The sequence below is a fragment of the Micromys minutus genome (assembly GCF_963924665.1).
Source record: "Micromys minutus genome assembly, chromosome: 14".
Classification (NCBI taxonomy): domain Eukaryota; kingdom Metazoa; phylum Chordata; class Mammalia; order Rodentia; family Muridae; genus Micromys; species Micromys minutus.
The window spans coordinates 50,923,250-51,047,527 of NC_137983.1; the positions used below are offsets into that span (position 1 = coordinate 50,923,250).

Consider the following 124,278-nt stretch of genomic DNA (forward strand, 5'->3'; position numbering starts at 1 on the left):
GTAGTCTCCTCATAGTAGCCTTCAGATGAAGATGTAGAACTCTCAGCTCCTCCTGCACCATGTCTGCCTGGATGCTGCCATGCTCCTGCCTTGATGATAATGGACTGAACCTCTGAACCTGTAAGCCAGCCCCAATTCAATGCTGTCCTTGTAAGAGTTGCCTTAGTCATGGTGTCTGTTCATCTTAAGGCTGAGAGCAGAATACTGGCTCTCAGGCAGCTAGGATGGGGGTCTTAAAGCCCACACCCACAGTGACACACCCACTTCAACAAGACCACACCTACTTCGATAGGACTCCACTCTCTAATAGTGCTACTACACCTTGGGCCAAGCATACAAACCACTATAGGACTGGAACTATAACAATGTATTGGAATCAGGGCTCATGGGCCTCACAATTCTTCAGAATTCTGTGATTACCACTCTGATACCCCAGACCCTGAGGCAAACACATAGTGACCTCAAAGCCCCAGCAGAATACCGAATGTCCCCTCCATCACATTTACAGATGTCCCTGAGAGCAAGCATGGTCTCCTAGAGTCCAGGGCTTTCACCCCCATGGCATAAATGGGCTTCAGTCACATGCCAGCCTCTCTTTGTGAATTCACTGTGTTAGGAGAGAATAGGGAGGTAAGCCTCCAGGCTAGACCAACCTTAGCTTCTGTCTCTCCAAAGAGCATGCTTTGTGGCAGAGGATTTGAGCTTCCCTCCCCAGTGGCCCCTGCCCAGAACTGCGTAAGCTCACCTGCTTCAGCTGTTTCTCCAGCTTCTTCCTACCCACTCTCTGAAAGCAATACCCAGGCATTGGGGTGTCCCAGGTAGATGAGTCATCTGTGTTCCCCCGGGTGTTAAGGTTCAGTATGTTGCTATATATCATAAATGCTAAATTCTATACCCAAAGGTCAGACCCACAAGTGACTTATCACATTAACAAGCTTCTGTTGTGCAAATCTTGTTCCTTGATTTAAAACTACTGGTTAAATAAAATTGGCTGCAGCCGATTACCAGAGAGGTTAGAGGTGGGTTTGGAGTGACCTGGTTGGAGGAGACCAGGAAGAAAGGGAGAGGGGGAAGGAGGAGGAGGAGGAGGAGGTGGTGGTGGTGGTGGTGGTGGAGGTGGTGGAGGCCACTATGAGGGGAGATGGACAAGGAGAAACAAGCACCTGGAGTACACGGCAGGAGAGGAAGTCAGTCCAGCAGTTAGAAGAATGGATTGGAGTGACCCCTGCAATTGTCAAAGTCACATAAAATAACCATAGTCTGAGTCTCATTTATCTGTAAGCGAGTCGGAGATAAACTTAAATTGGCTGAACCATACCCAGGTTCTGTGTTTGGCTGGGTCTGTTCTGCACATCTGCTTCTCCTCAACTCATCTTGTCTCCTTTGCTGGGATGTAATCCCCCCTGTTCATTCAGTGGGGTCCCCTCTTCTCAACTGGTGAGCTTCCTGGGGTGGGGTGTCACAAAGCCATGTGATGTAGGGGAGGCCCCCAGTCCCAATATACTGTGGACTCCTAGTGCAATCAAGCGATGCTCACAGGGACAAAGGATGCTAAGGACTGCCAAGACACTTCCAGTTCCCCATGAACCCTCTCCAAGAGGTGTGGTTGACCGACGTGACTATATCTTGTGTTTTCTGCTTTAAGATGTTTTGACATGCTAGGATTTGCTGTTAGGGAGAGACAACCCCCCTTCCCCCTGAATCAGTCAGTTCCTAGGAACAACAGCTAGGGGTTTGGCTAGCACATCCCTCAAACAGACCAACCCACCCACACCCTTCTCTGACTTTCAAATGCAAAACTATGTTTCTTACAATCAGAGCTGCCCAGACCCAGGGAATCAGAGGGGACCCTTAAAGACCAGACAGAGCCAGGGAATTGGAGATAATCCTTGTTATGGTTTGTATATGCTCAGCCCAGGGAGTGGTGTTCTTGGGATGTGTGGCCCTGTTGGAATAGGTGTGTCACTGTGAGCTTGGGCATAAGACCCTCACCCTAGCTTCCTGGAAGTCATTCTTCCACTAGCAGCCTTCAGATGAAGATGTAGAACTCTCAGCTCTGCCTGCACCATGCCTGCCTAGATGCTGCCATGTTCCCACTTTGATGACAATGGACTGAAACTCTGAGCCTGTAAGCCAGCCCTAAATATATGCTGTCCTTGATAAGACTTGCCATGGTCATGGTGTCTGTTCACAGCAGTAAAACCCTAAGATATCCCCCCAAAGCCCAGAATGCAGAATCTATGACACTTGTCAACAATGAGCAGCCTGCTCTGCCTGTCCCCTACAGGACTCACAGCAAAGGCCTGGCTAGTCTCACTCTGTCCTGGTCACCCAGCCCCTCTATGCCTCCGGCAGCCACGTGTGGCATGCAGTGACCACTCCTTGGTTCTAGCGGCCGCAAGGATATTACAATACCAAGGATAGCCTTCATGGTTCCGTAACCTCAACCTCTGCAGTGACCAGGGTGGGATTAGGCTGTTACCTGGCTAGCTAGGATGACAAGGGAGAATGTGGAGGTCACGAACTCCTGAGGCTGAGAGGTAGAGGAAGCCTCGGCATGCACGGCAGCTGGTTGCAGTGACAGGACCCTAGGTCTCTTGAGACTCATTAGAACCTGGTGATTATCGGGGTGCACCATACCTGTTGTTTGGGGGGTCTGAGAGAGAAGAAAGCACAGCCATTTTTCAGGAGGACTGGTATTTCCCACATGGTTTATTTCATCTTGGCACAGGTGACAAACATACGAGGTTTTCCAGCATTTATGCCACGGATAAACTCAAGCGTTAGCACCTGACAGCTGGCCCGACTTTGCCTCAGACAGGTGCTGGTCTTTAGTAAATGGTCACGTGCACGTACTGGTTAGTAGCAGGTACTAGTCAAAGCTTTACCAAGCAGGAGGGGGTGAGGGAGTGCAACCTCACATCGGAATACGCAGAGACTTTCACTTCAACTCAAACCTGGCCACAAAGCCAGGTGAAGCTGCTGACAGGACCCGTTTCCTGCCAGGTCCTGCAACCTCTCACAGTGCAGCCCTCTTCATAGATGTGGGCAGAGCGTTCATGGCATCCGCTCGGATTAACGCGGATGCTGCTAGAGTTCTGGCAGCGTTCCACGTGGAGTCCTTGCTTTCTTGTGAATAATATTACAGAAGAAATGTGGACATTAAAACAACAACAACAAAAATAAAACAAACAAAAACAAACACCGAGTATCAAAACAAAAAACGTTCTCTAAGTTAGTCCTTAAGACGTTGCTGACTCTACCTTGACTTCAGCAGGAAGCAGCCCACCCTCGGAGGCGCTCGGTTCCAACACTGGACAAAGTTTGCTAACAGGTCGCAGTCACCACCAGGACTAGAGGGACACCATTTTTTGTGTTTGTTTTGTTTTTGCCGGTGTGACAAAACCGATATACACATAAGAAATTAAGCAGCCAACATTTCCACAACATTCATCTTTCCTTAGAGTAAAAGAAACTCCTGCCACCATTTCCTTAGAAGCAGAATCACCACGTTCCAAGTCTACCGAGCTGCCAAGTGTCTGCACTAGAGGTGGGGCTTGTCCCGTGCCAAAGTACAAAACAGAAAGAAAAAAGTGGGGAAACATGAGCTTGTTGCTAAGATTCCAAACAAACCTTGGCAATATAAATGTAATTACCCGTCAACCAAACAGAAGGTCAGTCTGTGTATGTGTGTGTGTGTGTGTGTGTGTGTGTATCACTTAGTCCTTAAGACAGTGCTGTCCTTTCAAACACTTGGGGTGTTTGCTCTGTGTACAAGGGCTAATGTCCTAAGAACCGAGAATGGCTGTCCCAAGCAAGGCAGCCTTATTTGACTCTTAGCCGATAGATCTGTGCTCATACCAAACCGAACTCCTAGGTGGAGTTAGGTACAGAATGTGACCAGCATGTAGGAAGCACCTACCTGGTTCACACACACACACGGGAGACACAACCACAGCAAAGCCCACTCCACTCACCTCCAAACTAATACCTTATGGCGTTCACTCTCGCTTGTCTTGGGGGCACAGGTTGGTGTTAGCAGAATCTAGAGTCACGTGGAAGATGGGCCTCTAAGCACGCCTGTGGAGGGTTGCCTTGATTACATTAATTGGGACAGAAAGAGCTGCTTGCTATGGGTGGCAGCATTTCCTGACTGGGTCCTGGGAATGGAGACAGGGAGACAGGAAGCTGAGCGGCAGTGTCTTAGTCAGGGTTTTACTGCTGTGAACAGACACCATGACCTAGGCAACTCTTATAAGGACAGCATTTAATTGGGGCTGGCTTTCAGGTTCAGAGGTTCAGTCCATTATCATCAAGGCGGGAAGCATGGCAGCATCCAGGCTGGCATGGTACAGGCAGAGAGAGCTGAGCGTTCTACATCTTCATCTGAAGGCTGTTAGCAGAATACTGACTTCCAGATAGCTAGGGTGAGGGTCTTAAGCCCATGCCCATGGTGACACACCCACTCCAACAAGGCCACACCCATTCCAACAGGACCACACCTTCTACTGATGCCACTCTCTGGGCTGAGCATATGCAAACTATCAGACAGTATGCATTAAATGCTGCGCCTTGACTGCAGATACATTGGCACCTGCTCCCTCAAGGCCCTGCCCTGGGCCTTCCACAGCACAATAGACTATAACCTGAACTCCGAGCCAGAATAAAACCTCTCTCCCTTAAGTTGTTCCTTATCCAGAAATGAATCTAAGACAGATGGGTAGTAAGTCTTCCAGATCCCAGGAAGAAAATGCATGGTTGCTGGGGTGTGTCAGGGCCTGTAGCATTTGCTTTTATTGGGCGTGTTACTGCTTACAAACAGGACACAAGATTATTTTAGATGTTCTCAAAAAAACAAGTCAGCCACACCTCTATTTTCAATCAACAAACTAATGCTCTTTCAGGATTCACAAATAAATACATTTATCCTTTTGACTTCCTTGGGTTTCGTTTGTGTTCTGTGGGAGTCACGATGCCCACAGGAAGACGCTTCTGTGTGGTGTACATCTGTCCTCTCTGGGGAACATGTCACCCTAGAGGTCCAATTTCAGAAGTTAATGTCAGAGGAATGGCTTCTTAGGCAAAAATCACGATAGAATTCTGCAAGTCTGGTGCTTTAGCAATGAAGATGCCTCTGAGCACCGCCTCCCTTTGCTCATCTGCAAATTTTTCTCCAGGACACCCCTCAGAAGAGACCAATAAAACCAGGCAGTAGGAAGTCTGTTTTTCTTAAGATGATTAGCCAAGACATTCTCCTGGTTTATGAGTAGCCAGGAACAAGCACAAAGAGACCAGAACACACAAACAGGAACTATAAACTCCATTCCCCTGGGTCATACAGAAGGCCCAAGCTGGCTGTGCCCAAACACACTTCACTGTGACCTTTCAGCGCAGACTCTAAAGCATAACCTAGTTTCCAGCTAACCCATGATTTCTACAGATGACGCGGTGAACGCAGAACTTCCTCTGGACGCTTAGGAGCCCCACTGTTATAAGACAGTGGGCTAGGTATGGGATCTAGACCAATTATTTGGGAGCACATATTTTGTCCTTAACTTCTTTATAACTGGGAAGCCATGCCTGTATATTCCTGAATCTGTCCTTAACTTCTTTATAACTGGGAAGCCATGCCTGTATATTCCTGAATCTGTCCTTAACTTCTTTATAACTGGGAAGCCATGCCTGTATATTCCTGAATCTGTCCTTAACTTCTTTATAACTGGGAAGCCATGCCTGTATATTCCTGAATGCATAGCATCCTAACACGTGAGAGAAAATGAACGGACTTGGTTTTGGTGTTTGCAACCTTGTCTGAGTCCTTTGGACTGTTAAGAGGGTGTTTTGGGCATTACTTGCTAAACTACAATCAAAACACGAATGTTTCTCCTTTTCCTCCTCTGTATCGGATCACCCCCACATACACTTCCTCTGAGATGGTTGTAAATTAATCTTCAGAATCACAGTAGATACATACGTTCAAAACATAACCAAGCAGAAAGTTCAAAATGTGCAACTGTCAAAACATGATTTTAACTCCCTTGTTATAGGAAGGAAAAAATATCGCCCTAGTTCATTCTAAGGCAGGAAAGCAGCTGAACACACAGAGCTACCAGAGTCTGACCTGAGGTCCTTTCCTGTTCAAGGTGCTGCCTGCTAACATTTTGTCAACAAAGGCAACTCTGCTGGTCAACTAAGATCTGCCTTCAGTACTTGATAAGTTACTCTTTGAAGTTGAGCCTACAAAAGCTTGCAAACACGTGGTGAACTTATTAGGTCTCTAGGATCTTATGTTATCGTTTTAACACTTAGAGCGGAGTTTGACCATCTCTCAGCAGTTGCAAGGATACCTGGCCTACTTTAGGACCCCACTGAGGTTTGAGAACCTTGCATTCACTGGTAAGGAGGGGGCTGGGCAGGCTCCTTATTACATCTGAGTCTGCACCTTCATCCCACGCTATCTGTGGTCTCCTCTACCTCTCCCCTTAGGTATGGGCTTCTCTGCATCTTCCCATAACTTTTAAGCTATGAACCCCCACTCAACAAGCGAAGCAAGAGCAGAATCCAGCACTGCAAAGCGGGGCTTAAAACAGCATTGCAAAAAAAGTCTTCAGAGCCAGCAAAGTTTCTTCTACTCTCTCAAAGCGTTTGCATGATGCAGTGTGGCCAGCAGCCTGGCCTGTGTGCTTCCTCCATTCCTGAAACGTCTTTGCCCTCCCTCCCCCCCTGGGGGGGATCTAGCTCACTCTTTTGAGCTCCATCCCCCACCACCACAAATGCTGGACAGTGGAGCTGCCCAGCTGATCCTGCCCTAGGCTGCACCCTGCTCCCCGCGGTCCGGCTTCTCAGGCAGGTTGAGCACAAATGGAAAGAGTACGCCCCGGACATCCAGGGGGGATCCCAGAGGCTCAGGTTCAAAACTGCCACCAGGTCCCACATCGCTGCCAGCCTCGGGATCCTGAGAAGGCATGAAACGCCAGGTCCCGGCGCGGCTCACACAGTAGATGGTACCATCCAGGGCAGCACAACGGAAGGGCTGCAGGCCTGCGGGTGCGCCGGGGGGCCGCAGGTGTACAGCACACTGGCTCCACTGCTTGGCCAGGCAATGGTAGCGGAAAACGCTGACCCCGCCACCAGAACCGACTGCAGCCTGAGCGTCACCGCGGCTCCCACACAGGTCAAAGCGATAAAGGAAGCCGTCGAGGGCCACCATGTCGGCAGAGCGCTCTCGGCTGCTGTTGCACGGGCACTCCTGCCACTCATCGCGCCGGGGATCGTACTTGAGCAGGCGGTAGAAGAGTGAGCCTCCGGACACATAGATCTCGCCGTTACAGGTGGCAGCCTCGTGGGCCACTGCGAAGGCGCCCCGGGGAAGCGGGGCCACCGCGGTCCAGCGGTCGGCTCGCGGGTCGTAGCGCTCCACGCTGAGCAGGCACTCGCCGCCCACGGCGTACAGGTGACCGTCCAGGGCCAGCAGCTGCACCTGCGAGCGCGCCTGGCGCAGCGGCCGCACAGTACTCCAGCAGTCGGTGACCGGGTTGTAGCAAAACACCTGGTCCGACGGGCGGGCGCGGCCATCGGGCCCCGCAGGAGCCACCCCGCCCGCCACGAAGAGGTAGTTGAAGAGCACGCAGAGGCCGCAGCCGCGCGACGGCGCGCCCTCGGGCAGCCGTGTCAGCTCGCGCCACTCCCCGGCCTCCGCCTGGTAGCAATAAACGGCTGCGTCCCCGCGCGACTCCGCGTCCCCGGACGGACTCTGCGGTCGACTGCCCGAGCGCTCCCCGGTTGTCCCGAGCGCAGCAGCCAGCAGACAGGCGCGGCCCGTACACAGGCGGCGCCGCAGCAGCAGATCGCGCTCTGCACCGGACAGGCGACCGAAGACGGCGGGCTCACGCAGCACCTCCAGATAGTGGTCGCTCATGAAGCGGTAGGCGGCATCGCGCAGCTCGCTCAGCCGCTGCCGCTTGCCTGCGCTCAGCACCTCGTAGCAGTTGTCCAGGCTCAGCTGCGGCGCCATGGCCTCAGTGGCGCGCTGCGCAGCGCCAGGCAGCTGTAGGCGGCGCGCGCCGGCCACCACCTCGGCCACGTTGTCGGGTCGCACGCCCGCCATGCGCCCGCTGTACGCGTCGGCCAGCAGCAGCCGCAGGGCAGTGAAGCTCACGCCTTGCACCCGCAGCACGTCCCGCGACGCGCGCGCGCGGAAGTAGTCGCTGCGCGCCGCCAGCACCGCCTTATGCGCCCGCAACCGGCGACCGGCCACCTCGATGACCAGGTCCGGCTCTCCGTGCGCGGACCCGACCCCGGGTGGCACAGGCACGGGCTCCCCAAGCTCGTCTAAAGACTCGAGCGCCACAGGACGCGCGTGCTCGTGGCGGGAAGGGGGATCCTCCGGCGACGCGGGCTCTTCCGGGCGCGCGCACTCCTCCGGGGACTCAGGGGACGCGGCGCTGCTGACATCCCACTGCGTCTCCACCACACGCAGGTCGCTGCGGAGAGAAGGCGGAGAGGCTTCGGAGCCTTCCGCGGCAGAGGCGCGGGACTGCGGCGGGGAGTCGTCCCCGGAGCTGAAGCACAGTGAAGCGCTGAGACTGCAGGGTGTCTGCGCTGGGGATGCAGCGCCCTCTTCCTCGGCTGGCAGAGGCAAGCTGTCCTCTCCCGGAGTCCTGGACTCAGTCTCCGAGTAGAGGACGAAAGGCGCCACGGAGTTCTCCATGAGCGGGTTGCGTTGTGTGCAGTCAGCAGTCTCAGGAGTCACACATGCCTGGAGGCTGAGCTTTGCCCTGGGGTCTCTGGCAGCACCTACCCTTTCCTTGGCACCGGATCAGATTTCACAGATGTCCACCCCCTGTTCTCGCCACTCCCACCTTGCCCTTCCCACTCTCTCTTGCGAGGAGGAGGACGGGCCCAACTCTCACTGAACTTTCGAAAGGGGAACCTCAACTCAGGCTATATCCGTTGGGGCGGAGGTGAATCAGTTTGGTGGCAAAGAGGGGTTTGTTTTTTGCTTCGTTTTGGGTTTTGTTTTTCTTTTCTTTTCTTTTGTTGTTTTTTCAGTTTGCAAATATGACAGCCCTGAGCTGAGGCTCCTTTGTATTGCTCCTTTGGAGAAGTGAAGTTAAGTGTGTCTGGTCCAGATCATGGCCTTCTTTGGACCAACTCTGTGGATACAAAGTCACTTTGTCTCACAGTACTGTAGACCCTGGACCAACAAATCATCCAGGGGCTGTGGCCACATTTAAATCCTTAACTTCATCTCTGTTCTACAGACTCCAGCTGTGCAGCCCAGAATTCAGCAGAGGTGTGTGTGTGTGTGTCAGAATCCCGGTGGCAGCTTCCCCACACTGTCTACCTAGGGAACCACTCCACCTATGGGTGAGTGTGTGGAAAGACAGGTCCTGTGTGTAGCTGGGTTTTCCCCTGTGATCAGGAGCCTCTGCTGCTTGCTTCCAAGTCAGGTTCCCACAAGGCTCTCCACAGTCTTGCTCCTGTCTGCAAAAGGAAAGAGGGAAGGTTTGAGTTTCACTGTTGAGTGAAATGCTTTTACCCCAGACCCTCCGCCAGCTGCAGTTAGCACTGTTTAGTCTGGTGGCCACGAGTCTGATCATCACTGGAGTTTGGTGGACAGGAAGTACCTAATTACTCAGACTTCATCCAGGCACAGGACTAAATAGAACGCAGTTCAGGCAATGGGTATTGCCAAAAGAGACTCTGGCCACAGTAAACCTGATGGCGTGGCTAGTTCTGTAAGTTGGAAGTAGCTACCCGTGTCAAGTTTTAACCCATCAGAATTGTGTTCAGAAGCGCAGTGTGGTTACAAAACCTTGTTAACTTTATTAATGTGTTGGCAGTCCCCTTGGCTTTTCTGGTCAACAATTCAATCAATTACAAAAAACAAAAACAAACAAAAACAAAAAAACCCAAGTGTCAAATATTTGAAATCGTCCTCAGCCAAGGATCCGATCCCAAGGCTCCACCTTCTACCCCTGTGGTCACTGGAAGCAGGTCAGGAAGGTGTGGGAGGGTGTTGGGGCCCTTCAGAGTACTAGGCGGAGTTCTCCTGCCCCAACACACACTGGTCTATGACTCCCTGTCTTGCTGGTGATCTGAGGGTCCGATCACTGTGACCCATTTGCACTCTAGCCTCCTGAGAAGGGTGAATGGGGAAAGCAGAGGCGACTCAGGCCTGGCACTTATGTAGGCAGTGGAGAAACATTTAGGTGTTTCTCCTTACACTCTCATGACCTGCACACACACACACACACACACACACACACACACATACACCATAACACAAATGTTGATCCAGTTTGAGTGTGACCTGTCCCTCCAAGGCTTACGTTTGAACACATGGTTCCCAGCTAGATCTCCTGCTGGAGGTGGCTTTGGATGCCTGAAGTAGCAGGCATCCCCAACCTTTTGACATTGCAACAGGATGTCACCATCTACAGAGTTCCCTTGAGAGACCTGCCCAGACATATTAGCCCACCCCCAAAAGTGTTTTCAAAACCCTCATGTTTTAGGTTGTGAGTTTGGTCTGGGCCACATTCTTGGCTATCCTGGATATATATGAGTCTGTTTAGGAGCTGGGGCTCGAGTGTAATAGACCATATCTCTCCCACCCAGCTTTCTAGTTCCTCATCTGCCAAGACATGACAAACCCTGGGCAGGCTGTCACCACCATAGATGAAGTTCCTGCTGTCACACCTACACCATGTGATAGACCATGACCCTTTGAAGCAGCAAGCCCAAACAACACTCTTCCCTTGTTTACTGGGCATTTGTTATAAGACAACATAGAAGTATGTGGTATACAGAATGCCCACTCACACCCCAAAACTACAGCTACTTGGCCACTGATGTTGATGGTGGAACTTGGGGATGTTCAGTTCACGCCACGCCAGATCTGTTTCTGTGTTCCCCCTGCCCACGTACTGCAGTAAGAGCCCCCAGATATTAGGGGAGTTTGGGAACCTTGGGTCAGAGGCCTGCATAGAGGAGGACACAGGTCACAATATTCTCTGGTTGATCTGTGACCACCCCAATGAGGCCCCCACCCAGCTCTGCCAGCCCAGGGGACATTGTGATGAGGATGTGAGAGTGACTTCAAACAGAGAGGTGCACCAGCACCCCAAAGACTGTAGAACTTTTTCTCTGGGCTTAGCCACTGGAGGAAACTGAAGTCAGAAGCAGGGCATGCTGTGTCTCGTGTGGAAATCTCTGGAAACTTCACTGTATGAGACAGAAGCTGGGCTGGCTTCCCTGGCTAGCCCCGCTCTTCACACTGCCTCTGGGAGAGAACGGCAGCCCATCAACCTTAGAAAATTGTCTGACCTGGGACCTGGTTCCCCGGCTTGACAGTCCCTGGAAAGTGCAGATGATAACCTCGTGGTATCTTTATGTTCCTTCACAGCTGGGGAGGGAACTAAGTGACAGAAGATTCTAAAGGGGAAGCTTGGGATTGGCCATTTGAAGATCCGACAGAAACAGTTTAAAGCCTCAAAGGTTCAATAGTCTACACGCTGGAGCTATGCTAAGGCAATGGTAGGGTCTGGCCCAGCCCTATGGGACCTGTTTCTGTTCACTGGGTCTGGGATGGAACCCTCTAGCTCCTTCTACTCATTCAGGGAAAGGGCATCAGTTATCTCCAAAAGCATGCTTACTGTGTTCTTAATGCATGTGATGGTTTGTATATGCTCGGCCCAGGGAGTGGCACTATTAGGAGGTGTGGCCTTGTTGGAGGAAGTGTGTCCCTGTGGGGGTGGGTTAAGACCCTCTTCCTAGCTGCCTGGAAGTCAGTGTTCTCCTAGCAGCCTCTAGATGAAGATGTAGAAATCTCAGCTCCTCCTGCACCATGTCTGCCTGGACACTGCCATGCTCCTGCCTTGATGATAATGGACTGAACATCTGAATCTATAAGCCAGACCCATGGCTCATCTGTATCCAACAGACACAGCAATCACCAAGCTGACAAGAGTCAGCTATACAACAAGATGTATTGTGGGCTGCTCATTGGCCACGTGGCATAGAACCCTCATACACCCTGAAACCTTTGAGAGACCCCTTGTCAGATGCACAGGTCTGAACTTCTTACACTTCCTACCATATTGTATGTCTGTGACATTAATAGCTGATATCTCTTGCTTGAAAGGACAAGCCACTTCAGTGTGCCCTTCCCCAGGACACTGAAATCTCAGACCTTTCATTAATGAGGGAAATTAAAAAATAGCTCCTAAGTGCCCCTGTCCCAAAGCATACAATCTCTCTCATGTATGTGAGATGGCAGGCCTCTCGCGGGGTTGGTGGCCGTGCTGTGTGCTCCGAGGCAGAGCTCAGCCTCTTGTGCATAACTGCACTGAGCCCTTCTGATTTTTGTTCTCTCCTCAGACAGAATTTCACTGTACAGCCCATGCTGACCTTTACCCTGCCGCACAGCCTTGTCTGCTTTCCTAGTGCTGGGATTCGCAGATGTTTGCTATTATACCCAATGCGTTTCCATATTCAAAGAAATAAACCTATTTGGTTTCTGTAATCATACAACTTGCAGATTTTAGAGCATAAAAAGCTGTATCTTAAAAGTCTCAGATGGGGCTGGAGAGATGGCTCAGTGGTTAAGAGCACTGACTGCTCTTCCAGACACTCCTGAGTTCGAATCCCAGCAATCACACGGTGGCTCACAACCATCTTTAATGGGATCTGATGCCCTCTTCTGGTGTATCTGAAGACAGCTACAGTGTACTCGTAAATAATAAATTAATAAATCTTTTTTTAAAAAGTCTCAGATGTATAAAAAATGGGACAGTGGCCTTGTTTTTTTTTTTTTTTTTTTTTTTGTGAAGTTTCTCCATCGAAAAAGCACCCGTGCTTAAATTCCTCTTCCAAACATTCCATATACTCATCTCTCACTGACACCCCACCTGAGCTCTCACAGATCTCTCGGCTTCCCTTTCATTTCCCTGCATCCCCAGCCTGGCCACGGTCACCAAAGCACAGGTGACATTTGCTTCCATGTACACCGGATCAGTACCAAACAGGCCAAACCCAAGGAACAGGAACCTCAACTCGCACCGTCCAGTCGAGAAGGCTGGTGACTGGGGTCGGGGCTCTCCAGCTTTTCTCATTTACTGGCCTGAGCCGAGGCTGGGGTTCTCAGTAGCTCACGGGGACAGCCAGACTCCAAGGATGTCTCAGAAAGTATGATGTACTTTTCAAGGGGGAGACGGCTTTAAGGCCATCTACTCCGGAAGTCAAATCACAGTGGACAGACTACACAGGATCTACAGGTACCTCTGTGCTCACGAGATACAGCGGGCTGACATGGTGCAGCCTGAGTGTGTCTTGGGCACTCCCGCTGCTGTTCCACAAACCTTACATGTCTGTCACTTGTGAACTGAGACTCCCACTGGTTATCACAGCTCTAGAACAGAAGCACTGAATCTAGTAGGTTCTGCCCTCTCACTGTCCCTCTGGGAAAGAATATTACCCCTAGAACATGTTCCCTTTGGCCCCGATGGAAAGAACTCTGTTTATGGCCATGTTATGGCAAGCTCGGTGCAGACCTTGAGGCCACATGAGACTTGAGGACAGGGTTAGGGCAGCACCAAAGAGAGCATCTGCCCCAGTGGGCTTTAAGCTGGAACTAAGGGAAAACTAGCCCAGGCAGGAATGGTGTGTGTGTGTGTGTGTGTGTGTGTGTGTGTGTGTGGTGTGGTGTGTGTGTGGTATGTGTTTGTGTGTATAGTGTGTGGTGTGGTGTGTGTGTGCTATGTGTTTGTGTGTATAGTGTGTGGTGTGGTGTGTGGTGTGTATGTGTGTGTGTGTGTTATGGTGTGTGTATGTGTGGTGTGATGTGTGTGGTGTGTGTGTGTGTGTGGTGTGGTGTGTGTGTTTGTGTGTGTGTATAGTGTGTGGTGTGGTGTGTGTATGTGTTTGTGTGTGTGTATAGTGTGTGGTGTGGTGTGTGTATGTGTTTGTGTATAGTGTGTGGTGTGGTGTGTATGTGTGTGTGTTGTAACTTAGCATGCAAGTAGAAAGATCTAAGAAACAAAAGCAAAAGCAAAAGAGAACACTAGACTACTTTATCCAGTTTGCAGGCATCTGAGGTCTGGGTGCTGCATGCCACCAGTACCCATCAGGTATGTCCCCACAGATGTGGCCACCAGCACAACCATGCAGAGGACTAGCAGAACAACTACCAGACTCTTAAGAGACAAGAAATGTTCTGTGTGCTCAGAGATATCGGGTGCATGGTCTCAACTATTGAAGCCCAGCAGTGGCTCCGCAATTGTCCCTGTGCAGTCCACAGGTGGCCTTGGAGAGGACAGCTGAGGCAGTTGGCATTCCTAGTCCTTAGTTACCATGCCCATGTGAGCTAATTCATGACACTGGTCATGGTGTTTGCACTTGGTCACAGTCTCTAGCCCTAACCCTGGAATTTGTACTGTGAGTTTGTCCACTCTGGGTAATAGGAAGAAGGCTCTATTTCTTCCCCAGGACCATCACCAGGTGAGAGCTATTCGGAGGGATCGGAAATATCACTTAGAGAGACTGCATTTTTCACTAATCCACTTGGGTGTCAGGTCATAACAGGTGTAACCATCTGGTTCCTCCATCCGATTTCCATGTTTTAATATCCAACTATTCTGACATACACAGGGATTAGCATCCCAACCTATGGGATCCATCTTTACTTTGATGAGATGGAGTGTCACACTTGGAAGCAGATGGGGGTAAGGACCGACACCCAAGGATGGGACTGTTCAAACCTGATGTACACAGAAACTACATCCACCTCGTCTCTTGTACAAGACAGACAAACCCACAGGAATCAGACTTGTGTTCTTGATACAAAGGGGTTGAAATAAAATGCTCATTCACTCAAAGCATCTGCAGGTCAGAGGACCAAGCTGTGCTCTGGCCTCGTGAAAACACATGCCCAGATGCAAATGGAATATTCTGAAATCCTAAGTCACCCTTCTTGGTGACTCAAGCAAAGGTGGAGAGATACACAGCACAAACCCCCAGAATCACTAAGACCAGGGGAAAGGTGTGCAGACTAAAAGACTAGCAGACATTTATAGCTGTAACATCAGATCCCTGGCAATGCCTGGGGTGTCAACTCTTCTGTGAACAAAGAATCAAAACTGAGTGTTTCACCACAGACAGGTCATAGGGTCATAAAGACCAGCTGAGATGATGAACCTGCAGCTTTTCCAACCAGTCACTCAGGTTCTGATTGACGCTCACACTGGAAAACACTTCCTGGTAGTGATTAGCAGATGCACCCGGCAGCTGCCGTGTGCTGGGTACAGGGGAACCAGGACCAGCATGGGGCAAGATCTCAGCTAGTCCTCAGCCCCAGGAACTGTATCAGGAGGCAAACAGAGCCAGCACACGTTCCAATACGATCAGATGCCGTGATCAGCTAAGAGGAGACACAAGACCTAAGACGTCATGGCAGAATCTGACTTCCAGACTGGGAGATGCTCTCGGAATACCAACTTTACTCTGAAGCCAGAGGGATTCTCAGGGGGTAAGGCCTATGGGAGAGAGTCTGGCTCCCCAGAAGTGACAAATGGAACTGTAGGAAAACCCAGGAGCCAGTGGGGCAGCAGGATCTTGAGTAGCCACAGTTACGGCTCCTTGGTTATAAGCAGGACCAGTGACTTCTGAAGAAGGAGACCAACCTGTGCTGTGAAGGGGTGGGGAGCGCCTGCTCAGTTCTTTCAGATGTGGGCAAAAGAGAAAAGATTTTGGTTCTTATTTTGCAACACTGTTAACTTTTACCTTCACGTCAATGGACTAAAAATCTGTACAAGCCAATCAGTGAGAATCCCACAAACACAGGTCCAACTTTTTAAAGCTTTTCAGATGTCACTTTATGTCACTTGAATGCTTTAGAAAACCGAAGAGTGCTGCCTACCACTTATAAAGTGGTAAGCACAGGAAGGAGGGTGAAGGTGGGTCTTTTGTGCTGCATGCTCTGGTGAAGTACAGGGGCGTTTCCTCCGCTTTGTGCTGCGGGCTTTCTCAGAATGGGTGAACATCAAAGACCCAACAACAACTTGGAAATGGGAGTGTCTCCTTTCTTGTTACTTGCTGTTTATCCAGTGTCTTTTAGTTTATAATCTAAAAGTACTCTGAGTACTTCAGTGGGGGACTTTCCACTGGAGGGAGTCGGCCTACACTAAACACAAGGTGCAAAATTGCAAAGTACGGTTGGGTTGTCACCAGGCAACAGGACTCTGCTGGATTCCGTGTTCCAGGCAAATGAAACACAGGAAATGGAAGGAAAGGCTCACAGGTGTGATCTCTGAAGTTCGGAGCTCTTGGGTTTACAGGAGTTAAGCTTAGGCAAAGGTCACACAGTGGCAGCAGAATGGGGGTTGCCCAAGTGTAGGCAGGTCCCAAATTGTGTCTCCCAGTCAGAGCGGCAGAACACACGGCCGGCTGGGACACTTAAACCAGACCGGAGCCCCCAGCCAGCTTCATGGCTCCTCTCACCCGCCGTGCCGACATCATGAGAACCGTCTGTTCAGTTCTCAAACGTAAGAGGTTATTGAACTGGAGCTTCCTGCTCTGCACAGCAAACGTTCACTGCTTCAGGTCCGGTCCAGGGGTATAAGCCTCACGTCCTGTTTGGATGTCAGGAAGAGGAGGCCTGGATCTTTTGAGACTGAATAGGAAGACCGAGGTGGGGCACCTGGCATGGTCACATGAAAGTCTAGGCAACTAGGTGATCGGATGTGAGGCAGAGCGGAGCTCTGGGCAGGGTGTCTCTTCACTGAGACACTGATCACTGCTGTGGTCTGATGGGTAAGAACAAGAAAGTCACTTCCTGTCCCAAGGACGGAAGGTGGAGACTCCTACGAATGCAAACTCTGCCTTCAATTAGGCCCTGAGTTTAAAACCATGAATCCCAGATGCTCCCACCCTTGCTGGCTTCTCAGGAGTGGCCGGCATTTGTCTTTATATACTCTTCCTGATGTGAGGGTTTAAAGACTGCTTCTATAGCACACTCAGGAGCTCCCACTTGGGCCAGTGGCTGGCAAGACCTCCTGGCCACCCTGGAGTGGTGAGGCCGCACATCCGCTGTGACTGGTGTGGCCTCAGAGAGCCGTGTCGCAGGAGGCCTCTCCCCGTATTCCAGCACTGATACCCTCAAGGAGCTGGAAACTTCCTAAGTGTGCCAGAGCAGGGCAAAGGGCTAGGTAAGGAGTACCTACTACACAACACCTCGGCACAGGGGCCCAAGGGGACTAAGCGGTTAGGATTAGCTCCCATTGGGGCTGAAGGTCACACAGGTGGAGGCCTTGATACCCTTCCAGCTCCCTCTTGTAACCGGCCTATAGGCATCAACACCTTCTCTCCAAGAGGGTCTCAGGAGTATTCCAAAGGCACTTATTAATACTGGAACTTCCCCTCTCCCCAGGGCCTCAGAACATACTCTGGGCACTCCTAAGAAAGCTATGCTTTATCAGATAGCAGCAGAGAAGGCCAAAAGATAGACACTATGTGGCAAGGAGCAGGCTGAGTCTTAAGGTAGAGTTCCAGGTGTCCCTCTCCTTTGGGACAGGGAGGACACAGAAATTAAGCAAGGCAAGCAGTGGTCTCCAGCAGATCCCTGCTAGCTCTTTGCACAAATAGAGTCCATGCCAAAAAGCCTTGCCATAAGCTGCCCACTCCATCCCCCAGACAGCACCTGGCTCCAAGAACAGGTGGGTTTGGCACCTTAACACGGCGTGCTGATGAACCATCTCTGTATTATTATTACTATTATTGTTGTTGCTGCTGCTATTTGTGCTGGCTGTTTTCATGTCAGTTTGACATGCTACGGTCATCAGAGGAGGGGACTTCAACAGAGAAGACGTCTCCATAAGATCAGGATGTAGGCAAGCCGGTAGAGCATTCTCTTCGTTAATAACTGGTGGAACAGACCCAGCCTGAGCTGGTGGTCCTGGGTTCTATGAGCAGGCTGAGTGAGCCATGAGGAGCAAGCCAGTAAGCAGCATTCCTCCACGGCCTCTGCATCAGCTCCTGCCTGCAGGTTCCTGTCTCTTGACATCCTTCAATGACGAACAGCAAGAGATGTGGAAATGTAAGTCAGGTAAGTCTTGTCCCTCCCCTGAGCCATTTCTTAGCATCGTTGTTTCACCACGGCAACAGCCGCCCTGATTAAGACTACTGTTCTAATCGCTGTCATCGGATGTGTCCCTGCAGCAGAGTGCCTTTGTCTGGCCATAAAGGTCCTGATTTAGCTTGATTCATTAGACACAAGCACAGCCACCCACGATCCTGTGGGTCCTTTCACACAGAACTCTCTGCCCCCTCGCTTCACGCATTATCCTGAAAAGTGAAGCCCGTCTCTCACAGGCAGTCTTAGTTGAATCTTATCTGGAAAATAACCTACATTATGCACAAGATGAGCGCTGGTAGGTAAGATTTCCTCTCACCTGTCCTTTGGTGTTCGGTGTTTTGAGGTCCTGGTCATCTTACCCTTCTCTTCATGTCCTACCTTAAACTCCACTGTTTAGCAAGTCTACTGTAGATGCCTGCTCTGTGGTTACCGAGCTGCAGCCCCACTGAGTTGGAAAACGGGGAGGAGAAGCACACGGTTCCATGGCTCCTTTCCGGCCGAGCAAGCACCGGTGGGAACTGTGAGCACTGTGTTGGCAGCAGCCTGCAGAAGTCTGAGTAACGGAAGCACTTTGGACGGATAGGATGTGCGGGTGGGGGTCCTGGCCAGCGGCTTGGATCCCCAGAGACTACTGGAAACTCCGGGCATTTTAAGACAATGAGAAATTGGATGGGGTGAGATGTAGCCAGTTCTGGCTAAAGGAGAGAGGCGCAGTACAAGATGAAGCTGCGTGCTAGGCTCTGAGGGCACGGTGGGGCAGGACAGAGGTACTGCTAGCTTGCGCCTGGTTATCTCAGACTAGCTGTGAGAAAGAAGCCTATCCGCCTCTCAGTTCCCTTCCCACCAAGAGATGGTAAATGGTTACGTTCATCATTCTTGCAGAGGTGACACACTACCTGGATGCCTGGTGCAACACCAGTCTACTGGAACCTGGAGCACTTTTGAGACAAGATTGGCGCAAGGTGACCAGACTGCGTAAATCGGAGTAAATGTGTTCTGTTCTCTGAGGAGCCTTACCTGGTCAGTACACACTTAGGAGGAAGAGCTGGAGGTGTCTGAGGGAAAGAGAACCCAGCCTCCAGGCTCACGCTGCCCCGCCACCTCTTTGTGCTCACACACTTTCTGTGCGCCTAACTAAACACCTGGGCTGGGAAGTTTATACAACATAGAAAGCTATTTATCTCTGAGGATGGGGAAGTCCAAGGACATAACACTGGCCATCTGCACGGCTTCTGGCACAGACCTTGGTGATGCTTCCAGGAACGGCCAAAAGCACAGGGCAAGTGATACCTACACAAGGTGCAAAACATGGGCAGGGTGCGCTCACGGTGAACCAAGTCCTACGGAGAGTATACGCAGGAGCAGCACCAATCTCCAAGCGGCCAAGTATGTGCCACCAGGAACCAAGCCTCCAGGACAGCCTTTCAGGGGAGACCTTATACCCTAACCATAACCGGGACCAAGGCTCAGTATGACATTTGGAAAACAATCACATTCAAAGCTCAGAATCTGGAGCCCCTGCCTGCTGAGCTGCCCTACCAGCAGGGACTTTGTCAGGGTTCATCCTCATTGTCAACTTGACTGAAGTTGGAATCATGCAGAAGATGCGTCTTGGAAGGGAAGAGCTACCCTGAGTGTGGGAGGCGCCATCTTTATGTTAAAATGGAAGAAAACTTGCCGGGCATCACTATTTATCCTCTTGCCGCTTCAGGACTAAATTCGACCTAACCAGCCAAATCCAATCCCGAGCCAGGATCAACCGCTCTCCCCTTAGACCTCTTGGCAGGTATTTTTGTCACAGTGTCGTCTGTCTGTCTCTCTCACACACAAGTGCGCGCATACACTCCCAAACAGACACTCCTGCCTCATGGCTGTTTGAGGAATGCCGACAAGATCAACAGTGACCCTGAACCGTACCCTGCAGTACCTATGGGTGTCGAGCAAACGTCTTCCCTTTTTGGTAGATAAGCCTTCAAGTAAATAGGAAGAGGTTCTGTTGAAGACTAGGTCACAAAGCGGCTCCTTCACCCAGTAACATGCTCTGACCTCACAAGAGTGAGATTTTTCTACATTTATCTCAGTGGTGGTGGCCAGGGTTGAATTAGCAGCTGGATGTTGGACTGTGACAGGTGATACATTCCAAAGACACCTCTTAGATGTGACCTCTTCAGTACTCTCTGAGGTATGTATGAGATGACAGAGCACCTCCAGAGGTGAGTTCCACCTCCTTCAGTCAGCAGGCTGAGACTGTGGTGAAAATGACACCGTAACTTTAAAGCCTTCTCAGAAAAAGTGGTGCGGCTTCCACGGGACTCTTTCTTAGGACGTGCTCCTCACAGTCCACAATCACCAGGGAAGGAGCTGACACACAGATAACTAAGGGGCCTAGCTGCCTCTGTCCAGCCATGCCAGAAATGAATAGGAGCCCTTGGGGGCTCAGGCCCTGCCTCTAGGCTGCCACATCTGGCACTGATTGGCCGACAGGCCACCCCTGAGTCTGCATGACCAACCAAGAGCAAGATGGATAAATGCTATTGTTCAAGGCATCGAGTTTTCTCAGCCCCGAGGACCTGAACAGGAGTCTCAATGCTAGAACTGAGGACTGCATCCTGTGATGGTGGGAAGTAAACGAAGGCTCGTTCCCACAGGATGTGTTTGAAATGGTTATGTGACCGGTGTAGCTAAAAGCATATGTCCAGCTCTGTGTAGCAAAAGCTGAATGTGGCTCAGAGATCCCAGATGCAGTAAAGACAGAGGCCAACGCTGCATGGCTCTAAGACTTCGTAGCTAAAACGACGACACCAAGCATCCTGCAAGGCTTTTATTCATGCCACATCTTACCCACACTGTCCAACCTCAGGACTTCCCTTTGACGCAGGATCTCAGTTCTGTAAAACTGAACCACATGCAACTCCATCCAGCCTCCCGATGTTGAGCTTCATTCATGTATATGAACTGAAATAAAACCACAGACCCAAGGCAGGCTCTCCCAACGGCTCCTCTAGTGATCTGTTTCATACCACAGGGCCTTTGCACATGAAGCCCCTGCTGAAGCACCATACCAATCCCTTCGCCACACAAGGAGCCTCCATTATGTGTATTTACAGGATGTATACACTCCCTCCAAGATGCCACACAAGTATTGGGGGGAAATGCTTCCTAACTTTCTCTGATTTTGAGTTTAAGATGCACAGGCAGGGAGACCAGGTCTGTTACCCAGAATTCTGTACCTAGCACCAAAGAATGTCATACTTGCAGCAGACATCAACAAACATCTCTGAAAGACAAGTGTTCAGCCATTTGAACAGTAGCTTCGGTTTCCAAGGCAATGTTAATTACGGTATTATCTCTAGCAGGAGCCAGAATGTTTCCAACTGTAAACTCCTAGAAGTTTGCATTTTATTATAAAAGTTTCTCAGTGTAAGTATCCTGCAAACATTTGCTGGTACTAACACTCTCCACGGATAACCACAACAATTTCAAGAGAAAAGCTTAAAAAAAAAAAAAAAAAAAAAAAAAAAAAGGCTGTTAGTGAGCTAGCAGTCTGTGGCTTCCGGAATAGGGCAAACATCCCAGGATTACGGGGACTCCTGGGAGACTGGGCTGGTTTCCACTGGAGGCAGCCGGCTCTGCTCCACGCAGTCCTGATGCCCAGCTGACACCAGTCTGTTCTGACCGTGGCCTCAGTGCAGGGCCGGCCAGAAAATCTGTGCAACCCCTTAAGTGGGTCCAGATTTGCACCGAGCTGTTGTTACACGGTAATCTGTGCCGCTGGTGTTTAGGAAACATCTGAAATATGAGCTGGCAAAAGGGAGAGATGCTGGGCTCAGAGGGTGCATTGCAAGGAGAGAGAAACCTTCAAGTTCCTTTGTTCATGCTGAGACTGTACTGAATGTACCTCATCAGAGACCACCGACCTCGGGGGAATAACGTGGTGACGTGACCCAGCCTGTGACCCAGAGATCTAGACACAGGTCGGAATGGCCCCCAAAATGGTGCTTCTGGGAAGGGCTTGTACAGAAAGACACATTTAATGCTCTCTCCCTCCTCCTAAACCAGAGATGACCTTACTTTACATACCGTAAACAAAATATTTTAAGTATTTTTCCTCTGTATTTTTTCTAATGCTATGACGAGCCATTTTCTCATAGTTGATAAGAAAAGCTCTGAAGACTTTTTAATCTCATCAGAACCTTAGCTGAGTTACACCAGAAGGGAGCCTAGTCAATCGGAGCAGGGATGCTGGTTTTTCCCAGTGACTCTGGTACCCAGGAAAGCTCCCTTCTGCCTGGCAGGGCTTGTGTGTGTGTGTGGGGGGGGGGGTATGTCTAATAATAGGAACCGCTCAGGATGAAAGGCTTAAGGGTGCCACTGACAGCCGTGGGGGTTACTAATTAAAGACTGGGTAGCTGTAATTCAGCTGGAAGGAGTGGGGTGCTGGGAACCCACAGGGAACCAAGGACTCTTCACTTGGTGCTGAAAGATGCTGGAAACTTCAAGATAAGCCCCTAAGTGGGGTGAGTGGAGAGAAAAGAACTCATTTCTCCCGTGCCTGGAATAGACACTAGCAGGGGGTAAAAAGAAGTAGTTCTTCAGAGAGGCTAAATAGCGTTGGGTTGAAAACCCTCCTGTCTAAAGTTACAGGTGCAGGAAGAGGAACTGGGCAGGACCTGCCCCCACCGCCCTGGAGGGGGTTGTCCCAGCCGCACAGCGGGGATGGCAAGGTTCCAGGAAGCTTGGGCTCCACTCCCAGCCTCTTCTCTGGATGAAGGCTAGCCACACACTCAGTCCTAATTTAAATGCAGCGCGCTTTCTTCCTTCCACCCCTTCCCCAACGTGCGGTCGGGCACGTACTGGCGCAGGCCACCAGGCATCCCTGACCCGCCGTCTGGCTCGGCGAGCCGAGGCTCCCCGAACCAATACTGTCACTGTGCCGTGGCCCACACATCCCGCAGACTATTCGTGGCGTCAAGGGACAGCCTATGGGGTCCCCGCCCGGGTCAGCCAAATCATTTCCACATTCCGAGCTCCCGCCCAGTCCCTGAGTCCCCCAATTAAAGAACCCAGCGCCACAGGCAGCTGGAGGGGAGCGGCCGAACCCATGCCAGGGAGGGGCCCGCGCGGGCGACTCAGTGTCGCCCATCGTCCTCCCACGCCCCGCCCGGTGTTGTCTTGGAGCAACCCGGTTCCCGGAACCCCGAGCCAGACCCCACTGCCCTCCAAGAGCAGCATCCCTGCCTACCGCCCCTAAGGTCCCCCCATTCTCCCGAATCCCGCAGGCCGCGCCTGGGCCCCTACCTCACCGCTCGCAGCTCGCCGCTCTCCCACCACCCCTCCAACCCACCCGAGTCCAGGGCGCACAGCCTGGCCGGGTGGCGTGGGGGTGTGTGACGCGCATGCGCACGCGACCATTCGCGCGCACCTGTGCGAGCGCCCCGGGGACCAGCGAACCCTCCACGCACCTGTGCGAGCGAGGCGATTCTGCGCGCTTTCCCGACGCCGGGAGCGCGCCGGGCTCCTCCGCACGCGAGCCAACCACTGGGTTGGCAGCGGCCGATTACTCCTGCGTGTGCCCTGCGCTTGGAGGGAGCGCGAGCTGGGAGGCCGCCCACAGCCCGGGCGCGCGTGCACCTCGCGGTCCCCGCCCGCCGCCTCAGGCTTTGGGGTCCGCGGGTAAGGGCTGCAGCTGAGCCAGCCCTCCACAAATCCAGTACCCGCGCCTGCCCGCAGCAACGCCTGCTCCTCCGCACTTAACCCATTCCAGACCGAGTGAACAGAGGCTGGGAGTTCGCTCTTGGTGGCTCCCAGCCCTGATAGTATCTCCAAGGCGCACAGGGCACTTCCAGTAAAGTGACCCCGCTGCACCCCGGGGGCGGACATGACCTGTTGAGCCCTCCCCCAAACCCGAAAAGGACCAGAAACGGATGTCCGCCACAAGCTTTGCCCCACCTAGGGCGCTCTTGGCTGTTCGACTTCCAGCAGGGCATCCTGGTCCTGCTGAGCCTTCTGTAAGATGCGATGCGACTCTTACAGAGAGTAATTAAAAATCTATTGCCCACATCCGGATAGAGTCTAGAATCTTAAGAAAGTTCTGGATGGTGAAGCGGACCAAACGGCTGGTGGACATTTCCTGATGTCTAGACAGGCTTTTCCCTCTTATGCAGGCAGCCCAAGGAAACGTGAGGGGTGCCTGTCAAATTAGGTTGATAATTTGTAAAAGGGTAAAAGCTTCTTTTAACAGCTTTATGCAAATTACCGATGGCCAGATTTCAGAGAACAGAGGACTTGAACATTTGCTTTCTTCTCGGCTTTGATATTCTTAGCCAGTTTATACACCAGTCCTGAGTTCAATATCAAAGCTGTAAAAACCCTTCTTGTTCAGTAGCCAGGCATCAGCCGGGGAAGAAAGAGACAAACGGCTGGTATTGATACTTCCATTTCTGTTAGTTACAATAGAAATAGGCCATCTTGGGGCTGAGATCATTTTCACTATGTTTTACTATTAATTTCAGTTTGTTCTCAAATATGTGCCTCTCGAGGGTCTCTTAGTGTGTCTCCATCCACCCGTGGGCGGAGAAAAGACAGAAGGCTGGCCAGGATGCGGCCTCGGGGCTTTCTCCACATGCCCAGCCTCCATCATCCCGGCTCTGGATACTGAGTGGATCAGTTTTCTCCGTCTTTTTAGGCTCCCACATTTGGGCTAGGTAGGATTTGCAGACCTACACCCCCCCCCCCCCCCCGTTCAAACTGGGATTTTATACACTAGGGCTGTCCATGAGCATTTTCTGAGGATGAAAAAAATAAATGAAGTAATTCAAAATATCTTTCCTCTCCAGCATCTAGTAGAGGGGTATTTGGTGGTTACCCTGCCCCCATGTGTTTCCCCACTTAAGTGTTTATCAACTTTATTTCAATGAAGGCAGTGAAATCTGCAGGGGTGGGATAATTAGAATTCTTCATGCCTCATGAAGTCCTGAAACTGACCTGCAGACTTGCCAAGCCTGAAGACACATCACTGCAGGTATCTTTCAGAGACAGGTGTGAACAGGTATGATGCTAATTGAGCCCTTCACACCTTTGGTGCTGGGTAAAACCAACTAACTAGGTCTAGGTGAGAACAGGCTGGGAGAAAGCGAGCAGCAGCACCCAGGACACCCTGAATAGTCATCCTTTCTCAAACCTGTCAGGGACAAGATGCTGGACCTCTCTGTTCCCCTTACAGCACTCACCTCTGATGGAAGGCCATCTTTCTCCATCATCTTCCAGGATGTTTGCCAGATCCCACTATGGCCCTAGGAAGTCTCAGCTCTGCCTGTCTGTGACTTTGTGGCTGATCTCACTTGCACACAGTCTTGAGGGAAGTATGAAAGGAAGGTGACCTGTAGGAAGTCTCATTCTCAAGTGCTTTGGTGGGCTCCTGCTGGGATCATGGAGGTTGTTTGCTTACACATGTCAGACTAGACAGTCCCCAGGATATTTTTTTAAGCTCATAAAACTTCACGTACCGCACTGCTACCCGCTCCCCCAAGCAATTAAATTCCAATGACTGTCAGGAATGGAGCCAGTACTCTAAGTACTTCCAGCTTCTTAGCATTAAGAATAAATAATTAGATGTTTGTTGGTTCATTTAAAATCCAACCCTTGCTGTGTAAGAGGGGGGCTGTCCCCATGGGACTCCCTTAAGTCAGCCTTGTCTGACGAGGCCACTCCTCGAAGTGTGGTGATGAACCTGCATATGGACTCTTCCAGAAGCTTCTTAAATCTCATGGCTGAACTGCCTGGGCTCTCCCTCCTCTTCACACATGGCAGACTGGTGCCTAAGACTTGGTACTCAGAGGTCACACGCTGTGTTGTCTGTGAAGTGTCTAAGGCAAAGTTGACTGTGGAAATGGATGTCACTGCTGAGGTGACCCTGTGCTATTCATGTCCTTCCAGGAATTTTAAACTACAGTTGTCCCTCCACCCTATCCCACCCCCATACAGGTCTGAGATGGCACCTGTCTTAGTTAGGGTTTTACTGCTGTAAACAGACACCATGACCAAGGCAACTCTTACAAAGGACATTTAATTGGGGCTGCCTTACAAGTTCAGAGGTTCAGTCCATTATCATCAAGGCAGGAGCATGGCAGCACCCAGGCAGGCATGGTACAGGAGGAGCTGAGAGTTCTCCATCTTCACCCAAAGGAAGCCAGGAATTTACTGAGCAGCCTTAGGCAGCTAGGAGGAGTGTCTCCAAGCCCACGCCCACAGTGACACACTTCCTCCAACAAGGCCACACCTCCTAAAAGTGCCACTCCCTAGCCCAAGCATATACAAAGCACCACAGCATCTCAGGCTTTACAGCTGAATGCAAGAATGCATTCCTTGTCTCTATGTCCTCCTGGGTTGAAAGTCATAATTGACCATGGATGCCCACTTGGACCAGATGTCTGCTGTCCCTTGTCTCTGGTGCTGCTTCCTGTGGGCTGGAGTCTGCTTTAGCAGATTCTAGCTCCTTTCCTGAGAGGAAGGAGATAAACCCTACCAAGTGACGATTGCAGTCATCTGCTCACTAAGACAGCGCATTTGCAAGTGTCAATCCTAGTAGACTTGATTTTTTTTTAGGATACCTTTAAAAGGAAATAAAGTTTTAATGGTTATGTTGAGATAGTGTTTAAAATGTAAACAAACTGTGTGCAGTCAAAAGGGATTTCACTTCCATGGGAATACAAATCGCACTATTGACAATGAACTATAGAGAAATTTATTCCAAACCAGTCATTTGGTATACACAGGGTTTTACCATTTATTAAAAAAGAAAAGAGATTTGCATACTAATAAAGAATGTGATTATGACTTTTGAAGAAAGAATTAAATCTTGGCTAATTATTTGATGTAGTAGAACACAAAACATCTTTATTGATTTTTTTCAAGTTGGTAAAATTTAAAAGATTTTACTTTTCTTTATAGTTACATGTTTGTCTGTTGGGTGTGGAGGCCGGAGGTGTCAGACCCCTGGAGATGCAGGTGGACTTGAGCTATAATTCTGCAGCATGGCATTTATTCTGGAAGCTACACTGAGATGCGCCGGACTTACAGCACACATGCTTGACTGCTGAGCCGTCTTTGCAGCCCTGACCTGAGATGGTATTTTTATGATTGTCAATGCTGAGAGCACCGTCTCATATAAGGTATGTAGTATGGAATGGCAGAGATAAGCGTGAGGTTATCTCATTACGTTTTTGAGAATTTTGTCCTGTAAGCTGGGGTTTACAGCTCTACCATCTGCCAGGAAGTAGACACTGTTACAGAGGAGACTTGTTCCCAGTCACACATTTGATACAGGTAGAGCAAGGCTCCCCTCCTATCCAGCTCAAAGCCTTGTTCTTTTGTGGTGAAATGCCCCAAGGAACAGACCTTGCCACAGAATAGGAAGCAAGAAGGCAACAAGCACCACAAGGAAGTCCCTTCCATCTTGACCGAATTTTGTTTTAAATTAAATATTTGTTACTTTGGTTTTGATGTTCTGAAAGGGCCAAATGATATGGCTCAGACAAACCTTGAACTCATAGCAATCCTCCTGCCTTAGACTCTCAAGCGCTATAATTTCAGGCCACCAGGCTCAGTAGAGCTTAAATGTGCCCCTGAGCTGCCCCTCTTAAAGTGATTTGACTCATTTTGGGTGACAGGAACCCCATGCATGTGCCAGTGGCCAGACAGCACCAGATGGACATCGTGGAAGAAGTGGGGGAGCTCCATACTGCAGAAGGCACAGCCCCAGGAGCCAGAATGCACAGGCTTCAGTCCTGTGCCAGCTCTATCAGCCAAGGTACATGTTGTCACACAAATCTGTTCTCTTTTGGTGACTCAGTGTGGTGTTGAGCAAGAGCAATGGCTTTGGAGCCATGTATGGTTTAATATAACAAAAATTCAGATACAAATAGAATATCCATCTCACTCTTGATCCTAAAGTCACGACAAAAAATAGTTTTTAAGTCATTTTTAATTAATAGAGCCTAAAGTAGTAAGTTCTCAGAAGTGTACATTAATAATTCCCTTGGATAGTGTACCCTGGAAACCTCAAAGATTACTAGGGGTTGGACTGTATATTATAAGAAAAGATGTTGGTATTCCCTTTCCAGCCCACCTCAGAATGTAACTGTTTTGGGAAGTAACACCTCAGGGGTTACTGTAAAGACTGAGAGAGGTCACTGGGACAGGCTCCGGAGGTGAATGGCTCATATCCCAAAGGCAGAAAAGACAGACATTAACAGGGACTGCAGAGCAAAGTCATAAAGCAGAGAGAAGGCTGAAGAGACTCAGCAATTGGATGTCTAGGGTGGGTGTCTGTAGTGACTATTCCTGGTTGTCAACTTGACTATATCTGGAATAAACTACAATCCAGAATTGGAAGGCTCACCTGTGATCCTGATCTTGAGGCTGGGAGATACAAGTTTCTGACCTGGATCTTGGCTTGGAGATCTTGAGGCATAGTGGCTATGAATCCCATGACACTAAGACAAGGAGATCTATGAGTTCAAGGTCACCTGGGACAAATCAAGGGCCAGATCCAGGTATGGTGATACACACCTTTAATCTGGGACACACCTTCTGTTGGAGACTCACATAGGACATTGGAAGAAGGAAGACTCTACCTGCTTGCCTTGTGGGACTGAGCATCTGTTAGATCCGTGGACTTCCATTCACAGCTGCTGCTGACTGTTGTTGGGGAGTTGAACTACAGACTGTAAGTCACCAACAGATTCCCCTCCAGGAGCCCACAGACAGAGCAGAGCCCACCTGAACCTCAGCCACAGGCTTGTGCAGTTTATGATTTCCAGCTTTGTGTTTTATGACTGCAACCCCATGGCACTGAGACAGATGTTTTGTGCCCTGGCTATAGAAACTGGGGTTTTGGTTGTTGTTGTTTGGTTTTGTTTGTTTTGTTTCTCAGTCTGCCTGGGGATGAGCCAGCTGACCTTAAATTAAGCTTTCCTACCTCCCCGATGCCCTTTTACAACTTACAGTAAATGTAACATTTAATAAACAACAATATCAGGGCCGGGTTGTTGCTCTGTGGAAGAGCCTATGTCAAGCGCCTGGATCCCATTCACAGCACTGCAGAGAAATGAATGAACAATAGCAACAGAAAGACCAAAGCAAACAGACTAAATTCGGACAAAGAAACAAACGAGCAAATACAAAGAGACTAAATGAGCAATTACCACGGGACTAGATCAAACGGCCAGAAGTCCTGCCAGCCTGGTGCACCATTCGTCCCACATTGTGCCTTACTGCTTAGTCTGGTGGGGGTGATGAATGCCACGCCCCGTGCCCTGCCACTGGGAGGGACCCTCTGAGACGATCCAGCCAGGTTTCCCCAAGTCTTCCCAAACACCTCAGCTTGCAGAACTGGATGGAAAGCGGAATTCTTTTGCTCCCCCTTAGCCAAAAACTCACTCGGGCAGAAGCAGTTGTAATACTTGTGAGAGGTGAGCTTGGCGGGCATCAGTGTTTGAAAATGGGGCCTAGACTATTTCCATAAGTGTTAGCAGAAATCTGACCACTTGGAAAACATGACAGGCAGAGTAGGTTGTGCCCAGTTGTGCCTTTAATCCCTGCTGCCTTCTGGGATTAAAGGGGGGTGGTTTGCGGGGCTGGATGGCACTTTAGAAACATAGGGAGTCGCCGAGACTAGCTTCTCTTGAATACCCTGATCTTGCAGGACTTGAGGAAGTTGTAGCAGTGTGCTTTTATGATGGTCCCACACAGGGCAAAGCTTTTGCATTTTTTTCTTCTGGCCCCTACTTCTGCAGCATCCCGGGAAGTGGGTCAGCCTGCCCAAGCCTGGCCAGCTGCCTTGCTTTGCCTGGGGAGCATGCCCTGCCCCCATTTCCTTCCCTGCAGCCAGAAGCTGTTTGATCGCCAGTGGTCGAAGCAGGAAGTGAGAAAGGCAGCAGAGACTGGCTAGAAGGGCCTGACAAGCAGGAATTCACAGAGCATCTCTTGTCTAGCTCCTGCCTGAATGAGCCACCAGCCTGCATCTGCTGGTCCCTGGAGGATGCCTGCCAGCATCAGTATACCACCATTTGCCCAGCCGGGCCACAGCTCCTGCTGGGCCCAGGGACTGAAGGATGCTATGGTGTCCTTTGCTCTGCACAGGTTTCTTTGGTAGTCGGTGAACCCTGCCCCAACTTTGACCAGACAAACACTTCTCCCCGCTCCTGCTCCTTTTAGATTTCTCTGCCTCCACACCACCCTGCCTCTACCGGCTACACCCTTTCCCACCACCACATCCTTCTGGATAAGTAAAAGGGTTTCAGAATGCAAATAGAGTCTTTATGCCTCATGGGGCAGATGTGGGTAAGCTTCCCTTCCCCAGCTCTGACAGGGGAATGGATGAAGACACCATCTCTGGGGGAGATTGTCATCTTGGTGAGCCTACCTTCCAGCTGGGAGTATAGGTCCAAAGGCAGTCATTTCTTCCTGAGAGGTTGAGAACACATTTTCCTCCTGCTTCCCTTCCTATGCCAGATATCTGTTCTCCTTGGTCCATCTCTGCTGGAGGACCTGGCTCTACATGTTTCCAGGGTCCCTGGCCTTCCCTCCATGGGTGTCTCTGGTGCTCATCCTGTGTCCCACAGGCTTGTTCAAGATGGATGGGCTGGAGCCGAGCCAGCATGGAGAGCCTCTCCACCCAGCAGGCAGCCACGGGCATCGCTCACTCTGCCCTCAGTTTCTTGATGGATTATGGTATTTCTAGGATGCTGTCCTTCTTGGGCTCTTATAGGGCTATGGCTGGCCTCCATTGTTCAGGCTCACATGTCCCATTTGAACCAGGGCCCCGGAATTCCTAGATTTTACACAGGGGAATCAATCACGGGCTTAAAGGCCAAGTTCCCAGGCAGTGAGTGATCCAGCGATCATGACCATGGCCACAGCGAGTTAAGTCTGTCCGGGTGACAAGGTGCTCACTGTGTGGATGGATGCTCTGGGCTCTGCTTGCTTGCTTTGTGCCCTGTCTAAGCATCAAAGCGGCAGCAGCATGCCTGGCTTTGTGCTGGCCTTGTCTTATCAGCTAAGAGCTGGAAAGATGGTGGCTGTTCCTATCCCATTGCTGGCCAGCTCAGGCTCCTGACAGACTTGACAGACAGTGGCCACATGGCTGAGCCAGCCTGGGTCTACCTGGGCAGGAAAGTGCATTTCAAACTCCCTGAGCTATAGCTCCTCACCCCCTGCACCAACTTTGTCACCCATACAACACTACATTAGAACCATAATGAGGCCTTTATAGGCACAGACATTCACAGGGAAGTAGAGTTCCACAGACACCTAAGAAACAAACAGCCCATATTGACAGAGCTCTCTGATACCAAGGCTTTCCGACTCTGCTCTCCAAGAAGGGGTTAATTCTTTCCCAGAGTCAGTGGGAGCACTGGCCCCAAGCCCAGGTTGACCAACAGCTGCCCGAGTTTTTTCCACTCCAGTAAACAAGCAGTCCCTCATGGAAAAGCAGCAATTATTAGAGGAGAAGGCACGTGTACAAACATGGGTGCAAACGTGTGTATAACTGTGTATTCATACACGAGTGCAGACTTAAGTGTGTATGTAAATGTGTGTAAGAACATGGATGCAGACCTGTGTGTGTGTAAATGTGTGCACATGTGGTGTGTGTGTGCATGTGTGTGTGTGTATGGGTTCATGCATGTGTGTGTATGTGTATGGGTTCATGCATGTGTGTGTGGAAGGATGAGAACTGTCAGAGCTCTGGATCAGAGCTGATATTGCTTCTTTAGTGACAGTTGCTCTATCCCCACATGAATACTCGAATGTGGGAAGCAGGCCCTGCGTTCCAAGAGGGCCAAAGGTGCTGAATGCATGGGACAGGCTGCAGTTAGGCTGGGGGTTTACATCTCAAATTTTGTTCAAACCTTACAAGTTTTACACATCCTTTGTATCTAAAGGGGGTCCCGGAAGGTGGGATGCAGGGTGTGGTGCCTCGTGATGGTGCTGCAGCCTTCTCAAGAGGAAACAGGTTTCATATTTCCTCTCCTATCTAGGAAGACAGAAAGAAGCTAGCTTTGAGGGATAAGTTCTATTCTGAGTTTGAACAGGGACATTTGGATGCTGCTCTGAGGAGACTCCATGTGCATGAAACCCACACCTGACATGCATCTCTCAGACTTGGGGCTTAAGTATTAAGCTGAGGCTGCAGGTCCTGGAGGAAGGTGCTGACGGGATGGGTTCCATATTCCATTCCCTGGCCTGTGAGAACTTAACTTCATGACTGACATATAAAGGGTTTGGGGGCCAGCTGCTCATTAAGTGCACTGGCTTTAGTATGTTGCTTTCTTCGGTGGGCACTAACACACCCGTGTCTCTCAAATCCAGGGCTCAGCAGACAAAGGCCATAGCAGGGCTTACTGCCCTTGGAGCTCCCGCCTCGGCTCTGCTGGACGCTCACCACCCAGCCTGCTCCTCCAAGGCCACTGCTGTGGCGGAGCTTGCTAAGCGGCACCTGCCTTCCGGGATCACGAGCTTGCTTTGTGCATCTCTTCTGTCTGTCCTTGAGGAGTTCACCTTGGCCTTGAAAGGTATCAGCAAGCCGGGCAAACCTGGCATTGTTATACATCATGAGAACAGGCAAGCCCAGGAGACCTCGGAGGGTCCCAGCCCTTCTGTGAGTCTCTGTAGCTGGGCAGCAAAGGAGAGCTGCTTCCTCCCGTCCTCGGTGTAATCACCCTTTCGTTTTTGATAGGGGAAAAAGGCGGCTTGTGATACTGTAGTCTAAAACAGGAAGTCTTTTATTTTATCAAATAAGATAGCAGCTAACAGTTTAGGGAAGCTTGGGTATATGTGCAATTTAGAAAATACTGGGCTAAGTTAAAAGTTAGCGTTTTAGTCCTTTGTAAAGTGCTGAGAAGTTATTCCTGGTGAATATCTGCATTAAGCTAAAACAACAAACACACACACACACACACACACACACACACACACATATATATATATATATATATATATCCCACCCAGTAAGTGAAACTCTGATGCATATATACGGAGCAAAGGGAATCCACAGGTTACTCATGCCCCCTGACATCCGCAGCTGCTTCTCAAGTGTCCCACATGACCTGTGCATTCTCTGGGGAGGGGGTGACCCTGGGATGGCAGGAGGTGGGGGCAGTGGCTGACTGGTTAGCACCATGAACCATTCAGGATGAGTGCCCAGCAATGATGGCTCCCTCCCAGCAGGTGCACAGAGGACCCGAGACACGTCCAGCGCCATCCCTGCATGACTGGGCCAGCACGGGTCCCACACAGATATTCATGTTATTTAGTGTGACGGAGCTGTGGAAGCTGGAGTTCAGAACACTCTGGCTTAAAGTAACGATTATGTGTGAAATGCTAGATAGTACATTGACTAAAATGTTAACTGTCAGTTTTTAATAGGAAAAAACCTCAATATAAAAAGAATACTTGTTAAAGGGCACAGTACACAAACAGTCTGCTTTGGAAAGTTCTGGTCACTCCCCTCTTCCCCCCTAAAAAACACAAGCTGACTGGACTGGACTGAGGTGTGTTACCTGGCTTTCTAAATTGTTACAATCTGTATTCTGGACTTTAAAAAAAAATAAAGAGAATATAAATAACAGTAGTGAGTCTGATAGAATGATTTTAAGAAATGTTAATGACCCCCTGTGCTACGTGATGCCACATTTCCCTGTCGGTTCTCTGAGATGTGACTGGAACTGGTGCAGCCAGCTTGCTTTGTGTCTCAGGAGAATAATGGGGCAGACGGTAGCATTATCCTGGAACGCTGCTCAGTGACCCCAAAGCCAGAATGCACCTCTGCTTCGCTGGCACATAAGGCAGAAAAACCATGTGACCACTGCACATCTCTTTTCCAAACTCCGATTCCAGTTGGTCCCAGTGGAATGGATGCAGCCTGCATCTGGCTGAAAGTTGTCCTTGCTTGCTACCCGACACCAGGCAGCAGCCTCTGACCTACATGCTCAGCAGTGGGATCTGCCACACCATCACTGAAGAGACCAGGTCCTCCTGAGAAGGCTGCCTGGCCTTCCTGTGCACCCGCCGGTGGCCTTGGCCCCCACACACCACCAGCGCTGAAGTGGCTTTGGCTCTCCTCGAGCTCTGTGCCCTGCTCCGTGGAGAGGCACTGGGGTCCCTCAGGAGGTCACACAGGCTGCTGTCCACAGACCTGTGCTCTAGGGAGCTGGAGCCGTGGGACAGGTTCAGTGAGCAGGAGGATGAAGATAGGTCATTCTTCTGAGCTGTCAACCCTTGTGGGTCCCCCAACCAAACGGCTGTACTGCTGTCAGTCCGGCCCAGGCAGGAAGTGCTCTCCTCACTGCAGAGCAAGTCCTTGGGGTCTTCATCCTGAAGCTCAGAACCAGAACGTGGACTGTCCCTGGCTCTGTCCTTGTTCTGAACCGTGGTGGCCGAGACAATGAACTTAACCGGTCCATTATGCGCATGGTAGGAGACCATGCCTCGCCCTGAGGGACAATTCAACAAAGGTCTTTAAGAGCAAGCAGGCTGCACAGGGCATCAAAGTGCAGGATCTAACCTGCAGTACCTGCCCATACAGAACCTTGGAAAGAGGCACTAACACAGGGCAGTTAAAGCAGAAGCACCCTAGATCACATCCCTGTGGACTTAGTCACCCAAACCTTAAACTGATGGCTCTGTGATAAGAAAGCTTAGTGTCCTCCAAGAGGACAGGGCTGCAGGTCCCAACGCCCACACTGGGCAGCTCACCACTGCCTGAATCTACAAACCCAGGGAATCTTATACTCTCACCTGGACTCTGTGCACACTGCACTCCTGTGGCTCACACACACACACAGGCACACACGCACACAGAGTAAGAGAATATATACATACATAAAAATGATTCTCCAAAATTTAGATCACATTTTTTTATACCCAAAGCCCTGAAATAACATTAGATTTTAGCTGTGGATATGAAATCCTTTCTCACTTGCTCTGTGCAATGAGTCTTAAGAAGTCCCCTAGTCTTAAGTCTTAAGAAGTCAAACGCTGAAGTCCAGTGCTTGGAATTCAACGTCTACACTAACAGGAGCTCTTGGTAATTTCCGTTGTGAAAGTTTCTGGTGCGTGAAAATAACAAAACAAAAACCAAACAAACACCCTCCACTCACAATTCCATAGTTAAATCAGAACTTGTCTCCCTGTGGTGTGACCCCGACTGTCAGAGACACCTGCTGGCCTCCCTATGTCACTGACCTCCACCATGTTTTGGGGGTCCACATTCATGTGAGGTTCAACTTGGAGAATAGGCTGAAGGAAGGATCGGAGGAGGGAGAAGCACATGGTGAAGGCTGGCTGGGGTGTTGGATGTACAAACGGTGCCCTAGTTTCTCTGCTGGACCATGTGGTGGTAAGCCACACCAGTTTTACAACTGGACCGGAAAACACTCCGAGATTAAAACGTTACCTCCTAACAAAACTGAGATTTTAAAGTGGAGCTGGGTACCAGGTGTGATTTAGGTGTGAATGCCAAGGCCCCGGAGTTACCCCTCAGCACTGGAAATGAAAGTAGGGGTGAGGGAGGAAGGGAGGGGAGCTGCAGCGGCTCTCAGCTCCCCTCTTCAGCTAACGTCTCCCCACCTCTCATTTGAACATTCAAGCTGCTGCTTCCGTGCTACTGACATCTTCCCATCATGCTTTGCTCCTGGCCGGGGCTTGCCTGAAGTAGAAACCCCAAGGTGCATGATGGTGAGCTGTTTTCCAAACCTGCTGCCCAGCGTGAACAGGGATAGCCAAGAATCAAACTGGGTGGCGGGGGGGAGTGCATGCCCAGCCTCGTCCTCTACACCCAGGAAGAAGAGTTCCATCTCCACTGAGCAAACCCTACGTTCTAATGGAAGCTGGGGTAGTAAAGTGTTTGGGACCAGTTCTCCCAGGACTACCAATGGTAACGAGAAAAGCAGAGGTATAAAGAGAACAAGCAAACGGAGCAAGCCAAGCATCTCTACTAAGTGTCCTACAGTTCTCTAAAGATGACAGGACAGCGAGATGCTGAGCCGCCCTGAAGAGAGGCAGGAGCCCCCGTGTCCACTTACCTGTCACTTTGGGGATGCCCTGAAGCCGAGGGACTGGCAGGGCCACCACAACACCCAGGCTGGTACCAACCATGAGCAAGCCATGGCAGACGAGCAGGCTGGTCACAGACAGACGCTGATGCCCTGGAGGAGAGAGAAGGAGAGAGAGGTGTCCAGTGTCTTGCCCCTTGCTCAGGTGGCAGTGGTGTGTGGGCAGCAGGGAGCAGGTGTGATGCTGGGAGACGTTCCAGACATCAAGGGCACAAGGGCCGTCACCCAAGTCTCTTAAGCCTTGTGGCGGGATGGGCTGTTAGGATGCCCATGGCTATGCCCTGGGCCTTCCTCCACCAGAAGAGAGAGACATGGTCCTGACGGATGCCGTCAGTGCAGCTCAACCGGGCAGCAGCGAGCACACAGGCAGGGCTCCAGTCTGTTTCAGACCAGCCTTGCTGGGGTGAAACAACCCAGAGCTACTGAAATCGTCTGCTTCCACACCCCTGCCCAGCTCCCCTCCCCCTCCCACCTCTGTGTGTGTGTGTGTGTGTGTGTGTGTGTATCTTACACCTCACATACACAGACAGACAGACAGACAGACACACACACACACACACACACACACACACACAGAGGCAACACAGTGCACTTCCAGACTTTCAGTTTAAGTGAACCCCGCAATCATGGGCCTGGTGATGGTGTGGGCACCATGGAGTCTGAGAAGTCTCTGGGATGCCTGGGCTGTTCTGGAAGCCCCACTCTGTGGCCAGGAAAGCGGCTGGGCCGGTGGGGGGAGTGGGGAGGAGTGGGTGTCACTGCCTGGTGTGTGGGGGTATCTTCTGTCTCTCAGGTTTCCGAGTGTCAGGGAGCCTGTAAAAGACTCAGCGTCCATGGAAAGTGACACTGAGCTGAAAGAGTCTTAAGATTGGCCCTGGCGTTGGGCCCAAAGCCGACCGGCACCGAGGGAGGCACGGAGTTTGTCCATGGAGCGCCCTTTGACTCTTGTTTTCTGTAGAACAAAGGTTATTTTTGCTATATCTGCCTCTGACACAAAGTTCACGCTAAGGACAAGCAAACACTGGGGCCAAAGTGGACTGTGTGTCTTCAGAGGCCACTTTTATGAAATGCTTAGACTTCAAAACAGATGTTTTAAAAATAAACGGCATTATTATTATTATTTTTCTTTTACTTCCGAAGACTGATCTGTACAATTTCTCAGAAGCTAACGGTATTTAATCTCTGCGATTCTGGTTGTCTGTCTATCTGTAATGGCCTGGACCTTAGGGATGCATCGCCACTGACCTCACAGTGGCCTGGTACTTGAGAAGTTGCTTTGGCTTTCAAGGGCTGTTGGGGAATGCTGAGGAGTTCCAGGGCTGAGTCTCACCATCACCATTATTACTGACTGCTGTGTGGGTCCACCCAACAGACAGGAGCCACTTCCTCCACCTGTCGCTCCGGGTTAAGACAGGAAAACAGATGGGAGAATGGAAAGTTCCAGTGAGTCTGAGGGAACTTCCTTTTTAAAACACACAGATATGGAAACCTCAGGATACATCTGTACTCCAAGGTCTCAGCTTTCCTTTGAGAGGGTGCCTGAGGACCAGCCACGCCCATGGACCTAAGCTGTCAATCAAGTGCAGGCAAAGCCACGCCCATGGACCAGGCTTCCAATCAACTGCAGGTGAAGCGCCACAAGTGACTGCCCGCCCTGGTTGCTCTCCTCTGACTCCTAAAAAGCTTTGCATTGGGAAACAGACTTTTTTTTTTTCTACAAAGTGGAATTTTTGAATTCATAATTTTTAGAGTGATAATCTGGGCTTTCAAAGATGCCTGTGAAATAGTTTTACTGTAAATGATTTCATTTCAAAGACAATTAGCAGGCAAATAGGGCTTCTCATGTGTAATGTCATCTCATTTGGTGGCTTCTAAAAATGATTTACCATCAAGGCATGACGGATGAAAGTCACTAGATATTTTCATTCATCTAGAAATACAACTTGTACCCTTCTTTCTCTGTTTGATTCTCCCACATGTAAACAGTGTGTGTGTGTATACACTCTCCCATATGTAAACAGTGTGTGTGTGTATATACTCTCCCATATGTAAACAGTGTGTGTGTATTCTCCCACATGTAAACAGTATGTGTGTGTATTCTCCCACATGCAAATAGTGTGTGTGTATTTTTTTCATAGGAATTTCACTTTCACACCTACATTAGCTTAAGTATTACTATGCTTAATCTGGGAAGTGTTCCATTGCCTTTTCAAAGCCATCCCTTCTGTCAGAAGTGTGTTTCTCCAAGGAGCGTGAACTGAGTGGCATGGTGTCTTAGCGTGGGATGAGACACAGAGAGGAAGGACAGGAAGCTGGGAGGCAGAAACCCTCCATGGATTCGGAGATAAAGGTGCCTAGGTGTGAGGCAGCAGGGCCTCGCATGAGCCCAAAACACTAACTCCATGTCATTATGAAAAGAAATGGTCTTAATTAATAATAATAATGATAATGATAACAAAAAGGAAGAAAGCAAGTCAGCCCCGGATGCTGCTATTTCCTATTTTTTATCTAGGAACTAAATAAAAACCTGTTTCAGGAACTGACCATTTGCTGTTTTCAAATGTTCCCCTCGCCTGCTGTCCCGGTCACCCGAGCTGTCAGGAGAGATGACACCCAGTGCCAGCTCTGTGTGTGGTGTGCCTGCATGGAGTTCCCCATTCACACATGACCCGGGTGCAGGTTAGCTCACAGCCCACTATGACTATGTCCTTGGCACCTGGAGACTCACACTGATTGGCCCTTTCACATGGCTACGTCACTTCTGGAGGCTGTATCCGTTCCAATGGGACGCAGGAGGGTAAGTGTGCCCCGGCACCTTTGTCACCCCACTCTGCCTACTCTGAGTACTGAGGACAGGACAGGAAACACCTATGGGTGACACCCGGGCTGCCTAAGGCCTTCCCACGCTGCAGCGACACCTGGTCCTCTGTTCTCTGAGTCCCTGAGTCCTCAGCGTGGCTTACACTAGGAGATTGTGCTCCAAGGCCTCAGAACTGAATTCCACAGGGAAGGGGAAGGCGACCTTCCGGGAACCATTCAGATGTTCCTCGGGGTGGTCTCAGGACCTCTCAGAGGGGAGCGCTCTGATCAAGTTCTGACAACTACAACATCATTTTTTTTCCTTGAAAGTTTGTTCTTTTTGGCTCTGTGTGTCTCTATCTGCAGGATCTAGTTGGGCTTTTACAAAGACATGAAAGGACACTTGCCTGTGCTGCTTCCACGCCTGCATGTGTACCTCCTGCAGTACATCAGTGGCTCAGACACCCAGGCTGTGGTGCGGCCGTTCACACTGCTCTGAAACGGTGCCCTGCTCTATCTAAACCAGCATGTGCACGTTCTGGGATGTTGGCAGACACTGTGGGACATGGGACATGGAACGCAGTTCTTTCCCTGGCAGAGCTCAGCTGAGTTAGCCTTCCCCAGTGACCAGGCTGGAGACAGCTCCACATGGAGGAACACTGGAGGGCAGGAGCCTGACAAGGCCTCTCAAAGATGGAGTGGAAGCCACTTAACACCCAGCACACGATGCTGCAGAGCTGTCAGCCCCAGGCTCCCCAGTCCCCAATCTGACATGCTTGTCTGCCCCACCCACACACCAATAAGAAGAGCAATGAGCTGCACGTGACAGAGGGTCCCCGAGGCTGTGTCCTACATGACTTGCAGTGGTCCGTTGTCCACGGTGTGATCAAATATCTGACATTAGCAGCTTAAAAGGAAAATTTACTCTGGGCCGTGCTGTCAGTAACTCTGTGGCTTCTGAGCCTGTGACAAGCCAAAGATATGATGCAAAGGCGTGTGGAGGAAAGCTGTTCATCTCATGATAGCTGTGGGAGGTTAGGAGGTGTGTGGGAGAGTGGGGGGCATCTGTCCAAGGCATTCCTACAGCAACACCCCATTTCCTAGTTTCCACTACCCCTCAATACCATCAAAGTATGAATCCATCGTTGGATTAGGCCAGAGCCCTCACGGTCCAACTGTCCTTACCTTAAACCCATGGGCTGTCAAGGGGGCAGTGTTATATTCAAAGCATAATGCTTTCAGGAGACTCTGGCGGACCCTCTGGAAAATGGCCCATACCTCACAATCCCATGAATCTGGTGGTGCTGAGGGCCAAGCTTTGTAGGGAAGGTTGGGACAAGTCGATGTTTGGCCAAGTAGAAACAAAGCAGAGGCTGAAGAGGGGGCAGCCCTGGCTACAGGGTGAAGGAAAAGAAACACAAATGTGTCCTGTTGTGTGCCCCAGCTGCAGACAGAACACTGCACACCCAGGCTGGGTAGTCAGTGTTTCCCAACCAGCACCGGCTGCCTGCCCAGGAGGGAGGACTGGTCAGTGACGCAGGGGAGAGAAAGTGGTTAAGTGTGCCCTTGCACGCTCGCACGCACCCTGCTGGCCTGAGTCTGCAGCAAGGATTGCCAGTGGATCTGCTTGGAAGCTGGAAAGAGGAGAGCATCACACAGGCCGATTTTAAAATTGGGTGGACATGGAGGTCGTGGGAAACACCAGATGATGGAGGGTCAGCAAGACAGAGAGTCCCAGAGCCACCTCCTTGTTCACCTCCTTGATCTTGCTGTTTGGTTTCACTTTATCAAATACATAAAAACTCAACACACGCACTGCACTCACTAGCCAATGCCTCCTTTCCCCGGTCTCTGACAGAAAATGCAGGGGGTGAACACAAGACACCCCCCCGGCAAACCCCCCCCCCGCCCCTAGGACTGCCCTCAGCCTCAGGACTGTGGCCCAGACACATTCCTGCGGTTGGTTCTCAGGATTCCAGGAACCATGGTAACCACAGCTGCTTTACCCGGAGGCCACTGAGTCAGTCCAGTCAGAGAACAGTCTAACTCCTGTCCCTTTTCCACGCCACCCTGTCTGCATCATGACCCCTAGGTTATTATGACGCTTTTCCCAGGTGTCATGGACTGGCTTGCCTACCACCCTCATGTGAACGCCAGCCAGCACAGCACACCGTTGCTTATTTTCTAACTCCGCCCATTCCTGTGCTCTATGTCCCCACGGACAAAAGGCAGGGAAGACCCAGTCTCGCCTCTCTCTAGGAGATCATCCTCCCCAAATCCACCCTGGCATAGCCCCTCCCCTCTCCCTGTTCAAGGTTTTCAGCGATTCCTATTGGCCACAGGAACATTCAGGATGATCCGTTTTACCCGGTCTTGCCTCTGGCATCCCCATGTGGTCCACTGTGGCCATGAATGCAGCCTTCATTATATTCACAGACAGGATGCACAGCAATCTATACAGGCTACACGTTCATATACATGGCTCACACGCTAAGCCATGTCAGGTACTGCACAGAGTGGCTGGGCATACAGGGGGCACAAGTGAACACCCAGGCTGCTGTTCCTTGAACATCCGGGCTGTCCCCTCGCCCTTCCTTCTGAGGAGTCTAACTGCAAGCTGCAGGAGGGACAGTGACATCGTAGCCCTTCCTTCCCGGGGATGTACCTGGTAACATGCTATGCACAGGGGCATCGATGTTGACGTCCTGCAGGTGCTTCAAGGTCTCTGTGTGGAAGAGGCGAAGGGTGGATCCCGTGGTGAAGGCAATCCAAATGCCAACACCAGCCACAACCATGTGGGAGATGACCATCCCTTCATCTTGGTGGGCCTCCATCTGATTCTTGGGGAGTAGAGGAAATAAGGTCACACAGGAGATCAAGGGGTACAGTCAGAGTCTACAACAGTGCTGTAGGCAAAGATGCCACACAGCGGGACTTGGCGGAGTCACACCTGAGGATCGTGGGGTTCAGCTGGAGATCAGCACCGACCTCCTGTCCACAGTCACAGAACAGCAGCTGTGGGCACAGTGCTATCGAGACTTCCCCAAGTAGCCAGTCATTCACAGAGCTACTTTCCTGTTATTATGGTGCCTTTACATGCTGAGAGAACAACTTCAATGCACCGTGAAAGGGGGCTGCGGAGGGAATGGCTGCTGGCTTACAACCAAGGAGACGCAGCCCACTGAGCAGCACCAGGCACTTGGCAAACCCCAGCAGTATAGCCATCTTGAGAACAGAGGGGGTGTAGACGCCAAAGCTAAGTCAAGGTACAGTGCAGCAGCACCCCCAAAAAGTCAAGTAATTCACAATCAGTATCAATCTTGGCTCTCTGAATCTGAACAACTTAAAATGCCCCAGGAGGAGGGGACAGACAGTGCTGTGTCCTAAGAGAACAGGGGGGCAGAGCACATGACCCATCAATCACAGACAACAGGCTTGCTGAGGTCACGGTACCCCACACCCACACAGACGCTCCCAGGAGAGCTGTATCTCCTTTCAATGGAAGATCCCAGGGTAGACGCTGTTTGGGAAGGTCTCTGGACCTCATCTCCTTGGCCTATTTCTTCAGACTGCTGGATGCTGGCACACACAAACTAGATTGATTTTTTTTTTTTTTTTTTGGCTATTGATCTTGTAACCTCTGACCTTGCTGAGTTCCATTTATCTTATTTTTGATCTGCTAGTGTTGTTCCGGATTCTTCAGGGATTCTGTATTCAAGACTATACCTTAGCAAAATCACCTCCTCCTTCCAACCTGACAGCCACTCAGCCCAACCCCAGCATCTCAGGTAATAACACTCAACTCTCCGTGGGCAGCCGAGGAGGCAGGCCTGAGGTCTCTGTGTGTGTTCACTTACACCGTTGCTATGCCAACACACAGCTTCCTCTATGTGCCCTGAGACACTAGCACTGGCCTAGCCCCTAGACTCCTCTCTGTGGGTCCATGCTGAGCAGTCTGTCTGATGTTCACCGGACAGCCCTGGTGACAGTTGTTCCTGCTGCAATCCCCATGGGGGTGGGGTGGGGTTGTCTGCTTCATTCTGGAGCTCAGGCTGGATACAGGGACACTCCTGGGATGCTGAAGAAGGCTGGTGCCCATGAGTCTCAGTGCCCGAATGGTCTTCAGGGTTCTGAGATGCTCCCCCCCACCCCTTCGCAGTCAGGCATCAGGGGAGGAAGAAGCCTGAATCAGCAGATCCCTCTGCTTCCTGCATAACTCTGGCCATACCACACACACACACACACACACACACACACACACACACACACACACCCCAGATCACTGTGATTTAACTCAGATCACAAAGGAGCAAGAACCTTCCACGGGGAGCTTGTAATCCAGACACAAAGAATAAATGTCACCAGCCCAGGACCCTGCAACTGCTCTACGTTTGAGACAGCTGGGGTGCCCTGGGACTGGAGAAAGAAGTGGCTGTGACTCACATGCCTAGCCTAAGCAAGCGACATGGGGTCAGGGAGGGTCAGATTGCTCTGTGTACTGTTCTCATGGGGCAGCTAAGCTCATACCTGCCCAGCTTCACCGGTCTCTGAAAATTAGCACCGATTTCCTCAGGGCAGGTATTCTGCCAAGTCTCAGGTGGAGGTCAAGGCAGGACATTCTATCTTGTAATACCTTGTTTCTGTAAGTGCTGCAGGGGCTTCCCTTCCCACCCACTGCCCTGTGTTCATGTTGGGCGCAGAACTGTCTGCAGGGATAGATGACCCTCTGTGCATCTGGGGACACAAATCTTGATCAGTACTGTCAAGGCAGAACAGTAACTGCCCCAGGAACCTGTGGAAGCCGAGCCACGGGACTTCGAAGGAGGCTTGAAAAGGCAGAACAAGAAACCACAGCTTGTGAGGAGGCTCCACTGGAGGATTAACCACAAGCTCCTCTTTCCTCTGCACGTCACAGGCCTACCCAGCCTTTTCCCCAGCCAGCTGCAACTCTAGGGTCTCCAATTCCCAGAAACCTACTCTATTTGACTTCCAGTCTGCAGCACTTGGGAGGGTTGGCAGTATCATCTTCTGAGGAAACACATCTCATAACACATGGCCCGTAGCTAAGGTCCCGGGTGCTCCATGTCACATGGCAAGTGCGATCTTCAGAAGGGAAATGCCAAGTCTGCACTGGGGCTTAAGGACTAAGGGGCTAGCCCCAGCAGACTTGGCTGTTCCCATCTCTGCCTGCGGATCAGGAAGCTGAAAGGCAGCCCAGGCCTCTTCCCCTGGAACCTTAACACAAAGGCCTTCCTGGCCCTGTCAGACCCACTAAGCCCTCTCATCCCTCACCCACGTGACTCTGTGGTACCCCTTCCCGTGTCTTCCTCATGAGCTCCGCTTATCTTGATGGGGGTGATGAGGTCCTATGGTTTGGTTTCCGTATACACAGACTAGTGGCCGACACAGCACTCGAACATTACAAAGCCAGTTCTGACCTTGCCTGCTGACGACTGGGAAGAAGGGAGTCACCAGAGCACTTGACACTGTCCCATGGCTGGATACACTGCCAGCGTCTGCTCTATGGTACCTGTCCCTTGGCAAGTACAGAACCGTGCTGCCGAACGCTGGATCAAAGACCACGTGACACTGGATCAGTTCTGTGATCTTGGGCGTGTCTTAGAGGTGACACGGACACCAGGATGAATGTGCGGAGCCCTGGTCTGTGCTGCTGGGTTAATTGTCACAAGGAAGAGGGTAGCTGAAGGCCACTGTGGTGTTGCTGCGTTACTGTTCTGGCTGATCATCCTGTCTGTCCCTTTATCCCTCTTTACTTCTATCCATCCGAGTTTGATAAAAAAACAGCACCACATATGGTGGAGACTCAAGAGTGAGGAAAGCCGTCTTTGGAGTTAAGTGGCTCCAGGAATGAAGACGTCACTGTGCTTGTGGCTCTAGGACAGAACAGCTGGGAACTCAGTTAGCGTCTGCTAGACCCCAGAAATATCAGCCTGTTCATGAACGCAGATGGCTTCAGACCTGTATTAGCTTTTTGAAACTAGACTTTTACACACACACACACACACACACACACACACACACACACACACAAAGAAATAACGTGGAGAATACGGTTCCTCCCCACGAGACCATCAGCACAGGAACTGCCCTCGTGCTGGCAGGAGGCAGACGTATCGTGTGGGAGGCGTTCTGTCCTGGCTGCCAGGTTAGACCCCAAACCCAGGACACGCTGGCCTACGAGCCTTCTCATTCAGCCCCGAGCAGCTGTGATGATGCCTCGCCCTCAGAGCCTTCTCCCCAAGGGGTCCTGGTGCGCTCCACCCTGCAGGACCCGGGCTTAACCAGAGGCTCACAGTCTGTGAGAAAGGCAGCTCCCTCCAGCAGCAGAACCACCCCCCCACGCCTCACCCCAGCTGGGTGAACACAGGTTGAGATCCTGGGCTGCACCCACATCTCAGCTGTGGCTGCCCACAAAACAGGAACAGCACGGATCTCATTTTCCCAGAAGAGCGGGTTTTGCTTCTCTGTAAATGTCGAGTTATTTTGGGACTAAAAGTTGCTCAGAGGGACTGGTTCATGGGTCTGGATGCTCTACTCTTTGAGCCTTGGAAATCTCCAGCTCTGAGCCTCTCTAGAGCATGAGGCATAAGAAAGCAGACAGGGAACACTACCTTCTCTCGGTGGCCTTCCGCGGGGAGTCTGCAGAGAGCACCCCCTAGCACCTTTGGTTTTAGTTTCTTATAGTAATACTGGTAACACTGATGATGAGGGTGATGGTATAATGTTGCCATTTAGGGAAAAACATCTTAAGATAGTGTTATTATGTCTCAGAATGAAAATGACACTAACAAAACATTACTCTGACTCTTGTTTGTCTCTTTTAGCAAGATTTCATCCTGATTTTTTAAAAAAAATGTTTGTGCTGGATGTGGGCATTTCCCTTCACCGACAAAGTAGCCCCAAACTTAGAGGCCCAGAAGAGCATCCTGTGACACGCAGCTGTGCTATTTTAGACATAGAAACAGCAAGGTGGCAACTGCTACTGTCACATCTGCCCTGTGGAGCATGTCTATGAAGGTTTTAGAACTTTCTAGGAACATGATTTCCAAGACGATGTCACTGGTACTGGCAAGGGTTGCAACCAAGTTGCCATGGTACCTGTGACTTGGTAGGGCGTGCTCTGAGCTCGAAGGCCAAGTTCTTACAACAACAGTGACTCACAGGAGGATGTGAAAGTAACTGAAGTTACCAGGAAACTACTGGAGAAAATGCTTGTCCAGGTTTCCTTCTGCCTCTCCTGTGACTGACTAGCTGGCAGGCTGGGCCTTGGAAACACAGAGAAGCCACCTCGTACATGAATCAGTAACAGACACTGGTGTGGCCCAGCATTCAGGCTGAGGCGGTAGGATCTTCTGCTGAGGCTCAGCCCGGGAGTGAGTGAAGCTATCTCATCGCTGTCCCAGGGAGGAAGTTTTGAACTTGCGGCTACCCAGAAAAGTCAGTGCCATCTGCACCTTTGTCCAGGTGGAAACATCCTGTTGCGACTTTGCCCCAGAGACGTAGTTAGGAAGATGTAGTTTGCAAAGCCGGAAAGTGTCTTGGTTTCACATCCAGAATGCACCACCCATGCCTGCCGATCCTTGCTGCTCCTGGGAAGCATCCTGTCTACAGCAGGCAGGAGTAGGGTATGCTTGATAGCACTCACCTCTATAGTGTGAGTCTCCACGCTGGCCATGAACACCTGCCCTCCTGAGGCTGCCCACAGCGCGCCCTCCACCAGGAGAAGGCTTCTGACTGGCAGGACACCCAACTTGATCACTTGCTGGGGTTCCGAGTTCCAGGATCCATCTTAAAAGAAAACAATTTTAGTTTCCCTTGAGTTCAGGCAGCTGTGAATGGGGACAGAGAAACAGGGCCACACGTCACTGCAAAGCACAACTCAAGTTACCAACTGTGAATACAAAGCTTGCGTTTGACAAGGGCTGTCCTGGGCCCTGGAACCGGCCCTGTGGTACGTGGAAGACACAGACAACAGCAGGCAGAAAGGGATAGCTTCCTATGGGTCCCAGCAGTGTGCTATTACCTGTCATGTCTCTAGACACATCCCGTGCTCTATGGTTTCTTGGTCTGTAAGATGGGGGCAGTACGGTCAGAAGCCTCAGAACTTATTTCAGGAACTAAGACTGAAGTGCGTATGGAAAAAGCTCTGCCCAGGACACAGGACCCGTCACATGGTTCCACAGATGCCACCGTGGCCCGGTGGTAATACGTGGAATGATTAGGTTGTGTCAGAAGGACTATATCCAAAGTCACTGGGCAGATGCTTATGTCATCAAAACAGTGATGTGAACAGCATCTCAAGGAGATCATGTCTTTACCGGAGGGGAAAATAACGGGACTAAGCCAAAGGCTCTGCTCTTTAAATGCCTCCCTCCCTTCCCTGACCCCAGGAAGCCAAAGTGTATCTTAGTTTGAAAGAGTGACAGACCTTAGTGATGGGTTAGTTCTACCACGACTCAAGAATCAACCCACAGCACAGTGACTGTACAGAAGGAAAGCGAGACCTCATGTGAATTTTAAAGCAACGGACAGGGCCGTGCTCTCTGTATTTACTTCTTCAGTCTTCACCCCAGCCATTCATTAAGCCCCAGGAGTCTGATGGTAATTAGATCATGGGTGTATCGGTGTGGCTTCCCTGCCGTGTGTGTGTGTGTGTGTGTGTGTGTGTGTGTGTGTGTGTGTGTGTGTTCTCTTAGTGAAGAGGAAGCAAAGTCTCAGCTTCTTCTGTTGAACCAGACCCCTGAGCCTCTGAGTAAAACACCTCTGAGCAAAGGGAGCTGGGCTGGGCGAGGTTGTTAGAAGTGGGCAACTGAGCGATCTCTGACTTCCATGGTGTACTTCCTGTCACAAAACACCCTCAATGGGAATTCTGCTGAGGCTGAACAATGGCGCAGGATGGTTTTGCCTACCTTTCATGTAGCAGGTGCACTGGGTCTGCATATGGTTAGATACATGTGTACACAAATACATGCATACATGCACACAGAAATGCCAGTATACACACAGCCACATGCACGCATGCACATACACGCGCACATTCACAAGCACACATGCATGAATGCATGCACACACATGCACACACAACATACACACACACATACCTTCTCTCACCTGTCCTAACATTCATACAAACATGTGGTACTCACAGCCCTTCACCGCACAGCCTGTACCTGTGATAGAACATGCTCCTGAGGGTGAACGTGGCCGTGAGAACTCAGAAGAGACAGAGCTCGGCCCACAAGCGGCCAGAAGAACGCGGTGCTGCGGATCATCGGTATGGTTCCTTTGAAACAGGAACTCCAAGATCAAAATGGGATAGCCCACTTTAGATATTTTGCTTTGGTTAAGACTAGACTCCTAACAATTGGCCTCTGTTTTCTGGCTAAGCAAGAGCTTTTTTCCTTAGATACTGTGTTCTTGTCTCCCTGAGAGGGCCACGTGCAACCTGCAAGTGTGTGAATCTGGGCCAATAGGACTGCCTCCCGGGACAGCTTCTTCCTGGGTTTGTGTCGAGGCCGGAGCTGCCAGGCAGGCCACCTGCACCATAGTCAGACTTCATACACAAGCTAACAATACTGACAGTCCCGTGGCTTCACAACCTGAAAGTTTCCAGTCAAGTCCCAGGTTTCCCAGCCCCAGTCCAAGGCGACTGCCCACTCTGTCCGGGAAGGCCACAGTCTCTGACCAATCACATCCTTTGCCACCAGGAACAGAACTACAGCAGACTCTATATGGACGCCCCGCCCACTTCATGCTCTACTACTCAGGCCTACCCACAATGCTCAGGGAGCAAAGATGCCTCGAGCCATGTATAACACAGCATGGGGCTGGGTTGGTCAAAATGTACATAGATGGGGATTGGTCCTTTAAGAGAGTAGCACACAGGAATGAAGAAGGCCAGATGGCCAAGGGAAAGGATCAAGGATAACTGACTGGAGACCTGAAAGAGAGGGCACCAGGGACAGGGGAAGCCTAGACCAGTGTAATTGCAATTGGAAAGTCAGACCAAAACCAAACCAAACCAACAAGATTATACAAAACTCCCTGTGCATGTGCCTTCTCTAAGAAGGGGAAACAATGAAAAACTAGGGTGAAACCAAAGTACCACCCAAAGCAGATGGAACAGGAAGGGGACTAGTGGCTTTTGAGTGGAAGAAAGGGTCGGGGACATGGCTCCGGGGCCAAGCTTTTGCTCTACATGAAAGCGCAAGGCTCAGCTCAGTCTCTAATACATTCAAGATAACGAAGCAAGACTTAGTACATTGGATTATGTTCTAAGTCACTATGTAAGTGTTGACAGTATATTTTTAATCTAACTTAGGCAAACCACACCACGAACTATTTCAAAGCTCACATACACTCATAGTAATGGAAAACTAGACATCACCCTTTGAAATCAGCTTCGAAGACCTGTTACATCCTTCTGGAATTACCTCCCTTCCAACTTCCAAATAAACAATATTCCCATGCACTGTGGAATCAAAGAGGGGCCTGGAGAACACAAGGCGCAGAGTCAGACAGCAAGGCCCAGCAACAGTGGACAAAAGCCCAGGGCTCCCCATATAATGTTTGTTCTTGACAGTGCTCCACAGAGTGGCAAAGAAGTCACCAGCCATTTTGAAAGCCCACTAACAAATATTCAGAAAGCACTGGGGCGGGAAACCCCACAACCTATTTTGGAGGTGGTGGCAATGAGACTCCCTCCTTAGGACACGCAGCGGGTCAGTAGGATGGCTTTGGAGGTGTATGCATAGGGCCTGAGACCATTTCCTGGGGAGCTCAGGGGACAGATGTGCAAGGCTCTGAGGTCAGCCTGGGCATCTCGTGAGCATGCCTGTCACACTGTGCAGCAGCAAGGACAGTCCCTAGAAAAGCATTTCCTTGAGGCAGCAGCTGAAGCCTGTGACAAGAGCCAATGAGAGAGCAACAGTAACCTGCGTACGAGAAGACGGGTTCCCAGAGTCCAAAGAACAGTGTGGGGCTGCTTTACCCTCTCATCTGCTGGGAGAATCACAAAGGGACCAGACAGCCAGGGAGGCAGGAGGGGGCTCTGGAGGAGAGATGTGACCTGGGCAGGTCTCTTTCCATCCTTATCAGAGCCCATCAGGATGGCTGGCTAAGTACCGCCATGCTGTAGGAGGATTGGGGTGAGGGCTGAGGGGCACACATGGGAACTGAGAGCTTCTGAGGTGGTAAGGACCGGGCTCGGTGTTTGAGACTGTGAGGGCAGAGAAGCCAGTCACCTCTGTGCTGTATGGAAAGATCATCAATGGAGAAGCTATCCCTGGGGTGGCTGTCACAACCCCCATGTAAAAGTGGGCTTGAGGGATGGAGGAAAGCTCAGGAGAGTGTTGGAGAATTCAGCAGGCCCAACAGCACTGGGTGGGGGGCCCTGTCATGGTTTGAATTTGCTTGGCCCAGGGAGTGGCACTATGTGGAGGTGTCACCTTGTTGGAGTAGGTGTGGCACTGTGGGCGTGGGCTTTAAGACCCTCACCTTAGCTGCATGGAAGTCAGTCTTCCACTAGCAGCCTTCAGATGAAAATGTAGAACTCTCAGCTCCTCTGCACCATGCCTGCCTGGACACTGCCATGCTCCCGCCTTGATGATAATGGACTGAACCTCTGAGCCTGTAAGCCAGCCCCAATTAAATGCTGTCCTTATAAGAGTTGCCTTGGTCATGGTGTCTGTTCACAGCAGTGAAACACTAAGACAGGCCCCGGGGCTGGTCTGGGTTAATCTGAGTCTCTGTGGAACAGGAAGAAGCCCCTGGAAACCAGCTTTAGAAAAACTTCCCCTGTGTCCATCAGTGCTTGTCTTTGGAGACAGGAGTGACAAGGGGAGACTGGCTCGTAGCCACGGGTCAGGGCTGAGTGTGGCTAGTTACCTGAAGCCTTGGTGTAGCTGGCTACAGACCCGTTGACCAGGCCTGCATACAGGCCTTGAGGGGAGCAGGCCAAGCTCAGGACTGTGGACTTGTCAGGCGTGTAGAAATGCTGAAGCCTCACCTTCTTACATCCCTGGCTGCTTTTGTAAATGGAAATGCTGCAGACAAAAAGAGTCGGAATTAACAGGCCTTCGTGTACACCTCCTTCCTCCCCCTCCCCCCGCAACCCCCAACGATAACACACACTTGGCCACATTTTAAAAAACACCCACAAGCATTACGATTATATTCTTATAGATTAAAGAGGGAGTTTGGGTCATAATTCATTTTTTTCATACACATTTTAGAATGTTAGTTTAATTTTTCTATTAAATGGAGTTAAAAGTTCTGCATAATTATAAGATATTGTTGCTTTATTCCAAAATGGAATAAGTGTCGTGTTTTTAAGAAGAATTAACAAAAAACTAGATGCAAGCAGTAGGGGAGCTTCCCCCTTAAAAAAAAAACTATCAGATTTCTTATCAGATTGATCACCAGGGGCATGGTCACTTTAGTGTGCAATGACAGGAAGTCTCCCCCTTGCATCTTATATAGCCTCACACTCCCCAACGTGGGAGGTGACATGTCTTGCACCGAGGACAATCACTAACACAGTGTGTTGTCTACCTTCCCTCTTCTGTGCCCAGGCAGATGGTGGGCACATGGGGTGCTCTCGAGGCTGTGGCCTCTGGCTCCTTGGCTTCACTGGGCTCTTGGGGCTTTGTCTCCTCAGCAGGGATGTATATCATACACAGGATGCGAGACTCCACATTGAAGCACTCAATGACTTTGGGGTTGGCACCTTGGAAGGAGACAATGGCGACCTGACCCATTTGACTGCTACAGCTTCCAATCTAAGACAGAGGAGGCGAGGGAGAAAGGGTGTGACATCAGGCATGCTTCTAGAGTTGCTACAACTTCTGATCTTGGATATGCAGAAACATGACACAGGAAGGTACTGATTTCCATGTGTGAGTCACACTCAAGAGAAAGCAAACGGGGCGAAAGATTCCCAAAAGAGCCCGTTTTTCTTTTTAACATGTTAAAAGTTTTCAGTAACATGGACACAACCTTATTTTTAAAATGGCAAGTATACACACCCAACACCGGACACCTGTTCCGTACGCGACTGCAAGAGCCTCACCTCACCATCATTTCATAATGTGCCAGGGGCAAATTAGTGCCCGTGTGAAATGAGCTGGTGTCGAGGTGCCATGGCACATGTCCTTAGTGAGAAGACAAGCCTTTCAAGAGGCAAAAAATGAATAGAACCCAGCCCAAAGGAAATCATTCCAGGGGCACACTGCGTGCGGTCAGGGAGCACACTGTGTGCTCCTCCCTCCAACCTGGAGCACGCTGTCAAACCTCCCCCTCCCCACTCTCGCAAGTATTCAAAGCTGCAAGCCAGCAAGCTCCTCGGACCCTGTTGGAAGGAGGGCCAGCCATCAGGTCCCTGGTCATGGGTGAGTGTGTGCCTGCAGGGATGTGTCTGTGTGTGCATCGAGTGGCAGCAGCTACAAATCTGCGCAGAAGGAATCGACTGCCCAGGAGAACAGTGTCTTCGCTGGCCCCCGAGCAGGCACACTGACACAGGAGCTGGCCATGCTGCTCCGCTCGGAACACTACTAGCAACACTTCTGCCTGGATGGGGATATCAGCTCTGAGCGATGTGTGCTGAGAGGGGAAGTAGGAAGGGCCAGAGGCCAGGGACCCAGGCCCAGAGACATTCTTCTAGTGTTCAAGAGCTAGAAAACACTAGTGTGACTGAGTATTGCCAGGAGCCTGGACCTGGTATAGGACAAATCCATCCCAGCCATGACACCGGTGTTAAACGCCAGCAATGCCTTGGAAGGGGAGGAAAGCCAGTGAGGTGAGACATTGGAGCACGTGACACGCCCAAGCCACCATGGCAGCATTTGAATTTGTCATCTTGGGTCTTTATTCCTCTGTGAAAATCTTAGATGAAAAAGGGCAGAGGCCAACAGTTTAGTTTCCAAGTTCAAACCCCACTAGGAGTGCTCTGTTTGGAGACCTAACCTGGTAGTCTCTGCTCAGCTCCCCTCAGCCACCCGCCAGCTCTAGTGAGAAGCGAAAGTTCTTACCCACAGGAAGCCACGTGCCGTGGAGGGTGAGGCTGGTTGACTCTCATTGCTTAGGTAAGGTTCAGGGTTATAAGCTGCGCATTCAATCTGCAATGGAATAATACAACGCTGCAGATTCAAAATGTTTTCCACCCTTGCTTGGCTGAACCATGGGCTCCAGCCCCGGGATACAAGCAGTCAACTGTGTAAGTCTTACAAGTTGGTTTTGCAGACATGAATTCCCAAGGTCTTTTGTGGTTCTGTCTTAGCACCCCCTCAACCAGGTCAAAAGCTGGGCGTGCCAAATCAGCCAGAAGTACCCAGTGAGGAGCAGGAAGGCCGATGGTACGTCTGATGGCCTCCCTGGCACATGAGCTGAGTGGTTTTACGGGGCAAGAGTTTGGAGGCTTCCAAAGGCTTGCTCTCTTGAGCCAGAGACAGGATAGTCCCCGTGAAATGGATTAGGGGCCAGGAATGAAGGACCCTGGTGCTTGGCACTTTAGTGGAGAAGGAGATCTACTATATCAAGCAGATAGAGGCATTAGAGTCCTGACCCTCTATAGAGAGGGACTGTCGACCGAGCTGGGTCATCACAGAGGAGGGAGATGTTGGACCACAGTGGGAATGGGGCCTCCAATCACCTTAGCCAGCAGCATGCCTCTCAGACAGTGGCTAAGCCTCACTGGCGGGCTCCCGGCAATCATCTCTAAGACTACCAAAAGCATTTCCTCTTAAAGAGTAGTAACAGGGTCCAACACTGGTGTTCCCTAAGTAAGTCCTCTGCAAAAGCAGGCACCGCCCGGGGTCCTCACCTTGAACTCTGGCTGCTTGGCCACCATCACAGGCATGTGTCCCACCAGGAGAGGGTGTGTCTCCTTCTTGGCTAGGTTGCCATCGTCATCCACACAGAACCATCCCATGTGGTTTTCCTCCTCTGTGGGCACATTCAGAGACAGCAGAGCTGAGCTGCTGGGGTAAATTGCCTGTCATGTCCCAGCAGTTGTACCCAACCCTCCACAGCGTGTGAGCAGGGATGATTCTATCTCAGGAAGCCTTCCTCTCCCTAGCTCGAGGTGTGTGGGGGGTTGGGAAGGAGACCCCCCTCTCTATGCAGCCTACCAGCATACCATGGGGCCTCACGCTCCCTGTCTGCTCCTGAACTGAATGCATCAGCAAAATGGGCTGGGTTCACCCAGATCCATTAAAACACTCATAAACCCGAAAATGTAATTTGCTTCTAAAGAAGTGGCCGCCTTAGCCCTGAGTGAACACAGCAGAGAGCTTACCCTTATGTCATTTCACAAGGTGCTGTCCCTTTGCTTGTAGAGGCACAACCCAGTGAATCACCCAGGAGGGGACAGAGAGCCATGTCCCTATGTCCCTATCCTCTGTCAGGCGGGGGGTGGGGTGGGCTGCCTTTCACAATAAGACTCTTTTTCCTCTCTCTAAGCATTGCTTTCTGGGGGACCTGCAACAGCCGACTTGACTTCTGTCTTATTCTCGGGTGAGTTTTCAGACTATGTGCACTCAGGGGAGGCTTTCACAAATGGTGTGCATACCTGCCCACATACAGGTAATCAATCACAGGCACAGACACCCACACCTGCACACCAGCATTCACTCACAGGCCACGGATATGCACACATGGCACTGCAGTGCAAGCTGAGTAACAGGTGTGTGTGTGTGTGTGTGTGTGTGTGTGTGTGTGTGTGTGTGTGTGTAAATTCTATAGAAATTCTACAGAGAAGGATCTCTGCTGATCTTCCCCCCTGAATCTATCATCCTTCGGTCTATCCAGCTAAACCTAATTTCCTATCACCTAACACCCGATCTACCTACTATGTATCATCTATTTACCAACCTTTTGTCTATCTACCTTATTATACATTATCTACCAATCTGCCAACTTACCTATCATTTCTCATCTACCTACCTCCATCCTTCCATCCATCCATCCACCCATCCATCCATCCATCCATCCACCCATCCATCCACCCACCCATCCATCCACCCATCCATCCATCCATCCATCCATCCATCCATCCATCCATCCATCCATCCTTCCATCCATCCATCTACCCACCCACCCACCTACACAGGCTAAAAGAAAAAATGAACCAGTAAACAGTTCTAAAGCCACATCTGGCCAAAGGAAAAACACAGGACTGATGTGTCAAGCTGGGAGTCCTGAGTGACAAGGTAGGATACACTGCACTGCCTGTCCCAGGAGGGGGTGGGCACAGAGGCTGAGATGCTGTGTCCTCTCCCCTTCTTGAAGACTTCCCAATACCAGAGTTTCTGGCTCTGGACCAGGACCTCAGGGACAGCCCTGTGCTCAACAGTCACAATATACAAGACTGTCAGACCACCATAGAAGCCCCTGGTGTGTTCTGCAGGCACTGAGTGATAATACGATCCTGTAACATAACTTTTCCACTCTAATCTAAGCTTCCGGGTCACGGGAAGTTTTCTCTCTGTCCTGGTTTCACCCTCTCAGGTGTATGCATGATCATGTGACCTCTCTGACGAGCCTGAAGCATCCCTTTCTTAATGGAGCATGCCCAGTCAGCTTAAACCCCGCGTCTTACCAAGGGCCAGCTTGGCCATCTGCAGGCTGCTGACCCAGGACTCTTTGATGGCAGGGGTAAACGTATTGAACACAGCAGTGCAGAAAGTGGGCCGCCCTGACCTGCCGGAGAAGAGAAGCGTTCCCTGTACAGACTGCACGGTACTGCGTACACTTAGTCTGCACAGTACCATGTAATGAACCACCAGGCCAGGAAACACATCTGACAAAGACCGTTCCCGTTTTTTTTCTTTTTAAATTACTGACTTGTCCTGCTTTCCTGGGAGCTGTAACTGGATCCTGCATCGGTCGGCGGCTCTGATGGCATCTTCTTTCCTCAGGATCAGCCGTTGTAAACCAGACGTCCAGTCGTGGGCTACTGACTGGTTTAAGTTCTACAGAGGAATAACACACTTATTAGCTTTTGTTGCTTTTGCTTTATTTTGTGACAAGGTCTCACTCTAGCCTAGGTTGGCCTTGAACCATGTAGCCCAGGCAATCCTCCTGCCTCCTGCTACCAAGGGCTGTAATTATAGGCGTGAGACAACACGATTTGCTTGTGCACACATTTAGAAGAAGAGAAAAAGCAGAGCTCTGGAATGAAAACCCCAGGGAGACCCCACTGTGTTCATGACTGGTTACAAACTCCCTGGGGGGGGGTTGATCAAGCAGAGACATTGTAGAAGCTCAACTACTGCAGCAAGGAGGAAAGCCACACTGGCCCAAACAACAGAAGATCCGAGGGGGGGGGCTGCTCCTTAGAGGTGTCCCAGTGCCCCAGTCTGGAGACTGAAGAGACAAAGCCATGCTCGCAGATCTGGAAGCAGCAGCTGTCCCACCCAGGAGGCCCTGTTACCTGATAGCTCCCCCGGAGGTTTCCTATCAGCTGCGAGATCTGGCAAACGACATTCAGGTCGTGCAGCAGGTTCTGCAGATCCTGGTACAGCTGCCCTGGCCCCACGTAAACTTTGTCTGGAAACAAGAAGGAAGAACAAGAGCCGCTTACCCCCTGACTGGGGCGGGGGGGGGGGAGCACTGAGATACGTTTTAGTTTTGCTAAATTTAGTTTAGCTTATTTAAAGTTGGGGAGGATCTAGAATGGAAAAAAAATAGCTTCAGCCGTTTGGGAGTTGTTCCTTTGCTAATTGTTATTATGAAACAATTTTACATCACATAGAACAATGCCCTCCACCTGCCTTACAAGAGGCTGGCATCCGTCTCACAGAACTGTATACTGTGATGCTTGGGAACGACAGGAAACTCACTGCCCCTGTCATATCCAACTGCCATCAGTTTCTGCTCATTGTTCTTGTCCTGGTCCAGCCCATGTCCCTGCACGCTAGGAGTGTCCTAGCTTTCACCTGCATCCAGACTAGAATAGTCACAGTCGGTCTTTGATGAGTTTGACTCTTTTAAAAGACGCTGCTGAGTTATCTTATAGATTGTCTTACACTTTGACTGGTGCTTTGTAACCGAGATGGAGGAAGGGAGGGAAGGAGGAAGGGAAGGAGGGAGGGAAGGGAAACGAGAGGTGAGTGGATGAGGAGACAGATGGAAGAGAGAATTTCAGGCTGTCTCCAAAGTCCTGAGTAGCTGAGGATGACCTTGAACTCATGACTGTCTTGCCTCTACTTGGGGGTGGCTAAGACCCTAAGTGTGTATCACCATGCTGCATTATGCAACTCTGGAAATGAGACTTGGCATTTGATGCATACATACTAAGGAATCACTGTCAACTGAGCTACATCCCAAGGCTCCTAGTCTTAAGCATAATCATTATTGGTAAGGATTACCAGATGTTGAAATTTAACTTCAATCAAATTCCCTGAGGAATCGCCAACACCTCCGAATTCTCTAGGGATATTTTTCCAAAGTCAAACATTTAGAAAGGCAAACTTGGGTCAGGAGGTAATGACTATGTGGATTATGTGTCCACAGTTGGATCTTACCAGCCAATCCCCAGTAACCAGGCCAGCTCCAGCGTTTGTGGAAGGTCTGAGGGGCTCAGGGGGTCATTGCACACACTGTATCTCCAGACCCCACAGGCACATGAGTGCTGAGAACAGACCCTCAGCCTCCAAGCTGACTTGGAAACAACCCAGCATCATGCAGAGGCAGGAGGGATCTGAACTCAGGACTACACTCAAAGCCCAGGCTGCAAACCAGCATGCCGTTTATCCTGGCTGTTTTCCACTTTAGTTCATCACACTGCCAGCCAGGGAAAGAGCTAGACTTCGGAGGCAGTGGTGGAGATTCATTTGATCTGAACAGAGCGGGGGCTTGGTGTCCGGGTCTCAGTGGGATGGCTGTCTGGCCACAGCTGTGCCTCTAGGGTCCAGGCTAAGCTGTGCCCAGCTGGTTTCAGGCCGCTGCTAACCTCTTCAGCCTCGTCATAGTCCTGACCAAGAGGGCTGCAAGCTCTCTTTGCACTCTGTCCTGAGGGCCACACAGCTCGTCCCAGCCTTCATTCTGTCCAATGGGTCACTGTGTCAAAGCTGGGACACAGCTATATAAAGACTTCATATAGATAAAGACATATATAAAGACACTCCGATGATGAAGATTTTGTAACTGAGGATGAAGCACTCTGGGTAAAGACAACATCCCACGAGTGGTTACTTGGAACGTGGATCTGATCTTAGCCCATGTACACCTGAGCTACGTGCCCCTCAGTGTCACCACACTAAATTGTGCCAATGTATTATGAAAATGTCCCGGCGTTCTGAGACTGGGACTTCCCTGGACCTCCCAGCTTAGTTGATAATACATCTTGAGGTCTCTTAAGACTCAAGGCGGCTACGTTCTGCATATTCAGACTGTTTACCTGCTTTTAAGAGAACCACATAACAACAGACCTACTCGCTTACAGTTCCCGTGCAGCCAAAGTTACAACCCAAGCTAACACACGGCTTTAATCTTAGGGTATGGACTCTCCCATACCTGTCCCAGAACACGATGCACGTGCTTACATGTATGTTGTGGTGATAAATGCAGGAGACAGCAAATAGCTGAGAGGAACTTTACGCAATCTCTACCACATGGATGCTGACAGCAGTACACAGGTGTTGCCTGACAGCCTTTGCCTGATGTTTGTTACCTAGGTTACAGGGTTACCTTTGCCTGATGTTTGTTACCTAGGTTACAGGGTTACCTTTGCCTGATGTTTGTTACCTAGGTTACAGGGTTACCTTTGCCTGATGTTTGTTACCTAGGTTACAGGGTTACCTTTGCCTGATGTTTGTTACCTAAGTTACAGGGTTACCTTTGCCTGATGTTTGTTACCTCCATTACAGGGTTGTATATACCAGGCAAAGCCTCATATCTTGGGGGCTTCTGTAAAGCAGCCTTCATTCTTTCCCATGGGATGTTTTCTGTGTCGCTAAACAAAAGAAAGAGCAAAGGCAAAGCACCTTTCTTTGTATGGGACAGAGAGACAGGGACAGACAAGACAAGACAGCATTCAGGCGGACACAAACTCAGATTCTTACAACAATTATAGGCAGACCGGAGACCTTTAACTACAAAGAGACAGAAGACACAGGGAGAGGAACAGGAAACCCTAACGTGGGCTCACTCTTGGTTAAACTCTTCCAGGGAAAAGGGCTTCCATTTCCTTCCTTCAAACAACACTTATCCTGGAGACTTGGAACCTATCACTAATACCTTTAACTGATGCAGTGAATGTCTTAGGTGTGTCTATATGCATATTATCCATATTTTCCTTTATGTTTATAAACCAAAGTATTTTATCTGGTAATTTATCTATCGCTTTCACTATGTAAACTTTTGAGAACAAACTGCACACTGGCTTGTAGTGATGTTAGAAATGCTACACCCACTTACTTGATCTGTTAGCATCCACCTTACATTAGCTTTGCAACCACTAATAAATGTTGACTTCTCCAGTTAGTTCACAGCCCAGGAATAGCACCAGGGCTCACAATACAGCTCCCATCATAAACCCCTTGCACCCCATCCTTGGCTCTGTTTATCCTGTTCTACGCCATGGTATTTTTGTCTTACCACATCTCATATCCAATTTTAGCCAAAAAAAAGAGTATAGTTTTATTTGTACTGGTGTTCAGCTGGTGAACCCTTTGAGGACACGTGTCCCCACTGGTCACACCTTAAGCCACTGTGCATGACAAACGTCACGCGGTTGCACGAAGGTAGGTCTGTGCCAGGCGGCCTAGGGACTCTGCTCCAGCTTCCTCACTTCCCATCTGGGGACTCGGTGAAGAAACCAGGAGGGACACCGGCTTCCTGGCAAGTGTTTCTAAACCGGGCCTGTCAAGAATATGCCACTGGTGTCTGGATTTGGAAGGAAAACATTTCTCCCTCCCACTCCCCTTGTGAATGAGCCACATGTTTAAGCAGAAAAAATGTTTCTGCTTAAGCCGGCCTTTCTGGGTCCCTGTGAGCTGGAAGCTGTATCTAGGCTCTCCCTCTGTGTCCATTTCTCTCCAAGGAGGAAAAGTGGTGGGTGGCCAAGTCAGAGTCCTGAGCAGAAACCCCTGGAGGGTGAGAAGGCGCCCGGAGAAAGGAGGATCCAATGTAAGGCTGCTTACCTCACCTCACACACCTGGAGACCTTCCTCAGAAGGGAAGAAATATGAGGACACAGTCCACAGCCAACCGTGTCCTACCCACTTGGGGAAGAGACAACAGGGCAGCAAGCGCTTTAGCCATCCTCTCAGCTTAAAAAATATTAAAAAAAAAAAAGAAAGAAAAACTACATGTGTGTATACACACACCCACACACACACCATCACTGATATGAACCTAGGGCAGGAAGAGAGGTTACTTTCTTCTCAGTAAAGACCTTTATAATGAGACCACAAGGGGTGTGCCCACCTCTGTCAACACAGGAAAAATGTACCAAGTGTCACCTGCAAGGGACGAAGAAGAACAAGAACAGGCACCAAGCCCAGCACCTCTGCTCAAGGTGAAAATTAAAACCCGGCAGACCTCAGAGCAGAGCGCTCTCAAATGCTACTCTGTGTAGAGAAGTGTTCTTGCTTTCTAGCCCAAACTTCAAGTCAAAATACGCAATCAGAAATTTTGTTAGAGCTGGTTTCCAGCACCTGGTGACAAATTCCAAGAAATTTAGATTTGTCGGCCGTTCTCCACTGCTGGCTGGTACACAACTGCTCTCAGTCTTTCCTGGGCTTTCTCACGGACACGGCCCCCTCCCTACACTGCACCCCTCCACCACCGTTTCTATGGGAATCCCTAGAACTAGTCAGAAAATGCAGGGAGTGAGCTGAATGGAATCTTATGGGACAAACGAGAAAGAGGCTGTGTGGCTAAGTCAACAGCCAGGATCTTTACAATACCCCAGGAATGTGGGAGACTCCGACATGACCCTCACGGAGTCTGGAAACTGCTGAGGGGTGTCGGGGCAGAGGATTTCCCATGCCCAGGCCAAGTCTCTCTACAGGGGGAGGCGGGGTGTAAAATGGGGGATGCTGAAGCAGGTGTGAAGGGAAGCTGTCATTGGTGGGTCAGGATAAGCTCCCCGTGCTGCCCCCTGAAGCAGCCACCAATGTCATCTCCAGGCAAACATTTCTCCCCAACACTCCCACTGAGGTTCCCTGATCTCCAGGGAGCCAACAGGAACTGGGAGGGATTGTTACACTCCGATAAAGCAGCCAGCTCTAGCCTGTGTCCCATCCTGACCTCCCCAAAGGTCCAAGGCTTTGGACGCCTGGCTGCTCGCTGAGACAAAAGTCTAGGGTTCCCGTCAGCTTCTGAGTGGGGTGAGAGAGGTCAAGCCCCACTGCGTGTGAAGAGCTAGCTTTTCAGGTACCATTAGACAAAGAGCTTTTATACAAGACCCCAAAAGCGAAGCTGACAAAACCAGGAAGAGAAGAAGGGCATGGTATCAAACTGGGACTTCTCTACACAACCAAAGGTCATTCAGCTGGTGAGCCTTGGAAGATATAAGAATGCCTGCCCGGTGAGTTAACATGTGACAAAGGGCCAGCATCTACCATCCCTAATGAAAGCCAACTAATCTAATTAAAAACAGCCAAATAATCTGAACAGACATGTTTAAGAGTAACATAGGCAAATGCCCAATGAGACCGTGAAGAAACATCCACATCACCAAGCACCGTGGAAAGGCGCATCAGACCTCACCTCATACCAGTAAGAATGACCATCACCAAAACACAAAGTAGCAAATGCAGGCCAGAACGCAGAGAAAGGGAAACTGTCACTACGTGTTGACAAGGATCATATAGATCATTAGTACAGCCACCACAGAGAACAGCAGGGAGGCTGCCTGGAAAACCCCAACCAAGCATCCCACATGCTCCTGCTATCCTACCTGGGTGTGTATCTGAGAATCAAGGTGTGGTGTCAGGCACACCTGTGCTGATTCCAGCCCTTGTCACAAGGTGGGGAGAGGAGAAGGAGACCAGAGAGCAGGCTCCAGACAGGCGCAGTAAGTGCTAAGCAGTGTAATGTGGCCACAGTGTACAGAAACCTGTGGATGACAGGAAGCTCCGGACGAAGAGGAATGGCAAGGAGGTGGCGGCGTTAAGTACTCAGATCAGTCAGGACTGAAACACACTGAGGCCCACAAACATTTATAACTATCATGTATTAACCAAGAGTTGAAAGACAATGTTCGAAGAGATGGAAACACTGGGGAATCTTGTTTGATCGTTATGTTTCGGGTTCAGATGTCAAATTATCATATTATCTGACTTGGTATGTTAAATACAGCAAGAATGCCTACATAGCACCAGAGGATGGGCGCTTATTTTTAAAGGGAGGACCAGAAAGTTAAGTGGGAGTCCTACATACACTGAGGGATGAGTCCGCAGGCTATCTGTGGACCACGTGCAAGATAAGCCAATACAAAATAACCATCTGACACAAAAAATGGGGACCTGTTCCCTCCTTGGTCTGCTACTGGTGTGCACAGGGGGCAGGTTACTGTGCAGAAACCCAACAGATGGCTCAGCATCTTTCTCTTCCCAACCATGAGCCACAGTCTGAGAAGTCAGTGAAACCTTTTAAACTGCCCTCAGGAAAGTACACACTTTGCAAAGAAATTTCAGGAGGCCTGAAAGTTTAATCCAGCTTAACCTTGAGGAGCACAGCTCACACAGTTTCCCAGGCCTCTCTCTATATTCGGAGTCTATCATGGAAACTCAGTGCGACTAATGCTGGGGCCCTGCCTCCATCTGAAGCCTGCTTTCTGGTGCTTGGAGCTGTGTAGGGGCAGCTCCTTGCTTCCGCTGCTGGCTTCACCCTTTCCCCGGCAATGGTTGCTAGGCAGTGACACCCACATTCTGTCTCCAACACAAAACAACAGACCAAGCTTCTAAAGCTGAATGTGACAGTCATTCAAACAGCACTGAAGTCATGTGATCTCAGTGAGGACAAGAACTTCTACCCAGCTTCTCAAAACGTCCTGAGATGAACAAGCCCCCCAGGAAAGGGGAAAGAACGCACAGAGGCCAAACTCTGAAGGAAGCACAAGGGAGGCTCAGGGACCTCTGCTTCTTGAATGAGCTGACTACCGGTTCAGCCTGCTGCTAGTGTGACCGACTGCAGGACGGCTCGTCTGATCCTAAAGACAGGCTGCCCCTGCTATGAGATGAATCTGGACACGCCCAGTCCAGCTTTCCCGGAACCCAGTGTCAGACAGACCAGCAAGCATGCTGTCTGCAGCAGCAATGGCAAAGCTCTCAAATGCAGGAAGACACCCTTACTGAGGTCTGCATGCACACAAGACAACTTGGAGGTATGAACTCTCTCTTCTACCGAGTAAGCAGCAGAGGTCAAACGCAGGTCAGTCAGGTTTGGGGATAAGTTTCTACTGAGCCATCTTACCAGCAAATACATCCTAAATGCCTAACCATCAAGAGAAAGAAAAGTAAAACCGTGCTTGGCTGCTCTGGTGCATTTCGAATTACACATATACATCAAAGCATCACACTTGACATTTTAGATATAGCTGACATTCAATTCAACCTCAGCAAGCGAGCGAGTTCAGCCTGGGAGTCCCATCACTCACACAGTCCTTAAGATGTAGTAATCACTGCTCTTTGTGCCACTCAGATGAAGACTGGCCAAGTCCCAAGCAGCAAGAGGATAACCAGTTCTGTGTTCCCACGAATGAGGGGGCACCCGAGGTGTAGTCTCCTATGCACCCCAGGGCTGGCTGGCTGGGCTTCCGCAGTCACCCTAGAACCACGGCTCCTTCAGGAGTACCCAGGCTGGTGCAGCTGCAAGGTGCCCACTCAGGGTGCCCACCTCGATCTGCAGAGCCCTGTGTCTCTCCAGCAGCTGGTTTTAAAAAGACACTGTTTCTGAGAACACAGTCTCCCTTTCATCTGTCAAGGCTTTTATTCCTGATTCTATTATGAGATGTGCCTCGTCTCTGGGTCAGAAAGTCTGTTTGCTCCTGGAATTCTCTTCGGGATAGCCTGGTCTATGCTACATTCACTTGCAGCACACGGGACCCAGCACCTGGTTCATCACAGGTGCTCAATAAATAAGCATGAACAACAATACCACATCATTAAATTACAGCACCCACTAGGACCTGCAGGGCTCTTAACTTGTCCTACGGAGCCCGTCTATACGGCGTGTTGTAAAACTAGGGGGTAAGGAATGGCCAATGAAGAGAGACACTAACAGACAAAGTCACACACCTATTAAGTTGCCACCTCAAAGGGCACGGCATTCCCTTGCCACCAATATCAGCAGCAACAAGATGATATGCGCCATGCCAAGGCACGGTGCGCCCACAGCGAGAAGCAGAGTGAATCTCTAGAAGGCGGAACAACATCTCGCTGCTGAAGAGAGTAAAAAGCTGCTGCCAGGAACTGCCGTTCCCGAGCTTATCTCCGAGCATGCTTAAAAACAGAAAATCAACACTGGCCTGCACAGCACAGTTTGCAGGTCTCCAGGACTCCCCACATTCTACCACCCCTCCACGGTGCAGTGCTGAGTCACCCCACAGCACTGCCGTCCCTCCATGGTGCAGTGCTGAGTCACCCCACAGCACTGCCGTCCCTCCATGGTGCAGTGCTGAGTCACCCCACATTCTGCCACCCCTCTACGGTGCAGTGCTGAGTCACCCCACATTCTGCCACCCCTCCATGGTGCAGTGCTGAGTCACCCCACATTCTGCCACCCCTCCATGGTGCAGTGCTGAGTCACCCCACAGCACTGCTGTTCCTCCATGGTGCAATGCTGAGTCACCCCACAGCACTGCTGTCCCTCCATGGTGCAATGCTGAGTCACCCCACAGCACTGCCGTCCCTCCATGGTGCAGTGCTGAGTCACCCCACATTCTGCCGTCCCTCTACGGTGCAGCGCTGAGTCACCCCACAGCACTGCCGTCCCTCCATGGTGCAATGCTGAGTCACCCCACAGTAATGCCGTCCCTCCCACCTCACTGTGAAGGCCTCACGTATGCTGTGGGGAACCAAGGAAAAGAGGAGACAGCCAGCAGGGAGCAGAGCCTGCCTATGGTCTTTGCACACCACCATCAACCAACTCCCTGCCAATGCGACGCAAAGACAGAACTCCATCATGTCAGACAGACAGACAGACAGACTGACTGACTGAACTGACCCAACAGATGCGCCATGCCAGCTCCAGTGGGGGGCGGGGGGCCAGGCTCGTGCTGCCCGAAGGAACGTGGGCAGGGCTCACTTACGTGGCTTCACATTGGCCACCACGGCCAGGCTCTCCGGTGAGTGTGTGGCATGGTGCCGGCTGTGATCCCCGGCACCGGAGCTGCCACTGTACTCAATGACATCCACGTGCCCTAGAGGGACACTCCACTTGAGCAGGTACCTCTGGCTCATCATAGTGTGGCTTTCATGTGAGTTCCTAGAACAAACAGAAGGCTGTTACTTTATGGATGACCACGGGGCCAAGGTCTGGTGCCTCTGGTCCCTCACTCGATCCCGAGCAGCCGTCTAACTGCCAAGGTGTGCAGAATCCTCAGACTACCGGCCACTGGCTCCAGCTAAGACCTGCAGCGGGAAGGACGAGGGAGACCCTTCGTACAATCTCACCAGAACCCGAGAAGTCACAGACACAGTGTCCGAGCACTCTGGAGAAACCGTCCCAGATGTGTAGAGGTGTTCTCTGATAGCCTTGTCTGGGCTGACTCCGGCTTCCCCCTTATTCCTATGTAGTTACTTTATAGCTACGGTAACAAAATCAAGTCCCAGCCCACACTCCACGACTCCATTTGCTGAGTGTACAGAGGTGAAGTGAAAACATGCGTATTATCCATAATGTGGAACACAGACACAGAGAAACACAAACACCTGTGACCAGAGCTCATGTGGTTATCCACACGCCTTGTCCTTACCGTGAGCTGGCGGTAGCACACATGAGCACGTCATTCAACATGAAGATCCGGCGCTGTTTGGTCTTGACGATTTCTCCCCGGTCATTGTAAACCGTTTCGATGACGTCATCAGATCGAATGAGGTACCGGTTTCCACTGCTGAGGAGCTGAAGGTTCAGAAGGACACCAGCAGTCACCCATCTGGGTCTTGTGGGAAGGAGAAGGGACCAGGTGCTCCTGCGTACGGAAGCTTCTACTGCCCACGCTTTATGGCTTATTCGCTGTAGGAAGGCCCTCAGCTCCTGCTCACTCCTCACAGAGAAGCCACTGGGCTCACTGAGTGACTTTAAACTACACATCTTACGGCCATCAGCTCTGGAGGGTGAGAGTCACTCGTCAGCTGTCCCTAAAGCAGAGGTAAATCTGTATCTAGACCTGGTTTACTGCAGCTGATTTGCCACTCATGGTAACTGAGCCCTGGTCTTCATGTATACCTACCCATCAGCTCTACCACTGAGCTACACCCCCAGAGGCTGTATCCGGACTTCTTATTGCCTGCCATGCTTCACGTCACTGAACCAAGGAGAAGCCCATCAGCTTCTGGAAGGATGCTCTACCCTGATCAGTACCATGGTACATCACTCCGTGCTTCTAACAGGAAACACAGCGCCCTTGCCCCAGATGACTCCTGCTGCCTTTTGTGCTTAGCCTGGCTGGCTAGCTCTCTCCCAGACATGGCTATCACAAGCCGACTTCTTAACTTGGCCTTTTATGGCCCGTGTTCAGGATCAAGGTCAGGTGTGTAAGTCAAGTGCCACCAGACTGCACTCTCACGCCAAGCACCACAAAGACGCACAACTTTAATAAGTGACACAAATTATATCCAGAGCACAACTGACCATAATCCTCTACTCAAAACCTTTCTGTCACTGAGGGTCAAAGACATTCCTCTCAGCCACTGGATGTCATCAAGTAGGACACTCCCCCACCGAGCAGAAAATAAACTCGGCATTAGCAACAATGATTGTCTGACACATTAGCGTGGCTCCTACAGGTAGGCTGACTTCTCTGCACGGGTGGGGCCTTAGACAAACATGGCAGGTCTGTGGGTTGCTGCAAGAGATCCTTCCGTACAGAGAAAGTCAAGCAGCCCGGCCAGAGAGGGTTCTTTGGTCTGCAGTGAGCTTTTGCAGTACACACAGCTCAGCACTGGTGGGTACAGACAAACAGATATCTAAAACAAAACGTGGGATTTTGGAATTAAAGCTGAGTTGCCTTTAACCATCTTGGGCTACTGACTCTGAGAAAACAAGCGGGCAGAGGCCAGGGCTTCTCATACGTTCCTGGGTGATCCCAGCCCCAGCCACCCCGGTTAGCAGAGCAGAGGGAGTTATCATCGTGACTAATCCCTGGCTTGTCAGCACAGACGCAAAGACACTTTGGGCAAAGGGGAGAGAATGTCTCTCCGGACCTTGTTCAGGTATCTTTCGTTTATGGCTTTTGCTATTTGTTTGATTTCACATCGCTGGTCGGCATCTCTTTTTCTCTCGTTCAGCTTCTCCGCCAGGGTCTCCAGCTCCGTCAGCGCCATCTGAAGGGGCAGCCTGTCAGGATGTCCTTTGGCTGTGTTCTTCAGCATGTCCTGTGAGCGAGAGGCAGAGTATGGGTGGTCAGCAAGGATGTTTCTGACCCCAGTCGCTGCAGACTGCTCTGTCTAGCTAGAGTGACAGGGGGTGCCAGCAACCTTTGGAGGAGAGTCGGGGCTAAGAATCATCTCAACACTTAGCTTAACACCCAGACAGCTCTCTGTGTGAAAACAAACCTAGCTTTAATACCTTATACTCCCGATAAACCAAGTATATAGTGTGGGTCCCTGGCGTAGGAGCACGCCACCACCTCAGAAAGCCAACAGTGGCCGGGATGGAGCGGGCAAGCTGCATCTTCTACAGGTGTCAGGCAAAGCCGCCTGCTCACAGAAGTTCCCCGGATGTGTTAAATATGCTACCATGGCTTCCACTATACGGGTGGCCCATCACCACCCTGGGGGTTGTATATTAGATATTTATGTTATGATTCCTAACAACAGAAAGATTACAGTTATGAAGTAGCAAGAAAATCAGTTTATGGTTGGGGGTTACCACGGCATGAGGAACTGTATTAAAGGGTCACAGCATTAGGAACGCTGAGAACCTGTACTATACCCACAAGGTCACCCAACAGGGTCTGTGTGCTATCTCCCTCCCCACTGCCCGCAAAGGCCCTGAACTGGAGGAAGACGTCTCGGTGCATGGGACCACGCAGCTCCTCCCCGCTGCTCAGAACACATGCCTTTAGCAGGTTGAGGCTGCCACGCGCCATATCTACCTGGTCCACAGAGAAGTTTTCCCAACAGCATGTATTCACACTGAGTCTCCATGTCCCATTTGTGAATTCTCCCAATATTTCAAACCTTTGTATTATCCCCATTATGGACATCTTTGATGCCACTGTCACCAGTTGTTCTGGGATGCCATAGCCCATGCCATTCAAAGGCTGTGGACACTGATAAATGTGTGTGTTCTACTGACCCTCCGACAGGCTGTGCCCCAAACCATCTTTTTCTTCTTGATCCTCCTGATGCCTGAAACACAATAATACTGAAGAGGCCAATCAATGGCCCTATAGAGGAGAACCCTAGACTCCCCGCTCTAAAGCAATAGCTAAATATGGCACTAGTTGTGGTCACACATGCCATTTCAGCATGCCAGAAGCCTGGGTTAGAGGCTGTGGGTTCAAGACCAGCCTGAGTGTTCTGACCTGCTGCATAGCTGTAAATATTATGACTCATTGGCCTCCTGAAGGGAATTAAATGTTCTCCTTCAGTGGTGAGAAACAATCTTGTTGCTGTTATGGGAGGGGGCAGGGAACCAAACGAACCAGCTACAGCATTTCCTTAAGTTAGCTAAGTGAAGAGATGCCAAGTGTCTCCAACCCCAATTTCGTGAGGGCTGCACAAGAAAAGCGTGAAGCTGGCAAAGGCTGGATCGTGAGGCTTAAGCGTATAAGACCTCTGTAACTTGACAGGAAGGTAAGGAAGCTGGTGCTGATCCAGCTCAGACAATTCCTGCATGGACTTCCAGCCAAGTCCAAGCCCCTTCTGCTAGTAGATTCAGAGCTACTAACAGCTACAGAGACAGGCTGACTCTGTCATGAGGGGCTGAAGCATCTGGCTGAGGTTGAGGATGAAGCTCACTGACCTCCTGGAGGCCCAGGACCTTCTCATCTCACCAAGTCTCCTCTGCTTGTGCTCTGCAAACGGACAACAGACCCTAAGACAGCCTGCTTTACAGGGTCCCTTGAAGTGTGCTCTAAGCTCGCCGCAGAGACAACCACGGGGAGGAAAGGATTTCTCCTAACATAGTACTATAGTACAGGTACTCGACAAAGCAGCCACAAATGTCAGAAAATCACCAGGGGCAAGAGGAGACACTGGACCACACAACTGGAGGAGGAGCCTGAGGAATGGGCTCCGGTCACTGAAACCTTACAGAGGCCAGAGAAGCTGGTTTCCAGAGAAGGAAGATCCTAGAAACTGCTGTGGACAGCACAGACCTATGACAAGAACGCACAGTCAGGAAGAGCGGCAGCCCTTGACAGGGCTGACTCCTATTTATGGGTATAGAGAGTAGTTAAAAGGACCCTGCTTACTTCCCAGAGCCCACAAGGCAGCCCCCAGCCATCCTTCATCCCATTTCCACACTTCTTTGGTCTCCATGGGCAACCACCTTTGTGGCTGCTGCTGACTGTTCCCTGCTGTCCCCTGTGCGGTGGGAAGAGGAGAGACCCTTCAGGGCTTATCCACTCCTTGCCCTAATCTTTCACCAGAGTGACAAACGTACGCTCCCTGCAGCCCACCATACCTGCAGCAGGAGAATGAACTGTGGGAACCTCTGGATGGGCCGCATCATAAGGCTGTGGAGTGTGACTCGGTCTGGACTGGAATCCTGGCTCAGCTGTAGGGAAGAGCAGCGGGCTCAGTGCGGGCGGTAGCTCAGCCTGGCTGTCCTTGCACCATAGAGTTGAGATGGTGGACAGGCTGCTCAACACCCCTGCCTCACTCTTTTTCTTTAAGCTCTGCCAAGAACTTTCCAAATATGTGGGAAATATTTTCTACCCCAACCCTGGAGAGGACTCTCCGCTGCTGCTGGCCCCGAGAACGTTACGTGGATAACTCAGGCCCTGCTAAGTTTCCCAGTATTCTTAAGTTCCATGCTGGCCAGGCTGCTTCAGAGAGAAAGTTCCTCCCAACACCTGTCTGTCTCCATGACCAGCATGCAGGGAGACGTCAGTGCCAGACCCCCTGAGGCCATCTGAGACCCTGACTCTGGGGCTCCATCTGGGACATCTCTGTATAATAACCCAGCACAGTGAGGGCCAACGCACAGTGCACAGGAAGACTTGGCTAGGCCTAGACTCAAGGGCGGGACTCAAGGGCTGGGCCAGGAGGAGCCGCGGCTGCAACGCCACCGCTTATACCACCATCCAGTTCCTAACAAAAGCCTCAGAGGAAATCGATTTTTAACTCGGCAACGTCTCTGTTTCCCTCAAGGAAAAGGATGATGTCACAGCTCAAGGGCACAGCTCAGCTTCTGCAAAGCACAAGGACGTTTAAGCTCTAAATAGCTGTCCTTGGCCACGGAACAGTGGGGAACCTGAGCTGTGTTCTGTAGAAGGAAGGAGGGGAGTTATCCCACCTTACACACAATCAGTGCTGGAAAGGACGCTGGACCTGGGTCAGCTCACCCCAGAGAGCAGAGATTCCCAGAAACAACAGTTCCAAGTACCAAGAACACACTGTGCTCCAAGGCTTTCTCATTCAAATGAGCCTGCGAAGACTGGCTTGGGTCCTTGAAGGAGATGTTAAGTTAATATGGTTCAGTGGGTAGCAAACTCAGCCAGGCTCTCACATCCAGGCCTCAGGGTCCTGCCTGTGGGCCAGCAGACACCATGGGGCCCCCCTCAGTAGTGGGGTGGAAGAAGCCAGTAGGGGCTTGAGGCTCTCGGCCTGACATCAGGAGGCAAAGGCTCTGCATCCCCAACACAGGCTCCTCCTCACAGGGTCAGCCTTTCCGGGCCTCGTCTACCTGCTCTGTCCCAGGAAGAGGGTCATTTCCAATCCGTAATTTAGACTGTAACTCCCTGTACCGTGCTGAGACGGGAGGTCCAGGCATCTGTCTGGTGAAACATTCTTTATGTCTATATCTATATAAATACACGCTTAAGGCAAGCAACCAAAAGTTCCTTTGAAGAGCTATGGTCCTGCCTAGAGTCCCTAAAGCCCCACAGAGACCTAGGGACCAGACGGTGCTGAGACATGTCTTGTGCCCAAGGCAGGGCTCTGTGCGGCGTCATCCCAAGGTACTTCGACATGAGACATGCTATGAGACAGGGTTGAAACCCAAAGCAGGGAGGGCATGCTTACCTTTAAGAACTCAAGGAAGGCAGGCTTTGTGGCACACGTCTTCTTGAGGACAGCCACGGCCGTGCTGAAGTTGTTCACATACTCGCTGTAAGCATCCAGCACCATGGACTTGGAGAACTGGAACACAGGGGTTAGAGCGCTCATGGCTTGGAACACACCCTCACTGTGATTTCACACAACGGGCTGCTGTAACTACACGAGCTCTTTCTCCCTACATGCTCACCGGGCCACTTGACACATGCCTGGTGGAAATCCTTGGGCTGACCCCCATGCGCTGTCCCTGCAATTTGAGTTTGGGTGGTAAATACTTCTGGCTGCGTGGGACGACAGACCGGCCATCTCTAAGGTTCCTTGGCAGACATAGCTTCCAAGAGAATAAGGGCCGTTACCCAGTGGCCCCAACAGCTTCCCTTAGGGTACAAACTACCTTTGGAAAGACGGTCCAGTTGTACCCTTGCCCAGATACAGAACTGATACCTGACACCTATATATTAATGTTCCCTATTTTCCTGTACATGCAAAGGCTTCAAGATGCAGAAGCGAACAGGAGAGGACTGAGGCTCCTGGTAGCAACTTCCAGAGATCAATGACTTTCTGTTCTTGCACAAAGGCATCTGTGTCATCAGACAGCCAGGTGACGGACAGGAGCTTGTATGCAGCTAAACTTCTTGTTTTGGAGGAGGGAGGAATGTGTGTATGTATATGTGTACATGTGTGCACGTGTGTGTATGTGTATGTACATGAATATGTGTGCATGTGTGTATATGCGTGTGTGTATATATCCAAATGTGTTCACATGTGTGTATGTGCATGTGAGTTTGTGCATGTGTGCATGTATATATACATGTGTATATGTGTGCATGTGTATACGTGTGTGTGTGTGTGTGTGTGTGTGTGAGAGAGAGAGAGAGAGAGAGAGAGAGAGAGAGAGAGAGTGTGTGTGTCTGTATACTGATGCTGCATGGTTTTGTCCACTTCATCAAGTACTTGCACAAACTCCAAGGTTCAGTCTCGAAACATAGAACATTGACAGTGTCCCGACACGGGGCAGAGGTGCTAACCCGTACGCCCGGCAAGCTGAGTTCAGTCCCACACGGGCGGAGGAAGAGAGCTGACCACAGAAACTTGTCCTGACCTCCACATGTGTACCACTCAGCACATAAGTAAATAAAATGTACTCTAGAAACAAACACATAAAGATAACTTTTATAAGTTTGCTACGTTACCAACGCAGCATGTTTAAGTATGCAAGTTCTTCCCCAGAGACCTTGATGCTTCTGTCCCATTGGCAGTGTGACCTCATTTAACCACAGAGCTACTGTGCCTCGGCCACCGCCTCTGTAGCTAGACTGAAAGCGAACAATGCACACTGTACCTGACCCTTGACCCTGTGAAAAGCCAAGAGAAAACTACTCCAAGTCAGTGTCATGGAGATGCTGTGCCCTTGGCCTCCGGGCAGCTGCTTTTGCTGCCAGAAAATATCACCTGCACGCTGACCCAGCATCACAGCCCCGTGTCATGTACACAACCAAATCCTACATCCACATAGTAAAACATCCAGGTCAAAGACTAAAAGTTTCAGAGAAACATCCAGGTGTTCTCCGCCTAGCGTTTTATGTGGTCACCATGGATACAGAATGCTGCCTAGAGAGAGTATGTGCTGTCAGGAGCTAAACGTGCAGGGCTCTCGCTCGGCACAAAAGCATGACTCGGTTAAATGATGGTCCAACCAAATGCACGATTCAGTTAAATGGCTGTGCAAACAGAACCTGATACAACATGTACCCTTAAGCCTTTCTGGACTTGTCTTTTGTCCCGAACCTCTGCATGGTCCCCACTGTCCCCCGAGAAAGGGGCCCCTGCTCCTTCCCTGAAGGTACAAACTGGTTGGGACACCAACGTATCAACATGCACCCTTAAGGGCTCTGGAGCTCTGGAAGCGATATCACCCTGAAAGGGGCACATGGCTTTGTGTTCTGAACCAGGGGTGCTTCGGGTGGGGAGTGGGGGGGCTCTGCTGGATTACCGAGGCCACGAAAACATCGCCAATTGTTTCCACGGCATCCCACTCAGACACCCGGCTGGCCAGCGCAATCTGGAACATGGAATGACACTGTAGGATCTCCTTGATGCGGTAGAACACCATCCTGAGCTTCCTGTCACTCAGGAGCCGGGGCTCCGCCTCAGACAGTGGCTTCTCGTATTGCTGCACCAGAAACAAGCGTCAGCGGTTCAGTCATCCGAGGTGGCCAAAGAGCTAGTCTTGCTTCAGAACAAATCACGCGGCTCTCACCAGCAGCACACAGTCACGACATTTACATTCTTGGGAGGGTCTCTCAGACTTGTATGCTTTGGGTCATGAATGCTTATGAAACATACACAACTAAATTGTGTACAGTGGGTAAGGAAAGGCATATGACATGTGTGATGCCGTGCTTACGTACCTCCAGAATCCTCCGGAGAGCATCTACGTAGTTCTTCTCACTCTCAACAATGGAGCCCAGAATGTATCTTCTCACAACCTATCGGAAATTTGAAAGTAAGATGGTAGGGAACTGTTTCAGATACACAGAGATAAACTTTGCGTCTGTGTTAAAGCCAGATAGGGTATTGTTTACATTTAGTCAGCACTGGAAAGAAAGAGGTGGGTGGACGTCCATTCAAGGACAAGCTTATTTATATAGAGAGTTTCCTGCCAGTCACGTCTACACAATGAGACCATGTCTCGGTAAATAAATAAATGAAAGATATTTTTAAAATTAGAATTAAGAATTAAAGGAGATCTCTGAGGAAATGTTTAAAGTGATGTGTTAGTAATTAAACACACCTCTTTGTTGATATAACTGTCACCTTTTAAATTTCAAATTATAAACTATACAGGCTAGAGAGATGGCTCAGTGGTTAAGAGCACTGGCTGCTCTTCCAGAGGTCCTGAGTTCAATTCCCAGCAATGACATGGTGGTTCACAACCACCTGTAATGGGGTCTGATACCCTCTTGGGACCTGCAGAGGTATACATGCAGGCAAACCACTGCATACATAATAAATAAATACATAAATCTTTAAAAATATGCATATCAGCTATAACTATGGCAGGGCAAATAAAATTGTAGCAAGAGAAACAAGCTCGCTTGCTTATCCAACATCAGTGGTCTGAATTAGCCAATCAGGTTTCATGTTTCAATACTAAAAGGTGTAATGTTTCATATATAAATTGAAGGAAGAAAACAAAAAGCTTTAGGTCTCAAGCAAATAACGCTACCGGCAACAGCAATCAGAGAGGCACCGTTCTTCAGTTAGAGCCGAGCACAATGTCTGTGGAAGGGTGGAAGAACAGGCGGTGCTCTGCTGAGACCTACCCAGGCAGTGTGTTAACGCCTGTCGCTGAGGGGTGAGAGCCTACATATGAGATGCCTGCATTGGACACACCGCAGTTTTTATTTTCTTATTACTAATGTATTAGCATGTGGTTGTAACATGTCTGCAAAATGCCAGAAACAAAATTTTGCTACTGTCATTACCCCAGGTACACCCCTACCAAATATCAACTGCCAATAAATGGAACATATGGCATGAAATCACAGTAGAGCTGCCCTTAAAACAAAACTCATAAACACATATATGTTCAACACATGCATTTCTGCATACATCATCATCACACATGATGGGGACACATATACACACTCACATACACATAGGCTCACACCAGAACTCTCTAGGCAAAGTGACATAATCTGCAAATGCAACAGTGCCACCTAGTGGGCTGGGAAGTCATCTCCATGCAGATGATTCCTGTGGTTGAGATTTTGATCATGATCTGTGAAACATTAACAAGACAGGCATTGCTCTCTTAGGAAAATGACTACTTACTCAACCCACTGAACTAAGTCTGCAACAAACATTCCTAGTATATATAAATAGGTAGGTGTGTGTGTGTGTGTGTGTGTGTGTGTGTGTGTGTGTGTGTAAGAAAGACAGTGTGTAGGCCAAATATCAACCCATTTGTCATTTTGAGACAGCTTTTGCTGGCCTGTGGCTCACCAGTTTGGTAGTCTTGCTGGCCAGTGAGCTACAGCAGTCTACCTGGCTCACCTCCCCCCGCCCCCGCTTTTACACAGATTCTGGCGAACAAACAATGTCCGCATGCTTGTTCAGCCAGCACTTGACCAGCTGAGCTCTCTCATCAAGTGCTGTATTTTTAAGAAAATGTGTGAACACTGGACTTGGTGCCTTACGCCTTAATCCCAGTCATCAGCAGGCTGAGGCAGGAGGACACTGAGTTTTGGCAACCTAAGGAGTTCCTGGCAATGTTACCTACATTTCAAGCACTTGCCTCCAAAAATATAGATGCAGAGAGTAGACATACTCTGAGCAGCTACAGGCCATTTCCATTACCTTAGCTCACTGTCAGGAACAGCCTGAGCAGTTCTTCCCTGTCAGGTACACTCCTGCTGGGAGATCCAGGCAACTGTTTCTGCCAAAATTCAGAAGCCCAGACCCTACCCTGCGGAGTAACATTACCCACGGATTAACCTAAGGATCCACACAAATATAATTTAAGACCCTGAGCTAACACCTTAGGTCAAGACTGTAAATTGGTATAAGGTGGTCAGCGTACAAACCTCCCCCACCCCACCAATCTCCATGTCACCACTATGGGAGACATCGGCCTTTTAAGGCTATAGGAACTGATGAGACTCAATGCCCTTGGGACTCAAATGATTTTCAATAGTTTGCACCAGTTCAGAAAACATAAATAAGGCCTGTCCTTCCCAAAACAGGGATTAAGAATATCCAGCACACAGCCTTTCTGGTTACTTAAACTACCTTCTTTCCATTTTAGAAAAGGAAAAAAATAATAATTCCAACTCGCCAACACCCCCCAGTTTAACCTTTAAAGACATAACTCTCAAGGAGAACTCAGTTGCCAGGAGGAAAAATAACAGACATGAATCGACGGCGGGAAAGGAAGCTGAACAATGAACTCCGGGAGCCCAGATCCAGGTCTGATGAGGCACTAAAACACCCCGCCAAACCTTCAAGTTCTTGTGGAAAGCAAGGCCTTGTAGGCTGCTGTAAGAACCCCATGCTGTGCAGAAGGTGAACTGGGGTTGAACTCTGTAGGTTCTTGTCTTTCTGCAGGTGAAGGTCGGCATGAGATAATTTAACAGGGAGGAATTAGCTGAAGTTGTACAGCCATAATCTCGGTTGGTAGAAATCCTTATGTTTGTTACTAAGCTGAAGTTATAATCTTTACAGGGGTATAGAATTTGATACAAATTTAAGGTTTTCATTTAAGGTATAATTTCTTATTGATTTAAAATTGGGATTAATATTGTTAGTTTCATATAGGCATTGTGCTTATACAACAAATTTAAGAATACAAGGCTTACACCCAGTCCTTTTAACTATTGTTATAAACTTATCTGAGATGATTAAACATAGAAATTAGGGGCTGATAACAAATTCATGGCTCTGAGTTTACTGTTAGAATGTTTTCAAGATAATTTATTATGAGTAGTTAACAGACAACAGTCCATATTACTCTATATAGATGGTTTTCCAAAACATCAGAAATCCACAAAATGTGATGTTTAACATTATTTATTATTTATATATCTGCTCTTAACAGCTCCCCTTTGGTGGATTCAAAGAAGAAATTGAGCATCTCTACCTCCAGGTGAGGTAATACATTGTGGCTAGGTAGCCACTGGGCAGAAATTGCCTATTTCATCTACAGACAAGATACTGTCCAGAGAAGGACACACTAAGCAGAACAGTCGAGTAATAATTTCTGCCAAGTCAGAATGATTAGCCCTTCAAGATTCTGTGTTTCAAAAGTCTGTCAGGTAATCCTGGGCCAGAAGGCTGAAGACTGAAGCTCTGATCTGTTGCTAACAGGGGACTGTCCAGGTATACAACTTTCTCTATAACCTGTCTCAGTTCTGGAAGTCATGTTAGGCTTCCTATATTTGCAGATAGTATAGAATATTCTCCGATTTCTGACGGGGTCAAATACTAATTATAGTCTGATAGCCTACCCAGGCTGTTTAACTTTGAGAGAACATATTTAATTGGATGATTTTCAGATACTATACAAGCTAGCCAGAACATAACATATAGATTTTAAGCTTTTCTTAAGCTAGACTAGATAACAAAATATTCTTTTTGTTGACAAAAATGTTGGACTGGGTGTTAGGTGTACTTTATACTTTATAATTACAAAATGAGAATAGTTGTACTCAGCTTATATTTAAGATAAAAGTTCCTTTTTAAATTGGAGAGAAAAGGTAAAGTATACGTTGTTCTCTTTATGCAGGAGAAGGTTGGCACAAGATAAAACGAGGCCCATCATTGGGTGAGAATAAAGAGTAGGTGGGAACAGAGTTTTAGAAAGGGGAAGGGAAGCAAGAAAGAAGGGAGGCAAGATGGAGGACAAAGATGAACCACCTCAGCATAGCTCTGCATATCTACAGGTTGTTATGAATATTTTATAAGGGATGAATTTGTATAGGATGATTTGTCTTGTCTAGGTGGGCAAATTATATTATATCATTTGGCTCTGAGTTTATGGTGTAGATGTTTTGGTGGAATATAAAATTTACTGAGAAAATCTGAGATAAAGCCATTGCTAAATTGCAAGTTTCTGGAGTTTTTGATTTGTGAGGCTGGCTGGAGTGTGGGCAGAGTTCACAGCTAGCAGAGAGGCAGACAGGAGAGAGACTAACCAGAGGGTCAGAGAGTACCTGGGGACAGCATGGTGTAGTGACAGGTTGGAATTGGTCTCTGGTTTATAATATTTACCACAGCAAGACTAAACTGCTGTGTGCTTGTAGCATGAACTTAAGGGTGAGAGTCAGGTGTACGGTCTTGACACAGAGATGTCTCTGGTTAGCAGTCACCTGTGTAACCCACAGAGTTCCTCCACCTCCACTCCCTGTCTTGCTAACCACAAGCACCAAAGAGGCTGCTGGGATTGTGGAGGTGTCCACAGCTCCTGTTTGAAGTACCGAGTGGGCTGGCCAGATGGCTCAGCAGGTCAGGGCACTGGCTGCGCAAACCCGAAGACATGAGCTCCATCAGCAGAGCCCAAGGTGAGGAGAGAGAACTGACTCCTATTAACTTGTTATCCATCTTCATTTATGTGTCTAATATTCCACCCACTCACCCATCCGTCCATCTGTCCCTCCACCTACCCACCCACCCACCCAACTACCAGCCCGTTAATCCACCTGCTCACACATCCACCCATTTTATGGAACACAATTCTCTGCTGTCCGTATGGAAAAGGCTCAACTCCCATCCAAATGTTTTTCTTTTTCATTCCCTCAAAGTTCCACAAACTGAATTATGGTTTGTTTCTTGTGTTTTTCTCCTCCTTTTAATAGTAAAGTCAAATTGAAACCACTGGATTTTCCCATCTGTATTTACTGCCAGAGGGTAAGAAATGAATTATTCACAGACAATTTCATGAGCTATTAAGAGTCTGTTGTTTGGGGGCAGGAGAGATGCTCAGTGGTTACGACCATTGGCTGCTTCTGCAGAAGACCCAGGTTCAGTTCCAGCCCCTTCATGGTGACTCATGATCGTCTGTAACTCCAGTTCCAGGAGAACTGATGCCATGCTCTGACTGCCTTGAACGCCAGGCACACACATGGTGAATTTGCATACATGTAGGTAGACCAGGCACACACATGGTAAACTTACATATATGTAGGTGAGCCAGGCATACAAATGGTGCACTTACATACATGTAGGTGGATCAGGCACACACATGGTGAATTTACATACATGTAGGTAGACCAGGCACACACATGGTAAACTTACATATATGTAGGTGAGCCAGGCATACAAATGGTGCACTTACATACATGTAGGTGGATCAGGCACACACATGGTGAATTTACATACATGTAGGTAGACCAGACACACACATGGTAAACTTACATATATGTAGGTGAGCCAGGCACATACATGGTACACTTCTATAACATATAGGCAAAACACTCACATACATAAAATAAATAGTAAGTCTTTTTAAAAAGCACACCATTTTCATCTCAATTTTAGGCACCTACATATACATCTTTTACACACATCTGTATATTGCTTCTTTGACACTTTTATTGAGATAGGGTCTTGCTATGCAGCCCAAGCTGGCCTCAGACTGGTAGCATTCCTCCTGCCTCAGCTTCCACAGTGATAGGATCACAGGTATGGACCACTGTGTGTTACTGTCCCTCTACAGAAATAACATACCAGATAGAACAAATGGCGCGTGACAAAGAAGTTAAGAGCCACACATTTCCCACACCAACACGTAGAGGTGACATTTATGGTATTTAAGGGGCTCTGGAGGCCAGAGCCAAGACCCGGCCTCTTCAATGCTGTGTCAGGAGCAAACCGTGGAAGCCCCAGTGTGTCCTGACAGCAGTGAGCGGATCACTCACCTGCTGCTGAGACAAGCCCTCGGGCATTGGAGTGAGGACAGCCTCCGGGTGCTTGCAGTCAACATCAATGAACAAATTCTGCTCTTCTTCAAAATAGAATCTGTGATCTGAGAGAGAGAGAGAGAGAGAGAGAGAGAGAGAGAAAGAGAGAGAACCAAAATTAACGGGTTTCACATTAAAATTCTTTATTTACGGCATTATAGCACAGTAAAAATAAGTTACGTTTTTAAAATAAAATCTTTTAAATGTTTTGTGCAAGCATTTCAAGTCCAATACTTACTTTCTACCTGGCTATTATTAAATTGAAATTTTATCAGACCCAATAAGAAAGTCTTCCACAAGGGTAGAAAGAAGTGCCAGTAGTTGAGAGTTTTGGAGTCTAACTTCAGCCAGAGAGCTCAGGTAGCCAAGTGGAAGAGTAGAAATGGATAATTTAGTTTCTAAACATTACATCGCAGCACATGGAAACAGAAAAAGCAGCAGGGTGGGACCTACTTATTAACTCCCTGTCCTTCCCCAGACTTCAGTCTATAAAAAACACAAGAGCTTCAAACTAAAGCCGGGAACAGAGCTCCGTGGCGAGCTCGAGTTGACATGTCTGGGGTCGTGAGCCGCATTCCCAGCACAAGGAAGAAAAATTTAAACCAAAACTGAGTCCACATCTAAAATCCAGACAGAGCTCCATACGACGGAATGTGCTCTGGGTTTGGAAGCAGCGGGCACAGGAGCGGCTAGGTAAGAGAAACCCCCGAGAGGCGGAGTGTGTGGCTGGGAGCCTAAGTGTGTGATAGTTTTAAACAACTTCCCAGGTAACTAAGGGACATTGGGGACTAAGAAGCTCTGGCTCAGGGCAAGCTGCCCATTTGGCAGCTTGGGAAGTGGAGACAGGTGGCCTGTTTGGAAACACACCTTTGAGGCTCTGCACCTCTTTCCTACCCACACTCCCAAGACAGTTATCCCATCCTGAGCCAGGGCGTGGCCATCCTCTCAGGGCTGCCCTCTCTCAGCTGCCCTCATCCAGCCCTGGAGGCCTCGAGAGCCTTTAGATCCTTGCTAGGGTCTCAGCTTCCAGGAACAGTGGTCCCCGACCTGCCTCCGACCCAAAGGATCGCACGCCTATGGCTCAGTGACAGCGACCAGTGTCACACAGACAGTGTTCAGTGAGATTCAGGAAAACTGGATCATTGTGAGGCCGGCAGGTCTCCCCACACCAGCAAGGATTTTGTAACCCCTGGGTAGATAGCTCCCTCCTGACACAGATTCTAGTCCACACAGAACGGCAAAGCTGGGAGAACCGACCTGTTATTAGGGTGCCATGCACTGGTCTGACTTGGGATGGGTTAAGTAAGAATCCACAGATAAGAGTCCCAGCACCTGAGGGCTATAGGGAAGGGGCATGGTGGAGCAGTGGGGGAGGGGGGCAGTAACTATCCTCTGGTATAGTGGTTCTCAATCTGAGGGTCACAATCCCACTGGGGGAATCAAATGGGGGGGGGTCACCAAAAGCCATCAGAAAACACAGATATTCACATTGATTCACAACAGAAGCAAAATTACAATTATAAAATAGCATCAAAAGTAATCTTTTGGCTGGAGGTCGCCACAAAATGAGGAAGTGTACTGAAGCTTTGGGAAGGCTGAGGTCGGGAGGAGGCGGCTGGACAGTCGGCTAATTACAACTCCCTTAATTCTCTGGTTGTGTTGTGTGCAGCCCTTTGTGTGTTTTGATAGTGAGTCTCCAGGCTCGGCAGCTATGTGGGGACCTTTAAGAGCAACCCATCCTTCGTCTAGGAGGGGCAGGCCCAGGTCAGCTGGGTGGAGCAAGGAGTCTCTCTGCTGAGGGGAAGTGTGCAGGAGCTCTCTGCAACTGCCTCCTCACAAGAGTCGGTGCTACACGCAAAGATTGGCCCCAGACCTTGAGAGACCAAGGACTTGGTCCTGATGAAGGAGCGGCCTCTTTTCACAGCGGCCTTGGTCTTCTCCAGACCGTCTTTGGTGCCCTCCTTGGCTGCCTTCATAAGCTTCTGCATCTGAAAAACAGAAGCAAACGAGTCAGTAGCTGTGATCATCCGCACAGTACTACTTGAGGGCACTTTAAAAGAATACTGTCAAGTAGTCTGGGTCTAAACATTACCTGCAATGAGCTTTTAAATTTGGGGTCGGCGTCTTGGTTATATTCAGTGTATGTGTTTGTGGTTCTGGGATACTTTTGATTTTGATTTTCCCCCTTTCTTTCTGATTTGTGTGTGTGTGTGTGTGTGTTAAAGACAAGCCCTTCCTTGACATGCTTCAAAAACCTTCCTGCTACATCAAAGTCTTTTTTAAAAAATCTCTTCCAAACAGAAGGAGCTTTGATGAATGGCAGATAGTCGTGTGCCCCTAATTGAAGGACAGAAGAGGTAACTGCATACTCGGGGCTTCAAACAAGCTTCTGGATGTTTTCCACAGTCTCCTTCCTGCCACGTCTTAGGTAAAACAACACCTAGCTGTTCAGAAGGAGTATAAATCAGAGAACAGTCCATGCAGGTTGAGTTCACTGGCCCTGGTTTCCTCCAGTCAGGGCTGTGATTTAACAGACAAATGTAAGCCACAGAGAAAGCCCAAGAGGGAGGCCAGCAAACAAACAAGCCAGCATCCTTCACAACAACCTTTCAGCAAGACCTCAGCAGGCTGCCATGGCAACAAAGCCTGTGGGGCATGCCCTCTGCTACCTGCTCTGGACCACTTCACCCGGGAGACAAGAGTCTGGACTGGGTGTCTCTGCATGAGTCTATACTGAAGGCCCTTACATCCCAGTTCAGACATTACTTTCTACTCAGTGACCATTCAACACAGCTATAACTAACCCCTGGCCTACCCCTCCAATCCAGCGCCCCAACTCAGGTTTCCATCCCTTTTCTAACTGTCATTTTCTGCGATGGAACTTTAGAGTGACTCTTTCCCCCCACCCTAACTCCTGCACCCCTCAGCCCCAGACATGACCTTAGTCTATTGGGATGCCAACAGCTGGCTCTTCGCGCTCACTGCAGGTCCTGTTCCAGGTCCCATACCTCTAGAGCCAACCGAGAGCACCTCAGCAGAATAATCAGAGGAAGGCAGAACAGGGGAAGGAGAGGCCCTCTAGACCCCAGAGCTCGCCTCCGTGTTAGGCAGAAAAGACAAAATTCCAGGAGCTGGCTAAGGAGGTTCACCCAAGGCTCATGCTCACATCTTTGGACCTGCCAATCACAATCATCCTTACATTCCTAAGCTGGACCCAGCTGATTGTACAGCATGCTGCCCCACCTACAAGAGAGCCCCCGGCACCCAGGAAGATCCCAGAGCTAGCAAACTGTCTCAAGGATCTGCCTCTGTCTTCGCTGTCCCATAGGGAACCTACCAGATGCTGGCCAAACAGTGGCGTGATTCATGGGAAGGTAGCTCTTCAGAAAGCCTAGAACATAAATGCTGAAAAGTAGAACCGCTGCCTACCCAGGACTGGTTCCAAGGATGCCTAGCACTAGTGACATCCCATGTGACACAGGGATAAATCTCACACTGCCAAAGGAGGGAGAGTCAGCAAAAGCTACTTGACAGTACCCTTTTAAAACACAGCTCAGAGGGCAGATGTACAAACCCAGTAGTTCTCAAACTTTTGGCCTAGGAGCCCCTTAAACTTCAATCATTTTCACTGTAGTTTTGAGCTGGAAATGGAGCCCAGGGCCTTGAGCTTGCCAGGCACTTGCTTTACTCCACTGGGCTCTGAAAGACCACGGAAGGCCCTGCTCGCTTCCGTTTATATTCTATTAATCTATAGCAACCATATTAGAGTTAAAATTGATAACAATTTTAAATCATATATTGATACTTACTTAAAAGGTAATCAGTCTAGTGCGTTTCACATTAAATAACACAATTATAAGAAATGATTCTATTTCCCAAGACAAAAATCGATATTTATTTGGCATGTTTGGGACTCTCTCAGACACTGCTGACTCCATACTCCATGGGTTGTGACGTTACACATTGTAAGCATCTAGAAATTTCCTCCCTTCGCTCGTGAGAGAACAAGTTCAGAGGTCATTAACGACGGCCCCGGAAATGCTCAACTGGCAACCGGGAGCCCTGGGCCAGGCTTTGAGAACCACTGTTCTGGCTGAGTTGCACATGGCGTCTTGTGCACTCCGTGGTCTGCTCTGGACCACGTGCTCATTGCAGAGGGTAAGGAGGAGCCACACTACCTTCCGCTCCTGCCTCTGCTTTGCCTGCTGCACCTCCACGGCTCCCACCGTACTGGCCACCAAGCCTCTCATCTTTTCCTCACAGTGCGCCTTAAAGCGGGTTAGGTCATGAGAGAGCTGTATCACAAAGAGATATGCTTTTCAGAACGGGCTCTGTGGGTCCCCAGAGGCTATCCTACATGAAGGATGCGGCACCTTCTGGCTGGAGGCCAACACCAGCTCCGCTGACCCCAGGAAACACACACACGTGAGCACGCTCCTTCCACCAGCAGGCTGCACGTGCTCCGCGGAAGAGCAAAGCCAGGAAATGTATAGGAAGACCTACATAAGATCATTCAGTTATATCCCGGGGAGACAAGAGGTGGCACATGCAAAGTACACTAAAGGCTCTTCTGTGTCACCATCCGAGGGGGGACCCTGGCATTCAGGACTGAGCTGCAGTGCAGTTGCTCTAGGGAAGACAGTCTTCATGCTGAATGATACCCTGGCTGGAGTGTGCTGAACCAACCTTCCTACAGTTAGCACCATCTGAAACACAGAGCCAGCTGCTTCTCCCCTGGGGGGCTTGTAATGTCTCCTGTTTACCAGGACAAGCACACTTTAAGTAATGCTTAATACAAAGTTGAGACTACTTTTAACAACCCAAGTTTTAAAAACGATGCATTAATCTGGAAAGCCTATTTATTCTCCGTGTACTTCTGCGTCCGACATCCTGCCGCACAAGGACCCCTATCCAAGGCCCCATCCTATAAGCAAGAGATGTGGGCTCTGGACCCTGCCACCCTTACTATTCCACACTCAGGCCATTTCCCATTGGCATCTCTATATCACTTCTCCTGGCAACAAAAGGCTGCTGAGCCACCTGCCATCCTCGCTGGCATTTCTGGGGGCTGGACAGTAACTATGGGTTCACCTTGAAGGCACACAGAGCAGCCCCATTAGCACTGCCAGTCTGGACGCCATCTTCCCAAGCCAATCAATGAAACAGGCTTCGAGTGCTTGCTGCAACACAGGGTCCCAGGCACCCTGGATGCTCGCCCTGCTGGGCTACTTTTTAAGGACCTTGTTTTAGGTCAGGGGCATCTAAGGCAGCTTTATGCAAACAAAGATTACCTGGTGATTAGCTCCCCTGGCCACAGTCGCAGGTGCAGCCCTGGACAGACCCCAGCTGTGCTCCTGATCATCAAAAAGACCTATGTTGCTGGAGAAAGCCTGAGAGAAAGTCCCTCACTCTACCGCCCTTGGGTCTGAAACAGGTCAGAAGAAATGACAGTTCTCCCATGACGACTTGAGGAGCTATAGAAACGCATTTCCACCGCAGCCTCGGGCTGCTGGAGTCACTGGGGGAAGGCAGGCGGATGAGGGAAGTTATTATGGTTAGCTGCTGCAAAGGCAGAACCTTGTCCTAGGTGAAGACCTCACGTGGGCTGCCTGTCAACCTCACACAGGAAGTGCTCAGACACTACTGCGACTCTACCCACAGTCGCTCAACCCTTACACCCTGCCATAAGTGCCACCAACAAGTGCAGTACCAATAGTTCCTTCTACACCTACCTACAGGGGACCCCAGCAACAAGAGGATGTGACCCTGCCAGCCACAGAGAACCTCACTACGGAGTTCACCTCAAACTGTTGTCAGGGCCAGGAGTGCCCTCAGTCAAACATTCACTCTGAGGGCTTCCAGTTCCTCCCTGGGCCGTAGCCTAAGGTGTTTTATGCCCCCAAACTGCACGTCCTCTCTGGGGAACAATGATCCAGGCAGCTGCAGCCTCGCTGCTCCCCGCCATTCCTCAGCCCTCGGTTTGCAGCAGTTCCCGATGCAGAACCGTAACAGTCCAGTCCTGTGCTTACAGACAGGAGACATTACTTCACAGGTACCCTATGCTCTCCAGACTACACTTGAATGTCTGGGAATTAACCTCAGAAGTGTGTGACTCGAAACACATTTCCTAGACTGGTTCCCAGGTAAGCAGAGGGACACTTCTCTACCACACAGACAAAGCACATACTTGCTTTTTATGGCTGCTGCGTAGGAAGGACCTGGGGACTCCATTCTTGCCCTCCGAGTCGCTTGGCTCCTCGTAGCTTTCGAATTCGCTGGAGCTCCACCCATACTCCAGGGAGCTGTTTCCACCTTCGTCTCCATTCTCCACGTCATCATAAATCATTTCATCTGGGTGCACAGATCAAGGTGATAGCAAGTTAAGTCTGAGGTCGTGAGCTTGCTGAGTTACCAGACAGAGGCTGCCCCGGCCCTGTTTAAGAACAATGCAGATGCTACTAAGGGCACTGGCTACCGGACAGACCCTCCTCCGTGTGGTCAGTGACTGGAATCTGAAAATGCCCTGCAAGCGATGCTGACATGTCACGGTACCTCTAGGCATCCTGGGGACCCAGCACAACTACAGCAAATAGAGTGAAAATACACTAAACCATATGTTAGCCATTATAGACTTCCCACAGAGGGAGACCTTCATGTGAATTATGCAAAGAAAAGAGGCACAGGAGAGAAGCAGGCAGAAAGGTGACCCAAAGGTGACACGTAATGGATGGGGGACCTAAGGATGTTAAGTACCTCTCTAAGTAGTGAATGGCTCTGTAAACCGGGACACAAGGGAGGCCTCTTCCCCTGGGGTCACAGCAGGGCAGGGCAGGGCCTCTGTATTTGAGTCAGGCACCTGATTAGGACCAGGTGATTCTTACAAAAGAACTGTAAACTCTAAATCAAGAGTTTTGACTCTTTACAAGCAGAGGCCACTGTTTCCTCCCAAAAACCAGCCCTTCCTCCTTTCCTTCTCCGTGTCTCCCCACAATGTTGCCAGAGTCCATTTCTGCCACGTGATGGAGACCGGCCTGAAGTTTTTCCAGGCTCCCCTTCTTGTGCTGGTTTCTGTTTCCTGCGTTTCCCTGGTCCCGGCATCCTCTCTGCCACCCCAATGCAGGTGTCTGAGGATCTCGACTGACCTCACCGCCTTTCCTAAGTTTTGAACACAGGCTGTTATCTCGACAACTTTACTGTTGTAAATCTATCCTGAACCTTTTTAAGATTGCTAAGGTCAAACTATGTTGTGATTTTTCAGTCTGATTTCATCTTTGACGGAGTTTTGAAGATAATAAAGCTATTTTTGCAAAGTGGTCTTAAATGTCTAAATATCTGTCATTCCTTCATTCATGCATTGTCATGCTTGGGATTGAACCCAGGACCTTGCACATGCTTGAGTGGCACTCCACCCCTGCATTTCATATTTATCTTTATTTTTACCGGGTTACACTAGCTACCCATCTTGCCTTGATCTCATTCATCCTGCAGCTCAGGCTGGCCTTGAACTTCCAACTCTCCTGCCTCAGCCTCCAGAGTATGAAGGCTGGACACCACAGACCCAATAATCCAGATCCATCTTTATCCTTTATAAATTATGTTCATATTGTTTTTTATTGGTCTTATTGGACAGCGTAGAGGGTTAATGTTAGCTCGGCACAGCTAGATTCACGTGGGAAGAGGGAACCTCAACTGAGCAAATGCTCCGGACAGGACTGGCTCGTAGGAACCTTGTGGGACATTTTCTTGATTGATGATTGGGGTGGGAGGTTCCATCTCACTGTGGGCAGTGCCTCCCCCAGGCTTGTGGCCGTGGGTGCTGTACGAAATGCAGAGAAAGTCGGGATGCAGCTCCCCTTCGTGTAATCTGCTTTAGTTTTCGCCTGCAGGTTCCTTCCCTCTTCCCTCAGAGATGGGAAAACGGCCTGACAGTTTAAGCTGACATAAATCCCAAGTTGCTTTGGGTCGAGGTGTGTTTTGTTTTTTAACAGCAATAGAAACCCTAAATAAGACAAAATGTTTCTCAAATAACTTTTGTGTGCTACTTTTGCAGGGGTGGGGGGCATTTGTTAGTACTCTCACTGAAGCACGGTATGTAATTTTAAAATATCACATGTTCTTGGAAACAGGCTTGGAAACTATATCCTCAGAGCTGCCCTAAAGCCAGCCACGCCAGGGCGCTAGTGTCATCCATTCCATAGACAGTCGTGAGGGCTTCCTTAAAATCTCGCTCCCGTTGCTTAAGGAGCTCGTCTCTAGCCATGTCTCAGATATAACTCCCTGTGTGCATCGGGAGCCTCAGCTGAGGGGGCCGCTCTGTCCCCCTAAGAAGGCCATGGAGCAGGACACCTAATGGGTATTAGTAATGATGCCAGCCAGTGCAACAGCTGACGGCTTGCTGGTCAGACCGCCAACGTTTATTTCGGTGACCGTCATACTTCTTTCCCACACGTTGGCTTCCTCGTTGTCAATGCCCTCGCATATCCCGCGGCCAGCGCTGCTGTTCAATCTGAAAACCCCTATGGGCAGTTGGGCCGAGTTTCTATTGACTCAGTGTTAATGTAAACAGTGTTGAGACCCACTGCAACCTCTTCTTGTGTTCTCATCTTCTTAATTTATAATCCCTTACTTTCAAGCAGGTTGGTTTTGTTCGCTAGTTTAGAGGTTAAACAATGTATGTCTATGCCTGTCATATATACACTGGACCTTTTGTGGCCAAACGTACCCACATGGGAAAAGCAACCATTGTCTGCCTGAAGTGGCCCAGCTCGTCACTATACGACACAGCTCTGGGGTCAGCCCACCGCAAACCGACCAGCACCGCTGGCTGCCGTGACTGATGCTCCGGGGCTTACCACAGGCCTACCGGCTGCTACGCTCACGGCTCCCCTACTTCCTTCTGCTTCTGTATCCTTTCCCTGCACTAGGACACTGCTTCTCCAGTCTGTGAGGACAAACCCAGGCTTCTGCCTGATGTGGCATGCTACAAAGATGTGTCTGTCCTGATATGGGAGCTGTAAGAGCTGCCTCCCTCTCCCGACTACCCCGTGGCCCAGCATCTTTCTCCTGCGGCTCTTGGTGGCTCAGAGCTCTGCTCCTCTTGCTGTTTTAAGACTGTTGTAGGTATCCGGCGTTCCACGGTTTCCATTCGTGTCTGCCAAGTCCTAGATCAGTGTTCAGTACACCCTGCTTTAGGTTTGTGTCTCTGCAGTCTGACAATTTATATTTGCCCTTAGCTCTAGAGGCCTCACCCTGACTCTTTGTGTGCCCTCATTTACGTTGCTCCTAAGGTGCATGCTGTGCATCTGTCTTGTGCATCGAGTGCCGTGAACAAGCACACCACGAACTCAGCCACACCGTAGGAAACAAGCACCAAGAACGTGAGGCCAGAGAGCATGCATGCCGGACCCAGGGGACCGCACACACGCTAGCTACTCTTGAGCCCAGAGCGAGAACTGCTAACCAGACCTAAAACTCCGGTCTAGACATGATCAAACCTGGTTCAGAGTCTGAGTTTTCCCTTGGAACGTCATCGTAAATTGCTTCCTCTGGATCTGCAAAATAAGAGAAGACGTGTTAAAAAAAAAAAAAGAGAGAGAGGCCAGAACGTCTGAGTGCCGTGTAAATGTCGTGGGGCCAGCCTCCCCGTGTTAGAAGTGTCCAGAAGGTTCAAGCAGAGAGGGGGCCGGCTTGGCAACAAGAAGACTCGATGAAAGACAGCTTCAGCTCTAAACAGAAGATGTGAAATCTGACCTACTGGAGGGAGGTCGCAGTTTCCAGGCCCGTTTATTCTACAACTGCGTGTCTCTCTGTGGCTCTTTTAATTGGGCTTAAGCCTGTGGGATTCAGATGTCCTGACACACCAGAATACAAAAGTGGTACACAGTCTTAGGAATAAAGACTCCATTGGTGCCACATGGCATGGGAATTCACTGAGCTGCACTGACGGGCTGTGTGTGTAGGGCTTACACCCTGGAGGTGAGAAGCCACCCTTGCCAGCCCGACCTTGGTTTCATGGGGCAGTTTTCCTCCTGTGCTATGGGAATCTGAGTACTCTGTGAGTAAGTTTTCTTAATAAGTGTGTGTATGTGCATGTGTGTATGTGTGTGTGTGCATGTGTGTGTATGTGCATGTGTGTATGTGTGTGTGTGCATGTGTGTGTATGTGCATGTGTGTGTGCATGTATGTGTATGTGTGTGCATGTGTGTGTATGTGCATGTGTGTGAGTGTGTGCATGCACGAATGTGTGTGTGTGTAGTGGGGGAGGGGGTATATAAAATGCCATATACCATGCAAGATGATCACTCTGGACCACCAACAACATTGAGACTCATCTGAATATGTGAAGTGCTTACATGCCTCACGTGGAAATATGCTTCAGAAAAGGCCTTTTGGAATTAATTTTCAAATGTATTTGTGTTATCCTTTCTGCGGAAGAACACACGACCACAGTATATTACCATTCTCAGAAACATGGGAGACACACTACAAAGGAACTGTCCCCACCTGTAGCTCGGTTACCAATCACCATGGGGAACAAAGTCCCGGAAGTTGTGGCAGCAGCTGGCACACCACTGACACCTGAGCAACTGCGGCCAGACAGACACAGAGACAGAGACAGAAACACAGAAACAGGCGCTCAGAAGAACTCTGGACCCCGTGTACACTGGAAATCATACTTCGTACAGAACAAGATGCTGATTCTTGAAATGGTTCTGAGTTACTCCTGCAGAGCCACCACAACCACTCTAGAACCTCATAGTCACGGTTAAAGCAAAACAAAGCTTTCCAGGAGGGACTTAAACTCAGAGACAGATAAAGTAGTTTGACTTTGCCAATCACATGAAAGAGCTACACAGAAAAAAAAAAGGAGATACTGGGTAATAAAAGGCATGATCTTCGCTTCCTTAAAATTCAAAAACCAAGGGGAAAATCTCAGTTTTTAAACAAGTGTGGATCCCCAGACCTGCATATCCCTCTCTGGCCTTGCCCCCCAAGAGTATTTCCAGGCAGACACTCTAGTGGCAACCCAGTTGAGAAGCTTCTCCCGGTGTCTCGCAGGTTAGAGCATCAGCTCCCTGTCATACAGTGAAGCCAGTCTGTACCAGGAAGAAATGGTGGGCGGAGCAAGTGCTCAGTACAGGGCTGAGGCTGCCTCAGATGCAATGCAAAAGGCCGCTTTGGAGTCCCAGGGAGACTTCTACACAAAGTCTCTTGTTAGTATATAAGTGAGCAGAAGCATTTTAAAGCTTCGGGTTTCCAGGAAACCCACTGTCATCTTCTGGCAGGACCTGGAGGTGCTTAGGGGTGGGGGACCCAGGCCGCGGGGCCAGTGGCACTTACTTTCCATCCACGCTGTGTTGGCAGGGTCGGCTGCCCATCGGGCCAGGGCACTGCCTTCTTGGCCGCCTTGATCTCCGCTGGAAGTAAGAACATCGTAAGTCAAGAGCACGGAGGAGCGCGCCGGTCATGGGGGGATGGGTGACCTATAGCACCCACATGAGCACACGCACTATTGTCTGCCGGAGATCTTCCCAGACACAGCTTCAAGAGTCCCAGGTTCAAAGTTTACACGCTCAAAGTCTATCAGCCGTCACACACAGCAGTGCCAGGAGTGCCATCCTCTCTGTATAGGCCCAAATGTCACACATGATGCCTTCTGACTGCACAAGGCCTCAGTCTTCTCTTCCTCTAGCACAGGCTGGGCAGGAGGAGGGCACACGGGCCACAGGGTTAGCCACACCGACACAGCAAGCCAGGGATGGGGACCCTGTCTTACACAATATAAACGACTGTGACACTTCCCACAGGGAATGACAAGAAGAGATTGGCTGGATGGAACCGTGAATTGTCACTGTGAGGTCTCAACACACTGACTGGACCCAAGACACCCACTCCCTGCTGAGGGGACCATAAAGACAAGGGAAGAGTGCTGAAGTAGGGTGGCCACGCACGGAGGCCTCTGAAAAGATGACCCGGGGAAAGAGAAGGAATAGATTCCAGTCACTGAGGAGGCAACCCAACCTGTCAGGGTGAGGACACCTGAGGCCTGCACTGCCACCTTGGTCGTTAAAGGTTCTAAGGAAAAGTGTCTGTCTGTCTCTCTGTCTGTGAGCTCTCAAGAGGAGCTGAGGATGAAGGTTGGTGAAGGTCTTCACTGTCACCCCTTTCTCTGGGAGTAACACACCCCACAGATGCCCAACACCAGGCAGCATCGTACCCTTTAGGGACCGCTATTTCCTACTGAGGCCATACCCAGTGGCCATCCTGCATGGAAGAATGACTCCTGTCCCTTGTCCCTAACAAATGCCAACCTCATCACGCTTCTCGAGAATGAGCAGGCAAATTAAAACTTATTAATTAAAACAAATTAAAACGTCTGTAAGGCTGCATTTAGCACATTTCAACATTTCTCGTGTCAGGGTTAACCATGGGAGACATATCAGATGTGTGGATGTGTGCATAGGACAGAGTCCAGGACTGGTCCTGTGCTTAGTGACTGATGGGGAAGGGGACCGCAGACAGGGAAGGGGCATGTCCTCAGGGCACAGTTAGGAAATAATCCGATGCCCAGCGGGCTGCTGGGGGATGAGCCACGGTATAGCAGACACCCACAGATGTGCACACAGGGCAGAAATGGTCCTTTGCTGACCTGAGGGATGGGGTTACACCAGGAACGGGGGGCTCTTTCACTGTTTGAAGTTTCCATTTGCACCTGAATATTTTGTTGTTGATGGTGACAGTTATGGTGTTGATATGTGTATGCACGCACACACTTGTGTCTGGGTGTACATGTGTGTTGTGAGCAGAGGCCACACACTGACATGTGTACATTTGTGTCTGGGTGTAAATGTTGTGAATGGAGGGCACGCACTGACACTGGGTGTCTTTCCGTTACTTACTATCTTATTATGAGACAGAATGTCTTACCCAGAGCCTGCTGATTCAACCAGCCTGGCCGGCCAGCAAGCCCCAAGGAATTCTCCTGTCTCTGCCTTCCCAGTGCTGAGACTATAGGTTTATGCCCTGCAGCCAGTTTTGATGTGGGTACTGAGGGCTGAACTCATGTCCACACCACCCCGGCCCTGGTTTAAGTTTGGGGAAGCAAGGTCTTACTACATGGCGTAGGCTAGTCTAGAACTTGTGACCTATCTGTTTTCCTTTCCTCAGTGAGACTGATCACTAACTTCTAAACACGTACTGACCTATGGTTTCTGAAAACATGGCCTTTGTGGGTCTGGTTTGTCCCAAATTCTCCATTCCCACTAGATGGAAAATTCTTTTTGTGTGTTTTTTTTCCTCCCTGGAAATTCCAGTGGTTTCTAGAATCTTAAGTTAAGATCGGCCATAGATTCTGGTCACTATCGATGATGCTTCAGAGCCAGTGGGGGGCGGGTGGCACATGGCGAGCCAAGAGGTGGGTAGGACCCAAGGCAGTAACACCCCGAGGATCAAAATAGTGTCTTCATACAGCTGAGAATGGGGGGGGGGGGCACTCAAGGACAGGGCACAGACACAGGGAGCCAAGGTCAGCAGAGATACCTGTGCGGAAGGTCCTCAGAGCTTAGGGAATTGCACGGCCCGTCTCCCACAACTTCTACTGCTTCTGCGAAAAGAAAAGATGGTCAGCGTTTCACTGTTGGCTTCTAATCCTTAAATGACCTCACGCCTCTTTCTCACCAACAGGCTGGGGCTCACTCAGACTGGAGAGGGGGTCAGCTCTTAGATAAACGGTATTCACCGGGACGTGACTCAGGTCTGAGTGCAAATGCACACGTTATGTCACACTGGGGGGAGGAGGTACAGACGTGTCAGGCTTATATGGATATGGTGTCCCCCTTTGGCCTAACAGAGCCAATCACCGAGGGAGACTGAACCGTGAGGGCTTTGACACCAGTGGAATCACAGCCTGATGGCATTACCGGACCATGATGACGACTTCTGGAGGTAAGCCTAATCTGAGAAAGCAGGCCACTGCGGGTAGGGAGACCTGTGTCCTTGGGGGCCACCTTCTCAAGGCTTGTCTCTAACTGCTTCCTGGCGGCCATGGTAGAAATGGCTTTGTTCTCTTTATGGTGATGTTGTGCCTCACAGCAATGCAGCCAGAGACCATGGGGTGAACTCTCAGGAGCCATGGGCAGCACCTAGTAGTCAGTACTCAGTACGCTAGCACTAAGAGGGGAAAAGCCATCATTTTAAAAGTGATGAATAACTGAACACATTTAAAGTACTTCATTTGAATATCATTTGGCGTGATTTAAAGCGATCCATTTCGGGTATTACTGAGTTCACTACGTATAATCACTGTACCAGGTCCGAAGGACAAGGTGTGTGTGTTTGTCTCTGACCCTTTACCACAGACAGGATAACAGAGACCCCCGTTCTGAGGTGTGCAGACTGGGGGATGATGGGACACGTATGTGCTCTACACGTGGTAAATTCCAGAGAATGCAGGGCTTTGGTGCCAGCTCTAGAGTTAAGACCACGTAAATCCTCCTGGTGGGCAAGAGGCCAGAGGCACTAGAGCACACAGTGGTCTCAGAGTTGTCACTCCACTGTACCCGAGTAGCTACTGGGCAGATTAGCCTGGGCTCACTGTCCAATACCATGGACAAATACCATGATGGGAGAGGAAAGGCTGGGCACAGGTTGCTCAGCCAGTGTGCCCTGTCGCCGTGTGCAGCTTTGAGGACACGTACCTTCCTCCTCTCCAGACTCGGCTCGGACGATGACAGGACTGGAGTAGGTAGGCAGCAGCAATGGCAGGTTAGACGGGACAGCGTAGCCACAGGGCATGGGCACAGAGTAACCACTGGGCACGCGCAGGCCCACCCCTTCCTCCTCTGTGTTTGCATCTGGAGATGGTGGCTGGTCCTCCTGGAACGGTGTGATGTCAATGACAGAATATGGATTCACTCTTGTTGGGACCACAAGTTTCGCAGGCTCTGCCTCGGGGGCAGGTTCGGCTCCAGCTGCATCTCCTGGAAGGCAGACGGACACTGTAGCAGACAAGGTGTGTGGTGTATGTGGTCCCCAGTGTCAGGACCCCCCCCCTCAGCGCTCCCAGATTACCACAGGAGGCTGTGAAGCTCAGGTCCGTGGGGTACACCATGGAACGCCGTGGGCACAGAGAGAAGAGACCCTGCACAGAGGTTCCCAGGATAACAGATCAAATGGGAAGAGTCAGAGAACCACATGGAGAGACTTGTCTGGGAACGGAGGAGGGAAGAGCTGGCCCTCAACCACAGTGACCACAGCTGGGGCTAAGCAGCCTGCCTGGCCAACGAGCAGTAGCCCAGTCAGGCAGCTCATCTCAGTGTATGTACAGGGGAGAAATGACAAGGGACATCTATTAGACAACAGCAGGCTTTTGTCTCTAAACTAGAAACTGCGGGAGGGGTTAGAGCAAAAGAATAGAAACTGAGGGGAAATGGTACAGAAGAGAGGTGATTCAGCTGTGCCGCAGAGACCCTGATGCCTATGGTCCCCCAAATTGTACTTGGCATGATTTATATATGAAGCCCACCCCCACCCTAAGGCTTACAGGCTGAAGGCTTGGTCCCTAGCAGGGGGTATGGCTGATTCTTGGTTCTCCATGGATGAGCTTCTATCTAGGAGACTGGAAGGTGGGACTGGGCTGGAGGAAGGGGTTACTGGGGTTGTGCATGTGAGTCTTTGAAGGAGCTGCCTTGCCTCCTCAGATTTCCTCTCAGTCTTCCTGAGTACCAGCCTGTGAGAAGCTCGGTTTTGGTCTACGCTACAAGCCCGGACATTCTTTGAGTGCCAGCCCAGGCAGACTTCAGGGATTGTGTTACAGGAAAGGAAACTCTCAGCCCTGCTAGCACAGAGAGGTCAGGAAGCCTCCTGCAGGACCCGGGGCAGCGTGGCTGTGTGACTGACCTGCAGCGGACGTGTTCCCATCTGCACCGCCTGCTTCAGCACCTCTCGTCCCATCGGCAGACGGGGCTTGCCGGTCTGCTTCCGGAACTTCATCTCCACTGTCAAAGTCAAACAGTTCTCCCTCCTCTTCATTGTTGCTGGTGCTGCATTTCTCCTTGTGCTCTGAAGTTTAAAATAACAGACATCACAATGCTGACATTTTTTTTCTGCTTCCGGGAAGGCATTTGTAACCTCTCTGTGCAGGGCAAACCCAGGAGAGAAGGCAGGAGGAGGTGGAGAAGCTCAGCTCAGCTCTTGGAGAACCTGCTGGCAGCCCTCACTGGAAACAGCAGCAGGACTTTGGACCAGAATTATGATTTCCCCTGGCAGGCCCTTCACCACAACGTAGAAAAGAAAACAGAGGAAAAGGAGAGGAGAAAAGCATCTCTCACACCTGAGGTATGTGCCCTGACTTAGCTTCTAGGAAAATCTGGTCTCTTTTGCCAACTACGAGGAGAGAAGAAAGACTTGATTTACTAGCAGGATCCCGGCCACAGGACACGTTCACCATCTTGCCTTTCACAACGACACACCTCAATCATCCCCTGGCAGAATGAGGTGCCACGTAATGTTCACCCCACAATTAGAATAGTTCCAGACTGCTCTTTTGGCAAGGGTGGGGAGAGAGAGCATCGTGGGTGTAGTTCAGCAGCAGAGCGCTTGCCTAGCAAGTACACTGTTCTGGATTCCATCCCAGCGCTGGCTGCTTCTCTGCGTATGGGGTGGCATATCTCCTTGATGAAAGGCATCTGCCACGTGATTGTGGGGACACCCCCAAGCCAGCTGGTGGATTAGGGAATACATTGTGATCCATGAGTAGCGTGTAGGGAACAGAATTGCAGGCATGTCTTGGCAGCTGCTGTGTGGTCCTTGCTCCGGGCACTGAGACATGCAACTGAGGTAGGGCCGTCTGCCAGAGAGAGCTTGCCTCTGTAATGGAAGAATTTAACTTACAAAAGATCTGTGGATGAGGCCGTCCTCCATGCTGGCCCCGGACTTGCAGGAGGAACAGGAAAGGGAAGCATGAGACAAAGGTCCTGGCTTCCGGGTTTTACAAGACGGCAGGAAGAAGGGAAAGATAGTCCAAGTGAGATTCTTGTTGAAGAGCCCTTCCTGGGGTCCCAAATCTTGGGAGCCCCCCCAGGTGGAATCGGGCAGTGAGGAGAGCATGAGGCAGAAGTAGTACTAGCTGTCCAATCTGATGATCAATACAGAGGGGGAGGAAAAGCTTTGCCGACGGGAGCAGGGACAGGAGGAAACATGAAATCCGGGCACTGCTCTGCACCTGAGCTGCTTTAACTGCCAAAGGCTCTCAAGCTCGGAGCCAGGAGCCTTTTAGAGAAACCTGGAACAAATGCTGAGCGGCCGAGGCACTCTGGGGGATTGCTCCATGGCGTAACACCTCACGGGCCATTAGGAGCGCTTGGTGACTGCTGGTTCCCGTGAGTATCAGGGACTGGGAGGCAACGGAGGACCAGACCCCAGCATGGCAATGGGCACCCACCCACTTCCAGGTCAGGCAGGACTGCGCTGACAGGAGAGGTAAGAAACAGGCCGCTTCAGCAGGGTCTCTGGGACTGGTGACGGGGCTGTAGTGGCCTTGCTGAGCCTTATAAAGGATGTGACCTTTACAAGGTAGGAGAGGATGGGGGATCACAAGAGTGCAGACCGGCGTGAGGTAATGCAGCAGTCAAGATGAAAGGAGAGACAAGCAGAGCGGACAGGTGGGCCGTCCCAGTGTGAACATGGCGAGACTGTGCCAGGCCAGTGTTCCCAGCAGCAATATTAGCAGGAAGCAGAGAAAAAAAACACGCTAGGGAGCTTCCGGAAGAACTGAGAAGTCGGGCAGCAGTCTGCGGAAGACATCCATGACAAAACTGCTTGACCGAGGGGTGGAATGTTACCCCTCCATTGCCGAAGTATGGGTGGGTTGTACGTTTATAGGAAAGTATATTCTGTGGGGGTGGGGAAGGGGTAGAGAACGCTCATCCAACCCGGGGCTCTTCTAGTAGTGGCCAAGTGTGGCTAACGGAAAGGTAATCAGGACTACGCTAGTCAGAAGCCTGCTGGAACCAGAACTCCAACAGCTAGGCAAAACTTGCCTTCCTCAGTTAGGATCCTCAGAGGTAGGAAAATGTACAGGGAGCCTGAATAGCAACAGAGCCGCAGAATGGCTCACAGAGATGATTATGGAGGTCCGGAAGAGGTAATGTCTCCTACCCACACTGCTATGCTTGGCTTTTTTCCTTAAACAACTCTGATGAGAAGTCATGGGTCAAGTGCTATGCCAGATCTTACTAAAGTGATATTATGACCTTTATAAAGTGTCATCTTTGCAGTCCAAGACTGACCGTCTGGCCCCTGCTTGAAGAGACACCAGAGGTCCTGCTGACCCCACTGCACCCCCACATAAGAGGTTGCTAGCTCACATCCTCACGGTCATGCTGGGGCCTAGTGGTCAGGACAGAGAGAAGCTGTTCTTGTCACAGTGCTGCGGTGGCGGTGCGGTTTGGGGTAATGATACCCTCCCTGCCTTCCCTCATCCTCTCCTGTCTCCTGCTCACTGCTCACGACCCGTCCTCCTCCCAAACACTCTGTGCACTTTCATGTCTTTCGAGTGTGGGTGTGGCCCAGTGGGCGCTACTAGGTTGTAGACCACTGGATAAAAGCTCTCTCCCAACGAGCAGGTGCCGGTGCCTGTAAATCCTCATGCAAAGGTGAGGCTGGAACTTATCCTACATTTCCAGGGCGCAGAAAAGAGAACTTCTAGCCTGAGCCATCACCAGCAATGGAGCCTCCCTGTGGTGTCAGTGGTCACTGCCTCTGCACTGGAACCTCCTACTGACCCATCTTGGTCCTTCAAAGTAAGGTGTCTTCATGCCATAGATCCTCTTTGCAAACAACCATATGCATGTGTCTCCCAGATGCTACCATATAGGCCTGGAGCTCCCATGCCGCAGACAGGGTAGGAAAGAAGGGACAGAGCCAAGTGACAAAAGGCAAGCCCCTTCCAGCCCACACCCGCAGGGTCCTGGACACACAGAGAAATGGCCAACCTCGTATAGCTGGGCTGCCTCATGACTACTGCCTATCCTAACCCACAGACCATGCTGTGCAGATTCCAACACCCACCTCCTTCTCCATCTACAGGATGGGTACCAGTATCTCTGGTAGCCTTTCTGTCAAGGGCACAGCTCTGATGTGGTCACAGCACAAACCAACTAGTGGACCGTCCTCTGTGTCTATCAACCCAGAAGATAAAGGACGCCACCCAGTTTGGCCTTGAGCTGCCCACAGCCAAGGAGGCAGGGAAGAACACTGACTCAGTCTGCTCCCAGTGCACAAGAGCTTGCCAGTTCCTGAGGGAACTTGACTGGTAGGCAGGGTGTATTCCCAAGTGCACCCTACACACCAGCTCGGGGGTGACCCACACTGGATCAAGCAAAACCAGAACAGAACAAAACAAAAACTCTCCTGGAATCCAAGATGCTGAAGGTAGGTGGCAGGCTGTGACACAGGCAGTCAGCTCACTGGCACCCAGGGTACACGGGTACGCCAGCCAGGGACAGTCAAAGCTCCCGTCCCATTTATACCACAATCTAAACCGTCTCTTTCTCCATCCATGTAGCAGCAATTTAGTGATTCCAGAAACTGGAGTCCTCCATCAGGACCCTGAGGACCACGGGAGCCCAGGGACACCTCTGGGGAGGCAGATCCCTACCTGCAGATACAGGAGGTGAGGCCTCTCCCCGGTCCATGCTCAGCTTGCCTCCTTCCTCCACACTTGGACAGCATCAGGGAACAGGAGCCCCTGGAAGCAGAAACATTGTCCGTCAAGTTGGCATATGAAGCCTTCCCAGGAGACACCAGTCAGGGCTTTCTAGAGGCAACCTGCAACAAGGAGAGAGGTCACTGTTACTCCCAGATGTAATGACAGAATTTACCCTCTATTAGTTGCAAATACTTGCAAATCTCCCTACTAGGGACAGTCCAGAGCAAAACAAACAAAGGCTTCTCAGTACTGCTGGGACTTCACCTTGAACCACAGCCAGGAACTTGTTTTGGAACCCGAGGCCCTGGTCACAGCCCTCTCAACCAACACCACGGGCAGGTCTTTGCCAGACTCACACCTGTGCTCTAAGGGGGAGAGTCAACAACATAAACCAAACAAGTTTTTCTCTTCCTTCAGATAAAACTTTAACATCATTAACCAACCGAAGTTCCCAGGGGAAAAGCTGCAACTAACTCAGCACTTGGCGAGGCTACTTTACTGATCAGAACATCAATGAAGAGCTGGAAAACTCCAAGTCCAGAGCTCAGTTATCTTGGGCTGTCTTCGCCCCTAAACAACAGTTTGCTGCCCACTCTGTGTGAGACCTAATATCCTGGTGACTATTAGGTAAATACAGATCAGACCCTGTGGTGGTTTGAATGAAAATAGTCCCCATAGGCCCGCAGGGAGTGACACTATTAGGAGGTGTGGCCTTTTGGGGGGTAGGTGGGGCCTTGTAGGAAAATTGCTAAAAGAGCTGGACTCTGAGGTTTCAGAAGCTCAGGCCAGACCCAGTGTCTCTCTCTCACTGCTGCCTGCCCATCCAGATGTAGAACTCTCAGTTACCTCTCCAGCACATCTGCCTGATGTTGCCACGCTTCCCACCATGATGACAATGGACTTAAACCCCTGAACCATAAGCCGGCATCAGTGAAATGTTTTCCGTTATAAGAATTGCCTTGGTCACGGTGTCTTTTCAGGGCAATAGAACACTGGCTGGGACCCCTTGTCTCCACTGCCCCAAAGATTAAGAATGTCATTAGACAAGGTCTGAGATCCACAGCAGGTTTCTCTACTTTGCTGAAACTTACCTACCTGAGGTAAGCAGGTGCCTATCCATAGCTTCTTTGTTGTTACTAGAAAACATGTCATGAAACTGTTACCACACTGGGACACGAATCTGCTCCCAGCCATGGTTACATGGCACCAGAATATCCCCTTTGAGGTAAATGCCATATTTTTCTGCTAGTAGTTTTTTGTAGAACCTATTCCATATCAGAAACATATTGACATCTTCTTAACTCCCTCTGGAGTCAGCAGGGCCAGGCTGAATGGGCTGCTTTTCTGTTCTGTCTTTGCCTTGTGTCTTTCAGTCTCTAGATATATTAGAAAAACTAAATTTGAGAAACAGTGTTTTGTGAAAAGGGTAGCCTGATCCATACTGGAATCCCTCGGCACTCATCCTGGCTTCATCCAGGGATTACTCATCTCAAGCCCTGGATCCTGCCTAGGACCACTCAACACCCATTCCGGATCCTGCCTGGGTTCACTCAACACTCATCCTGGATCCCACCTGGGTTCACTCAACAAATACATCCTGGATCCCACCTGGGTTCACTCAATACTCATCCTGGATCCCGCCTGGGTTCACTCAATACTCATCCTGGATCCCGCCTGGGTTCACTCAATACTCATCCTGGATCCCACCTGGGTTCACTCAACAAATACATCCTGGATCCCGCCTGGGTTCACTCAACACTCATCCTGGATCCCTCTTGGAACCACTCAAATCCTCTCTATGTTCTACAGGAACAGTGGGAAGAAAAGCAAACTGCTTTAAGATCTTTTCCATATGCTTCTGTTCCAGTATCAGGCGGGTGGATGAAAGGCCCAGTGAGCAGCAGGCTGGGCACACGCTGCTCACTGAGAGGGAGAGCAGGCAAAGCTTTGCCCCTCACGACATCTGAGATGCCAAACCAGCCCAGTGAATTCTTTCACCCTTATTAACAGGCTTGATGTTGGCTTTCACACTTCCAGTAAGCCAAGACCATGTTCTCATGAAGATGGCCACTGGCCCCAAGCCCGCCATCTGCCAGTATACAGAGAATCTCTGTCTGTCAGTGATGTGCTGATGCCCTCTGCAACTTTTCGGGGTAGCTCTGACTTGCCCTCACAGGCAGGAGGAGTTGCTTAGAGGCCCACCTGAGTAGCTAGCATTTTCAGTGGGTACCTGTTGTCTCTGCTCTGGTACAGGGAGTCACTTTCCCAGCACACAGCACTCCTGGTGGTGGCTCCCTCTGCCATAAGTGTGGTGAGTCAGAGCCAGGCTTGACTATCTTACCGTTGATAGTCTGTATAAACTATACCTCAGCTCTAAGACCGGGTCCTATTACTTCAGTCACAATAGCCCAAGGATCTGCAAGGCCCATCCAAGGGTACAGTGAGGGCAAGTGTTTGGGATAGAGCCCAAAGGTCTAGAGCCCGGGGTAGATAGGAGTCCAGAAGCCCTTTGCCTTCCTGATGGGATAATCTTCTTGAGCACTGTGTGAGGGTTGTCTTTGTATTACTCAAATGCTGATTTCTGCATGCGCCAGACTTTGGTGCTGTTATTTTAATTGCTCAGCACCTGTATCGTAGTTTGTAAACATTATTCCTGTCACCTTCTGATTGGTTCAATAAAAAAGCTGAACCTAGAACAGGGCAGGAGAGGAAAAGCAGAATATCCAGGCAGAGAATAGAAATGTGGTAAAAACTGAGAGGCACGAGAGTTGGCAGCGATGCATGGGAGGGAGCAAGATGCATGGGGACAAAATGAAAGGCAACGGAAACGTGAATTGGTACAAACGGATTGTTAAGTTATATGAGTGAGTTGCGAACAAGCCTAAGGTGTAAGGCCTAAGCATTTCATAAATAAAGTTTCGGTGTCATTATTGGAAGCTGGTGGGTCAAGACAGTTAGGAGATACAGCCCACCAGGACGTGAGAAGTACTTTGTGTAGCAGATGCTCTCCAGGAACCCATGAGCAATGGTGGAATCTATCCGAGTGCTGTGGGTGTCACCCCGTGCAGGGGACAAGATCAAGTGCACATGTCAGTGAGAGGCACCTTGACAGGACACACACACACACACACACACACACATGCAAACACACACACACATGCAAACACACACATACACACATGCAAACACACACGAAAATACACACACACACACACACACACACACACACACATTGATGCCTTGCTCAGCAACATCTGTGACTGATGTTCTGAGCACCTATCACCCTGCCTGATACTTGCTGGACACCCAAGGGTTTCAACAGAAAAGACAAAGGAGTTTATGAGGGAGGGGGCTCTTCCTCGAAAGTGGTAGGAAATCACAAGAAGCACAGAACACGGGTGTGAGATGACCCTAGGCACCCGAGACTCACTGGGAGGGGGGTGCTGTCCACCATCATGCCACCTTCCCAACAGGAAGACATGACAACTGAAACAAGCACCGCCCACCTCCCAGAGCTCACGTGACCTCATCTTGCCTTTATTCCTGGAGCCAAAGCAGGACTAGATGACTGAGGAGTCGGGCTGCTGGGGGCTCAGTTGGTCCTTTGAAAGAATGAACATAGATGAACGGCATTCTGTGAACACAAACCCAGTCTGCCTCCTGCCCTTGAGGACCAGATGAGAGCAATCGGTAAGTACCCTGAACTCTATAGTCCGGAAAGACTGGAACCAAAGGATCATAGCCACTGGGCACCACTGAAAATGCCCAGAGGTAAGCCCAGGCCGATGCTGTCACACGGCACCAGTAAGGAGCAGAGGCCAGCTAGAATCCGGAGGGGGCAGCAGTGCTTGGGGGCCCTAGACAGAAGCAAGGCCACCCTGCATGGGCCCTGTGGATCTCTGTGCTCATTCTACTGGTCTGTGCGGAAACCAACAGCAGGCGGCAAACACCCTTCCCGAAGGCGGGGGACTCGTTTGGGAGCAGGCACCTACTGCAGGGCACTGCATGTAGGGCTGTCTCCTGAGCCCAAATGCTCACACTTGCAGCCATTCTTGCTGCACAGGCTTTATGAACCCTTAAAACACACGTAAGCAGAGCTGGACTGGCCTCCTGCCTTCCCGCTGGTATGACTGCAGGCTTGACAGCAAAGCTCTCATCTCAACAGCCAGCCGAGGGCCAGATCAAACCGCCTGGAACTGCTCAGGTAGGGAAGCACTGCCCACTGCCTGCTGGCCCTGCCATCAGCATTGCCTAATCACCTGGCTGGCACAGCCCACTAACCTCATAGGCAGTGCTACCAACCGACACAGCCAACGCCACCACCGCTGCTGCAGAACCAAGTGTTTTCCTGAACAACCATTTCCAGAATGTTCTTGTACTGCAAACTGTGCTCCTGGGTATACTTTTCACTGTCTTGGTCCCCCCCCACCCCGCCCCATCCCATCCCTCCTTCCCTCCCTCCCTCCCTTCCTCCTTCAAGAAGGAACTCACCTGGGCACCTTGACATGAAATATGGCGTTAAGTAATTCCTAAGAACAAGGCCCTATTCATAGGCTGATGAGACAGGACTCTGGACATGCTCCAGGGGAAGGTGACATTGAAGAGTCCACCGGTGACAAGGGGTGACGGTTAGGGTGGCTCTGGCCAGCACAAGCTGGGCCATGGCTACAGGGGCACAGATGGTGAGGCTGGTCATCTGTGAGCCTGAGGAAACAGCCCCACTACACAGAGGAAAACCACTGACAAACAGGACTGAGGAACCAGGAAGGTGCTCTGCCACCCTGTGTCTTTACTGCTCGGGCCTGCGGCCTGTGCAGGGGCCCCCAAGCCGCCTCAGGTGTCAGTATCCACTGTGCTCCCAGGATAACCTAGCCCAGCTCCCCAGAATGGCTCTTGAATATCGTTCAGGGCTCAGCCAGGCACATCACTCACTGCATGGAGCGTTAAAACTCCAAACAGCCCAGCTCAGCTGTCTCGGCTCTACCGCCCTCACAAGAACCCACATGCACAAGGGCAGGGAAGGAGCTGCAAGCACAGCCCCAGCCATGCACCTGAGCCGAGCTGCTGTCTGGCCTGCACTGTCTCCCTCACTGAATTCAGCGGTATGCATTCTGCACACGGGCTCTGCAGCCTCCTGACTTGGGCGGAGTCAACACAGAGGAGGCATCCCGGCTAGGTCCCACTGCATTTGAAGACCAGCATACAGGACGGTGCTTTACCATTAAACAGTGCCTTTCCTTGGAGCCTGCCTGGCGGTCTGAGATGTCCTGATGCATGCCCAAATTTTGGTCACAGTTGACACAAATTAACAATGCCTCCAAGACTCATGCCATCTAAACAAAACCCAAACTGTGTGGTATTTTCTAAATGTCTGTGCAGCCCTAACTGTATGTTGAGTAATGACTTAGTATTGCCTTTGCCAGTGTTCTCCAGGAAACTGGACATTATGTTTAAAAAATAAAAATAAAAAAAACAGGGCAGAATTCGTTGTTCAGAGGGTAGCAGTCGCCAGACAGGCTCTGACCATCTGAGCTAAACCCATGCAGGCTTTTCGGGCAGCCTCTGCAGACAAGTCTTCCCCTGGCATTGTTTTTTTAAGATTTATTTATGTATGAGTACACTGTAGCTGTCTTCAGACACACCAGAAGAGGGCATCAGATTCTATTTCAGATGGTTGTGAGCCACCATGTGGTTGCTGGGATTTGAACTCAGGACTTCTGGAAGAGCAGTCAGTGCTCTTAATCACTGAGCCATCGCTCTAGCTCTCCCCTGGCATTCTTGAGGGTCCCCTAGTAGAGTATGCCAGCCCTTGGTTGTCCATGGTGTGTAAGAACAGCCATGTAAGCCTAGGACTTGGACTAGCAGGCCTACTCTAAGAAGGTACAGAACAGAAATGGGAAGTTCATGACCTCAGCAGGGAACAAGCCAGATTCAAAGCAAACCATCCCAAAAGGCTAATGGGGGCAGGAAGGGACTGGAGGAGAGAAAGAGAGCTAGGTTGCTGCTGACCGTGGGGATGCCCAGTGATTCTACACATACAACTCTTCAAACTCCAGAAAATATCCGGAGGCCTGTGGTCTGTTTCTGCACTTACGTGTTGGAGAGCCAGCAAGGAAGAGGGTGTCCTGGTGGCCAAATGCTTGGAGACCTCATATCTGGCTGCAGGAGAGCCTCAGGTCCACCAGTAAGACTTCCTTAATGGGAGGACAGACAGCGAGTACAGGTAGGCAGTGCTGCCCGGGCTGGAAAGAAGGGAGGTAGCTGCCCAGCGCTGGGGAAGCAGCATGCCACACTGACAAGGCTGAAGATCTAGGGAGATGGTGGTGGGCAGCTGCTGGAACTCGGGAGTGGACAGCCTGGAGTTCCTGCTCAGGGCACAGTGGGCCTTTTAGAACAGAGGGACCCATCAGTGGTATCGGAGTAAGGTCTGCCTAGGATCTGAGAGGGGGCTGGCTAAGGGATAGCAGCATCCCAGGAGGTCTGTGTGGCTGCTGACAGGACAGGAGCATCATCACGTGTCAGAGGCCAACACGGAGCTTCAGACCCTAGCCGGACTGTGTGAGGCCGTAAGAGACCGTCATGGTGGCTGTGTAGTAATGCCTACCCGGTCTGGGTGAACTGATGGGTGTGTGACCTGAGAAATGCTACCCTTCCGATAGCTGTTAGCAGGGATCCCATTCTAAATTAACACTACCCCGTCCCCATCCCACCTCTGCAGTTCAACTGGGGACAAAGTTAGGAGACTGCATTACACCGGTTTGTGGTAAGACACACATCCCTGCACCCCTGAAGAGCGTGTCCCCATCTAGTGGCACTGTTAAGGACCTGCACCGCCATCCATAAGCAGGTATCACCGCACAAAGAGCTAAGGACACCCCTCCTCTGCTCCTTCTGCCCACGAGGAGGAAACACATGGGGACTCCAAAGGACCTCTCTCCACAAACCAGCTGTTGACTCTCAGACACTGATCCTGCATCCATCAGCAGCCTGGGCCTAGCCTGCTTATCAGAGACTACCTCCATGTATCTACAGACCCCATGGATCCCTTCCTACCTGCTTCTCATGGGTAGGTCTCTGTAGGCCACACTCTCTGCACCCCCTCTCCCAGGCTCTTTCAAGCACAGAGTGATTCCACAAACTTGCAGCTTCAGTGCCTACTATATGCCTAAAACACCTAATACAATAACCCTCTCAGAGAGGCAGGCAAACCTGAACCTGGGTAACTGGTCCTCCTAACAGGCTTCTCTCCATAACAGAACAAACTGTGGGGGTGACCTCTAGTTCTCTTCTTTCTCTCAGACCCAGGTCTGAATCCATGAGCAAAGCTGTTGGTTTCCCATCTCCCCAAAGCTGGCTGACTACTAGCCAGCACTACCCACCCCTGGCCAGCGACTAAGACCAACCATCAAGCCCAGAATGGGCCTTCCTGCCCTAACCTCTCCTCTACAGGGTCAGTGCTGTCCTGCGAAGAGATGGACAGATGTGCTTAATGCCCATCCTGGCTTTCGGTTTCTCGTACTCCAACCATCCACCACTGTCACTCAGACTCAGCAAGATTTGTGCACGTAAGAATTCAGAGGCCTGCACAGGTTCAAGCCCAGCCGGGTCCCAGTACTGATAGAAGGAAGTAGACACACAGGGTCCCGCCCTTAACCAAGGAACTACTAGCAATAGATATCTGTTGGCAGTGGGAAAAATAAGTTGTTCCCCCACTCCCAGTGGAGTGTCACTGGAACATACCAATGACACAGCAGAGTGGGCTCTGTGGCCAGGAGTAGTTGGCCAGCATGGCTCATACATTTTAAATTTGTTTTGATTTTCTTTTTCTGTTTTGAGAGACAGGAAATACAAAGTTGGGTGGGTAAGGTGGTGGAGAGGATCTAAATTGGAAGAGGGAACACACACACACACAGACACATACACACACACACACACACACACACACACACACACAAACTAATTTTAAAAAAGAGCACTCCCCAAAGATGAGTGCACAGGCTGCCCCTGAAGGTGAACATCTACAGAATATACTTGGGATGGAACTGAACGTCTCCCAAGGTGACAGAGGTAAGTTCAGGAAACCTCCTTCCTCTCCCTGGGTCTGCAGGTCACGAAGCGTCCCACCCTCTGATGATCTTATGTCTAGACACAATGGAGGGCGGAAGTGGCTCTTCACAGTAACAGCCCTCCCACCCCCACAGAGAATCACTGTGGAGACCACACATCCTGAAAAACATAAATCTCTCTTCCCGACTACAAGTACCTATGATTATTTTCCCAATTGCTTTGGTTGCTTGGCAAAACACCGCACCTTTCATTCTTTCCTGCGAAATCATCCAAGGCCCTGCATGTCTGGACTCTATTCCAAAGCAGAGGACCTGCCCTGTCCAGCCCCTGCCGCATTCCTCCACTTCAGGCCCTGGGTTCTGGGCTGTACCGTCACTCTAGGAGAACAAACTTTGGGAGTTCAGTCTTTGGTCCTGACTGAAAAGTGCCTTCTCTACACAGCACAGGACCACGCCTTCGGAGACGGCCTCTCCCACAATGCACCACAGAACACAGCTGCAGCCAGAGCCAGAGCCCACATGAGCAGCTCCCACCGGCAAAGCTTCTCTGAGGGAACTGGAGACACCCACCGAGATCTGCCACCGGGCTCACTGGGCTGCCTCCACCTCCACCCAACCCCCACCCCTATTGAGTCAAGGGCTTGACAGTAAAGCATCAATGTTTCTATCATTTCTGAAGCCAGAAGGCTGGCCAGTGCCAAGAAGCAAACTGGCCAAGCCCACACAGAAAGGCTTTCTCTGCGGGGCCTCAATAGCACCCCACCCATGTGACCCCTGACCCAGCCAGTCTTCGGCCCCCACACTGTGAGGACACACTCCAAGGGTTCTCACACATCAACCCAGGCTTTCAGAGATGGAGTCACTCAGCTGTGAAATCCCCTGGAGATGAACACACTCGGTCCTCAGTGGGTCACCATCAGGATCCAACTAGAACTAACACTGTACAGCACAAGGCCCCGCCCTATGGGTCAGCCCATTGCTTCATGGTGCTGACACCTGACCATTTATCCTCAGCAGAGACTCGGCCTTCAATCCTGAGCTTACAGCTCTGGGGTGAGCACCAAAAACCACTTCGACTCATTGTCTTCATATCCTTTAAGAAAAACCAGAAACCAAACTGAAATTATGACTCTATTTTCCTTCAAAGGGCAGCAGGGGGAAGGGAGTAGCTACAGGGCCTGACACCTATAAAATCCCAACACCAAAATTATCAAAACAAAAACAAGACAAAACCCCAAAAACAACCAAAACACACACACACACACACACACACACACACACACACACACACACCAAACCAAAACAAAAACCAAGGTACACACACATTTGTGTCCTGGGCCTCTCCTATGTGAAGCTTTTTTTCTTCTATTTTGTTTTGTTTCACAGTGTAGCCCAGGCTGACCTAGAATTCACCAACGGCTCAGGCTGGCCTCCAATTTAAAGTGAACCTCCTGTCTCTACCTCTTGGGTGCTCGAATTACACATGTGAGCCACTACGCCTGACTTGAAACAGTCTCAGTCACCCGCGCCATAAGACGCCAGCTCAAACGCCACCTATCCATACCCTCTAGAGTCTTCCGTGCTATGTCTTAAGGCAAATGTCCGCAGTGCTTTAAAAAGAAATGCCATCAGGAGGGAGTTGTGGCTCAGTGGTAAGGCACTCGTCTAGCATGTGCAAGGCCCTGGGTTCAATCCCCAGAGCTTCAGAACACCAGCCGCGCCCTGAGTGAAAAGCAGAGCAGTCCCTAAAGCAGCACACGCCTTCAGGACAGTGGCCTCAGCAGTGACAGCCTGGCCTACAGCCTTCCCTGCTCCCATGACCACAGCTCAGGCCCGCTTGTCAGCATGGTGACTGTAGCCTTGCCGGAACCAATCAGCACCTCGTTCCTCTCCAGTACACCGAGTCAGCCGGACACAACCACATGGACGAGCCACGCGCTATCCTCTAGACGCACTTGTCCACGGCTCTTCTACAAGATCCCCCTATGTAACCGTCATGCACCCAAAGCTAGTCTCAGATTCAACATTCTCTTGTTTCGGCCTCCCCCATGACGTGATTGTGAGTGCGCATCGCTGTACCTGGCTTTGCAGTTTTGTTTTTTACGTTGTATTCAACGCCCCAAATCACATCCTATATCAGGTGACGTATGGAAGACAAGAACATGAAACCTAATAACTCGAAAAGCATCCTACCCCCTCCCCCACTGTTTAGTCAAAACACAGTAACAACTGGATATAGTGGCGCACAACTCTGATCCCAGCATTGGGAGGCAGGGGCAGGAGGATCTCTGCAAGTTTAAAGTCTCCAGGATGAGTTTCAGGACATCCGGGGCTTTGTTACACAGAGCAACCCTGTCTCTGGAAAACCAACCCAGCCCACCGATGCACGTTAACGTGCCACAGGAAAAGCAAGAAACAGTGAGGTGAAAAGCACCAGGAAAAATGATTGCCTTGTTTCATAATCAATTTTTCAAAGTCCACATAGAGAAAGAGGCAAAAGGCAGCATGCAGGCCTAGCCACCATGGACGGGCCAGTCAGTGGGGTAGGGAGAAGAACCTGAAGAGGGTGCACACCAGACAGGACCTTCCTAGGGTGCACTGTACCTCACATGCTCCCAGAGGTGTTGCCTCTCTCCAGAGGCTGCAGTCCGTGCCCCAGGCACATCCACAGCAAGGCCACCACCTAGCTTCGTGCCCACAGATACATTCATGGCCCCTCTGCCGTCCAGTCTCAGTTCATTTAAGACCCTTCCAAGCTGTCTGTCCTGGAGCACTCGCCCCAGTGTATTGTCTCTAAAGCACATCCCCAGAGAGCATCGCTGGTAAGAGTTGCCGTTCACCCCCAACAATAATTAACAGTCCATCCCACTCCCAGGCAAGCAAACCGAACCCAGAAACAAACGTCACTGTGCTCTGAATATCTCCAGACGTAACCTTCCACTGTGCACTTACGATTTTGAGTCCTGCAGTTTAAAGAATGATGCGTCGTACAACAGGGGTTTTCTTTCAACTATTTAAAAGGTTTGTACTGTTTATCTGCAGACAACAAACAGCCACAGCCACCGAGTTTTCAGTTTTCTCTGGTGGTGAACACAGAACATTTTCAGGTGTCAAGCAATTTTATTTTTTTTAATATACACTGCTTCCCAGAGACATCATACATGAGCAGAACCAAGCCTAGAGTGGACAGTCCCAGGGCTGGTGGTATAGCGAGGGCTTCGTCAGATAACCCGGGATTCAGGCACACAGCCCCACTCCCACCCCGGCACCCACCCACCCAGAACTCCTCCGTTTGGAACCAGCAGAGCTTGCTTTGAGCCTCACAGAGAAAGATCTCACCAAAGAAGAGGCACCTCAGAAGACTAAAAGGATGCCTATCCTGTGGCAGATCTAGAAGAACCATGTTTCAAAAGCTAAAGAAGGCTGGAGGTGTCGCTTAGTAGCAGAGCGTGTGCAATCATGATGCCACGGTTCTAATTCGAGCACCTCAGAAACAAAAAGTTATTTCTGATAACTGACTTTTTCCTCGGCCCTCAGTAGCTGAAGCTAATGAATGATGGGCGTCAGCAAATGTAGCGACTCTTCCCTCGAGAAGTCAGGAATGACTAACTCCAGGCAGTGACTTCAAACAAGGTGACTCACATGTTTGGTACGGACGCCAATGAAATGACAGAAAGCTCTTGGGGCCAGAAAGGAGTGGTAAACATTTAAAGAGGCTAAGTATAAACTTCAACCGTCTTTTCTAATAAAAGTTACTCTTGGTAAAAACAGGTATTTGAGATATATGTGTGTGTGTTTGTTATTTTTTAAAAATACATGTTATTAGTTATGTTTCTATTGCTGTCATAAAGTACCATGACCCAGACAGTTTATTTGGGCATCTGGTCGCCGAGGGATAAAAGTGCATCACTAGGGGTGGGCGGAGCATGGCACCAGGCACAGGAGCTACAGAAGAAAGCTGAGCATGCACACCTGGAGCCACAAGCAAAGAGAAAATACTCAGAATAGTGCATGGCTCTGAAACCTCAAAGGACATACTTCCTCCTTCAAAGCCTTACCTCCTAAACCTACCCAAACAGCACCCCCAACTAGGAACTGAGAATCCAGGCGTCCAAGCCACCAAAGCTTTAGCTATGTATTAACTTGGCACTTGCTGGGGATCAAACCCAGCGGGTTGCATGCCACACCCCAGCCCCACCTTCTTGTTTACATGAAAGGTCTCATTATTGTAGCCCAGGCTGGCTAGACTCAAGATCCTTCTAACTCAGACCTTCAAGTGCCAAAATATATTTTTACTAGTATCTGAGGCTTGTGGGCATAGCTCAGCAGCAGAGCATCTGCCCAGCGAGGTGTTCAGCAGTCATAAGGAGCACCCACTTAGTGTGTGCGAGGATTTAATCAAAAAAAAGTCACCCAGCAATGAATTGCTGTCCCTTGCCCAGATTTTAAACACAGCTACAGAGCTTACTGTGTGGTCCAGCCAAAGAAAAGAAGGAAAGATTGCTGCCCCTTGAGTCTGGAAGACCCTCTTCTTCCAGCAAAAGCTGTAGCTGAGATGCATCCTATGTCCCACAGGGTCCAGGGCCCAGCCACCTGATTTTATTCACTGCACATCAGATCAAGATCTACCCTGATTATTGAGCAACGGTGGGTAGGGAAAAACAAACAAACAAACAAACAGCAGCACCTTCACCCTAAAGGGGATATTAGGATTCTAAGGATCTCAATTCAAACACCCCAAGATAACTTCTCTCATGCAATTTCAGTGACCTGCAAATTCACCCCACATCTCCATAGGCTGCTAGTCACTTCTGCACATGCCCTTGGGCCTTATCCTCAGGTTATGGGACACAGTGACGTTTGGGACTGTCTACTGCCGGTGCCAAAGATAAACATTCACTGAAGTTGGGTGACTGCTCATTGCTCTGCGTCTAGGGACACCCATTGAAGTTGGGGGGAGGGGGACTTCTTGCTGCCTTGTGTCTGGGGATAGCCAGAAACAGAGGGCTACTTGCTGCTTTATCTATGCCTGAGAATACCTAAGGCATAGGTTGAAAGACTGTTTCTGTCTGTGCCTAGGATTTGTGGTGCAGATTTGTGGGTGCTTCTTGCTGCCCCGCGTCCAGAGACACTCACTAAAGTTGGGAGTGGGGTAGGGGCTGCTGGGCCTAGACAGGGAAATACCAGCCAGATTTGGGGGCAACTGAAACTGAAGTTGGGAGCTCCTTGCCGTCCTGTGCCAGAGACAGTGCTGAGCTGGAGTTGGGGGGTGGTTATTCGCTGCCGGCTGTGTCACTGTGCGCGGTCCCGCAAACCCAGGGTGGGGTTTTAGCTACTTCGGGGAGCTGAGCAGAAGTGCAACTTTTAAAGCAAAGAAGCAGCCCGTGCAAGCGGCCTGGGACGGGACGTGGGGTCGCCTTGCTCACTCACCGAGGGGCCCGGCACCATCCGCCGTCTGCGTCCGCCAGTTGTCCCGCGCCCCCCCACCTCCGCGCGCCCCGCCCGCGATGCGCTCCCACCCCGCCCTCCGGGGAAGCCCCACCCACCTCGCCGCGATTGGCCCGAACAGGCCGTGCCTCGTGCCCACTGGCCAGCGCTCCTGCCCGTTCCTCCGCCGCGCCCGACCCTCACGCCCGCGCATTCCTGCGAGGCCACGTGGCCACCAGCCCCCCCGCCCCGCCCCCAGCTTAACGCCCCCGCCGCGAGTGGGAGGGATGCTGCCTACCTTGCGTCCCCTGAGAACAGAAGGGGCGCAGAAAGGACACCAGCGTGTGGTGCCCCAGAGTGGGCGCTTCTCCCCTCAGACTTCTGGTCACTGGGAAATGGCGCGGGGCCAGAGTGAGCCTCCAGCCTCTGGGAGACAGTGGAAGCTGCGCGGGCGGGGAACACAAGACAGGCACCAACTCCACCCATCATGACCCCAGCTTGCTCCCTGTAGATCCGGGTATAGGCTCCTATGGAAAGGGGGCGCTAGACGACACTTCACTCCATCTCTTACCCTTCTCCCCCTGCCCACCTCTCCCATTTTGGGGCCCCCCCGGGCAGTGAGGCACAGAACGGCTACCACCCCCATCATAACCCCAGCATCCACTGCTGCTTACAGACCTACAGAGTAAGGGATGCCAGGAGAACAACCCATCTGACCTAGAGCGGCCCTGCCTGCCTAGGCGGTCCAGGCTGATCCGGGTCGGAGGCTCCTGGTCCTGCCAAGTACAGGAGCTAGAAATCCAGGCAGACCGTGACCTCAGCTCACGAGCTTTCTAGGTACTTTTACAGAATGCCTGTCGCCAGGAGGCTCTAGTTTTCTGAACCTGACTTGCAGCTTTCCACAGCTCTCTAATAGTGGAAGGGATGCTGGAGAGAACTTAGCAGCCTTTCTGCTCAAGGCCCTGGAAGGGAGGCGCTGTGGAGACCAGGAGCATCACACCATGGGCCTGGGAGACACAAAAAGACCTGCAGGTGTCTTCATGAAGAGTGCTGGGATATTCTGGAAGAGTCCTTCAGGGCAGTCGATTTTGCTTAGCACGAACCTTTGTCTTGTGCATATAAGGGGAAGCGAATCATCATATTAAGGGAGGACACCACCCATCAACGGGCTAACGGCCAGTGCATGTAGCAAACGTGTTTCCATGCTGGACTGTCACTTCCACCAACACGGTTGGTAGAAGCAACGTGAGTAGTAGAAAGCACAGGCTTCTTAGTGTCTAAGTCCACGCAACTACACAGTGAGTTCAAAGAGAGGCTGGTTCCACATTAAATGCACATAAATAGAGCGGGTGTGCTCTGTAGTTAGACACTTCTCAGACTACTATGACTAGGTAAGTCAGATTATAACCTAGTTTCGGTGACACCTCATGGTTGTTTGGAAGTAGCACTCACTAAAGTTACAGGAGTAGGCTGTGTTGAACAAAGACCTGTCTGAACACAGAGAAGACACCCCTGTTGTCTCTATGGAAGACCTTTGGGTAAAGTACTCAGAGAACTCTCAGACTAGAATTGTGAAGGACGTTTTCTAAGGAGCTCTGTGAGAGGAAATAGGTCGTCCGTGTTACATCATTCTCCGCTGGATTAGAGAGCACACAGCATCCCCCCACCCCACCCCCAAGGCTGTAGATGAGAGCAGGACCATATCAGGAAGTGCTTGGGATGAAGCTGTTCAGAAAGGAGTTGGATTGGCTCAAGTTCAGTCCAATCTATGATTGTATCACACATCTGTAAGTCCACAGGTGGGAATATGGGGCTTTCCGTGTTAAGTCTCCTTTGACCCATGGGACACCAAGAAAAGTTAAGTTTCATTATCAGGCACTGGGAGACTTTCTTTAATTAGTATGTAAATGGCACTCATAAATAACATAAATATATTTACATATGTGAAGCAGAATTCCACTGTGTCCTAGCAGTATATGATTTGAACCTTTAAACCTTAGGAAGATACTGCATGGCTGGGCTGGCACTGTGGTCATCACAGCTGACGTGGGAGCACTGAACGGCTTGTGTTACATAATCAGACCCACACTCTGCATTTGCTGGTGTAATGCTCTGTTGCTGTCAGCTGGGTCATGGCCACGACCAGTTGTTTCTGCCTGCTGTGTCAGAAGCTGAGACCGATGTATGACAGATGTCAACTCTCACTACCCATTCGGCATTTGCCCTAGGCATCGAAACAAGGTTACCAGGTAAGCCAGCTAGTGTGAGGGTGGGAGTTCACAGAAAATATGTATGTTAAAAAATAAAATACATTTTATTATATGTAAGTACACTGTAGCTGTCAGACACACCAGAGAGGGGCATCAAATCTCATTATAGATGGTTGTGAGCCACCGTGTGGTTGTCGGGATTTGAACTCAGGACCTCTGGAAAAGCAGTCAGTGCTCTTAACTGCTGAGCCATCTCTCCAGCCCCAGAAATTTTAATCTTCAAATCAAGTGAAATGGGTCACAGACTAAAGTTTCTAGAAGAAAATGTGGAGAAAACAATCTTCCTCCCGATAGGACAGACACAAAGTACGCTAAACTCTCAAAAAGCACTAAGTGGTAATCAGTTCCCACTCACCATGGTTAAAATGAAAGCACAAGCCATGCTTTGGGGGGATACTGTCACCACACTGCTAGGGCTTGTGTGTGAGACGCACTTCCACAGGTTCATGTATTTCAGAACTTGGTCCCCAGTCAGTGGCACTTCTTTGGGGAGGGCGTGAATCTTTAGGATGTGTGGTCTAGCTGGAGGAAGAGGGTTATTAGGAGGGTGGGCCTTGGGGTGCTATTCAACCCCTCCTTCCCACCCTATCCCTTGTTTAGTGCCGTGTAATAAGCAGCTACCACAGACTCCCAACCAAGGAGCCCCCAATCACCATGCTTTCCCCAACCATGACAGATTGTGTCCCTTCAAACCATGAGCCAAATAAGCCCTTCCTCGCTTAAGTCCCATCCAGTTAGGCTACTGTCAGCGATAAGAAAAGAGACTAATACACACGTATTTTTCCTTCCCCAGTGTTGCCTTTGCCCGTCTCATGTTGCTGTGATAATGTCTAAGGGCGGGTCCCTCATACTAACCAGAGATCAGTTACTTGGAGTTCCTACGTGACTTACGGGCCAAGGTCTCCCGCCCTCTAGTTTGCTTTCTCTTTCTATGATGAAGACAGTGACTGAAAGCAGCCTGGAGAAGGAAGGGTTAACCTCAGCTCACACCTCCCAGGTCACCTTCCTTCACTGAGGGACATTTTATGGCAGGACTCTGATGGCTAGCAGTACCTGAGGCAAAGACCATAGAGTGGTACTGCTTTCTGTGCTTTCATGAACCACACAACGGTGAAGGCAGTGGGGAATGGTCAGCAAATATCTCTTCCCTCCGAAATTTCCCCTGGACAGCCCTAGTTTGTATTGGGTGCACAGGCTTCAGAGCCACGAGAACATGGTTTTTCAGTGTCGCTCTGAGTTGCCTTTGGATGCCCCCATATGAGTCTGTGGAACATGGATCCAGCAAGGACTTCTGCACAGAGGTAGAACGATCTTAGGGAGAGAGCTCAGGGAGGGGCTTCTACTAAGGAGGCTTAAGTTTTGAGGTGGGCAGGTGGTCTTAGGAACAGCATAGTCATGTGAGTACCCAGGGAAAAAAATGTGGCTTTGGGTGGGAAGTGGCGCTTGCCCTCCTGATAGGGATGGAGACGTCCAAGTCGCAGCAGCCGACCTCTAAACTCACTGGGATTCCCGGTGCAATTGTGAGTATTCTGTTTTCTGCATCTCAGCAAAGCCATGAAGACGGTGGGTGGAACCACCCAGAGTGACGTCATTTTAGTCTGAATCCTTTGGCGAGGCCTACACTGAACATGCTTCTCATATACTCTCCTAAGAGGTCATGTGATTTACGGATGAAGCCATACATCGTAAGTGTCCCCAGACCTGCCTTCCATGGAGCTACGGGCTCTATACAGCCCTCCTTTCATATACCCAGGGTCTCTGTGTGACACCAGCCTAAGCTCTGATCTGATAAGGTAAAGAATTAGATCTTCTCCAGGTTCCAGGGACAGACTGCAGCCTGGCGGGCCATGTCCTTGTGATTTCTGCACCTAGAGATCTGTTTCTGTCCCTGCCCCAACCCAGGCTCTTTGTGATACAGGGGAGGCCAAAGGGAAAAGGGAGGGACATTGGAAATATGAAAGAGATGACTTCGGGAGCATGTAGATAAGGCTGGCTGTCACTGGGGCTCTTTCAGTAGATCTGCACAATGCCGTGGGAGAAGGGTGCGTTGTTCCTGTGGGAACAGTGACCTTTTGTTTTTCAGAGCTTCTACAACAACTGCCTATTTTCTTGCTCTGCTCACTCAAGCTAGTGGGAGAGATGAAGAGCAAAGAGGTCCAAGAGGAGGCAGCGAGTCCTTGGAGGAACCAAAGTGCACCTTCTGGGGGGTTGTGCGGACGCTTTAACTAAACGCTTCCCATTTCTGGCTGTGTGGCCCAGTGAGCCACTGGGGCTCTGAGGGTGTGGCATGCCACAATGACCTCCATCCTCTTGGCCCTCAGGGTGCCCCTAGCATCCTCTGCTCTGCTCAGCCAGCCTCTGGCAACACAGAACAAGGACTGGGCAGCTGGAGGGACAGGAGAGGAAATAAAAAAAAGGCTAGAGACTCCATAGTATCCCCGCCAGAGCCAGCAGAGTCCTCTGTGCCTCGGTACCAACAGAGCTATCGGGGACAATGATCAGCCCAGGCAGCCATGATTAGAGGCCCGGCAAACACACGCTGTGTGGTGTTTTCCTGCCCCATGGCTGAGTCCTGCCCAGCTCACAGTGAGGCAACCAGCCCCTACTCCATCACACGCATACCTTCCGGTGAGAGAGGACATTCCTCTTCTGGATCACATCTGTGCTCCAGACCCGGCAGACAGATTGAGAGACTAGAACTTCACGACTGCGGAGAATTAAAATGTCATAGGCAGACAGCCAAAATTATCTTCCGTTATCTTTAGTCCCCTTAACGGCCGCTCACTACTGCTCTGTGGGACTTAAACTCTTTGTGAGTTTTTAACCTGGGGACACAGGATCCACAGTAGTCTACCCAGGCGAAGCACCAAGTTTCCGGGGGTTACTTACGGGAGCATGGATGACTCATTTGCAGTTGTGCGGCTGAGCCTCCCCCTGAGCACAGGCCATTACCTCAGCAGAAGCATGCTTGGGGCCTCGTGCACAAGTTGAAGGCCATTCCACAGGAGGCAGCCCCCTCTGCAGAGCAACTGTTTGCTGCCTGTAAAGCATTGGAGAGCGCCTCAATGAATCTTTCTAAGAAAATATATGAGTACACCATAGCTGTTTTCAGACACACCAGAAGAGGGCATCAGATCCCATTATAGATGGTTGTGAGCCACCAGGTGGTTGCTGAGAGTTGAACTCAGGACCTCTGGAAGAGCAGCCAGTAGTCTTAACCACTGAGGCATCTCTCCAGCTCTCTATGAATCTCTAAGTCTCTAACCTCTCTCCTCCTAGTAAGGGTTCTTAGCTGCTGGAACCCTTAAGACCTCCCTCTAGGGGAAAAAAAAGGCTTCAGTTAGAAGGAAATGTGTCTACAACAGGTTAGAGTGTATTACTTGGCAGATCATTGGCTTCTACCAGTCCTAAAGCTAATGTCACCTGATAGGACCCGAAACCCAAAGCAGGACACCCATGGTCTCCTACAGCCCATCTGGCTGGTGTCCTTGTCTACTCAGTTAGCAAATGCATTGATCGGTCACTTCCTTCACTCTGTGACAGGAAGGCACTGTAGCCATTTGGCTGGTCTGTTTTCCTGGGCCACATCTTGCCCAGAACAAAGTACTTCTTGCTCAGTTTGAAATGAGAGCTGTGTTTTGTACTTACACCGGGGTCACGCGTGCACAATTAGTAACCCAGAAGTTGTCAGATTCACATCAGCTGCTCAGGACCTTTCAGAAGAGGCCCAAAGTCAAGTCAGTGTCTTCTATCATAGGGTGGGAGGGAGGTCAGTCAGGGTGGGGGGAAAGCTCAGGGAAGGCCCAAAGCACAGGGGCCTGACCTCCAGTTCACCTTGGGAAATGGAGGCTGAGGCGTGGTCTCTCTAGTTATGCTTTGGGAATATATACACCCTTCGCCGCCGCATCCAGTGCCAGGCTGTAAGTTCATCATTGGCATCAGCTAAAAACAACCACGGTAGAGTCTTTCCAGTCCTCCCAGAAGCTCACTAAGTTCCAGAAAGTAAGGCCAGTGAACGCTAACCCTCTACCTTCATACTAAAGCCTCGTGGGTTTGTGTGTTTCTGAGTGTGGGTCACATCAAGGCAGACGTGGCGACCCTGTTTGAACATGCTCACCTTAGCATGTAAATCCATATTTGTGTTTTTAAGATATGCAGAAATAGATACAACAGGAAAACAATTTCCACTGACCTACTTAAAGAATCATTAGCTATGGCTGGAGAGGCAGCTCAGTGGTTAAAAGCACTGGATGTTCTTCCAGAGGACCTGGGTTTGATTCCCAGCACCCACATGGCAGCTTGGAACTGTGTGTAACTCCAGTTCCAGGTCTGCTGCCCTCCTCTGGCCCTCCTTAGGCACAGGCACCCAGGTGGTGCCCAGACAAAAATGAGTCAAAACAGTCATAGACATAAACTAATTAAACAGAATTATTAGCACAGGCAAACTGAGGCAGGAGGATGGAGCTTTTCCCACCTGGAACAAGAAAAGCCCACAGCTTCTCAGAAGCTATTACATTGTACTGGATGTAATTCTAGATAGTTCTTTAGAGCACTTCACAAACTGCAAGTCCTGCAACGCTGACAGCACACAATTAGACCGTATCTGGAATCTTGGCTTCCTTGCTCACTGTTCTGCAGAAACTCGGGAGACCAGCACTGGGGGAAGGAGGTGGCTTTATCTGCTTTGGCCCAGAAGGAGAAAGGGCGGTCCCAGTCTCTTCCACCTTGCACACTGCAGCATACAAAGGTGGGGGAATCTGCATATGGAAGCCTCAATTATCAGAGCTAGGAGTCTCTCTCATGGGGTAGGAGGCCCTGCTGCTGCTGTTAATTAGCCTCATCCTCGACATGGAATTTTCCAGAGAACCTCCAAGCCCCAGGGCCCTTTACATAATGCCAGTGCCAGGACTCACTGGCACCTAAACAGCCCCCCTCTGGCTTTATCTGCTCACGATCCCACTCTCGGAGACCGTCCCAGAGAGAGATAAGACTAGACTATTCCATTCTGTCTAGGAAACTCCTTACAGCCTGTGGCCGAACTACTGGTTGCTTGTCTTAATCTGGTCACCAAACACATGGAAGATCTCTGAACTGCACACCACAGAACCCCAGGTTTACCCAGCGCTCTAGTCCCTTGTGTGCCTTGAACACATTCTAGACAGACATCACACCAAATGGCAGAGGAACAGAGTTAACATCCCCAGCTCCTGCAGAGGCTGAGAAACCACAGCAGGCAACCCACACAGAGGACAGGGCTCGACAATCCTGGAACGGGAGAAAATGCAGGAAGGAAATGCCAGAGTATAATTAGAGAAAAAAACCTGGACTAGCCAGGTGATGGTGACTCATGCTTTTAATTCCAGCACTTGTGAGGCAGAGTCAGGAAGATCTCCGGGCTCAAGGCTGGCCTGGTCTACAGAGTGAGTTGTACGACAGCCAAGGGTTAGAGAAACAGCCTTGAAAAGCAAAGCAAAACAAGCAAAATTTAAAAAATAAAAAAGAGCCTGGACTGCAGTTGAGTTGGAGGGGTCACCTGAGAAAACGTTTCTGTGCTTACTACATAAGCACTTAGTATTGAGAGCAAAGGGGGTGCACAGAAGAGCTGAGCAGGCAGGAGAGCTGAGGCAGGAGGATTCCTAAAGCCCAGTTTGAGGCCAGCCTGGGAAATAGTGGGAGACCCACCTCCAGAGAAAGAAGGGGAGACAAAATGGGAAATAGAGAGCGGAGAGGCAGACAGTGGAGAGAGGGGAGGGGAAGGGAGGAGAGGGGGGAGAAAGAGAGAGGGGGAGGGAAGGAGGGAGAAAGGGAGAAGGAAAAAGGCTTTAATGTGACTGAATGCTAGAAATTGCACACTGGAAGGAAGAAAGTCAATTAAAAGCTTTTGATGTCTGTTTTTATTTTCCCACTTTTTCTATGAAACAAGCAAAAGGCTAGAACCAAAAAAACAAAAAGTGAAACTGAGTAGCTTACTTTAAACTTAGAGCCTGGTTCCTGAAATGACAACAGAGGATTCCAAGAGGTCAGTAAGCCCATCCTAGAAGTTTCCACAGAGAGATAACTGTTCCCATTGTAAATTCACATCTTGTGGGGGCAGTGTGTGTGTGTGTGTGTGTGTGTGTGTGTGTGTGTGTGTGTGTGTGTGTGTGTGTGAAGGAGAGCCTTATGCTGCTCCTAGTGGCTTACATTCTCTGTTCCTGCCTGTCCCTGCAGATATGACTACACCAGGCAGAAAGGACAGGAAACAGGGAGGTCCCTGCTTTCCTGACTCACTCTCCTATGGGAAGAACAGCACCTTCTAGCATCTAGCAGCCCCTGCATGCTTGCTGGTCAGTTCCACACCAAGATGTGTGAACCCAAGAGGGGCCAGGGATACAGGGAACCACTACAGAGAGTCAACCGGCCAGGAGTTTGGGGCAGCTGAGCTAAACAAGAGCCCCAAACTAAGAAATGAAAGCCACATTTAGTAAATGAGTTTTTTCCTGAGCTGCTAGCTCTGCATTTGAGCCAGTCTGGAGCTAAGGGGAGCACACATGGGAGGAGCCTGCGGTGATCTCTGGCTCTGCAGCAAGCAGTCCCTCCTCTTTTGAATAGAAACAATGTTTCTGCGTGGACCTAGTGTGCCGAATCCCTCTAGACAAGAACCTGCCCTGAGATGCGCTATGCTTCTGGGATTTGGTGGGTCACACCGCAGTTTTGAAAACCAACACAATAATGCTGTGTACATTACATGGGATGGCAGCCCATTTTAAACTTTTGGCAGGGTATTTTTTAATGAAAAGGCCTTGCATCTATATATATTTTTTTAGTAATAGCTAAGGGTTTTAACCTTGGGTTCACTTTTTAAATATTTTGACCAGTTTGGGTCCATTTGTTTACTGTAGTGAACTAACAGGAAACACAGGCCTCCAACAGACAAGAGCACAACAATGAAATCACCAAATATAACCTAGCACTCAAGCGCACATCAGGGTGAAGGGCTGACTTTTTTATGGGGTGGAAGTGGGGGAGGGGGTGGGGCGTCTGAGTCGGAAGCTAGAGTGCTCTGTGTCTGAGAGATATCCAGAACTCAGGACTCCAAAGACAGGGTAGGGCTCTGCCCTCTGACCCAGGGCTGAGGCTTTGCTGTGAGAGGGGTCACAACAGAGGCAGTAGCATGTGGAGTCATCTGGGAAAAGATAATAAAGGTCCCTTTCTTTTAAGAAAATGTATATGTATATACATACACACACACATATATATATATACATACATACATACATACATACATACATACATGGAGATCACCCCCCACACTCCTAGCCCCACCCTTATAATTCCTCCTCTCCATTACTACCTCCCTTCCTCTTTAGAGAAGGAGAAAACCCCTTGGGTAAGACCTTGCCCGGGGACATTCTGTGCCAGCAGCTGGGGTTCTTCTTCTTCTTTTTTTAAGATTTATTTGTTTCTTTATATGTGAGTACACTGTAGCTATGCTCAGACACACCATAACAGGGCATTGGATCCCATTACAATGGTTGTGAGCCACCATGTGGTTGCTGGGAATTGAACTCAGGACCTCTGGAAGAACAGTCAGTGCTCTTAACCACCGAGCCATCTCTCCAGCCCCTGGGTTCTTTTTAACTATTATTTTTTATTTGTGGTTCTGTGACTGGAGCCCAGGGACTAGTATATACAATGCAAACATTTTCTACTGAGCTGTAACTCTAATCCTAGGCAATAAAAAATTTGTAAAAGAATAAAAATTAAAATGTGCATAATACATGCCAGTTACTAAAATGGAGGATGGGGTTCAATGAAAGGTACAATGAAGTAATATCCTGTTTCATTAGGACAAAACAAAAATGTAGACATAGAGTTGACTTAAATGTATCAAGTATTAATGACAGCTGTGTCTTGTGCTGGTTTTCTGCTCAGAGTGGTTCTGCTTTCTCCTGCAGCCTGGGGGGGCCACAGAGAGCCAGTGCTGAAGAAAGGTAAAGCCTAGGTATGGCCTGAGGCTGGAAACTGGCAGCCTGGTTCTCAGCCTGAGACGGAGACAGCCTCAGAGCCCAGTACTGCATCCCAAGGGGCAAATTCCTGTCGCATAACTGGCCAACATTCACACTGTATCATCAATCCAGAGCCTCTTAGTTTGTAAAATACTTCATATATTCAACAACAAAATGTTCCCTATGTATTTATTTGTGGGACAGACTCCCTGGTTTGTACACCCTTACCATGAAAAGGAAGGCTAGTCCCACAATTCTCATACTGGCCGCCTGCCTGTCTATCCCAGCTGCCTGAGGTGGCTTCCTGGCCCCCTACCCTGGCTTACCTTGTTGAGTATGCCCTCAGCACTGTCCACCTCTGGTTAGCATGTCCTCTGCCAAGTCTCCACTGGGGAGACAAAGAATGTCTTCCTTTGCTAGTGGCTGGGCAGCCATATCTGGAAATGGCCAGGGAACTGGAAATGTTATGTCTGGCCTTCCTCCCGGCCCCATGCTCTCAGAAATAAGACTCAGGCTCAAAATATATTCACAAAATACCTTGACCATATATAGGCTCTTCTCTGACTGGGATCATAACTTAAAATTTATCTTAACTTACACTTTGCTGGTTACCTGTGTTCTCAGGACATCTCCTGCCTGGCCCTATCCCAGAATTCTGTCTCCCGGATATCCCTCCTTCTATATTTTTTCCTTATCCATAGGCCATAGGATTTTTAATTGATAGGTGATGCATCCATACAATATACAAAATATTCTCTCTACAGGGGACAAGAGATATCAGCCCTGTGGAGCTCATGGGTGTGGCAATATTCTTTTTACACTTGCATTTGAATGTGTTATAACCTCTAAGGTTATACTGAAGCCTTACATCCATGGTGGGGGACAGGGAAGGGCCTCCATCC

The 124,278-nt window shown here is 50.2% G+C and overlaps 2 protein-coding genes across 3 annotated transcripts; both read right to left on the reverse strand.

Annotated features, from left to right (window-relative positions):
- Positions 1 to 6,808: 6,808 nt before the first annotated feature.
- KBTBD11 (kelch repeat and BTB domain containing 11) lies at positions 6,809 to 8,710 on the reverse strand (the record flags this gene model as incomplete). Its single annotated transcript, XM_080928809.1, has 1 exon — positions 6,809 to 8,710. One exon carries the CDS (start codon positions 8,708 to 8,710, stop codon positions 6,809 to 6,811), a length of 1,902 nt encoding a protein of 633 aa, XP_080784935.1.
- A 24,077-nt stretch (positions 8,711 to 32,787) lies between these two features.
- Positions 32,788 to 113,173, reverse strand: ARHGEF10 (Rho guanine nucleotide exchange factor 10). 2 transcript variants are annotated; one of them, XM_080928352.1, is made up of 29 exons: positions 113,122 to 113,173; positions 99,575 to 99,664; positions 95,815 to 95,976; positions 94,614 to 94,895; positions 93,457 to 93,520; positions 91,258 to 91,334; positions 89,412 to 89,468; positions 86,105 to 86,268; positions 84,096 to 84,212; positions 81,791 to 81,905; positions 79,876 to 79,982; positions 73,870 to 73,947; positions 73,452 to 73,631; positions 71,426 to 71,542; positions 69,864 to 69,956; positions 67,436 to 67,606; positions 65,986 to 66,131; positions 65,320 to 65,495; positions 56,492 to 56,607; positions 55,903 to 56,030; positions 55,658 to 55,758; positions 53,882 to 54,003; positions 53,091 to 53,177; positions 51,616 to 51,842; positions 50,950 to 51,107; positions 46,709 to 46,851; positions 41,708 to 41,882; positions 36,214 to 36,336; positions 32,788 to 34,623 (listed from the first exon to the last, which is right to left on the reverse strand). In XM_080928352.1, the coding sequence occupies exons 2-29, from the start codon at positions 99,609 to 99,611 to the stop codon at positions 34,112 to 34,114; spliced, it is 4,035 nt and encodes a 1,344-aa protein (XP_080784478.1). In that variant the 5' UTR covers positions 99,612 to 99,664; positions 113,122 to 113,173; the 3' UTR covers positions 32,788 to 34,111. The 2 variants fall into 2 exon arrangements, with proteins under 2 accessions (XP_080784478.1, XP_080784479.1); XM_080928353.1 differs by lacking the exon at positions 84,096 to 84,212.
- Between the last annotated feature and the right edge of the window lie 11,105 nt (positions 113,174 to 124,278).

What these genes read in the sequence shown, in the direction of transcription:
- ARHGEF10 (XM_080928352.1), bottom strand. Translation starts at nt 99,611, where the DNA reads ATGGACCGGGGAGAGGCCTCACCTCCTGTATCTGCAG. An exon ending in CTCACCTCCTGTATCTGCAG is followed by an intron (nt 95,977 to 99,574) that starts GTAGGGATCTGC and finishes TTTAAACTTCAG; the next exon opens with AGCACAAGGAGAAATGCAGC. An exon ending in TGGGAACACGTCCGCTGCAG is followed by an intron (nt 94,896 to 95,814) that starts GTCAGTCACACA and finishes TCTGCCTTCCAG; the next exon opens with GAGATGCAGCTGGAGCCGAA.